This window comes from Columba livia, chromosome 17 (assembly GCF_036013475.1).
Source record: "Columba livia isolate bColLiv1 breed racing homer chromosome 17, bColLiv1.pat.W.v2, whole genome shotgun sequence".
Taxonomy (NCBI): domain Eukaryota; kingdom Metazoa; phylum Chordata; class Aves; order Columbiformes; family Columbidae; genus Columba; species Columba livia.
The window spans coordinates 3,162,146-3,295,148 of NC_088618.1; the positions used below are offsets into that span (position 1 = coordinate 3,162,146).

The following is a 133,003-nucleotide window of genomic DNA, read 5'->3' on the forward strand; positions in this document are numbered from 1 at the left end:
ATTCTTACTAGCTGCAGCTAAATGTGAGCATCTAGATTTTGCCCTAAGCAATGGATTACACAGCTCTCGGTGCACAGATCTGCCCCTTTTAGCAACATTTACATACACAAGCTACAACTTCTTACTCTACTGGCACAAGGCTCATTGGCAGCAAGCTTTCTTCCACTCCTGTTCACCTGTGACCTTCTCAATGAGGGAACCACGCATACGTAACTTGCAATGTTTTACTTGTCCTGGGCTCTGCATAAGAAAACAGGATAAAGATTTCAGAGAACAATAGTTCTATAGTGGTGTGGAATTGGATTAAACCATTAAAAATCAGTAACAAGCTAAAAATTATTCCATGACAGCAAAAGGAAAATAAAGACAAGAACTGTATGAAACAAATGTAATACATAATAAAGAATCAATTACTTTCAGTTAAATCTTGACCAATGCTGAATGCATTCAACACAACTGTAAGTACTACCATTATTTTAATGCATTAAACACTTAACCCACAAAATTCAAACAGTGCAGGAGACACTGAATGCCAGAGGTGTGGTACAACTACTGCAATTTATTTTATGAAAAACAAAACAATGTTTTAGTGCTTCCATTTTACTGTTTAGTATGTCATTACAGTACTTTTCCCTTTATAAACTGGAAGGACACAGAGCTAGAAAACATTAAGTCTTTCACTTGCAACGTGACATTTAGTAAAAAAAGTTACAAAACCCATCAGCTCAAACACACCGGAACTCTTCAACTAACAGAACACGGGATTGTTGCCTTGCAGCCAATAAACAACTTCAATACAAGGAAGCAAAACGGTGTCTTCAACCGCACTGATGATAATCCAGAGTAACGACAGTCAATTCCATGGAAATAACCTGAAGCTACACCAGGAAGAAGCAGCAACTGCTCCCTCACCTTCAGGACACCCAGAAGTCGATCAACTAAAAGCTTAAAACAATAGGAAGGTCGTATCACAAAATGAAGCAGCAATTACCTTCAAGGGTACCGTGAGATATTTCAAGATGGAAATTATTCTAAGTCAGACGGGTTTAGTGCATTGTGATTTGGCCTTATAAAAACATTTAAATGCACACTACAAAGGGAACATTTGGATGTTTTGAGGTCAAGTAGTTTAAAAAAATCACTGCATATTCCTTACAGGTGACGGAAACACATGGATTGAAAAAGGTTGCTAAATATCCAGTTTTTTAAAAAAAACAAACATTTTATGAAAGAAATAGTCTATCCGTGACTAGCTTATGCTATTGGTGCTCCCATTAGATGGGCTGGCTGATGGAAGTGTAACCAGAACAGATGCACTCATATATATATATATATATATATATATATATATATATATATATATATATATATATCACAACAGGCAGGTTCCTCCTTCCAGGCTGGAAAAAACTCCGAGATACATGGCATATTGAACCAATAAAAGGGAGCTAAGCTTTACCCAAGCCTTCCATAATGCACTTAATGAAATATTTTTTCTTTAAAAACAACCACTGGTATTAAATAGAGCTTTTTCTTTACATACAGTATTGGTATATACAGAACAAAACACAGACCAAAGACAGATGCCAAAACCAAACTCCAAACAAACAAGTGACTTCAGAAGTCCTGAAGCTCAGGAATATTTTGGTACAGGTCCAAAGTCTCTGGGTTCGAGAACGCTCCCCGCTGCTCAACTTCTTTCCCTGCAATTATTTGCTTCACAGCTACTTCCACTTTCTTCCCATTTATTGTATACTGAAAAACAAAACCAGCAATGATAAAGTTACACTCGTCATATGGAAATATTCAAGAAACCCTCACCAATCTCTTTAAAGGAATTATAAGAGTTTATATGTGATTTTAGCTTATTACTCCTATTCAGTAACACTATAAGAACATGATCAAGCTCCAACTTAAACCAATGAAACCAGATCAGAATCATGGTATAAACATTAAAAAAATCTTTAATGTTCTACATTGTGACACATCCAATTTTAAAACCATTTTTAATTGTCTAAGGGTGGGGTCCAAAACCAAGGCCCAACTGCATTGGACTTCAGGAGAAGAACACCATGACTTTTGTATCTGAAATGGACAATCTTTAATAGGGTAAAACAAAACACTGAGCTTAAATGGTCCTCTACATTTCAATGTTTCAAAATAAACCATATGAGGCTTCACCTCCACTTGCAAACCACACCAATTCTATTATATTCTACAAGTAACCACCATATTTCATTAGAGATCTTTCTGAGCCAGTGAAACAATCCTTAACTCAATACACTCCTACAGTCTTAATCTTCATACTAAACCAAACTTAATAAATCTAGTGAAGTCACAGGTGATCCTACTGTCCTGAACCACCTTCATCAACCACTCTTGCCCCTCAACAGCAGCAATCTGATTGTCACAAGTGCTCAGAAAGCAGAGCACCTCAGTGCTGCCCTCTCAGAAAACACAACCAGCCAGACTGGGCAAAGCAAATGTGTTTAATCAGTCAGCACCTGTGGGTGATGCTCATCTGGTCAGGACACGATCAGAAAGATTTGCACTAAGTTAGCAGTATGTTTAACACCTGCACACTTCATTAACAATGCTTTGTATTCCTGAAGTCCTACTCACTTGAGCACAGTTATACTATTTCTACCACTGTACAGACAACATACAGTCAAGATGGGATTCTATTTTCTGTTGCTTTTAGAAATGTATTTGAATGCTCATCAGAAAATACAAAGAGGTTTCCCTTCCAAGCAAAGCTTTCAAAGGACAGGAGACAACTTTGATCACTTCACCACTGGCATGCTTACCTGAAAAGTAATTAAGATTCACTCAATTGTAAATTCAGTCAAAGGATGAACTAATTAACGATCTAAGGAGGTTTTCCTGAGGGGCAGCCCATCACAAGCACCTCACTGCCATCAACTTCGTGCTGCATATTCGGGTGATTTACAGGGTTTACAAGTTCAACACTTCGTGCAGAAGCCAAACTGCAGCTCAAAAAAATCTTTACTTCACCATTTAAGAGGTGCAGGGGATTTTACACTCATGCAAATAGAACATCTTGAGCCAAGTATTATTTGCCAGTGGCCTGAAACAGAAGCAACCCCACAGATCAGCAGCAGGTTCCCGTGTGCACTGCAAAGGTGGGTGGTCCTGAACCCCAGACAAACACTCTGCACCCCATCCTGCTGCTCAGGGCTCTTGGGTGACTCTCTAACACCAGATACTCCCACTACAGAGCTCCTGCAGCAAGGACGAGCACTGCAGAGCAACACAGCTCCACAAGACTCCGCATGCAGGACCTCTAACCACACAAATCTATCTCCCCCTCCTCTCAAAAGCACTAAGATTTTCATTTGAGTCACTGCTACAGTTAAGACACTAATAGAGCTACATTTAAGTGGCTCAACAGATGTAGAAGTGAAGTGGTTTACAAAATTTTATAAATTTGCTCCGCGCTCTCAGCTTTCATAAGAAAGCCATTTGAAACAGAAAAACAAGAACAAAATAAGCTTATGGGTAGCCAGAAAAGCTAAAGTTAAATTACCTTTTTAATATTTTCCTATAAAAGGCTTAAGTAGATATTACTGCGAAAAAGCAACACATTTAAAAATGCCCGTTCTCAGTTTATAAGTGTTGTTAAAAAACAAAAACATGCTTAACTGAAAAGGAGATGAAATGATGTTGCTAAGCAACATAGACAAACTATTTATAAAGCTCGAGTACACTTTTGAGATGCTAAAATTTCCATGCATGTGGGTTTGAAGAGCAATGACAACTGCTCCTTAATTACTATTCAAGGTGACAAAGAAAAAAGTAGGCAGCGTTTTTCATGACATACCGGAATGCCTTTGGTTTCCAGGATGAGGCTCGGAACGTGCCTGGCGGAAAGCGCTATACGGATCGCATCGCGAATCCTTTTCACCAGATCCTCGCTGAACTCGTGGTTTAATGCCATCTTCAGGAACAGGATCACCCTCTCCTCCCCGTCCTTGTTGTACTGGGGCACGCAGAGGCTGTCGGAAACCTCCTCAAAGGCTTCAACTGAAAATAGGGGAAGAGTCCCTTTTAGCACTTGCATTCTGAACGCACCAAAAGAATTCTCACCTCCCCTAGGGCTGGAAAGGCAGAAATCCTGGCCAGGTTGTTCTCCAGTGAGCACCCCTTCTGGGTACTCTGAAATTTTAACTCCTGCTCAGGTAAAAGTCCAGGTTTAAGAGCAAAATGTATTTAGGCCCAGGACAAAAAAATTGCTCTAACTTTTGGGACGGATAATCTTTTACACAAAATCATTTACTTGTTTTTTCCTCACAATTCCCCTTGCTGTAGAGACAAAATTCACATGCCTGATCACACAGGAATGAGAAGAGACAACAGGTCCTCAAGTCTCAGATTAAAACCTTTGCAGGCACCGTTTCACCACCTTTCATAAGATAAACCTCCTTTGAAATATGAAGCACAAACTCAAGAACATCATCTAATTATTAGGAAAGATACAATAAAATCAGTGTCAAGAGCTTGTCTGGGAAAGGGGAAGAAAAGCCTCATAAATTTGGTATTCGCTTACAAATCTGCATGATATAATTAGTCTGTAAGGCCTTATTATATGAAAGCAACATCTTGCAGAGATGACACCTCAACTGGTCATCTCCAGCCAGACTGAGCCTTCAGGGAAGCAACCAAGTCCACAAAACTGATTTTTACTGTTAATGTTAATAGACTTTGCATTGTCCTTTTGAAAAACAGCAAGTCTTATTACTTAATCCTTCCAAACACCTTTATAACGCTGTCATTTCTGATCCCAGGCAATAGTGTCCCAGGTGGAAAGTTAATATCATACCTATGTTGTAGATTTCAGAACTTCCAAATCTTACTCCATTTGGATTTAATGTACCATCACTGAAAATCAGACAAACAAAAAGCAGCATTAAAATGTGATTAGAGTTAGATGAAAGGAGAAATACTGATGCAATTAACCAAGTCTCTCTACATTTCATGCAGTGATTATGCAGCCATATTAGAAATGGAATTTTAACATTTTATTCAAAAAGGCATTTTGCTCATTAGAAAGAAGTTGTGTAGAGAACTTCAAGATTATTCATTCACCTCTCCTAGTCCCTTCCCTTTCTAGTAGCCTACAAATACACACACACCACTGACAACAAAATACACCAATCTTTGTAGTGCTCCAGCCTATTAAATTGTTTATCATTGCTTTCCAGTCTCTTACAGCTGGAACTTGTATTTCAAATAGAGCAACCTCAGACCACACGTCTGTCGAGCGGGTCTTTGTGACAACAACAGACCCAGCTTTGAGGGTTTTCACTCAACTTTGTTTCAAACAGCAACCTCTAAATGCAAGCAGAAAATATGGCTGCAACTGCAATCCTGAACATCCACGATCACTAACAACCACAACTTAGTACCTGATCTTCTATAATTAAGTTTCCCTGTAAAGCAAGTCAATGGCAAAGCCAAGGCCAGAGCACAGGTTTCCTGACTCAACACCTTCAATGTGCTGCACTTCAATCTCAGCTTCCTTAGAGATGATCCTTATAAGCCACAGAACACAAAACCAAGCCCAAAACCGACTTAGGTTCACATACACAAAAGTAGAGTAGAACTCAAACTGGCTCCCTTCCTTCTAATCCAGCTGCTCTGATTAATTTAAGGGTTGAAATCCACAATACTGGATTTAACAAAGTTAATACAAAGCTAAAAGGCATGACAAAGGATCATGTACATTATGCTCTAAGGTGAAGTTTGTGTATTTTAACACTTGTTTACTCAAAACATTCACTGAAATACTATACCTGCGACCCAACATGACAATCCCTCCTGTTTTGGGATTAATTTTGCAGTAATCACCATGGGCCCAAACACCTATTAGAGAATGACAAAGGTTAAGCAGCTGATTTCTTATTCATCCAGTCCCAGATGTTCGTGTAACCCAAATCATATAACTTAGCAAAACACAAAGACATATCAGATATACCATAACTACCCACAGCAAATGTAGCAGTACTACACAAACAATCTGCATTGCATCTAATACAAAGAGCTCACGCACACAAGAGTAGCTCACACATTAGGATCCAACCCAAGGTTATCTTCCAATTGCTTGTTTGCATAACTACACAGCATCCTTTAGAAAAGAAATGAATAGCTGCTCTGCACACCACACTGCGGAAACTGGAAGTATCTTCCACAAAGGTGACAATGTTCCCACCAGTCTTTCCCGAACCACTTCTTTCATAATGTACAATTCTGTGCAAGAAGCTTTCTGTGCTTGTACAATAGATCTCAACAACTCCCTGGGGAGCTTATGCACTTACTATTCTTTATTTGTGTTAATGTAAAATCAGATTGGACTTTTCAGAGCTAGAATAACATTTGTATTATTTAAGATTGATACCACTACAGCAGCCTGCCACAAACAGAAATACAAGCCAATTCTACTCAAATTTTAAAAAATAAAAAACCCCTATATTATTTGCACAGGAGACCATTTTCTAACTTCACTGTTACAACCTTCAGCCCATTTGCAAAGCAAGACAGAAAAGGGGTTTCAGAAAGAACCTCTGGACCACTGCAATTTCAGTTTAACAACTGCCACGCAGGTTTTTCTCTTGCATTTATTGTTGCCAGGTTCACAGGCAGACTGCAACCTCCACGCTCCCTCAATTTACCTGTATGGTTCTCCCCTGCTGCACCCCTGACTTCTCTTGTGAATCCACTCTGTACTGCTGCTATTTATACAAAATAAAAAGCTTCTGTCTCCACAAAGCAGCAGCATGAGGTCCTGTTCCTCTAAAAGGGGAGCGGGAGCTCAGCATCACTGTGCCACACATGCAGAAGCTCTGGATGAGCAGAGTCCACCACAACTATTGGTAAGAAAGCCCCTGGCCCACAGCACCTGTTCCTTTACTCTGACCACTGGCAAAACGTATGAATATAGAATACACGTGTCTGAGGCTGTGTATACTTAAAGCTCATGCTAATGAGTAGCAGGTCAACACTTATCCCACAGGATTCACTCCTCCGGCTGGGCAGAGCTGTCTGGCAGAGGTGCAGCAGCACTCATTAACGGAGGATTGCTCCCTGACCTGTTCAGCACTTTCATTTCACACTCATGCCAAAGAGTCTTCATCTGCACTACAGATTATCAGGCTGTTACAGTCAGATCTGCCTAATGAGAGCAGGAACAAAATGGGATTGGAGCTTTCCAGAGATTCTTATTAAATTGCATTGGATCCATGTTCAAGACAAAGCGCTAGAAAACAGTGTGAGATAAAACGTGCTGTGGAGCTCTCACCCAGGCAATATCAATTCCAAGCTGCACCTGCCTGTCACTTGGCAAGACTAAACCTGTACCTGCCTAAGAGCAGCAATCCGGTCTATACCCTCGGTCAGCTTGAGCAATAGCCAGAGCCCTTCGTTACACACCTGGGAATTTCGAAAAATAAGCCTTCCTGTATTTGCTTCCATTCTCGTCGTTCCAGAAGTGCGTAGGCTGGCAGGGAATAGGCTTGGTACACACCAGCTCTCCACTTTCACCCCAGACTGGTTTTCCTGTTTACAAAGAGAGAGGTATTTTCTGCATTTCTTTTCTGTAAACAATAGAGTAGCAAAGAGCATCTACAGTTACTACTTACACAGCAGATGCTGATGCAGATCTGAGATAAGCTGTGACTGGTGGTCATAACAGCTTGTGTTCGTTCCTAAACTCATCCCTCTCAAACTCAGTAACTTCAGGAGAATTACAGCACAGGGTGGAAGCCAGCCTGGCACCCACAGCAATGCAATTAGCTAATTAACACACCAGAGCCTAGAATTGGGCCTTGACATGCTTCAGTAGGGTAACAGAAAAGGAGGGTCTTTGTACACCTTGATTATCTTTACCAGAGTCCTATATGAACCAGATCAGACAAATCCAGAACCAGATTTTGTGGAACATTTCCAAAGTGAAATTACCTATTGAGCAGCTGTTCATCTAACAAATGCAACTTAAGGCCATATTACTGCTGTATTTCATAAGTGTGCGTATTTGGCATTAAGATTTACCTTCATCGTTCCACGCTTCTACAGCCATTCCAAGGTTTCTGGCCTGAATTTCTCCTTTGTAGACTGGAATTGTAACATTTTGACCCATGAAACATGAAATTATATCTGTCCCACCTACAATAAAAGAATTCTGTTTAGAATACATAACACCTCTTGGAAAAAGCAAAACTGAGAACTACAGAAGAACTCCAGAACAGCAAAGTGCCACCTTTGCCAAATGCTTCTGATCCACATTAAGCTGTGTAGAATGAACAGTGTTATCTAGGATGTTATGCATCTTTTAATAAAACAAGGTTTCTTTTCTTACTTTATATGCCTTTTTATATGTGTATGCGCTTCATGCATAAATATTCCTTAAGGCATAACTCTTCTTCTTCTAACAGTTACTTTAATCTCATGTAAGGCAATTTCTGTTTATATAAGAGTGAAAAAATAAACAGGTCCTCATTTACAGACTTGGATATTTAAGATCATTTAAAAATATTTTCTTGTTTGTTCTAATTAGTTTAAAAATGAAAGTCAAGCTACTCCACTCAATATTTACTCAGCTTTTTATCTTGTTCTCATTAGCCTGGGGTGGGGGGAGAAGGGAGCTGTGCCTAATTGGAATAGTTATAGTCTTTTTAGGACTTCAAGGAAGCAGAATTAAGACAAATCAATTACGTTAGCTTAACTCAAAACTAGTCTTCTGCATTTGAGACTATTAAATATCTATAGTAGCAAGTTCAAGATTGTGTACTTACTCATACCAGGACCAGAGTCAGAGGTGATTTCAGTAGTGGAACAGCCAGACTTTAAAAATCAAACTAAACCCACTTAAAAAGCCCTTTGAAAAATACAGTTCTGACTGCAAAGCAGGATGAGAGTTCTGTGGTGGACCTTACGTGAATGGAAGTTGCCTCTGCTAGCACTCCTCACAACAAACCGCACAGTATGTGGGCTTGATATTTCTCTAATTATACAATTTACACCAAAAAAAAAAATCTGTCTTCAGTGCCAATTACTTGGCACAAAAGAATTGAAATGGGAACATGGCAAAACCTCTCCAGGAGGTATTTTCTGCTAAAGTCAGCTATTTGCTGAACAGTATGTTCTGTGGGTTAATAGACTCTTGTTGATCTCACCCTGCTACCCCTAAGCACAGCCAGGCAAAATAAACCATCCTGCTTAAAAAAACAGCTAAAACCCCAAACATGCACATATCAGAAACATTCCACCTAAAAGCCTTTGAGTGTACGAGCTTCATTATGGCACACTGAATTATGCAGAAAATCTCTGCACTGAAGAGAATTCATTCCAGTTTAACTAAAACCAAGCCTGGATGATCCAAGGCTTGAGCTCCCAAATATGCAGCAGCAAACAAGCAAGAAGTAAACGCAGAGACAATGAAGGGAATTAGCAAGATGTGTGCAGCATAAAAGCATCACCTGAAATGGATCCCAGGAGGACACTGCTTTTTATGTGCTTGTAGACATACTCATAGCTTTGAGGTTTGAGCGGGGATCCTGTAGACAGGATCGTGTGGAGTGTTTGGAGATTGTGTGTTTCACCTTAAAACACGGGAAAAAACAACAAAATAAGTTAAGGTAGAATTTTTAGAAGAGTTTGTAACTATTTGTCACTACAATCAGAAGAGTTACATAAAGGACTGTGAGAAGAGACAGTGCCAGAACTGGAAAGGCAGGAGGGAGGAAAAAGGCACTCTATAGCTAGTTGAAGCTTACATGGTTTTAAGTTTTTCTCTTCTAGCACAGCCAGCCACTTCGCACCCGTTCCAAGGATGGTGATCCTAGAGGAAAAAGAGTACAAATATTTTGCATATTTAAATATGCTAAGATTTTGAAGACCTGCACTTCCCAAACCACAGTAAGCAAAGGCTGGAGACACTGGACATTGATCAGTCAAGTAATGCCGCTCCTTAAAGCTTTAAGTGCAAGGCACATCCTTTTGAGCAATCAAAATTAGTCAGATCACATGTCATTTCTGCAGCTTTGAAACTTTTAATTCTACCTTTAAATATTAAGCAAAGCTTTCCCACCTCATGGCAGACATTCGCTTTCATTTACAGGAACTCATAACTGCAGAACACTCCAAAGACATCACAAAATGTTACAGCCTTTACTTCATTAATAGGCCATAATTGCTGCTAAGGTGTTTAATACTAAACTGCTGCCTTGTTACACTCTTACATATAAAAACGTTGCTATTTCAGGGCACAGTTTGACAGAGAATACTTCACCCTGAAGACAGCCAGTGATTGTTTTAGATACACGTTCCGTTTCTACTGATGAAAGTCTGAATTGCAGGTCCCTGAATGAACACAAAACTTGGCTGAGCTAACTGAACAACTGAATTCTACCCATGGAAAAAGGTATCTTTAGAGCTCACCAATACAACAAGCTCAAAATGCAGGCTGTACCCCTTCCCCACTCCATCAAAGCAAGCACTAGTCTAATGTTTCTGCTGACCTGAAGAAATCCTCTTCTCTGCCTTCTGCTAATTCATTTCATATTACAGCAATAAAGTCAGCCAAGAAAACACAGAGATGGATAAGGGATCCAGTCTGAGTGCACAGAACAGGGCAATATACACACCAGTACAACTTGAAATAAGATCATTGATTTTACTCCCAAGGAGAGATGGAAGGCAGAAGAGCTCTTGAGATAATAACAGTTTCAGAGACAGAGAGAGGGCTATTTCTACACTATCAAAACGGGATTTTCTTCTTTCGCCATTTATGTGGATGATGGTTACCGAGAGGGACAGGAACGGGCTATGTGAACACACACGGGTGCTCAGCGCTCTGCACTGGGTACCCAGAAGCAGCCCCGAGGGCTCACAAGCACCCTGCTCCTCCGGTCGTCACATAACACACAGGAACTATCTTAACTCTCGTGTAGTATCTTACTTTCCCTCCACACTTCAAGTTATTGCTTATTTTACAGTCAGGATACATAATGCTTCTCTATTTTAAGCTCTTTGACACTTCCTTTACAGCACATGCAGAGCCTGGCCTCCTATTATTTCCCCCCAAATGCTACATAATTGCTGGATGGTGACTAAATACACTTCACTTCAGACCTTTAACTGATGTCACCTTAAGTAATTCTTGTCATGCAGTACAAGATATCTTGGTGATCCTATAAGAATATTCTATCTGAAGGCAAGCATGGAACATCTTCAGGGAAGGAAGGTGCTCTTAACATGTCGAAGGCTTATTTTGAAACATGTACGATGTGGCTGAGTTGGGAACAGACTGCATTATGAAGTATCACACAGATGGCCACCGCTTTTAGCACCAGATTATAAAAGTGAGACATGCAGACACATTTCAGTTATCTTCACTTACTTTTGGCATGTAGAAACAATGCTTAAAAATAAGTTGTGTTATTTCTCAATCCTAAATTTTCGCCTGTTATTCTACTTCAGGGTTTTTTTAATGGGGGGAGCTGCCTTAAGCTTGTGCTTTCATTTTGTGGAAGCACACTGACTAGGCATTAACCTTCAATTATAATAGCCAGAGACAAAATGTCACTCTTTAAATATTACATGTCACAAAAAGACTGAAGATTAAATTATTAATTATCAAGAGTCAGAAAGTGACTCTTTTGGCATTCACTTTCCACCACAAATGAATTAATTTTAATTAGCAATTAAAAATGACAGTCATTTTACCAGTAATATCATTCAGATTTACTCCTTAAATCCAGTTCGCAAGAATATGAAAGTTGCTAAAAAACCCCAAACAACCCACAAAGTTGAATGAGTGTACAAAGCCAAGTATCAGCACAGGACCCGACAGCTGCTTCTGAGCTGTCAATTCTCCAGGCTTCGAGAGAGGGCACTGTGAGCCTTTGTAAGCACACACAACTGTGTACAACAATTAACAAACAGCTTGACAGGGAGAATTAGGCGTTATAAATTAAAAAGCAAAATATTAAAATATAAGCAGCCCTGCTGAGCCTTTCCAGTCAATTTATGTCTTTAAGTCAAAGTGCTGTATTGACTCTGAGCTGCTTGAAATAAAGGATTCTTATTTTCTAAGTTCTGAGTGTGCTGAGAAATTACTCTTCAGATTGCTCCCAATTACCGCCTTTTGAAAACGCTGCTCTTGAACACTGACTATTGAACCAAAATTCTTTGTTTGCCTGGAATCCAAATAGTTGACTCAAATTTGAAACAATCAGCTCTTTGTCTCTTCTGCTCTCTCTCAGATTGTTCCAGTACGTTTTAAAAAGTACTTCCACTCAAGGCCAAGGCGGAAGATAAATTATGTCATGCTACACACTAATTTCTGGCCCAGGGAATGACACTTAAACAAAGTTGCTTGTAGCGGTCGTCCTAACAGAAGCAAAGACCATTATCCTTCCGTTCAATCTTGGTGACATACCCTAGTCTGTCAGTCAAGTCCCAGAGCACATTTGGCGATGGAACCAGAGGAGACCCATCGTACAGGACCACCGAAGCCCCCGTAGCAAGTGCAGTCACCAACCAATTCCACATCATCCAGCCAGTCTGCAAGAAAAGACAATTCCTACATTAGTTTGTGTGTTTGTCAGGTACCTGTTTGCTTCCCTGGCAGCTCTCGCAGGATCAGGGTGTTGTGGCTGTCATGGGTAGAAGAGCTACAGGCAACTAGAAACAATAGAGACAAGTTGCTTTTGGCAGAATCATCCAAACCAAAGCCTGCTCCCTGCCCTTATGCAAGAGGCACCATTGTCCCCTCTAGTTTCCTTGCCCAAAGTTCTTCTGCTTGAAGAAACCATTAGGCATAAACTCAAGCGTTAGTCTCTCTCTGCCAATTACATCTAATTGTATTATTTAGAAATCAGAAAATAAGGTTGGAGCACTGTTCATCCTCTCACCTGCCCCAAAGCTGGATCAGCACCATGTTCCTGATGGATGTTTATAACTTAACGTTCAAAATCCCTGATGAAATGGGGATTCCACACCTCCCTACACACAGACCTTTAAAACTTCTTTCCTCCCCATCAAAATAGAAAGAGATACAAGAAATTCTCATCTTCAGTATGGTCAAGCCTCGCAGGATGCAGGAAGGTGGAGCCTGTTCTGCAGGTGATATTGACGAGGCACTTAAATCAATAAACCCAAGCAACTGTAAAAATCAATTCGTTTTCCTCACTAATTGAATCAAACATTTCACACAGATTTGACCTTTGCTCAGAAAGGCCCTTGTTGCTTATTATTCCACCTGAGTTTTCAAAACTCTGTTAAGTACAACAATCCCTTGCAAAACAAGAATTAAAAATACATTAAAAGGTACTTGCAGATTTGTAGGAAAAGCTCTCCCATTTTAAGAAAAAAACATTAAAGTGTTTTTTAAAATGCCTTAATAAGCCACACTTACCGTTGTATAGTACATAATAATGTCATTGCTGGTCATGTTGCCATGAAGAATGTGTTCCTTCAGATGCTGTATTAGCGTTCCCTGAAAAAAATGAAAGAAAAAGTTCACATAAATGGAAACTAAAGTTGCAACAGCACACCAAGACTCCACAAAATCTAATGTTGTCAATCCTTCACAGCATGTACTCCGGGATTACAGGCAAGTATTTCTCTCTAGCCACAGCTGAAGTAAATCCCAGCAGCAGCAATCGCACTCTCCATTTTCTCACATAACTTTTCAGCCTCTCATTAGACCTGAGCAATTCCCACAGCACATCACTTGTAATCCAGGGAATAAACAGCTTCCCTCAGTTCCAGCTCTGCCCAGCCACAGAGCACTCCACATCAGCTGGAATTACAAGCACAAGCTTTTACCAGTCATATTTTCCAAGATAAGCCCTTTGATGGAGTTTCATTTCCAGCACATCCAGGTAACTGGGAGGAATGAAGGACCCAGAGCTGCCCTGAACTGCAGCAGCTGCTGCACAAGAACAGTTTTCCAGTCTTCAATTAGCATCTAGGAGACAAGAGGCCCACCTGTAGGCATCTCTTGTCAACATTGAAGTGACAAGCAATGTGAGAAATCTCACTGCTCAAAGCACAAATACTAACGATAAAGTTCTTAAATATATTACTTCCTTTTTTATTGGAAATGCTGCTGAGGTACCTTTCCAATCATCATTAAAGCATAACTTGTCAGCATAAATAAATGTACAAACTACTTCATTAAGTCACTTCACTGCAGTGACAAATTAATGTGGTTGGTTTTAAAATAAAGATGGTTTTTGCATTTATGCAAAGAGTTATAGTGGAACTATTAAGAGCCTCATAAGCATGAAACAAGATTTATGCTCAAAGAAAATAGATTACAGATAAACATTTGAAATGAAAAAGGAGAGTCATAAAACTGGCACATGCTTTGGGAGAAAAGGCAGAAAATATTAAATAAAAATAAAGGAGTAAATCTTATTTTCTCTTTGCAGCTCAGAGGAACCGGGTTTGAATTCATCTGCTACTGTTTGAATCGACGAAGCCGTCACAATGGCGCCATCTAGCGTTAGCTGCCATCACCTACACTTAAATTAAAAAAGCAGGATTTTGAAACACTGTCGAACTTAATTAAGGTTGCCAATAGTACTGCAGACATTAACATAATTAGTACATGTACAGAAGTAAGCACATCACCCCTGCAAGAGAATCTGAAAGAGCCACACAAAAGTTAAATTAAAAGTCTAATTCAATTAAAATCAATATTGGCTTTCTTCTTCCTTCATTTAGTTGCTATTTCACAGTTTTGGAGGCAAAATAAGGTTTTTTTTCAACAGTGACTTTCTATAGATGCTCTGAACTATTCTCCTACAAAATCTGCAAACTAAGGCATTGTAGTAGAAGGCAAAAGTTCTTTTGTGACAAACACCTGCTCCCAGGAAACAGCTGAAATCCCTGAAAGGTCTCCACACCAATCTCTAAACCAAATTATTTTACATCCTTATTAACCCATATTTGCTTTGTCACTTGAAAATAGAAAGTTACATTGGCAGCCGCTGAAGAGCTGTCAGCAATCAGTTCTTTAAACTATATGATATGATACTGCTAAAGGAAAAATAGAAGCCAGGTAGCTCTATCTCAACAGCGCAGCTCCAGGAGGGAGGACGCACCCCTGCCGAATGAACCATGCATTTGGGTGCCCCGGTTGTGCCCGATGAATACATGATGAAGAGAGGATGACTGAAAGGCAGCTGCTCAAACTCCAGCTGGGGGGCCTGGTCTCCTTTCCCAGTAGCAAGAAAGTCTTCTAAAAAGACACTGCATAAGAGAATAAAGGAACATTTCACATTTTTAGAAAGCATTACCCCAGCCCATATCTATGATTACCTCTGCATCCAATAGTTTTTATAATATATACAATATACACTCAAGCTGCCCATCTTAACAGCTCAAAACAGACTGGAATAACCTGGCCTGCACCACAGTCTGGAGCTTCACCATTTCCAAAAGGTCTCCAACACACATAATCCAGACCAGTAAATAAGGAAAGCAAGTTCTGGAAACATATCACTTAAATTATTAATTGTTGATTTCTGAATGTGACTTTTCTCCCTGCTACATCTTATTGATTTTTTTCTTTCATTTGAGAACCACTAATACCAACAGTGATTTTATAGCAGCAAAATATTTGCAGCAACATCCTACAGCTGTTGTCGGTGTGACGCTGGAGCCACATAAGGAATCTAGCTAAATGCTAGCTTTTGTAAATTCAAGCGCCCAGCCAGTTTCAGTAGCTATCAGCATCCATCTCAGCCCCAGTTAGGACAGTCCCAGCTCACAAGCCCCCATTACCTGTTTGGAATCTTAGAAATATCTATGGTTTCTCTTGAGGACACATATGGAATCACCACTACTTTTTTTAAATCTGGAAGCCCTGGAAGAAAGAAGGAAAAAAAATCCCATCACTCAGTTATATAAACCCAAGGTCTTTTCTGTCTGATGGTATCACACAGCATAATGCACTAACAAATAATTCTGATGCACTGAATATTGGATATAGTTTAAAATGTTAAAAACCCCAAAAGACTAAATTGTTAGCTAAGACATTATTTCCTTAATGTTGCCAGCCTTTTAAAAACACAAGTGTAAGTCTGAAAGCTTTAGTACCTTGATACCTCTTCATTTGTCTTCAGCAGCACTTCACTTGGACTTCAAAAACCAGCATCAGTCCCTGTTCCCCTATTTGCACTGCTAACTAATGTATGACTATACACTTAAGCTAAGCTAGCAAAAGACCATTAGAATTACACTGCTGAGTTTAGTTTAGACTGGTTAGCTTTTACTCAAACCAGTTCTGAAATTCTAAGTGGCCGCAGAGATATTCTGAAGGAAGGACGAACAGCAAGAAACAGCCCAAAGCGTCACCTTTATTGTCAGTGCAGGCTTTGAGTGCTCACAGAACTACAGCATAACCAAGACTCGATGGTATGTGGTAGAATACCTTTCACCACACTGAGCAGCTTTTCCAAGTGGTTGTGCTCTTTGCCGTTGTATATAACAGCTTCAACAGAGAAGATGAGCTTCGGCTGAATTTGGGAAAATCTGTCCAGTACACCCTAGGAACAAAGAGAAAAACAAGGTAAAAATGCATACATACGATGTCCATGCTGCCTGATGTTTAAAAATGAAGACCAATGAGAGGACTAAGGGTAATCTGACAGAAGAAATCTGAAGAGGGATGAATCGGAGACAGATGAGTACAGTTCTCAGGGTTTTACTAATCCCGCTAACACACCCAGTTGGATTCATTAGCACCAGCAGGATCGAATCCCACAGGGCAGCCCGTTGTGATACAAAGGGAATACAAACAGATGGAACGTGTAATTGCAGCACTGGAACTTCAATCCAACCAGATGGCTCAGCAAGGAATTGCCTTCATGAAAAGCTCAGGTACACCAGATACGGCTCGTTCTATTCTACGAGCCACAGGAACAGAGCCGCACCGATGTTGCTGGGGCTCAAAGGTTTCTCACACAGTTCTAAGAGCAGGACCTCTTTTTAAACTTAGATATCCAATTTCTTATGCACAGGTCACAAAGATCTATTCATGTCTATTAATAGGAAAGTAGTTGAAAGGGACTAGAGAAAAGAAGCAAAAGCTGCCACAGTGGGATTCTGTGCAGGAGGGAGCTCGCTGGTTCCTTTGGACAACGGCATTCAGAGCCTGCAACGAGTAGGCAGTTCCGAGAAGTGACGTTTCTAAACTTCACAAAACACACAATTGAACTGTTGAAAATGCTGCCCAAAAGGCAAACAAATCTTCATTGACATTAACAGGACTAACGCAACTGCACAGAAAGAGGTAAATCTCTTCCTTAGGGTGGAAGGTGATATCCCCGAGGACCTCTGCTCATCTCCCTTGGGGCTTTAGGGTTTGGATTCATGGAAACACAGGCTGCCAAGCCCAAGGAGAATAAATGATATTGATGATACTGCTGCTGCAAGGCTAAGTTTCATTAAAAAACTATCACAAAGACTAAATAAAGCCAGGCACTGAAAATAACAGCACATCAACACAGACAGAAAACACACGAGTACTCTGTAGTGTGAGCAAAATGAACAATCTTCCCCCAGATGAGAGATCAAATCACACTGCAAAGGAAACACTCCACACTGTCATTTTCTGAGCAAGCAGAAAATATTTGTAGAACAGATTGACCATTACATGCTGTAATGACTTATTTTAATCATTTTTTCCCCAATGATACAAAAGTGGAAAGCTGCTGCCCTCCAGCGCTGATCCAGAGGCTACGGTTCCATACATTAACTGGCTATTAGGGTTAAGCATTGAGACTTAGGGTATATTACCTAAAAATTGCAGTATTTTCTGTGTTGTGCAATGCACAAAGAGCACATTCTCCCAATGCTTTCACACAAACTTTTAGATAAAAGAAATGCTCAACACCGCGTTTTAAGGGATTTGTATCTCTTGTTTCTTATGGTTTGTGCTACAGACTTCCCAAAGAAAGCAGAATAAATTCCCAAAGCTCCCAGGGCACACTGTAATGTCTGTTTGGATGTCATGATCATTTTTACCATATTTTACACACACCATTTATTCCTACACTAAGAAGAGTTAAATGGGTTAGTGGTATCAGCCTGAAATCCCTCACCTTGCTGGCAAACAAATACTTCTGGAATAAAGCAACTGCAATGTTACATGGTTTATCCACACAGGAGGCAGAGAGGGACTATTTAGGGAGAGAAACAGGCCAAGGATCCAAAACTATGGATTCTGCCTGAAAATCTCCCAACAGCAAGTCAGCTAAAGATGCTCATGCTGCTATGCTCAAAGTCATTACTGACAATTGAAAGCACCACGTTTCAGATCGTGGTAGCCAGGAGGAAAATCTGGTGTACTTGGCTGTGCCAGGAGGTGGCAGCAAAACTAAAGTGAACAGAATCGAGCTGCCACTTAAATTCATCACCCTCCCGTTTGTCTGGAACACAGTAATAAAGCGACTCACATTAATGCCGAAGTCTGGGGATGTGGAACTCCAGATAGCACCGATACTTGCAGCAGCCAGCATTGCTTCCACTGCATGAATGCTGTTTGGTAAGTAACCTATGGCAGAATTTGCATGGTTAGAGACAGGAGCAAACTAAAAGTCTACAGTAAATATAATCAGTACTTGACCAACAGAACAGGTGAAAACTGCAGTTCAAAAATTTCTGGTATAATCATGCTGGAAATTATGACAAAAGTCCAATTTCTCAGGGTGCTGCGAACACATTCTCTGCAGGCATCTAATGCCTTCATAAAGTACAATAAATGCGTATTCAGAAACAGAGGGATCCAAACTTCCATAGTCATCTGAATAACAACAAACCACAACCAAGCGTGGACTGTGCACCAAAGATTTAGCTGGAGCCTTGAAAGAATGCATCAGGAAGTAAAGCATTTCACACTCCTGGAGGACTTGAACATGGTCATCCGACATAACATTACTGTGGCCTGAGACTATTAGTACCACGCTAATCTCCTTACAAAGCTAGCTTTAAAACCCACGTAAGCAACCAGGGCTAATACAGTTACTATAGATAAAATACCAGCTTTAAACAATGTAATTCACTGATGTTTTGTTGAGGATTTTTTGTGTGAACACATGGGGAAGATCAGTTTGTTTCTAACCTCTGACTTGTAACAGAACAAAGCTGGTTACCAGGATATAATAGAAGCAACCTATCCGGAGATAAAAACCAGATACTCCGTTTTATTTATTCCTGCTGCAGTCACTGGTCTTTGCCAGACGGCCTGTGGGGAACCAGGAGTATTTCACATGGGGATTTGTGTCATGTGCATTAGGTTTTGCATCCCTTTCTTCAAAGTGTTCAAGCACCATTGGCATTATCACAAGCCAACATTAGAAGAGACATTTCACCACACATCCGCTGCAGTTATGTTCACTATTAAGTGTTATCTCCATGACGGAAAGGGAAGACTAGGATGAAATCAAGCTGAAAAAGTATTGACATTGCTGTTTACCCACCCACATTCAACCTCCAACTTCACACTGTTACTGTCTTGATGCAACTATAAATCATATTGAACAAACTACGGGATATGTTAAGATACTGTTTTGCCAATGTCTTTGGGGCAACTTGTAAAAATACACATAATACGTTTTTAGCATTTGATGTACACAGGTAGTAAGAAACACCACACCTAAGTTCTAAATACTCAAGCTTCATAGAGTTTAAGTTTTCTTATTCATTAGTTTGGTCTCAGAGGCCATTGATCCACAAGAAGTTGTCAGATATGAATGAGAGAGTGTTAAAATTGAAAATGGAGGCAAAAAATCAGAGCATCTTCCTGACTTTGCTGGATGGCTCAAACCCAATTAAGGATTTAGCTCTAATTCTATGTAAAACAATCCAGTCACCAGCTGTGATAATTACATGTTCAGTCACCAGTTCTTTAGAATACTCACACCATACGCATGAAGTGTGAGCTTGAGCGGTTTTTTCATTTGCAGATCGTATTTGTGGGTTTAATAAAATAACATACCCTTCTGTTTTTGAAGACATCGGTTCAGGTTATGATTTGTAACACGCAGAAAAACTAAATAGTTTCATCACTTCGGTTTTGCATCATATAAGACTTTACACACACTTGGGATAATGGCCAAGTATTGCTCAAATAACACACGATTCCAGCAGAACATCAGCTGAGCTACCAGGTAGGAGCCAAGGAGCTCCAAGGATATTGCAGTTTAACTTGCACCACAATGACAAAAGCAAAGAGCTTATGTTACAGGGCACGTGAGGAACACAGACGAAGCGGCTCAGCTGGAAGATCAAAGCCAGCAATTTAGAAATAAATAGACTGAGGGCAACTTAAGTAATTCCCTCCTATGCCTGGACTGTATATTGTACAAGCTGAGACAATTGTTTATATAGAAAAATCCACATGGATCCTCAATTTTCTGGAGTAGTATTTCCTGCTGTGAGTTACTGAAAGGATCAGAGTTCTAACTATTACACCGAGCTCTGCACTGATATGACCAGAACAGCTGGTGAGCAGCAACTCCTCACTGTCGCCACTCTGGAAGACACTGCTCCCAAAAGCACTGGTGGCAAAAGGTCCTGCGAGCCCATTCCTGGAGACCCGCAGTGCACCACGTTACCCAGGACACAGGGTCAGGATTTGCCAGCTGGCTCCAGGACCACCAACCTGGGACCGCGACTTCTAAGATCGCTCCTGTGTGAATGTGTCAGTCGAGGCTCAGCGAGACGCAAAGTCCCCAGCGTTTCCACACAGCGCTTATGAAGCAGACTTCAGTGAGCTATGAACAAGGTGTTTTCCTTCCCCCCTCCAGTGCCAGAGAACGCGCAGGCTAATCCAAGCCCCTTCCCTCTAGAAGCATATTTCACACAAGTGTAAATATAGCAGCATAAGAGCCTTTTCTTTAGAATGTTTACGTGAAGCAATATTTAATATTCATGCTCCTACAACTCTGACTACTCACATATTTCAAGAAAATTTCACCTCCTGTCCTTTCAAGAGTCACTCACCCACGACTCTGTCTCCTACTTTTATTCCCATCTTCCTCATGGCTGCAGCGTACAAAGCTACCGCTTGTCTCAGTTCTTCAAAAGTAACCTTCAAGATTTCTTCTTTGCCTTCCTCTGAAGAAAGAGCATTAAAACAACCAGTCAAAGTGTGCACTGCAACACAGTCCAGTACAGAAAAGCTAATTCTGGAAGAAAAAGAATACAGAGCAATTTTAGGAGAAGTTTTCACTAGTAATGACGCTTTTTGCTTTCCAAGTTCCTCTTATGCTGAGCATTCATGATAAATAGATTGCACTCACCAAGGCTACTGTTTAACGTGGAAAAAATAAACTCATTTTCCCTTTTTGCTGAGTTTTCTCATTTGGTCTAGGAAGGAGCAGCAAGGTGCCAGTGTTGGGTTTTATTAGGGCAAGTCACTGCTGACTAGAAAACTGTGCACATAGAGTCACAAAGGACTGGTTTTCAATATGCTTTTTAAACATCTGCGCTTGCCAACATCCCACAAAGCAAATAAACTAAACTGGACTCCATTCATCTCTGAAAAGATCTGCAGGGTGTTGTCATTTTTGTACTGAATGTCAGCGATACATAAGCTGTTAATAAATCACCCCCAAAACAAAATGAACACATCTAAATGTTATGAAAGGCAAAGTTTGTCATCTTAAAGGTCTATGTGACCTCTACAAACCATTTGGCCTGTACCGTTTCCAATATCCAGCACTTCTTACGAAAAGGATGTTGCAACAAAAATTTACTCCATGCCCTGGTACAGCAGGTCCCTGCAGAACAGCTACCAGTCCCATTTCCTTCAGCAGGGAACAGTATTTTTACTCTTTTGCCTTCTTAGACTTCCATCTGATACATTCGGACTTACACAAAGCAAGAGAGCAGGTTGTAACGGGAGACACCGCACAAGTCAATGTAACGTGTATTTCATACGCCAAGCAAGCACCACTGACAGATACTGTGTTCCATGGACAACAAAAAACCGGACTCTGATCCTACTCCGTGATTAAAGTCCTCAGGAGAAGGGGGTCACAAATAAGATTCACTGCAGGAGCCAGTGACAAGTGAAATGGTTCAGGAAAGTCGCATTTACATTCCTGTGCTCTGTTATACCCACATGGCTCCCGCAGAACCACCCTGAGCAGGTTCCTCAACACCGCTCTGACCTGGCACTGAGGGGTTAACACAAAATACTCTGACTTAAGAGATCTTAAGAAGATTAAACACAGCAGAGGGTCATGAAAAGCAATGCAGGTAGAAGCTTGTTTGCTGCAGAGACGCGTGTTCACTCCAGCATTGACACGGTATTCAACTGGAAAACTTTGCTCCTTCAGAATATCAGCCCTGGTTATGTGACGTGAAGCAGTGGGTCTCCAGTACACCCCATGACTTTCTAATAAGAACTAAGATCTACAGGGACGATGTAACCACATATCAAAGCAAATAATTCATTAAGTTGCTAATAATTCTTTCAATAATTTGAACTGGAAGTATGTAACTCCACTTTTTCTCAAGTTGCACGTTTAGCTTTTAACATTAACAAATCAATCACGAATTCTACATACAGAGTTGACTTACTAATTAGTGTTCAGCTTTCGGTTGTTGCACAAGATGTACTTAACTTCATTGATTTTTCTTCTCCATTAATACTAATAAGCTTTTCTAATTATCTCAAAATTTGAAAGTGACAAGTTCACTCTGAAGCCAGCTTTCTGTTACAACAATCACTTCTATCAGACTTCACCAGACCAAAACTGGCTCACAGATTTCCCCATTCTCTGAACCAGTAGGTATATATATGATCAGTGAGGTTTCTTTCAATACCTCTAAGCAGTAAAATGCGACTGACAAGTTTTCTTTTGCAGCAGTAAGCTTACAAAAGATGATTCTGTTGTCTTGCACTTGTTTTAAACAGCTATCAGAACAACAGTAATACATATGTAATTCTCCATGCATCAGAAACTAGAAACTAAGACTTCTCACACCTACACTGTCAACCCATAGTTCTCCATACTCTTCTCTGCCAACAAGCTGTAAGGTTGCATTGTTAATTGTTAAGCTATTAAAGAGCATCACTGCTTGGTCAGTCTCATGACAAGGATTAGATCCAGCAGAAGGGAAGCTCGGAACACAACTCCCTAAGTTAACAAAGTCATCAGACAGAGGGAAAGGACTTCATTGCCTTAATATGACCATCCTTATTATGAGTATAGTCAGATTTTACTAGATTTAAATCTTCTCTAGTGTTAGGAAAAAAAAAGATGGAGCTTTAATATTTCAGAAAAGTGAAATTCCAAGTCTTCCATATTTGTAACTGCCCTTCCTTCTGGTATTGTCAAAAGCAGAGTTAATTCTACCTAAATCCCATGTAGTCCTTTGTATTCCTAAAATAAAAGGCACAGGAAGAGGGTGGGAGGGACAATATCAAAACACATCCTGAAAGCAAGCATTAGGCAAGTGTTTAACAATGCAAACTAACAGCTCAGATACTGAACGATGTTAAACACAGCACGATCTCTGCTGCCTTAGTGCAATTAATCGCCTGCTCTGAAAACTTCATTTAGTTTGCCAAGGACTTTTCAGAACCATCTATGTTCTAAGGGCATGTTTTGCTGTTTTTTGCAGAGCTGTATCAGATTCTGCACAGTTACTGACTTTATTTTCCTCTTTTCTCCTCAAGCCAGTTTATTTCAAGGTTTTATCAAAAGCAGAGCTGTTTTATAAGGCCTAGACCTGTGAACTATAAATAGACACAAGCCATTAATTCTTTCTTACTTGCTGCATACAGTGCAATCTTGTCATTGTCCTTGTGCTTCAGAAGATTTTCTGCATAGTTCAGACGGCTTCCTTTAAACCATTCCGGGACATCTGCAATACTTTTAGATGTATCAACCACCTGAAAAAACCAAACATATGTTACTGGAAAACTAATACCATTTATTCTTCAGAGCATTGTACAGAAGTCAGCTAATTAATTCCAAGCTCTTTATACACTATTAGGCAAGAATCATTTCTCCTAGCTTACAGATGGCTAACAGGCACTGGATCCTGTAATTACAAGCCTGGAAAGATTAATTATTTGTTAACTGTCACAGGCACAGACATCATTACAACAGCACTAGAAAGAATTCCTTGATGACAGCTCTAGCTTTGGACCAGCCTTAAATCCAGCAGTGAAACAAACCACCGGGTTTGTAGTTCTCTGCCAGGCCCAGTTTCTCTCTTATAAAAAACAAACATAGGAAGGTGTGAGTACCCCATCTACCCCAGCATGAGGTAAAGGCAGAGACCAACACCAGAAACATGGACAATGACAATTCAAGTTAACCCCAGTCTAAATAAGTGACCTGTATAGACAAATATAACACCACAGCATGGTTTGGTGTTTCACCTGCAATTGCTTTTGGCCACTACCATCCCCTCAGAGGCACTTCAAGCCCACACCTGATTGCAGAGGCTTCCATAACCAGTTCCACAAAAGCAGAGGGGAGCAGGTGTGCTAAGCAGGAAGGCTGACTCAGGGCACATAACCACAAACTTGACCGCATGCCAGCATTTACAAAATCAAGACTATATTCTACCAGTGCAAGCCTAAAGCAGAAAGCAGCATATTGGTAAAGCTGGTTTATCTCCCCTTTGTGTTGCTCTTGACTGTTTAAGATAAACACTGACTTACCTCATCATACAGGCGAGAGCATACGATGTTACTGTACTTCCAGAATTCCGCCCAGAAGTCCGAGTAGGATTCCACTGACCACTGGTACAAGTCATTGTAGTTGGCTAGAAGTAATAGGTATCTGTTAGCGTTATGCAGAGAATTACAGTATTTAAAACAAACTACAATCACAGATATCCCAGATGAAGGAAATTTATGGCTAAAACAACCAGTAAGATAAAACTGATCACATGGAGCAGATCACTTCTCTGTTCAAGGTAAGGGACGGCAGCATCAACAGAAATAGTCCACCTGAACACTGGAACAGATGGCATCGTTTCACCTGGCTGCATCACAAGCCATTTGTCACCACAGAGATGGGGACCCTTTTCTACTAACTCTGTGCAACATCTACCCCCGACTTGAGTGGAACAGAGTCCTGCTCCTTGACACTTCCACTACCATATCAACAACTCAATGCTCGCATACAGAAGTTAAACAAATAGTCCTGAGAGAAACATGCTTACCAGCTAGATATTAAACCCATGACCTGGCATTAAAAACACGGAAGTGCGTAGTTTAAGTCTTACATGATTGTGAGACACAAGAAGTAATGTGAGGAATGCATCCCAAAAAAACCCACACAATTCAAACTAAAGACTGAAATTCAGTGGGTAAAACAGTTTTAGGTATGAATAACTGAAACTGATTTGTCATCACCAGCTTACAAGTGACATTCCCAAGTCAGGTCCATGCCGTCTGAAGCTGTGCCAACAGCCAAATTAAACATGAATATCTGCCACCAGTGACATTAGTAACAGTTTCCTGCTCTGCCAACTGTTGTTTCCCATTTGATGCTTTCAGCCAAACACTTGAAGTCATTTTCTCCAATTACGTCTGGTTTGCCATCCCATTATCCAGTTGATTGCTTCAGAAGTCATCTCTGCATCCTCATCCTACAAGGAGGGCATCTTCCAGCTTTATGAGAGAAAACATTCAAACCCATCTCTACACTTACTCACACTCGATCACCACAGCTGTTATCCCACCCAGTCTGTCCCTTCCACACCTCATTCCACTCAACCTTCCCTATCAACAGCAGATTATTCTCTAGCTATTACTGACAACAGAAGCAAAGGCAAAACCACTCCTCCATAACTCAGCTTCTGCCTACATATTGCCTCAGTCTCAGCCTCCTACATACCCCTTATTTACACTCCACCCAACTTACTCTTCACTATTCTGTACACTGCACATCAGCTGGTGTGAGCATAAGACTTTACCAAAGGCAAGTTCAAATTCTAACTCCTTCAAAAACCACGCTTGGAATCACCTAATAAATGCAAAAAGCTACATGTCACCACTAATTTGATTTCCTACAATATGAAGTGTCTCTTCTGTCTTGTCTATACAGTTCATCCCCAGATGAGCTTGAGCGTGCAAGTCCTTCGTGGCCTGTTATTCAGCAATTCCACACGGCATCTCAGTGCTGTATTTTCAGGCTTGGACAAAACCAGGCTGTTCAAAGGGTAATATTGCCCTTAGCTCTCCTCAGTCCACATCTTCATGTTACATAAAGAATCCATTCTTAGTTGTTGAATAGCACACAGGCCAATGAACACCAGTTCAAATGTAATGCAAGTTGACAAAGGTTTCCATATATATGCCCAGGAACCTACTTCTTAACTGAAGACAGCCACTTCAAAAGGGAGTGAATAAAGTTCTAGTTGTTACAGCCATGAACACAGGCAGCCCATCTGAAACCACATTCAATCTTGACCGTAAGTACCAGTCAAACGACATTTCTACTTAAGGGTTAGCTAAAATCCTGTAGTAACTTGCTTCCTACATAGCAGGAGAGTTAAACCCTATGTATTTGTGTTCAAATGTGATATCCCCCCGCAGTCAAGCCAGCGACTTGGCTTGCCCACATATCAAGTTTCCAACCAAGACGCACAACTGTTTCCCACACGTGAAGTGCTGGAAGCACTAGATACATTGCTCCTGCTCCAGAATGTCTCTGCTCATACCACCGACATTTACACTGGACTGACAAACTTGTCACACCACTTGCCAAAAATACTCCCCTCCGCCCCTCAGCAGGCAGATGACTACGGGAAAGCTGTACAAGCAAATACAAGCCCCAAATACTTCGGGAGAACAGCGCACACATAGCAAGCTCATCAGAACAGGAGGGTTTGACCCCCACATGCACCAAAGTCCACCTGGTTCACGTCAGGAATGAGCCCACAGACCCATCACCACCAACTCCTGACACCTGGAGGCACCACCTACAGCCAGCAGTCACTGAAAACCAGAACAGAACACCTCCAAAGGTCAAACCCCTACCCAAATCAGGGCTAAACTCAAACTTGACAAGCAATTTTTACATCAAAGGGCCACGCACCTATTCACAGCCATATAGGTATTTCTGAACAAGCACAAAGCAGAGCCTGAAGTTCAAGAGCTTGAGCAGACACACAGCAAAAAGACTTGGCTTCCAACACCAACCCAACTCACACATCAGCTTTTACTCCCCATGTACTTAAAAATTACACAGACATCATCAAAATCAAAGACGAGACTGCAAGCATGGCCTTAACTCAAACCTCACACACAAATGTTGTTAAAACACCTTTCAAGGCTCAGCTTAACCTCACAGACATGATGGCCATGATCCCTCCTTCCCACGCCCCCTGGAAACACCAAATCATTTCAGCACACCGGCTCCCCGGGGAAATCCCCGCAAGCAGGACCCAGCCGTGCCAGGAGCACACAGCAGGGCCCGATGTCACCGGGATGTCCCCAGGGCTGACCCCCAGCAGCAGCACCAGGCACAGATAACACTGTTTGCTTTTCCCAGCAGCGTGTACACTACATGAGATGCTGCACCGGAGGCCTCTGCATGCGGCACACCCAGAGCATCCCGCTCACATAGAATCACAGAGTGTCAGGGATGGGAAGGGACCTCAAAAGCTCATCCAGTGCAACCCCCCCATGGAGCAGGAACACCCAGATGAGGTTACACAGGAAGGTGTCCAGGCAGAATTGAACATCTCCAGAGAAGGAGACTCCACAACCCCCCTGGGCAGCCTGGTCCAGGCTCTGGCACCCTCACTGAGAAGACATTTCTTGTCATATTTAATTGGAACCTCCTGTGTCCGAATTTGTATCCATTACCCCGTGTCCCATTATTGGTTGTCCGGGCCGCTTCACCCCCCTGAGTCATCGGGCAGTATCCGGGCACCCCGACCCCTCACCAGGGTGTGGACAGACAGACAGCCCCCACGGCCAGAGTCCGGCCCCAGGGCCTCCCCGCCCGCCCGGCGCTCACCCAGGCGGAGCCCGCAGCTGCTAGCCACAGCGGCGCGGAACCGGTCCATGTGGGTATTCCGCTTCGTGTCAGGCTCCCACACCACCTGCGACTCCATGATCTCGGGCTCGCGGGACATGGCGGCGAACGAGCAACCGACGAACCGTCCCTCCCGCGGCCACCGGTCACGCACTGTCCACCCGCAGCCCCCCTCTCTGACTGCGCTGCCCCTCCTCTGAGCGCAGCGCTTTAAAGGCCGCCGAGCCCGACCGAACTAATCACGCCGTAACCTTCCGCCGGAGAGAAAAGAGTGCGGGGCCCTGCGCCCCGCCCGCCGAGGGGGTGGCGAGCTGGGCGGGACGGGCCGCGGCGTCACCCGTCTCGGCTCCCCCGGGAGAGCGGCGGGGGCGGATCGGTGCGGGAGGGATGGGGGGCGGCTGGCGCCCGAGGGGTCGCAGCCGTTTCTTCTCCCCGGGGCTCCTCCCGCCAAGTGACCGCGGCCGCTCCCCCTCGGGCACCCCGACTCGGCGGGCTCTACCCGGTAAGGGCAGCAGCGCCGGCACCCGCCGCCCGGGCCCGGCCGCCTCTGAAGGTCATCGGACGGAGGAGCCGTCGCTTCACGCTTTTCAACAGATCTCTGCAAAATTACCACCTCTTTATTTTATTTTTTGCCCGCTGGCAAACGTCTTTGACCCAATAACGAGGCATTTCTCCACGGTTGCGCTTTTGTAACACGCTCTGCCTGTGTATCTTGTGGCCCGGGTTAAAACTGGTTGCTTTTCTTCCAAAACGTAAGGTCTTTGACAAACGCGATGCCGAAACAGCCAATTTTAGCCACAAAGTGGTGGCAATGAAACACTTTATATCAATATACTGGTCTTTACAGGCTGCTTATGTAACTTTTACTTTCAAGGTCATGATTTCCCTCCTAATTCGTAGAAGCCTTGAAAAATATTAATTTGATGGTAAATTGTAGAGGCACACAGTGTAAATATGAAAGTAAAATACATGCACTACGTAGTAGTGTACCTGCTATAAATTTTACTTAGATTTTTGTGCTATGAGAATACAACTACTTGATGAGATTTGCAGGCTGTGGCAACATGAACTGGACAATCCCGCACGTTTTATTTGCCTCAGGGAATACCTTAGGTGTAGCATATTCTTAAATAACCCTGCCCAGAGCCTGGAGAGGCCGGGAGGGAACCAGGACACGTTTATCTTGCCACGGCCGCCACGCTCGGGGTCAGCGGGCGTGTGAAACCCGTGGCACAGACACCCTGCCGCAGCCCCGAGATAAGCGAGGAACAACGTTTGTTACAATACTGAAGAGTTACCCAATGTGGATTTATATTTACAGGATTTGGACGCCAGCTATTACACTGCAGCTGCCAGGGTCACACTTGGCCTCCCGGCCCCATCGCGTTTATTTACCCCCGGTTGATTTAGCCTGTCCTGACCTGGGGGGTAAAGTTGAGCTTTTGGTCGAACACCTGGCGCACCTGCCACGGCCGGGGCTGATGCGCTCCCAGCGAGCACAGGCAGTGGGTCTGTAATTTCCCACTTTTACCTCATTTTTGTTTCCTCTGGCCCCACTCTAAGGCCTCCCACGCGCACCCCTGCCCCGACGGGCTCCCAGCCCCGACGGGCTCCCAGCCCCGACGGGCTCCGAGCCCCGGCGCCTCCCGCTGCTCCTCCGCCCACGACCACGGCCGTGAAGCCACCAAGCGCCGCCGCCCCTCAAGCGGCTCCGGCCCGGGCGGCCCCGCGCTGCGGACGGATCCCGCGCGACGCACGGCGGCCGCGACGCCGGCGCGTCTGATTGGCTGCCGGGCGCCTGGCCCCACATCAGCCCAGAGCCCGCTCCCCTCACGGCGAGGGTGACGGCGGAAGAGCTGACACCGTGAAGAACCAATTGGACCAGAGGTTTCTCAAGGCCTCTTCCCTGGCGACCAATGAGCAGCCGCATCAGAAGGAGGTGTGACCAATCCGAGGGGAGCTCTCATCCTGCTCGGCGGGAGGCGGGGGGGTCCCTCCGTGATTACCCTCAACGGTGAGGCGCTTCGGCGGTGCGCCCGTGCATCTAAAAAGAAAACCTGCAGGTAAATCACCTGACAAGGGACCCAAAAATCCTCTCACCGAGCTGAAAAAGGCATAAAATGCACTGACCCACTTACTGTTCGAGGAAGAAAGGGCGCACTGGGAATTTGGTGATGAAACTTGGGCTTTTAGGAAAGCCTGATATAGCTTCTCATTTATTAACAGCAGGTTTACTATTGCACCCTTACTTAGGGTGGGTTATGCCTCCATGGTCCTTGTTGTCTTTCCAGTTTTGCCTTATCCAAACTGCTTTTTTCTTCTTTCAAAAGTGTCTTTGGAAAAAATTGAAGAAAAAGAAGGAAAATGAAACAAGCCTTTAACAAGAAAATTGGTATTAAGAGGACTCTAGTGATTGCTAAAACAGTTTGGAGACTAGGTTAGGATAGCTAGAGGAAAATAGCCTGAATAAGATTAATTGGAATCGACTATTTTCAAATCTCATTAGGCCTTACTTTATACCTACTAATAGTAATAAAAGGTTAAAAATTAAATCATTTTTTTTGCTTCACATTAGGGGCCCTTCAAAATATGCTTCAGAACTGATTAACAGTGACAACGATGGTGATGATGGCACCACATCGTTTGTGGTCTATGAGGTAACTGATCTGCAGTCAGTCGGCGACATTGAAACAAGACACAAAATGCATGGGCCCGTGAGATAAACGTTTTGTAATAATCCCTCATGGCACTCTGTGCAGTATGTTGACCTAACACCTACGTTAGGAAATCTAAAGATTTTGGAAAGTTTTGGCCACCAGTTGGTTAGTGAGTCTGTATAAGAAACTTGTGGCTCGTTTGACATCCGTGAGCTCCGCAACCTCTACCTGGTGTCAGGAGTACAAGCAACCAGAAGCACAATCAAAATAACTTGCAGAAAGGGAAGATAAAAGGAAAGGAAAAAAGAAGAAAACAAGCAGTGACACATTGCAAGAAATCCTCACAAAGCCAGCAGCAAAACATGAAGAGAAAAGGCCTAAAATGACAAGAGGCCATAAAACGAAGAGCTCTGACAAGCTGGGGCTCTGGGGTGATGTCAGGGAGGTTAAGGACTGGCCCATGGTAACACCAGTTGGCTTTTTTTAAAGCTATGGTGTTTTTTTCAGCATGCAAATAATTTAAAGGGGAGAACCCTGTGATCTGCTAAAACTTTGACATCTAGAAGACCCCATTTTATTCTGAACACTGTTCGGATTGCTGTTAAATCCCTATATCTGAGTAAGAGATCTTATGCGGTTTTGAGTTCAGATCAGGAAACAGAAATGCACTTATGCTGCTTCTTACGGTAAAACCTTTGTCAGAGGATCTTTCTAGAAACCTCACAGTTGTCCAAAGTTCAATGTGGTTGAGATCAATATTTCATGCCTTGATGCAATGTATTCTTTGAGCAGACCTGATTTCATTTATTTGAACGAAAAGGATGAAATACTGCGTGATTTCATAAGAACTGTGGATTTGGAGAGATGAATGTACCTGAAATAGGCTCATTGAGACAGGTTAGGAAATCAATTAAAGAGCAGCGATGATTCCCGGATTATCCTGCGCCCGTGTGAAGGACAATCCTGAGCACAGGCTTCCAAAGGCAGCTGCTAAATAAAACAAACCTCTGAGCCTCTGTGAGGAACGGATGGAAAACCACAACAAACACTTTGCAGCGGTGACTTTGAGGGGGATCCCATGATGGAAGCTCATATAATTAAATAAGAACTTCCCCAAATTACCAGAAACGAGACCCTTTGGACCAGAAACAGCACAAAGAGACCCAGAGAAGGTCATGCCAAGTGGAAGCAAATTGAAGAATTGTAACTGGCACAGGAAACAAGACCCCTGACAGTTAGAATAATTACGTTACAGTCGTGTTTTTGTACCGCATGGTTATTGACACGCAAGAAATGCCCCGGGAGCAGACACTTTACCATGCACTGGGAGTCCAGGCACAACATGAGACTGAGGGGAGATCACCACGAACCTCGTAAGGGCCTCAAAAATACCCGTCATCAGTTGCCAACGCATTTTGGAAGAGTATGAGATAAGGGTTCGGAATATTCAGAGGTACTAACACACCAGCAGTTTCGAGGCCACCTTGAAAGAGAGTGAAAGCACCATTTATAAATATGTAATGAATCTATATCCTACTGAAATCAAGTAAGGTCCTAAGCATCCTCCTGGATCTGGGCCCAACCCTTTCAGGGCCAAATATAACTAACTGCTAAAAGGCCGAGGCCATTCTACTAAATGTGAAAATAAGTGTTTTGGCCAGACCAAAACTGGGAAAAAAGCCATAACAAAGATATCTCTATTCTAGATGTCTACATGACTACGCAGCAACCAGGCTTAGGCTCAGCCACGAGGTTTAAACATCTAGGACACAAAACAGGAAAGAGATACCAATACCTCACGTTATTGCAGTGACCGGCAGAGCTCCCAGCTGCGGCCCTGGCTCTGCGGAACTCCCCAGGAAGGGACAGGTAAAGCAAAGCTCTGCCATGTGATTTTCAGAGCAGAGATCCCAACTGAATGGTGCACAGACGTGACCGTGGGCCGCCTACAGTCGCAACGAGGAGCTCAGGGGAGGGTGTCAGGATCCTCCGTGCCCTGAAGTTACCGTTGGGCAACTGAGCAAACGTTTTCTGCCCCAGCTCACGTCATCACTTGCTGTGGAATCTGCACTGCAGACCTCTGGGTCTGGTTTTAGATTGGCATCGTTGTGTTCCTAGCTTGTCTAACTCACACTCCCATCAATTAACGATGAATCAGAATGAGCTCTGAAGGCAATAAAGCACTTTTCTGTCTCCTGGGGATTGTTACTTCACTCTGCTAACATGCTGGTTGGGTTTCACTACCCAGAGGAGCTGATAATATTGTCTAATTTATACTTCCCAGATGGTCTTTTGTTGACCTGGTTACTCAACATCAAACTCGTCAGAAGAGGGAGTCACACCATGAAGCGTGCTCAGTTTTAGCGTGTACATCTGAGTCAGAGTTTCTGAAGGGTAAAGGACACCAGACACCTTCAGATTCCCTCCGTCTGAAGGTGATAAGTGTGCCGAAAAGTCAGATGGCATTTTTTGACATTAGGTTTCTATATTCCCTTCGTCATTTGGGGGATTGCACCTGGGAACCTCTTCAGAAAGGGACACCCATGCAGGAACCTGCACATTCCTCTGCTCCTTCTTTCCTCAGCCACTAGGAGGAAAGAATAAATACTGTTAAACTGACCTGTAAATGCATTGGAGACATTTAGGTGTGGAGCTAGGCTGTCACTTCAAATATAATTCTCTGTTTTGCTTTACAAGCGTCCATTGCTATTAAGTGTTTTCTTTAATCTCCGGAACAACGGTAAAGCTCATAAAATGCATTCTAAAATCCCATCAGTATATAACTTTACATCCCCAAATACCTAATATAAGGGCAATCATAATAAGTAAATTCATGATTCATAGAGTTTAAAACATCTACAAAGTTATGAGTTTTTACTTGGGGACTCCAAAATAATCTGCAGTTCTTGTTTGATGAATTATTGTACTCACGACCGGTGGATTTCAAAGTTTAAGGAATTGAGGATTTTTTATAATTTTCAGTTTTATTTCTCAGTTTTTCTCCAGGTTGACAGGAAGGTTTGTGAATGGGGTGGATATATTAATGGACACATTCTGGACAATCTGGACTTCCAAATAGTCTGCAGTTCTTGTTTCATGAGTTATAATGGTGCTTGTGACCAGTGGATTTCAAAGCTAATGAAGTGCATTTGGGAAGGGAGAGTCCGGAATCCTGATTAGATAGTAGGAAAAAATTAAACAAAGAGACAAACAAAATTTGAAAAGACCCAAACAAACAAACAAGCAAAACCAAAAAAAACACCAAACCCACAAACCAAACAATTAGATTATTAAAGATAAAATTTACCCTGGAACGGGCTAATGAATAAAGTGACAGGTCCTACATTGGGAGAAGTTTCGCTATTGGGGGCCACAAGCTCGGCCCCCGGGAGGGGGGGGGCGCGTCGCTCCATCTCCGTCCTTGAGAGGCATGCAGGATGCAGTCGGCTGGCCCAGGGAGAGCTTGGGCTGCCTCATTTCAATCTAAATTATTAATTTATGATATTAATTGGGGGGGGCGGTGCGGGGGGGGGGGGCCCGGTGCGCTCTCCGAGCGCACCGGCCCCCCCCCCCCCGCAGCGCCCCCCCCCCAATTAGCAGCGCAGTCCCGCAGCGCGGCCTGCAGGCGGCGCTATAATAGCGGCGTTCCCCGGCGGCCATGGCGGCGGGATGGTTGCCGACGCTTCTCCTGGTCCTGGCCCTGCTTTTGGGGGGCCCGGTAGGACCGGGGGTTCGGGGAGCGAGAAGCCGAGGAGCTGAGAAGCAAAACAGCCTCCGGCGAGCCGCCAGCGGGCTCTACCAAGGGGTGAGCGGGATATTCGGCGAGGACAACGTGAGGGCCCTGCAGAAGGTGAGGCGCCGGCATTTTCCTCGTTTCTCTTCGGTGCCCTTCGCGCTCTTTTCGTTGCTCACGGGTGGTTTTTTTGGGGGGGGGTGTAGATGCCGCCCCTCACCCCCCCTCGGTGCCGCGGCCTCGTTTCCTGGGAGGCTTTGGGAAAGAAAACGGGAGGGGAGGCTTAGCGTGGAGCGAACTGCCAAAAATATATATATTAATTAATCCCTAAATAAAGGTTATTTCAGGTGGGGGAGGAGCCCTCCGGCTGAAATGTGGTCTGGCTGCACCAAAGAGCATCCTGGGTTTGCAGGGCCACATGTGGACTTACAGGATCTGAGGCATGAGGGACCTGCACATTCCTCTGCTCCTTCTTTCCTCAGCCACTAGGAGGAAAGAATAAATACTGTTAAATTGACCTGTAAATGCATTGGAGGCGTAAGGGAGTGGAGCATCTCCCGTGTGAGGAAAGGCTGGGGGAGCTGGGGCTCTGGAGCTGGACAAGAGGAGACTGGGGGGTGACTCATTCATGGGGATCAATATGGAGAGGGGGAGTGTCAGGAGGATGGAGCCAGGCTCTTCTGGTGACAACCAGTGACAGGACAAGGGGCAATGGGTACAAACTGGAACACAGGAGGTTCCACTTAAATATGAGAAGCAACTTCTTCATGGTGAGGGTGGCAGAGCCTGGCCCAGGCTGCCCAGGGGGTTGTGGAGTCTCCTTCTGTGCAGACATTCCAACCCGCCTGGACACCTTCCTGTGTAACCTCATCTGGGTGTTCCTGCTCCATGGGGGGATTGCACTGCATGAGCTTTCCAGGGCCCTTCAACCCCTGACACTCTGGGATTTCAGTGTCAAGCTGAGCTGTCAGTCGCTCGATAAAACCATAATTCTCTGTTTTGCTTTACCAGTGTCCTTTGCTAGTAACACTGTTCTCTTCAATCTCCAGAACAATGGTAAAGCTCATAAAATGCATTTGAAAATCCTGCCAACATATAAGTTTACTTCTCCAAATGCCTAGAATAAGGGCAATTGCCATAGGTAAATTTATGATTCACAGAGTTTAAAACATTTACAAAGTTATGTTTTTCTTCCTTGGGGACTTCATAATAGTCTGCGGTTCTTGTTTGGTGAATTATCATTGTACTCATGACCGGTGGATTTCAAAGTTTAAGGAATTGAGGATTTTTTATAATTTTCAGTTTTATTTCTCAGTTTTTCTCCAGGTTGACAGAAAGATTTGTGAATGGGGTGGATATATTAATGGACACATTCTGGAGAATATGGACTGATTTGTTAGATGTCCTTGGAATTGATGGTGAGTGTGATGCCTATTAACTCTGGAGCTCTATCAGCCTTTGTCAGTGTTTACAAGCATAGGCAGAGTGAGAGAATAATGACATTTTATCACGCTGCATTAGACATCCATCAGTGGTATCTCTAACCGCTTCACATGGCTTTGATTTTGCTATTAGTACCTTCAAACAAGAGGACTAAATCCAGCCGTTATGATTCTGTGTATGTATCTACAGGACGTCTATAAAACACGATACAAGGTGTGATTGATTTCTTGGTATCATCCTGGAATGGATGCACATGGCCAGGAATGGTACAGAGAGATAAAGAAGGCCTAGAAGAAAGGAAAGATGCAATCGAGAGCATTTGGAATGTAGCTTTGACAAAGCAGGATACATTTGGACCTTAGGCCCTAGAGTAGTTGGTCTTTAAAGAACCTTTGGCACCTCTGCTTTAATGGAATTAGTTCAATTGCATCATTGGAGTTGAGCCAGCGGTTTGAAAAAGGTCCATCCAGAAATAGATGAACTGGCTTTACCCCTTACTTTAGGAAACACAGTCATGATCCCACCGCATGGCCCTTTGAAGCCGTCCTTGCGTTTTTACCCTTATCACTTTGGCGCGCACTCGTTAATGCTCGTTAATTTTGCTTTGTTTTTCAGCCTCCAACTTGACTCATTATTTCAGCCCCGCGGCGATCGCCAACAACCCGACCCGCGCTCTTCTGCTGATCGGTGCCATTTTACTTGCCTACTGGTTTTTATCTCTCTTCCTTGGATTCTTCTTCTATCTGCTGCACATGCTGTTCGGTCGCTTCTTCTGGATTGCCAGGGTTGCCCTTTTCACCCTCTCGTGCGTGTACATCCTCCAGAAGTACGAAGGTGACCCAGAACACGCCGTCCTGCCCCTTTGCTTTGTTGTAGCCGTCTACTTCATGACGGGGCCGGTTGGATTTTACTGGAGAAGAAACAGCAGCAGCAGCCTCGAGGAGAAGATGGACCACCTGGATAGTCAGATCAGACTCCTGAACATCCGTCTGTCCAGGGTGATCGAAAGCCTGGACAGAGGCAGTGACCAATAAAGCAGTAGCGACCACTGCACACCAGCGCTAGAGAATTCCTAAGCACTGTCTCGTTCGAAGTTACAAAGCAACAAAAGCATCACATGGTAAAAAGTGTGCCAAGTTAGAACTTTTCGTCATGTGTAAGACTAATTTATCTAGATTATACACTCAGCCATTATACTTGTAGGAGAAAAAAAAATCAGCTGTATATTCAGAGTTTTATCCAGTACTAGAATTTTCTCCGTAGATAAAGGCTTACTTTTACAAGCATTTAAAAACATCTTTTGTAAAGTTTTTATAAAAGCAAATTGAATAGCCTTTCAGATATTGAAATTCAGCTAAACATATGCAAATTTGACACTTAAAAAGTTAAAAAGAAAAAAAAAATCTCAAGCTACCAAACACTTCCATTGAGAAGTACCTGCTGTGGGTCCACTTTGTTGTTTTTCGAAGTAGTGAATGTTTCCGTTGTATTGTGGGCTTATTTCATTGCCTGAAGTTGCCTTTCATAGAGTATGGGATGAGGAATTTTCTGGTATGCAGGCCAAAAAATTCACACCATAGCTTTTAACAGGAGGTGGGGAGTAAGGGAGAAGGAAGTTTTCGTAGATCCTTAAATGCCGGTCCCAAATGAGGAGTTGGGAAGTGCACGTGTGGCATCATTTCATTGCATTTCATCGCAACAACTTAAATTTGGTGTCTGAAAGGAAATGTGTTTTAACAGTGATACAGGAGGAGGTGATGTAGTGCGGCAAATTGTAATTCATATTTGATCTTCACAATGAAGCATTTTCTCAGCATAAGTGCATGTCATAAATCATGATTTTTATCTCTGGACCCACGCACTTTCTCAAAAAAGGCAGCAGTTAGAACATTTGCAAATGTATTGTTGCTTAAAGCTTTCTCAGGACCAATAAGCGGCAATAAATTATCTTCAGGAAGATCTGGATTTTTTTCTAAAATTGTAATAGTTTTATAGAAGCTTTTTGCTTGAAGTCCGTGTCCTCGCTCTATTGCATTTTAGGGAAAGCGAGTCACCTTATGAGAAGGGTGCATTAAACAGCTGCGTTTCAAAGTGATGTAGGAGCTTTGAAGCCTTTTTTTTTTGAAGGATTGTGTATTTGTAGGCTTAGAAGCTGGGTAGGGTACCACTGGCTTTGTAACGGAGGGAACCTCAGGGAAGAAAGTCCGAGAAGAGGTTTAACTCGGTGACCTGAACCGTAGTGCTGAGCACAGCATCCATGCCACGAGAGGGGAAACGGAGCTCGGCTGCAGAACTGTGTGCCGTGACAGCTACACCAGTACAGAAACACAGCACCAAAACGGGGGCTGTGTAGGGACTGGCTGGAAGGGAAGGGGAACAGGACTGGCTGGGGACGCTGAGCTTGGCTTGGCTGAGCTCGGCTTGGCTCTTGCTCTTCGGCCGCTTCTTTCCTTGGGCAGAGCTTTTCTTGGATGTGACGCTTCACTGAATGTAACTGCGGGGTGAATTTATTTTTCTCTTCGTGCTGAAGTTTAATACTCTTCTTAAAATGTGTGTTACTTGCCTAACCTCTTTTGGTCTGTATGTGACATTTACATGAGGGGTTATTTTAAAATCCACTTTAATGGCCTTTATCCCAACCTGCGATCACTTAAATTCAACACGGTTGAAGTTCATATGCAGTTGGCACTGTTGGAATCTTTTTTTTTACGTCATTTGTAAATCCCCCTGCACCCCATTCTTTTGAGAAATACACATTTAGAGTCGCAGCGTCACTGCTTTTCATAACCTAAAATCTTTCCCGTGAACAGATAAGTACCATGGCAACAAATACTTCGTAAAGCTGAAAATGTAAATTACAGTATATTCCTTTTTACAGCTCATTTTCCATAGTATTGCGGAGTCTTCCTTGTAAACTCAGTTTTCCGTGCTGTTGCGCACAGGGGACTGGGCTCAAATGCCAACCTGGAAATGAGGAATTCATTAGCAAAGCTTGTCAGGTCGTTACGTGTTTTGCTAAATTAGAGGCCCGAGGACTAAAGTCTGCAAACGTCGGTCGTGGAAGCCGCTCCATCGCCTTCAGTAGGACTCTGCACATGGGTCAGTTTTGCATAGAATGTATTTTATGGAGTCCATATTGAATGTTGAAGTTAAAAATACTGAATTGTTTATATATTAAGAGTTGTCTATGATAAAGAATTATTTTCAAATGCTCTATCAAAGTTAATTTGGATTATAGTATCTCCCTGTCTCACGCTGATCATTTATCTTAGTTTTGTAAAATCAGCCCTCCTGTATTAATGCTCTTAATTTTGAACACCCTGCTGCTTTAAAGTATTTTTATATTTACGCGCATCCCATGTATAGCTAAATGTTATGTGAAAAGCAGTATATATAAAATGGGATATTTTTAATCAGTATTTTTCCCAGCTCTTGGTTTCCAGGTTAGTCAAATTCATAAGTGATGATTATTTTTAAAGCACAATCTAATCTTCGATATATAGCTACTTTAAAAACGCTCTGTGATTTTAAACACGCACTGTAGTGGAGGCGCTTTCGGGACATGAATGTGGTGTATTTAATCTCTCTCGGCTTTTGTAAATACCTTTTACAGAGATTTTCCATACCAAACGCTCTGGTTTCTCCCCGGCGGTTTTCGCTCTGTAGGACGTGCTCTGGTGCCGGTGCTGCTGTTGCGCTGCCGCTGCCGGGGGCGCCGCGCTGGTGTCGCCCCATCACCCACCGATAAACCCCGACAGAATTTGAGAGATTTGCTCAAGTCGGTGGCAGAAATGGGAGCAAAACTCCAATCTTGCCAGCCCAAGTCACCAAGCGACGGTTAAGACGGGCGTCAGACTGTCCGATGTCAGGAATTCCGGGAGGGTCTTGAGTGTTTTAAACTTTGTACTTTAAGACCTAACGTTTGAAACTACTGTACTATTTTCAAGACATTCACATTTTTGCAAAACTCGTTTATTTGGAAGTACGCGCTTCACCTGTAGATAAACTGATCTGTCGTGTTTTGGAATGTGACGCTTTTACAAGTGGCATTGGGTGTCGGGGTACAACGCGTAGAGCCTGGTGTAGTTCAGTGCTGTGCTTAGTGCGTCCGTCAACTCGTGATTTGCTTTTCGAGACTCGTTGCTCCGTTAGTGTGGAAAATAGACCAGTATCAATCTCCGCTCTTGGGTGGCGTGGCCGTTTCTAAGTGTGTTTCGCCTCACGTTCTGATCTGTATTCGGCAGCTAATGACGTAAATGACCATGAGTTCTCTTTGTCTGGGAAAATCAAAGGTTTTACTGTATCCGCATGTATTTTAAACTTTTGGATAATTCCATCGAACTGTGATGACAGCACATTTAAAAGTCAATCTTTTCCTTTTAGCCAGAGGTTCTATTTGCCGTGGCAGCACTTGTTCTCGACACTGGCGCTAGTGATTTCACAGCCTGTTTTGTACATCAGATTTCAGATTATAGTGTTTTAAGTTTGTACAACAGTGTTTATGTAAAAACAAATAATTCGGTCTGACGAGATGATATATGTATACTTTTGACATATGATCCATAGGGAGATATTAGATTCTACTGATAATATTAAGTAGTTACAAATATATCAGACTTATTTTTTACAGAGCTATACATGCCTTTATTTATTACTTATCTGACCACCCAATCGATGTACTATGTAGTTCAATATTTGTAGACCGATTTCACGAATCACCTATGGTATTGTGACAAAGCTTAAAATAAACGTTTACTGAAACTTTGCACTGAGAGCTCTGCTGTGATCAGACTTTGCTCTGGTGGGGGAAAGAGGGTTTGGAGCCCACCCTGGTACCACGCGGGGGCTTTGAGGGACATCAGGCGGTTGTGAAACACCAGGGGGGGCGGAAGGGACACGGGGGAGCGGGACCGGCAGCTCCACCCCCGAAGGCCCAAGCAGAAACAGAAAAAAACAGAATGTCAGGGTTGAAGGGCCCTGGAAAGCTCATCCAGTGCAATCCCCCCATGGAGCAGGAACACCCAGATGAGGTTACACAGGAAGGTGTCCAGGCGGGTTGGAATGTCTGCACAGAAGGAGACTCCACAACCCCCTGGGCAGCCTGGGCCAGGCTCTGCCACCCTCACCGGGAAGAAGTTTCTTCTCAAATTTAAGTGGAACCTCTTGTGTTCCAGTTTGTACCCATTACCCCTTGTCCTGTCACTGGTTGTCACCAGAAGAGCCTGGCTCCATCCTCCTGACACTCACCCTTTATAAATTTGTAAGCATTAATGAGGTCACCCCTCAGTCTCCTCTTGTCCAGCTCCAGAGCCCCAGCTCCCTCAGCCTTTCCTCACACGGGAGATGCTCCACTCCCTTCAGCATCTTGGTGGCTGCGCTGGACTCTCTCCAGCAGTTCCCTGTCCTGCTGGAACTGAGGGGCCACAACTGGACACAATATTCCAGGTGTGGTCTCCCCAGGGCAGAGCAGAGGGGCAGGAGAACCTCTCTGACCTACTGACCACCCCCTTCTAACCCACCCCAGGTACCATCGGCCTTCCTGGCCACAAGGACCCAGTGCTGGCTCATGGTCACCCTGCTGTCCCCAGGACCCCCAGGTCCCTTTCCCCTACACTGCTCTCTAATAGGTCATTCCCCAACTTACACTGGAACTTGGGGTTGTTCCTGCCCAGATTCAAGACTCTTGCCCTTGATAGAGTTAATTAAATTTCTCCCCGCCCATCTCTCCATCCTGTCCGTGTCTCCGGGTGGCAGCACAGCCTCCCCGGGTCGGCCACTCCTCACAGTTTGATGTCACGAGCAAACTTGCCCCGCCCCCTTCTCGCGAGAGCGCGCCGGCGCGGAAGTGCCGCCGGGAACCCACGTGCGGCCGGGTCGCACCGTTCCCGTTCCCGTTCCCGCCGCCATGGGCCGGACCCGCCGCAGACACAACTGGAAGGCGCGGCTGCAGCACAGCCCCGGGCAGCCCCCGCCCGCCGCGCCGCCGCTGGAGCTGCCGCTGGAGCTGGGAGGTGCGGCGGGACCGGGCCGGCGGGACCCGCGCGTTCCGTTCGGTATCGCGAACTCGGGTTTGAAGTGACCGTAGAGACGATGAGATTAACTATCGCCGTGTCTTTGCTGTGTCGTTTTTATGCTTTCGTTGGAAGCGTTAAAATCTTATTTAAAAGTAACTTATAGGCCTTGCCTTAATAGCTCTACTAAAGCCGTTACTGCATCTCGGCAATTCTTTGTTAAAGCAATTATTAAAAATATGTTCAACATCTGCGTTCTCAAACGTTACTTTAAAAATATATACTAACCTAATTATTCAAACCTCAGTAATACGGGTTTTTAGTATGAAAAGCTCCTTATGTCCGGGAGAGGCTGCAGGGTCACCCCCAGACCCACAGTGTGCTGAGCGGCTCCGCTGCCCCAACCCTGGGGCAAATAAGTTAAAGAAAGGAAAAATGTCATAGTGCTGCTACATAAGGCAAATTCCCCTCGTGGCTGTAGTGAGCACAGGGCTGGCGAGTCCCCGCTTTCATCCTCTTTTGCTTGTGCTGATGATGTAGTTTGTTTTATTTTAGCTGGGGGTAAGGGTTTTGTTTGTTTGAAAGAGCTAAATGTAGGATGGGTCGCAATAAGCAATGTGCTGGAAATAACCTGCCTGGCCCAGGAGAATAACCAAACACCTGCTTTCAGATGAAGCAAAGCTGAAGGGAATTGATGGAAGCAATGCCCTGGTCCTGCCAGCAACAAAAGCAAAGAAGAAAAAGGCAGCCTGTGTTGTCCAAAAACAGAAGAAACCCTTGAGCAAGAAACAGAAGAAAAACCTGCAGAAAGTTTTAGAGCAAAAGGAAAAGAAAAAACAGGTATGTTGCTGCTCCTGGGAACTCCAGCTTTGTGACGTCTGTTAAAATGGTGAAGTTAATTTAATATTGGTGTGTTAATAAGCAGCTGTTGTGGTTCCTGGCCATCCCTGATACGTGAAGTGCGTTACCCGCGGAGCGAATGACGTTATGTTTTAAATCATTCCGTAAAACAGATCGTGTGAGCAGCTTTGTCCTGCTGCAAAATGCGAAGCTTGATGCTCCCCTAACTACTGCTGCGGCTTCTGAAATATCTGTTTCCAGGTCTTGTATGTTTTTCTGTACGCAAATAGAACTTCTCTGCCTTTGTAGAAGCTTTCCAGGCAAAGTTCCTGTTCATTGTAGTGTGTGGTTAATGATTTTGACAAACGAGCTCTGTGTTTGGAGGCAGTTTAACCTGTGGCTGTGCGATATGCCAGTGCTGTGCCCCACGTTAGGGAGCTGAGGGGAGGCTTCTGTTGCTCCAGCCCTCGTTTCAGCATTTGGGTTCAAATCCATTTTCTTTGCTGTTTTCTGAGGGGTGCAGCTGAGATTTCATTGCAGCGGGAAGGGTCAAGTCTGCGTTTCTATTTCTGCTCTAGCGCAGGGCTGAAACCTTCCTGGTGGGGGACGGACCACGTAGCAGCAGAAACGTCTTTGCAGCGAGGTTTGCCAGAGCGCCCTTCCAGCACAAATCTTGCAATGAAATTATTTCCTGGTGAAAACGAGCACTGATTTTGCTTGTTTTTTTCCCAAATAGCGAGCTGAGCTGCTGAGCAAGCTGAATGAGGTCCAGGCTTCCGAGGCAGAAATGAAGCTCCTGTACACAACTTCCAAACTGGGTACCGGGGGGCGCATGTATCAAATTAAAAGGTAAAGCGTTATTTGGAAAGCACCGCTCTGGTTACTGCTGTGGTTGAAATCTTGGCAACCTTCTTTGCTTGATTTATTTTATTTTCTTTTTATTGTATAGTGGTTCTTCAGAGTGGATGGAGTGAAATAATTGTATATTTTTACGTGTTAAGATGGTGGTTGTTGTTTGGCTGATGTCATCTTGAGGGGAGGTTAGTTAAAATAACTTGGTTATCGCTTTCTTAAGAGATGAGATGGGTGACAATTACACCTGCATACTCCTTCAAATTATGCTAAAGTGCATAATTGGTAGATAAATGTTTACCTTTTTTTGCGTTGGAAAGCATCGACTGAGGCAGGACTTAGTTATGGGTTTTTTCAGAAGCTGTGTGTAGGTAGAAGTCAAAATAAATTAAACTACAAAGATGCTTTCTGAAGAAATGAATAGATATCAGCAGAGAGTGTGCTGAGATACAAATCCAGCAACTGGGTCAGCTGAGGCTTCACTGAGCAGAGTTGTGAAAACCTCCAAGCGCGGAGATCCCTGGAGAGCTGGGACCTCTGTGGGTAACGTCTTCTCACACCGCGCTACGCCCTCGGGGAAGGTTTCCCTGTTTCAGTAAAACCTGTGGTCAGGCTCGGGCAGGCTCAGGACTTTGGGTGATGCGACTTCTCTGGTTTGTGTAGAAGACTTGTCTGGCTTGATGTCCTGGAGAACACTGACCGAAACCTAATCCGCATGTTTTGGTTTTGTTCCAGGGTGATGCAGGAGCCGGGGGCTGCCATACCCGAAAACATCCGGAGCATCAGCGGCGCAAACAAGAGGAGACACAGCTCAGAGTCGGAGCCTGAGGAAGAGCCCAGCAGCTCTGAGGAGGAGATGGAAGAGCAGAGAGAAGAAACTGGAGCATCCTCAGGCGGTGGTTTGAGTGCTGCTGGAAAGCCGGAGGAAGGCGCGAAGGCAGCGGTTGTGCCCCAGCAGCCGGCGGGTCCCCGGGCAGCCCCCAGCAAACCGCCCTGCAAACCCGCCGTTTTCGTTCCCGTGGACAGGTCTCCCGAGATCCAGGTGAGGATCAAAGGGGCTGGAAATGAGGGGATCCCCCATTGGGTGAGGTCACTGCGGACATGGTGGGTTGTCCTTGTCCCGTGCTGGTGCTGCAGGGCAGCAACGTGTGCTTGGCGTCCTCTTGGTACGTCTGAGCTTTGGGCCTGTCTAATCCAGCACGGGGAAAACTGGCTTTGTTTTGGAATGTAAGCATTTGTCTCTAGTTTTAAACATAGAATCTATTAGCAGTCTTTTATAATTTTTGCTGGGAGATCTTGTGAAGTCACGTCAAGCTCTCCATTCTGCTGGATAGTTTTATTCCATTTACTGTAGGCAGGGAGTTCTGTAGAAATGGGAGAAGCTCTGCATGTGTCTGAACAGATGTTGTGAAATGAGTTTTTCCTTGAAGTGCTGCATGAGTAAACTCAAGGGAGCCTGAAGTTTCACAAATTAAAGTGCAGGGTTTGGCAGCTGCTTTCCGGGAAGCTGTTCTGGTTACTCTTGTTCTTGGGCATGCTGGTGTGAAATCAGCTGGTTCAGGGCTTTTACATGTTCTGTGTTATTTAGGAAGCGAGACTGAAGCTTCCAATCCTCGCCGAAGAGCAGGTCATCATGGAGGCCATCAGTGAGAATCCCATCGTGATCCTCTGTGGGGAGACGGGAAGCGGTAAAACCACACAGGTGCCCCAGTTTCTCTATGAAGCTGGCTACGCCAGGTACGATTCGTCTTTTGTTTGCAGCAAAAGTAATGAGAAAAATTCGAGCTGAGCTCAGTCAGTTCTGGTTTAGTTTCTTCTGAGCTGGCTGAACCGAACCGGGTCTTTTCTGTGCACTGGTAGCGGGCATGTTGAATGGGCTTCTAAAAAAATCCAAAGGGAATAAGACTGACTTGCAAAAGTCTCTCCACATAAGCAATGTTTTGAAACCTCTAAAACCTTTCCTTCAAAGCCACTGGCCTGTTTTTCACAGAGGGGCTTCGTTGTCTGTCCGTCTTGCAGAGTTTAACCTCCGCGTACAGAGGTTTGTTTTTACCTTTGCAAGAAAATGAACATCTTTGAAAATACCTGTGGCTCACCTGGCACTATTGGTAGCATTTGTAAGCTTGAGCACCCCCTAAGATGCTTCTTATGAGCTGCATCAAGGTGCTTCTGTGCTGCTGCTGCCCCAGCCTGAGACTCTTTGAAATGGACCCTGTAGGCAGAGGGATGTCCAGGGGACTGGAGTTCAGTGAGCTGGAATTACAGAGACAGCGTTTGGGAAAGAAATTCCTGTCATACATGCATCTTCAGATCGATGCACATATAATAGAAGGATAATCCCAAAGCTGCTTTTTTTCGAACTATAACTAAAAGTGATGCAGTGTGAGCGATGCTACTTAATTTAGAGCTGTTGTGCAGAAATGCCTCTGGTGTCCGTCACCCCTGCAGCTCAAGCGGTGTGGTTGGGATCACGGAGCCCCGGCGTGTGGCTGCCGTGTCCATGGCCCAGCGCGTCGCCAAGGAAATGAACCTGTCAAACAGGTGAGGAGAACAAGAGGGCCGAGACCTTGCTAGCAGGGGAACGCTGGGATGCTCCATGTGTGTCGTAGGATGAAATGAAGGTTTGCGCCTTGCTTTGGCAAAGAACTGTGGGAAGGTTACTTATAAACTCTTCTGTGGGGTTGTCTATTAAAAAAATAAGCCGTTTTTTTTCTGCTAATGGTTTTAAGTTACTTTTTAGAGGGAGCTTTGTGCACATGGTGTGTGGGCAGTGATAATAGTTTGTCTCCATATGAGAAAGTGTCCCCTAACGGTGAAGTGACACTGCTGTCTGTCCCAGCTTCTAGCACTTCATGTCCTTTTTGTCTTCTCTTGGCACCAAGTCTTACTTTAGTCAGGCTGGAGGCTGCCTCCTGGTCCCAACGGGAATTTTCTGTTTCTCCCCATGCTTTTTGTCCCTGGCGTTTGCTCACAGAGTGGTTTCGTACCAAATCCGATATGAGGGCAACGTTACAGACGAAACGCAAATCAAGTTCATGACGGACGGTGTGCTGCTGAAAGAGGTTCAGAAGGTGAGTTGCTGTTCTCAGCATCACAAAAAGGAAAATATTTTCTATAGCCAGGAATAGAGGCCGGTTGCTTTGTGTTGGTTTGTCGCCAACTTTTTGGAGCAAAATCCCTTTTGGCACCGGAGATACATTTAATCTCAACCCTTTATATTCCTGCCGAGTCTCTAAATGAGAGGTTATCTTGCTGTGTCAAAGAGAGCAAGGAAGAGACTGGAAACCAGGCTGCTTTGTGTAGGGTAAATACGTTAAACTGCACTTGAATATGTATTTGAGACCACAGCCATGAGGGTGGGCGTCAGCGTTTGTGTAGCTGTAGGTTGTCTTGACTTAAAGATGTCCCTGCGTGAGGCTTCTTGTGGTGACATCCGCCTCTCTTCTCAGGACTTTCTGCTTTCCAAGTACAAAGTCATTATTATTGACGAAGCCCACGAGAGGAGCATGTACACAGATATCTTGATCGGCCTCCTGTCTCGCATCGTGCCCCTTCGGGAAAAGGTGAGAGCAGCGGCCTTTCCACATCTGGACACAGATGTGCTGGGGGAACGTTACACGTGAAGGGGAGAGACTCTGTGATGTGGAAGTTGATGGGAATCTGACAGAAACCACAAAATAATGCTCAGTAGCATGTGTATCTTTGCATATGAAGGAAGAAGCACAGAGCCTACAAAAGAGGGAAAGATAGTACAGAGAACTTTTCAGGCAATACCCAATTAATTTTAGACTCATCGTGCCGCAAGACGTGTGTAAATAATTGACATTAGCAGCCAGTTAGAAAGCGAGACACCGACTGTAGCACTGGAATAGCCGCCAACAGCAGTGCTCGGGGGAGATGTTTTGGGGCAGATATCAGAGAATTTGGTCCTGAGCGATGCTGGGGCTGCAGGGCAGCGCGTGGCTTCTGGGTCTGTGGTATTTTGGATGCGTTCAGGTGCAGAATGAGGCGTTTGTGTCCCGGCAGAAGGGGCAGCCGCTGAAGCTGATCGTCATGTCGGCCACGCTTCGTGTGGAAGATTTCACCGATAACAACAGGCTGTTTGCTGTGACGCCTCCTGTGATTCAGGTATCGTTCTTCTCCCTGGGATCCATGTCAGAAATACAGCGAGGGCTTCTTTTATGAAAGCAATTAAAAACCAGGGGCGCTCTCATCTTTCTGGCTCATGCCGAAATCTTTCAGATATCAATTTAACAATAGTTATTTTATTTAGACTATTGTTTCTTTTGAGACTTGTTTTTCTTTCCACTTCTGTCAGAAAACTGCCCTGGCAGAATCTGATTTTCTTGAAAAACTGCAAGTTCCAGTTCAGGAGAACTAGAAAGCCTCAATATGGATCAATGACCTGAAAGAGAGAAGAGTTTTGGTTTCTAGCTTGGTTTTGTGGTGTTGAGGGTAGACAACACTGATAACTTCTGCAGGTCCGGTGTTTTGTAGGTTACCAAAACCAAGAGCTGAAAGGAAATACAGGGTGAGCTGTTGTAGTTGTCCCATGGAAGCTGTAATGATTGCGCTGGAGCGAACAAACCCTTTTATTCTTTCCTGTCTAGGTAGACGCACGGCAATTCCCCGTAACCGTTCACTTTAACAAGAAGACTCCCCTAGACGACTACAGCGGGGAGTGCTTCCGAAAGGTGTGTAAAATCCACCGCATGCTGCCCCCAGGTAAGGTCGCTGCTCAGAACCTCTCCTGTTCTTTACACTTAATGCATCTAAAGTTTTCTGGGTTGGATTTCTGTGGAGTTTCTTGTTTTGTTTTGGGGTGAGGTTTGGTTTTTTTTGTAAGTTGATCGTGGGACTGCAATGATGTGCTGTGTGCTTCGACTTAGAAGGTTTTCCTTGTGAAAATTACCTTTCAATTAAGTCATGGTTACGCCAGCGTGCTTCTCGAGGGGGCGGGAGAAGACAGAGGCAGTCAAACACCCTCTTCCTCCTTGTTACTTCACAGAATATTCAACCTGTCTTTAATCAGGAAGGAGATGTGAAGCTTTCCAAGGTGCAGTAGCTGTGCTGAGGTTCAGAGGGATTTCTTCTCTTGCAGGTGGGATTTTGGTGTTTCTAACAGGCCAGGCCGAAGTTCACTCTCTCTGTAGAAGACTAAGGAAAGCCTTTCCGTTCCAAAAAACCAACACCGCAGGTAATGCTCTTTGAATTTATCCCACTGAGAGACGAGCTTGCTTTGCTTCTAAAAATAAAAGCTTTTATTTGAAAAACCCAAAAAACGAGGGTTGGGGAAAGGGCTCGTTGTGGATGATTTTGATGACTGATTGTTAAGTTTGTGCTGGTTTGAGTTTGGGGAAAAGTTTTATGTGTGTGATCCCTTCCAGTTCCCCAAAATCCATTCGATTTCTTCACTGTGTTGGTTGTGAATTGAGGTGGAAATGCTGCTGCTTGTTGGTGACTGTTTATGTTCAGGACAGTGGAATTTCCTGAGATAACTTTAGAAAGTCAAATTCTAATATAGCTCAGCTAATTGTCTCCTAAACCTCAGGGCACACCGTTGTTTGTGCTGCTGATGAACCTCCGTATGGCTCCTAAATGGAATTATAGCGTTAAACTCACGTGTCATCCCTGTCCTGTCTGCTTTCAATGTGATATTTGCTTCTTTCACGCTGTGACGCTTTTTGATTTGCTAAAACGTTGGAGCGGGACCAGACTCTCCCCGCTACCTTTCCCGAGAGGAAAGCATCCTCAGCGGACAGTAATCCCACCGGCTCTTTTTGTAGGAGGAAATGATGACAGAGAAGAATCAGTGGAAGAAATGAGAAAATTTAAGAAATCGAGGAGGCGGAGGAAAGTTATGGTAATGTGCGACGGCTAAATTCCTGCGAGAGGCAGGAAGGAGCAGGAGCCCCTGCAGAACAGTGCTCCTGTGCAGCTGTTCTCACCAGGCTGGTTTAGACTTGCGTGAAGCTTTGTAGCCACCTTTGTCCCCTCAGGAAATCCAGCAATGTGACCTACACTGGAAACGGCTGCACTAAGAGCAGCAGAGTGCCAAAATGTGTCCCTGGGTGTAATGGGCAGGAGATTGATTTTGGTTGGGTACAGACCATTATAACTTTAATAGGAGTTCCAGACTTGCTGGCTCCAGGGCTGCTCCTCATCTCACTGCTTGTTACCCAAAATTGGGACTGATGCATCTGTGAGGAAGGGGAGTGTTTGGCTTCCACCCAAGTCCTGCGTGGGCTTTGTTAGCAGGAGATCTTGATGTCGTAGAGATACTGTCCACTAACATGGGATCCTGGGAGCTGCAGGGGCCTGAAGTAAAGAAATTTTACCCTTTTCCCACTGTCATCCATGTGAAAAAAGGTTGGCTTGGCACAAAATGCTGTTTAAAACGCTTGGGTTATTCCCCTCTGACTTTTACCATTACCAAATGCTGAACCTCAGCCTTAAAACACAAATACAATCCCGCTGTAGCCTTCAGGTCAACAAATGTTTGGAGAAAGTGCTCAGCTTTGCTTTCAAAGGAATAAAAAGTGCTGTTCGTGTTTCCCCTTAATGCTCTGTGGTTGTCTTTCCTGCCTTTCTCAGACACTCCCCAAAATTGATCTGGACAATTACTCTGTTGTACCAGTGGATGAAGGAGATGAAGACAGAGATGCTGAAAGCGATGACGATGTTGCAGGGTCTGATATTGACCTGGATTTAGGAGATGGAGACTCAGAAGAAGGTTTGGCACTTAAGAAATAAAAATTCCGTATCTCCCGTCACCTGTGAAATGTGCGGCACAAGCCACTTGTCCTTTGCTGAACTGGTGTGATAACACAGCAGACCTGAGTCATGGAAAAGCTATTAAGGTTTTTCCAGTTTCAGCTTTGTACCAAGTACTTTACTGGTTTTAGATGAAGTGGTATTTTTGAAGATGTTGTTAGCACTAAGCCTGGAAGTTAACTTACTGTGTATGTAACGATATTGGTTTGTTTCCTCACAGATGAGAAATCTGATTCGTCCCTTCCACTCTATGTGCTCCCACTTTATTCTTTGCTGGCACCAGAGAAACAAGCAAAGGTAAAGGATTTATTGTCACAGTGAGTAAATAGATGTGTGATCATTGTCTAAAGTCACGTGTGTTTCGAGAGTTAAAATTTCCATCTTGGAAATCCCTTCTTGTCACCCCTTTGCCATCCATCCAAGTTGACTGCTTGTCTTTTTGCCATTATTTGCAGTGCATTTCACGTGCCACTTTTGTACCTTCTCGTAGGTATTCAGGGCTCCACCTCCTGACACAAGACTGTGTGTCGTAGCCACCAACGTGGCCGAGACGTCGCTTACCATCCCAGGCATCAAATACGTGGTTGACTGTGGAAAGGTCAAGAAACGTTTCTACGACAAAATCACCGGGGTTTCGTCTTTCAGAGTCACCTGGATATCTCAGGCGTCAGCGGACCAGCGGGCAGGTCGGGCTGGCCGGACAGAACCAGGGCACTGTTACAGGTACCTGCTGCTTGAAACAGTTTGGGTTTGTCTGCTCTTCCTTCAAATAGGAGAGGTGAAGCCAAACACAAACTGTCACTGGTGACTTTGGCTTGACAGTTTGGCTTCTCAATAGCTTTTCTCTTGCTGAAAACCCTTATTTTGGTGGCCAGATTAGCAGGGATTCCACTCCAAGCCAAGTTCACTTTTTGTGAATAAGTTGGTATGGCCAAGCGTGTAAATAATAAATTGGTTATATAAATAGTACCCACAGCTGCCTTTTTCTTAAATCCCTTGCCAGTTTTTCGTGCATATCTTCTGAGTTAAGATTTCCTTGTAAGTCTCTAAGCAGCCCTTCTGGTCCGCTAGGTTATACTCTTCAGCAGTCTTCATGGACTTTGAGAAATTTTCTGCTCCAGAAATAACAAAGCGACCGGTAGAAGACTTGATTCTGCAAATGAAGGCATTAAATATAGAAAAGGTGAGGTATAAATTGGCTTTGTACTACAGCGCTGATTGAAGTGGTTGCCCCTAGGAGCCACAAACAAACGCAAATGTCTGTTGTCGTCATTGCTTGAGGCTGTGCCTTATGTTAGAAATGAGGATCCTGGGACTTGATTTTGGTTCTGCTTGCTGCAGAAGCCGCTATGAATTCCACCAGGCCTTAACAGACGTGTTTGTTCAGGTAATAAGAGCTTTCTTGTATTCCTAGTAGTGGGAAAAACCGCTGTCTGAGGAGGGGTTGTGGTTTGGAAATACTTGAGCACCTTCAGTGCTCAAGGTCTGAAGTCAGACCTTGGAGCAGCCTGCCCGAGGCGGCTCCTGCACAAAGGGGCAGCTGCGGGTGACGCTGGTATTCCTGTTTCCTAATGGTTTTGTTCCAAGCGTTTCCTCCCATTATATGTCCTTTCCTCTCGCTCCTGGCAAGTGTCCTACCTGTTTTTCTCTAGTATATGTAACCAGAGGGGAGGGTTTCGCTCCCTTCTGTGGTTTCCTGCTGCATTCAGGCTCTGTTTTTGAGTGGGAGCTGTGTCAATCACACACTGAGAGGCATTTTCTCTTGGTGTCTGTAGGTGATCAACTTCCCGTTCCCAACACCACCTCCCACAGAAGCACTTGCAGCAGCTGAGGAGTTGCTGATAGCCCTGGGTGCCTTGAAGGAACCCCCCAGGACGGGAAGGTAACGTCTGGGGGTCCCCACAAACATCCTCTCAGCACTGCTGTCCTCCTGCCTGCTTCTCCATCTCAGCCCTCGCACCCGAGGCTGTGATTTCGTACAGAGACTGGCATCATTCTAGCAGCCTCTGGCTCCCCTGTGTTTGTTTTACTGGCCCTGGGTGTGTTCTAATGCAGACACTAGTTCATTACATGACTTTTCCTCCTCCTCTCCCAGGCTGAAGCAGCAGCTGGCAGCAAAGCTGAGTTGCCCTATTAGTCCCCTTGGTAGAATAATGGCCACTTTTCCCGTAGCCCCCCGCTACGCGAAGATGTTGGCCTTGAGCAGGCAGCACGACTGCCTGCCGTACACCATCACCATAGTGTCTGCAATGACTGTCCGGGAGCTTTTCGAAGAGTTCGACAGGTGAGTTAGCCTGACATCCCATTCACAGGGTGCGTCACCTTGTCACAGCAACGCCTCTTACATCGGGCCCCCTCTGCTCATTATTACAATATTTATGCTGGTTTGTGTTTCTTTTAGGCCAGCAGTAAGTGAGGAGGAGACAGCGAGACTGAAGGGGAAGAAAGCAAGGCTTCTGCAGATGCAAAAGATCTGGGCTGGGCAGGGGCCGATGCAGAAGCTCGGAGACCTCATGGTGATGTTAGGTACTGCAGAGAGTGATTTCCCCGTCCCACTAACTTCCATTCTCTTCTCCCTGTCACCCTGAGCTCTCAGCTTTTTACAGCCAAAGGCATCCTTGTGCTGCAGGACTAAACCCACCAGTGTATCGTAGTGTCCCAGGAACTGCGATATGCACGTGTCGACCATGACAGTACTGTCCCAAAGTTGGTTTAATTAGAACTGATGGGCTAAGTCGTTTTCTCCACCTGACTGTTCACTTCCAGGAGCAGTGGGGGCCTGTGAATATGCTGGCTGTACCCGAAAATTCTGTGAGGAGAATGGGCTCCGATACAAAGCCATGCTGGAAATCCGGCGCTTGAGAGGGCAGCTGACAACAGCAGGTAACTGGGTTTTGAGAGGAATTGCGTATTTATTCTCCTTCAGGGTCTGACAAATCAACTGGGCTCTTTGCAAACTTCTCTTTTCTGCTGAATCTTCGCTTCTTTCCCGCGCAGTGAACTCAGTGTGCACTGATGCCGATCTCTACGTTGATCCCAAGATGAAGCCCCCAACGGAAGCTCAAGCAACTTACTTGAGGCAGATCGTGCTGGCAGGGCTGGGGGATCACATTGCCCGAAGGGTTCAGGCAGAAGAGCTCCTGGACGACAAGTGGAAAAACGCCTACAAGGTAAACAGCTTGAGCTGGCCGAATTCCTCTTCCTCTGTGGCTTCTGGCAGGATGCAGCACTGAGGTCGCCTGTGCTGCTTTTCTACAACTTTCCTCTATAGAATTTAAGTTTCCAGTGTTGCAATTTCCCAGTCCTCACGTAGGAATTGTTATAAAAGAGCTAAGAAGTAGCATTAGTCCATCTTCAAAGTGCTTGATGTCTCCAGAGAAGGTGAAGCGGAAAACTGTGGGGTTATTAAAAACCTCTATCGTTTAAAGAAACCATATAAATGTACATCTGAGACTGATACTAGACGCAGTCAAGAAATCAGATTGCCAGTAACTCATCTTACTCTGCCTCAATCTTCTGTGCTTTCTTAAAGACCGCTCTGCTGGAGGACCCCGTGTTCATCCATCCCAGCTCAATCCTCTTCAGAGAGCTCCCAGAGTTTGTGGTGTATCAAGAAATTGTTGAGACTACAAAACTGTACATGAAAGGTGAGGGAAAAATAGGCCTGGTTTATTGTTTGATGAGCAGAATTGGCTGGAGCAAAGCTCAGCTTCCGAAATAGCTGCTCTGTACCAGCCCTGTCAGCAACAGGTACCTCTTGCTGATCTCAACAGAAGAATCTAAATAGTTGGCTTGAAAAGTGAGATACAAGTAAATCTGTGGAGATGAGGCCCTGACTCTGCACTGTACTCACGGACTGCTCATGAGCAGCAGCCCTTGGCAGCAAACCTGCATTCCAGTGTGTTTTCCCTTCGTCAGGTGTGTCCGCAGTCGAACCCGAGTGGATTCCTGTCTTGTTGCCCCCATACTGCCACTTTGGGAAGCCTCTGGAAAATCCTCCTCCGTCTTACTGCCCCGAAACAGGCCGAATTCGATGTCACAGACCGAGTGTCTTTCGTAAGTGTATTGCAAAGCGTCAGTCGGTAGTTTCATCCAAGAACTGCTCTGTAGTCATTGTAGTGTTGCTTTTAACAAGACACTCAGCAGATCAGAAAGGTCAAGCTCAGCTTGGACCGTTCAGAGAGCTAAACAGTGGTTTGAGTAGCTCCGTGGGATTCATACATTTAAATACCAGCATCTTCCCACTGGTGTGGGCATTGTATGCCCGTCTGCTCCCCCTGCGAAGGAGCAGGGCTGGCTGGGTGGTGGCTGTGTCCTCTCCTCTTCTCTTAGCACCTGTGTTGTCACATCTCCCTTGGAAATGTCCCCTCCAAGCATTTGGCAGACTCAGTGTGATCTTTCTTTCCAGATCGAGTTAGCTGGGAGCTCCCGGCTGTGGAGGTGGATTACCCAGAAGGTATTGATCGCTACAAATACTTTGCCAGGTTCCTGCTGGAAGGAAAGGTCAGTGTGGTCCAGCTGCGTTATCAATAAGTCTTTAGCCCAGTTTTTGGAGGACATGAGCCACGTAGTGTCTTTCTTTGTGCGTGTGCCCATTCCTCGTAACTTGCTGGTAGCTATAGGAGGTTAGTGAGGTGGGGAAGATCTCTTTAAAATGTGAAACAGCATGAAAATCAGCATTTGGGTGAAAGAGGCCCCCAAATTTAAGTCATTTTTTTGCAAAGGAGAAAAGCTATAGTTCATATCTTTGTTCAGACACATGCATCATCTAGAAAGCCAGTCGGGACAAGATTGATACGGAGACATAGATGGGAGAGAAATGGTAATAGAGAACATGGAATAGAAATCCACAGTAGTCCAAGTTCATTGATGATTGTGTCCACAGAACAATTAATTTACCTTGTTAATTATATACTTTTTATAACGAACCTTCCAGGTAATCGAAAAGTTGAGTTCTTACAGCCAGTGTCTGCTGTCCAGCCCCCTCATAATGCTGAAAACATGGTCCAAGTAAGTGGTTAAAAACAAACCTAATTTTCGTGTCTCCAGTGAACACTTTAAACTTCCTTTCAAAGGAAAGAAATTCAATGCTGGGAAGGGTGTTCTAGGCAGCAATCTTGGCTGGAGCTGCAGGGAGAGGAAAATGAGTTTTCTTACCAAGAAAACTTGTGTCTCGGGAGATTTATGTGATGTGAGGGCAGCGTGGGAGAAAGCACGCAGCCTGCTGGTCACAGCGCGCAGCAGACACGCCGTGCCGCCAGCGACCAGAGCAGCCGGCTGCTGCCTGCGACAAAACATGGTGGGAGGGGGAAGGAGTGACTTCCAGTGAACTTTCTTGAGCAAATGACACATCTCTGTGTCCTGAGATCATGAGTTTCTACTTCTATACTTGGCCTTTTAAAAATAGTAAGCGGGATGCTTTGCTAAACTGTTCTAATGAACACTGTTTTATTGCATCATTTTATTTTGGACTGATTTAGACTTCAGCCCAGGACAGAATCCCTCCTGCAGGCTCTAGTTGCAGAGAACTGTGATAATCGCGATGCTTTAGTGGCTGCATGGAAGAAAAATCCTAAATGTAAGTGTTCTGCTTGCTTAATTACTCATATCAGTGCAGACTTCGTAGTGTCTCAAGCACCATTGAATTATAATTTTAAAAATGGACAATTTCACTTGATAAGCTCCAAATATTTGCTATTTTCTTACCAGAAACAGTAACACTCTGTGTGTTGCTTCTTGTGAAGAACTGCAGTTCACTGTACTTTAGAAGCAACATTTCTTTTTATTTTAAGAATTTATTTTCTCTAGTTCTAATCACAGCTAAAACGTTTAGTTTGGGCTTTTGAAAAATTAGACTGTCACAGAACTGTGAGTGGATACAGGGAGATTTTTTTTTCTGGATAAGATGGATGTTGTTCAATATCAGGGTAGCAGATTACGAGAGTTCTTCATAGAAGCAGCAGCAGAGTGATGCAGTGATTGCTGTCTGAGCTGCAGCAGCAGCCCCGTGATGGAAAGCTGGTTCTTGCTCACAGGATGACACCGCAGCACCTCGTCTTTCCAGCCAACCCGCTCCTGGAGCTGTCTAATTCCTCCTCTCGTTCATTCCAGATTTGCTCGCAGCCTTTCGTCAGTGGATCCCTGAAGCCATGCACGATGATCTAGCCAAGAACTGGCCACCGGTAGCACTGTGAAGTCCCTGACTCTGCTCTTGCTGGACTCCATTTCTCCCAGATGTTCCAGGAGCTTGGTTGACACAGATGGACTTGTGAATTGTTAACAGTACCTTTTTGTAAGCAAATGGGGTGTTATTCTGGTTCCCAGAAGCCCTACCAGCTGTTTTGCTGGTATTTTGTAATATTGTTTGGATAATTTTATCCATTGTATTTTACAGATTGTCTTTTTCTATCTGAACTTTCTCTTTGGACTATATTAGTCATATGGACTGTATTAAAGATGTACAGTTGTTGGTTTGGATGGGAGAAATGTTTTCTACGTGGGATGCTGCATTAAGCAGAATTCCAGACCTTTGTGGACCTTTCCTCATGCGTGACGTGCAGATCCAAACGCCAACCGAACTGTTGGTCCCCCGGTGTCTTTTCCCCCACTCCAGCCTCCTCCTGGGAGCAGCAGAGCGGGGAAGAGATCAAGGCTTGACGCTGTGCAGGGGCTGCTCAGCCATAGCTGAAACTCTAGCGTGTTATCTACACTTTCAGTCACAAATCCAAAACACAGCAGCAAGTGGGCTGCTATGAAGAAATCAGCTCCAGCCCAGCCAGGCCCCATACAGTCCTAATATTTCTTTTGTGGTTTACCAGGGCTGGTTTGTAATGTCTATAGCTCCTGACCCCTCCCTGCATTTCATGGGCTGAAGCACTTTTGGGAATGCAGCAGCTTTTTAGGAGACAGGGCAGACTTTAACCAAACCATCTGCTGATTTTGCAGCAAGAAATTCTGGTAGTCTTGGAAGGGAAATGTGAGGCTTGAGTTTACCTTTTATTTCACCTGATCTTTTTCCACCTTTTAAACCCTGTGCCCATACGGTGTTATTTTGCTGTTGGTTGTAATACTGCACTATGCGAAGGTTTGCGTGGGGACCCTCCTGCCCCTGCACTAAGCTGGTGCAACTGGAGCACAGAAAATGCTGGATCCCCATACCCCAATGGCTCCCGTGTGCTTCAGGGGCTGCATGCAGGACACAAGTAAGCGATAAACAAAAGCTGATGTTTCATCAGTATATTTTTTTGAGCAAGAAAGAAAATAGCTTGGTTTGGCTGTGTGTTTATAACATAAATGCTGCAACTCTGTAGTGTTTAGCAATAACCACAGGCAGGAGGGTGTTGTGAGCTCCTGGCAGGGTTCCTTTCTCTAGCAAAAATTGCAGCGGTTTGCAAACTGCTTTGTACTCAGGGGACGGAATGAAAAACAACAAAGCAACAAACAAAGGGAAATGTTGAGCGTATTTACAAATTATAAAACTAAAATTACGGCTCCTTTGGGAAAATGGACAAGAGTAAAGCCAAACTGGCTTGGATGGAAACACTCCTTGCAAGGCGAAAAAAAAAAGACGAAAATAATGTCGAAAAGTGGAGATGCCGGGGATTGAACCCGGGGCCTCATACATGCAAAGCATGCGCTCTACCACTGAGCTACATCCCCTTGCTTTTCAACGGTTTCCACACGGTTTATCTGCCCGGTACTCCTCGCCGTACAGCAGCCCGGGCCGCCCCACGCCGCCTGTCCGCGCCGTCCCCCGCTCCGTGCATCCCGCGGAGCAGCGCGGTCTGCGCGGCTGTTCCCACGCTGAGGGACGCGCTGAGGTCCCAGAGTGGAAGGCGGGAAAAAGATTCTCTGTGCTGTCCTCGTTAGTATAGTGGTGAGTATCCCCGCCTGTCACGCGGGAGACCGGGGTTCGATTCCCCGACGGGGAGGCTACTTGTTTTACTCCCCGGTTGCCGTTTTCTTCGGGCGGCCCCCGCGTAGGGTTGTGTCGGAGCGGCGGCGGCGGAGCGGTGGGACCGCCAGACAAAGCTGCTTTTTTTGTGCCAAGGAGGGGGGATCGCGGTCTGCCTCTCTCCCCGCGGTGCCTTCCGAGCACCCCGCTGCTGCTGCGGGTATTTTTGGGGTTGCCTGGGGTCCAATCCCCGGCTTGCAGGGGATTGGAAAGCGTGTGCGAAGGCAAGGGGGGCGGAACTTCTGAGCGACCCAGGAACCGGGTGCTGCCTCCGCGGGGTGAATCCTGAATCGGGCCGGCAGACAACACCGAGACCGCGGGCACCCACGGGTACGCTGGGCGGGGTCGTGTCCGCAGCCAGCGTGGGGGCTTTTGCACGCCGAAATAGCTCAGTTGGGAGAGCGTTAGACTGAAGATCTAAAGGTCCCTGGTTCGATCCCGGGTTTCGGCAGAGCCTTTTTCCCCGCAGGTAATGGCGGGTCGTTTTGCCGCCGAGTGCAGCGGGAAGCCCGGTCCGCGGTCCCCGTGCCGGGAAAGGCGCTGTTACCGCGGGTGTCACCGCAGGCCGTCACGCGTGCGGAGGTTTTGCAGCAAAATTCGCTTTTCCGCGACGGGCGTGTCGGACACGGACCGTGGTGGCAAAATGCCTAACTGAGCCGTCCTCGTTAGTATAGTGGTGAGTATCCCCGCCTGTCACGCGGGAGACCGGGGTTCGATTCCCCGACGGGGAGGTTGTGCTATTTTTTATTCTTTTTTTGTTTGTTTGTTTGGTTTTTTCCCCGTCAAGAAATCCTCCGATTTCTAAATGAGGGAGAAACAAAAAAAAAAAGGCAGAGTTTTGTGTCTGCGAACGCAGAGCGTTCCCATGCTCCTAAGAGCTGTGTGAAGTTCACCTCCGGACACCGGCTGCCCGTGTCCCCTCTGCTGTCTTTTCCCTTCGGCGCTGCCCCGGTCACCGCGGTGAGGGACTCCCCGGGCAGCGTGGCCCCGCCGGGTGTAGACCTGGCCGGCAAGCAGAAAACACGCTCCGCGGAGGGGGATGTAGCTCAGCGGTAGAGCGCATGCTTTGCATGTATGAGGTCCCGGGTTCAATCCCCGGCATCTCCACTTTTCTTCACTTAATTTTTTTTTAACCTCCTGATGTTTTTTTTTAATCCAGGCTTAAACAACAGATATCTGCACCGTGAACGTGCTGCCCACAGTGGCAGTTTCCCAGTAGCAAAAAATGGCTTTTTTTGTCACTTGTTTCTCCTCAGGACTGTGCAAACACACAAGATCCTTCTGTCCCTCTGGATATTGCATTCACACACTAAGACCCTGCAGACGCAGAGCGGCCCAGAGGGAGGAAAAAAGCACCAAACGCTGAAATGGGGGCAGAAACAGGCAGAGCTGGCGCTGTGCAAGCCCGTGGTTTCTGTTTTATCTGCACCGTTATGACCAGCAGATCCAGCTCGCTCTGGCAGGCAGAGCTGACTAGTGACAGATGTAACATGACACTTCCTGCCAGGGCGGTTAAAACACTCCCTGTGATGTTTATTTCCTGGTGTTCCTTCTAGTTGCTATTTTGAGCCAAACGTTTGGCCACAGCACTGGTGAAGTGGGAACATCCCTGTTGTAAACCTCTCCCTGGACCCCTGAACTTCTGCATGTGAATACGAGAAAGAGACAGTCCCTGCCCCAGAGAGTTTGTAACAATACTCACAAAGTGACGCTTTTGGGCACATAAAATCAGTCTTGGTCAGTGGTCGTGGTCCGTCACCTCAGGATGCTCAGCGGTTGGCTGCCCACCCTAATTAGACAAAGAACAACACTGCATCACCTTAATTTCTTCCTGCTAGAAAATATCCATCTTGTCATGCAATACATTGCCATGTGCTTTTTTGACTATTTTCAGTCCCGAGTCCTCACTCTGTAACTAAAAGAATAAGCTTAACATCCTTACACGCTTTCAGATGAGGAAAGACCTAAATCTCAAAGGCAATTCCATTCTTTTACGTCTATACAATTCCAAACGCACACAATATAAGCACGATTCTAACCTGAGAAGAAAGCAAAAGACCTGAATGGTGGTTGCGGTTGTTGTTACTATTGCAACGCTGAGTTTTAATACAAACTCAACGCAGAAACTCCCTAGAGCTTTCCCCCCCGTGAACAGCTCCATGTGTCAGCAAATGTTTTCCCTCAAACTGATCACAAAGCTGCTGCTGGGCCTGCGCTCCTCGCTGCTGTGGCTGTTATCATGTTTTTAGCACACAGCGTTTTGTAGGTGGATTGAACCGAATGGAATCTTGCACATCTTGCAAACAAAGCTCCATTTTGTTCTCAGTGCTGCCCTCGAATTGCTGGATGGTCTGACCAGGACAGCACAGGAGCCAACTGAGATCTACCACAAGATGCTCTGTGAGAACACAGGGAGAAATAGGCATTATTATTTTAATTTCTGATTGATTTTACCCCCAGTGGCAAGGCCTCAGTCCTGAGTTATAAACTCTATTGTATCTCAGATATATATTCCACTTTAGGTGTGCATGTGTATAGATATATATATACATGTACACATATAGTCACTATACACACACCTCAGAGCCTGCCTCACAGCAAGGCCCACAGTCAGAGCTGCCCCTCACCCTGCCCCAGGGAAAAATCAAGGAGGCGCTTTTCAAACAGGGACTCAACTGTAGGGGCTTAAATCCCTGAATAAAACATAAGACAAGACGCTTTAGACATACACTCGAAAGGCTTGTCTGGCTGAGGCACCACAGCTGCCCCGCTCCGATAGTTCCACGACAGATTTTCGTCCGTGCTGTGCTGCTTTGCGCACTCACCGCACCCCGCCAAGCCTGACTCCTCCGCGCTGCCGAACCTTGCTCCCTTCCACCCCCACAGGAGAACTGCGGCGCTACAAGAAAAATAGTGCCTGGCGGAGTGATCTCAACGGCGGGGGCGGAGCGGTGATACTATATAAGGAGTGGGAGGGGCAGGGGTGGCGCAGTTGTCGATATTTGAGTATCGGAAGGTTTTGTGGTGTCGGTTTGGCGTGTGAGCCCTGTGGTGAGTGCGCTGTGCCTCGGTCTAGCTCTGCGTCCGCGGGGAGAGCGGCGGGCAGGACCGCTTGTGGCGGCGGCAGGGCTGAGCTGCGTGCTCGGGCGGGCGGTGTGTGTGGGGGGGGGGGAGGGGCAAGGGGATGCGGCTGAGGAGATAGCGGGCTGAGGAGATAGCGGGCTGCGGGCGGGCCCTGGGCTGGAACGTTTTCCTCTAACTTAGCGGCATAACCGCGAGGCGGCGGCGGACATGGGCGGGAGAGGAGGGTACGAGCAGCTGCCGGCAAATGGCGGCCGCGCAGGCGCAGCGGCCTCTCAAGATGGAGCCGGGCGCGCGCGCCGTGGGCGGGAAGAAGCGGGCGGGTGGCTCCGCCCCCCCGTGGGCGAGGCCTCCGCTGTGACGTCACGGGGCTCGGGGCGGGGCCGGCGCTGCCGCGGGGGAGCCCGGCCAGGGAGCGGCCGCGATGGGAGCGCAGGGCAGAGTGACTTAAGTTCCGTGATCTTATCTCTTCCAGAGCAAAATGCAGATCTTCGTGAAGACCCTGACTGGCAAGACCATCACCCTTGAGGTTGAGCCCAGTGACACCATTGAAAATGTGAAGGCCAAGATCCAGGACAAGGAGGGTATTCCTCCTGATCAGCAGAGGTTGATCTTTGCTGGCAAGCAGCTGGAAGATGGTCGCACCCTGTCCGACTACAACATCCAGAAGGAATCCACTCTCCATCTCGTGCTGCGCCTCAGGGGTGGCATGCAGATCTTTGTGAAAACCTTGACTGGCAAGACCATCACCCTGGAAGTTGAGCCCAGTGACACCATTGAGAACGTGAAGGCCAAGATCCAGGACAAGGAGGGCATTCCTCCTGATCAGCAGAGGCTGATCTTCGCTGGTAAGCAGCTGGAAGATGGTCGCACCCTGTCCGACTACAACATCCAGAAGGAATCCACTCTCCACCTGGTGCTGCGCCTGAGAGGAGGGATGCAGATCTTCGTGAAGACCCTGACCGGCAAGACCATCACCCTTGAGGTTGAGCCCAGTGACACCATTGAGAATGTGAAGGCCAAGATCCAGGACAAGGAAGGCATTCCCCCTGATCAGCAGAGGCTGATCTTCGCTGGCAAGCAGCTCGAAGATGGGCGCACCCTGTCTGACTACAACATCCAGAAGGAATCCACCCTGCACTTGGTGCTACGTCTCAGGGGTGGCATGCAGATCTTTGTGAAAACCTTGACTGGCAAGACCATCACCCTTGAGGTTGAGCCCAGTGACACCATTGAGAACGTGAAGGCCAAGATCCAGGACAAGGAGGGTATTCCTCCCGATCAGCAGAGGTTGATCTTTGCTGGCAAGCAGCTGGAAGATGGGCGCACCCTGTCCGACTACAACATCCAGAAGGAATCCACTCTTCATCTCGTGCTGCGCCTCAGAGGCGGGATGCAGATCTTTGTGAAAACCCTGACCGGCAAGACCATCACCCTTGAGGTTGAGCCCAGTGACACCATTGAGAATGTGAAGGCCAAGATCCAGGACAAGGAGGGCATTCCTCCTGATCAGCAGAGGCTGATCTTTGCTGGCAAGCAGCTGGAAGATGGTCGCACCCTGTCCGACTACAACATCCAGAAGGAGTCTACTCTGCATCTCGTGCTGCGCCTCAGGGGTGGTAACTGAACTAGCTGGTTGTTGGTTCCAAGTAGAAGTTTGTCTGCACTTGTTCATTCCAATAAAGTTGTTGCATCCACAGAAGTGTGTGTCTCGAGTTCTGTGAACACCTATTTATGCCATTGGCAAAGTCTGGCTGTCTAATAAATGTAATTATATAACTTTTCAGACAAAGGTGTTGCAAAACCGCCTTACACAAAGCTTTCATGTGCCTGGCAAGCACAACTGCTCCTTCAGCTGCGGTTTCCTGGGGTTGTGTAAGCGTTCTTGTGACTGGCTGGAGTTCAGTGCCAGCCTGCAGATGTGGTGCAGCTGTTGCGGTTGTGTAAGTGCATGGATGATGTGACGCTGCCATTGTTTTTCAGCTGGGGGGCCTTGGTTGTACTGCTTTGCCCAGTTACTGGCAGATCCTTCCCCTGGGGTTTTTGCATTCACAGCAACACCTAAAAAAAGGTTGATTCTGCAGTTTGATCAAGGGCTGGCAGCCTGCTCTGGCAGTTGCCATAAATCTCACGGAACTGCTCCCTTATCCTGTAAAAACACTGGCTGAAAGGGCAATCTCTGCTTAAGTATTTTGTGGTGGAGGGTGCTGAATGTAGGAGCTTGTGAGCAGTTAACCACACGGGGCTGGGGAAGGGAAGGGGGAGGGTGAGCAGTGTAAAAACAAAAACCAAAAGCAAACAAACGAACCCCAACAAAACAGGTAACACTTTATAAGGGTGGTGGAATGATTTTTCTTTAAAAGGGGAGGTGGTGGGAGTGAGAGGTTCCAGCTGCTCGCTGACCTCAGTGGGACCCAAAGTGGCCTTGCGCTGTGCAGACTAGAAGGGTGGGGTAGGATTTGGCTTAAGTGACGCTGCTTGCTAATTAAGAGTGGTGGAATATGGTTTTAGTGCCTTGTGGCTCTGTAAGGAATGATTTTGGATGGTGCAGGTCTGTGCTGGATGGGAAGAAGCTTTTGAATGCCATTGGGGTTTATTGCAGGATTTGTTCCCAGCAAAATGTTTTAAAAGAAAACATGGCACTTTGTGCTGGGGCTGAGGGCGCTGCTGCTGGGGAAATGGGGTCTGGCCACTGATGACAGACCTGTCAATCACTGCAGCAATTAAACAGAGGCAACAGGGTCCACATGTCATCTTGGAGACAGCAGTTTGCAGGTAGGTGTGCTCCAGTTTCAAAACCCTTTGGCTCAGGTCAGCTTCCAGTTCAGACAGCAAGATGATGCACAGAACAGTTTAAAAATAGGCTGCCACAAACTGAACTCTTGAATTTTAAAAATTTCTGCTGACTTAAAGACGCTTTTAGGAATGAGCCTCAACCAGGCTTTTATTCAGATCCGCTGTAGATGCACAGAATAGACAAAACGCCCTATTTCCTGGAAAAGCAGGCAGGTTAGAAGGAGGTGATGGATGTTTTGTTTTCGGGGAGCTCTTGGGGTCAAGCCTGGTGTCACCTGGTGCTGACAAATGGAGAAACGCACAGGCAGGGGCATGTCCCCTTTGAGCAGGGAATCCCAGAATGTGAAGGGACCTGGAAAGCTCATCCAGTGCAATCCCCCCATGGAGCAGGAACACCCAGATGAGGTTACACAGGAAGGTGTCCAGGCGGGTTGGAATGTCTGCACAGAAGGAGACTCCACAACCCCCCTGGGCAGCCTGGGCCAGTGTTCTGTCACCCTCACCAGGAAGAAGTTGCTTCTCATTTAAATGGAACCTCCTGTGTTGCAGTTTGCACCCATTACCCCTTGTTCTGTCACTGGTTGTCACCGAGAAGAGCCTGGCTGCATCCTCCTGACACTCCCCCTTTCCATATTGATCCCCAGGAATGAGTCACCCCTCAGTCTCCTCTTGTCCAAGGTAAAGAGCCCCAGCTCCCCCAGCCTTTCCTCACACGGGAGATGTTAAATGTGGGAACGAGCTAAATTGGCTTGCTACACTTGTCCCTTTTCTAGTGACACCAAATACCTGCTGCGCCAACAGGCTCGCAAACCCTGCTAACGCGGTGGCCACAGAGGGACCCTCTCCCTCCCAGCGGTGGCCTGGGTCAAGGTATTTACACACATGTTTATATATTTTTCTCTATTAATACGCTTCTGTGTTTACCCCCACACGGCTCCACAGTCTCCCCCGCTCCTCACCCGGCTGCGCGGAGCGGGCGGGGCGGGCGCTGCTGGGTCCCCGGGGCGGGCCCGGCCCCGCTCCGCCCCCCGCCCGCCTGCTCCCTCCGCCGGGCCGGGCCCGGCCGGGCCGCGGGGGCATAAAGCGGCGGCCGGGGCGGTGGGGCTGCTCCGGTTGGCTCTGCCGCGCCATGGCCGTGGCTCGGCGCAGGGTGGCGGTTGGGCTGGGGGTGGCCGGGGCGGCCTGCGCCCTCCTGGGGGTCTGTCTGCTGGTGGTGGGGCCCATCATCGTCAAGGATCAGGTCATCAAGGTCAGCGGGGCTGGGGGATTTTGGGTGCACGGGAGCCGGGGGGCGGCCCTGCAGCTGCTGGGGGCTCGGTACGGGGCAGGTGTGCAACCGGGACGCGGTGCGGAGCTGATGGTGCGTGTGCAGGGCGGGGGGTGCTGGAGCCGGTGCACATTTTGGGGGTTGGTGTGGGGCTGGTGCAAGGTGCAGGGGTGATGGTGGTGCAAACTGGGGGGTGCTGGAGCTGGAGCACGGCTGGGGGTTTGGTGTGGGGCTGGTGTGCGGCCAGAGCCCGGTGCAAGGTGCAGAGGTGACGGTTGTTTGTGTGCTGGGGCCGGTGTGTGTGCATGTTTTCCATATGTCGTGCAATCCAGAGAAGTGTGAGGCAGCTGAGCACCCAAGGGTCTCTGCTTCGGTGTCGCTGCTGCAGCTTTGAGCAGCCTCAAAATCTTCGTGTGGGTTCCAGCAAACACAGCTGGGTTGAGCAGGCTCCCATCCCTGATTAGCAAGGGGGTTTTCTGTGTAGCTGGAGTTGGCTGGGGTGGTGGTGCTGGTGGTGCTGGGCTGCGCGCTGCCCTGAGCACCAGCCCTCCCTCCAGACCCTCCTGCCTTTACCCGCAGCGCCAGTTCTTCCTTCCATCAGTAGGCGTGCAGGCTGCCAGGCTCACAGGTGCTCTGGTGAGACGCTTTCCAAACTGGAAATGGGACAGACCATGTGCAGGAGTGCTCTGAAGGAGCCTTGTGCATGGACCAACCTCCTCTCCTTCTAACCCGGAAACCTAAACAGATGCCTTTCTGAAGACCTGTCTCATCCACAAGAGAGGTCCTGAGGCCAAAGGAGTGTTTGTCCCCTGTGGTTAAGATGTGGGGCTGGGGACAGAGTTGTTGGTCTGTGCAGCATTTACTGAACAATCTTGGTAACAAGTGTTACTGTCATTGCTGTTGGGATATCAGTTATTCTGCTGTAATGAACCAATTGGCTCATTCCCACAATTAGCCGAGTCTCTTTCTCCCTGCCCAAAGGAGACGTTACCCCCATCCAGGCATTTCTCTGGGCTTGCACCTACCCAGGTCAGCCCCTGGAGACTTGCTCCTGGTGGAAGAGGTGAATAGACCCTCTGTAGCCCATGGCTGTGGTTAGATGTGATTGCAAAGTCTTTGCCAAAAATGAACTTCTACTGAAACGTGTCTTCTGGAAGTCCTGCTGCCCGGGCGAAGCCAGGCAGTCCTGTGGCTTAAGCAGTTAAAGTCAATCTTTGTTCACTTTCATGGATGTCAGGAGCTGGTACCTATAAATAAAACGCTGAATGACAGAACAGGAGTGACATTTTTGGTGCAAAAATATTTCGGTCCTCTTTTTAGCCAGTCCTGACTCTCTCTACCTGAATAGCTAATTCCTAATAACTTGCAGTTGGAGCAGAGGGTGAGAAAAGACCTTGTTTGGTCTTGGGTCTGGAGAAGCAGGATTTGGGCACTGCTGATGGAGCTGCTGTTCCAATGGTCCCGTCTGGGGGGCATGAGCCCTAGTCGGTTCCTTTCAGTTCCTCAGGAACAGAGATCAATGTTATCAGGAGTCAGACCTCTCAGTGACACTTTGTAACCCATCTAATTGAAAAATTTCCTATTTTTATTTCAGACACATGACCATGTTTGCTTTGACCTACAAGTAGCTTAATTCTGAGGCTGCCCTGTGAAGCAGATCTTACTTAGCAGTGTCTGTGGAGTACCTGGAGCTGCTGTGTGCAGATGGGAGAGGGCTGAGAAAGGCAGCAGGGAGCTGGGATGCAGCTCCATCCAACTGGGTACATATTGTATAAATAAATGCATATGCAACAAGGGATCTGGGGAGTGTAAGGCAGAATAAGCAAGTAAAGGAAAGGAGATGTGGCTGTTCCTACTCTACTGGACACTTGGGAGTGAGGATTATAAAACAGGTTAAATCGCAAGGTCTTGTGCTTGCAGAGGAAGCGGTTTATGTTGGAACACACCCCTACTAAATGCTGAGGAAGGAACAGGCTCTTTTCCCTGGAGCAGCCCCCGGGAGGGAGCGGAGGTGGATGGGCCCAGGTGCAGCTTCTGGGCTGGGAGCTGGTGATGGCTTAAGTGACATTTGGGCTTCTGCGGGCACTTCCCAGCGAATGGGACAGTGATACGGACACGACAGTTGTGTGTTGCCTTTGTCCTGCTCTATGAGCAGCTATGAATCACGGCAGGACGGCAGCTGGGAGGAGGCAAAGGTGTCCTGCATGGGGCTGTTGGACACAGCTGGGTGGACATGCCAGTTCTCTGTCAGCTTTTTAGGAATTTTAGAACCATTTTGGCTGGAAGAGACCCTCAAGATCATCGAGTCCAACCATAACCAAACTCTGGCACTACCCCATGTCCTTGAGAACCTCATCCCTGGTCCGTCCAACCCCTCCAGGGGTGGTGACTCCACCACTGCTCTGGGCAGCCTGTTCCAGTGCTTAACAACCCTTTCTGGGAAGAAATTGTTCCTAATGTCCAATCTAAACATCCCCTGGTGTAACTTGAGGCCATTTCTAGTGGGTGCTCCCTGCTGGTACCCAAATATTTGTGCAGATGAAGGTGCCACCTTTCCCAGCTCCTGGCTGCATGGGGCTGTCACAGCTGGCGGACACGCAGTGGCCTTGGGGACAGAGTTGTTTGCGCCAGGCAAGTCAAACACGCACAGCTGTGAATAATTCAGTGCTGGCTTGCCTAGTGCGGAGGAAGCCTCCAGCACATCAAAACAGCTCTGAAATCCTGTGGGGAGGATCTGCAATGCTGAGCCAGAATAAAAAAATACAGATATCCTGTGGCATGCACTTCATGCTTCCTCACACATAAGAGTTTCTGATCTAGATCTGGCTCAGTTTCATTTTGCATAACGCTTGGATCCGCTGGAGAGCGCTGACTGGAACTGCCGCCCTGGGCTGGGCCTGCCGTGGAGCTGAGGGTGGACGTGCTCAGCTGCAGCCGCTGAGACGGAAAGTTGTGTCTCCTGGCTTCTTAATTTTTTTCTCCCTTCTTGCAGAACGTCAGGATTGACCCCAACAGCATCTCCTTCAGCATGTGGAAAGACATTCCCGTTCCTTTCTACCTGTCGGTGCACTTCTTCGAAGTGCTGAACCCCAAGGAGGTCCTTCAGGGCGCGAAGCCGGTGCTGAACGAGCGTGGACCCTACGTTTACAGGTCGGGTGCCGCTTGTGGTCCAGCCATGTGTGAGCCCAACCACCATCCTGCCTGCCAGGCTTCTGGCTGACTCCTCCGTCAGGATTTTAAAGTGACCCAGTTGTTCTCTAGTTGCTCTGGTCTTGCTAAAGCTACAAGTAGGACCTTTGGCCACCAGGGTGGTAAGGCTGGTCTGTGCTTCACTGAGTTGTGGAGCTCAGTCCCATGCTGGGACCTGTTGGGCAGCCAGAGCTGGGTTGATATGGTCCAAACACAGGCATGCAGGATGTTGGTGTGATGGTGGGAAACCTCCATCTTCAGGGTGGACTTGTTTCATCTTCACTGTGCATTTAAGAGTCCAATGCCAGAGCTGGAGTCACCTCAATACCAGACTTCATGAATTGGCCGAAGACCTTTTATCTAACATGAGACCCAGAATCTGCCTAACATTAATGCTCTGGTCACAAGAACCGGTACGGAGCACTAGAAGTTGCTCGGGCCCACCTACAGCAGGGGTGAAGCATTTGCCATGGCTGGGGATGGTGGTTGAAGCCCCAGATGCTTCTCTGGACCTGAAAAATGAAGCAATGGTTGATGTTTGGGTGAGCATGTGAACTTATCCATAAATAGAGATATTCAACACATGTAGCGCCTACATACATAGGCAAAGTTAGGTCAGCAGCCTAAGCAAGCTCATGTGGGAAGATTACTGGTTTAATCCAAAGCTGTTTGAGTAGCGCTGGAGGAAACCTGGCAGTATGTATATGTCCTTGTTTCCTCTGGGCTTGCCAGGTCACCCCACAAAACCACGTGGATTCTGTATGTTGTGATCCCGTCAGTCACTTGGCTTGGAGAAAAGGCCTCGCTTACTGTAAATAAGAATAAACAAAGGGGGCAAAGCTTATTAGTGTTCTTGTGTTCCCGCTGAGCAAGATTAGTGCCCTTTCCTCATGTGGGCCATAGAACAGAGGCTCCACAATAAAGGACCTTGTTGTTGCTGGTGGGTTGAGCTTCAGCTTCCTTGTGAGCTGTAACAGGCTCACAGTGCCGGGGACAACCTCATGCTACTGTGGAGCGTTGCAGCCCCAGGAGACCCACGGCAGAGAGTGAAGGGGAGCGGTGCAGAGATGGCATGGCCCAAAACCTTGAGGAGCAGGAGAACCACAGTGTTCTGTGGAGGATCAAGCTGTCCCGAACCTGGGAGCCATCAGGGAGCTCTGGGGCAAACCAGTGTGGGCTCACTGGTGGGGCTTGTGGCATCTCGTTTGGTCCTCTCCTGTCCTACAGCTTGTATTGTTGTGCGGTTGGTGTAGATAGGCTTAGCTGGGTGTCTCTCTGGCAGAACTGGGCTTTTTGTGGCTGTTGGCTAAGTGACACAGAATGTTTATACTTTTATCTCAAACTTCTCATCAGCTGGGTTGTGAGTTGGGAAGAAACACTTGGTATCTGCATGTCGCTGCAGAATCCAGTGTGTGGGGGAAGGTTCCCATCATCTCTCCCATCTCTTTGCAGAGAGTACAGGTATAAAACAAATATCACATTCCATGACAATGACACCGTCTCTTTCATGGAGTACCGGAGACTCTTCTTCCAGCCAGACTTGTCCAACGGTACAGAAGAAGACTACGTTGTTATACCAAACATTATGTTGATGGTAAGAACTTGCTCCCTAAATTGATAGCAGCTTCTGAGCTTGCAGGGAGGGCATTGATGCCAAATGCTGACTCAGGTTTACTTTCTTGTAGGCCTTAAGGCTAATCAAACAACCAGGTGGTTAACCTTATAAAATGCAGTTTTCTGCTTTCTGGGTGTTGGTTGTTGTGTTGGGCTGTTGCCCTTCCAAACACAGAGCATGGAGAAGGGCTGGCAAAGCATCTGGGCTCGAATCTGCAACCTTGTCTGAGCATCTTCCAAGTGAAATGAAGCCTTGTGAGCCCTCAGGTGCTTTGTTCCCTAACTGGAGATAAACGATGAACCTCAGTTTGTCCAAAGGATTTCTCTAGGGCTGTTGATTGGTGCAGGAGAAGGACCTTGCTGAACACCAAAGATGCATTGCTTATCTTTGGTAAAGATGGTGCTCTTATCTCAAAGGTTTGTTTTCTTCCCAGGGAGCAGCTGTAATGATGGAAAACCTGCCAAACTTTGTGAAGGTTATACTAAGTGGAGCCTTGGCTGGCCTGAGACAGGAGGCGTTCATGAACCGGACGGTGGGGGAGATCATGTGGGGGTATGACGACCCTCTTGTAGACACAATCAATGCGATTGTCCCAGGCCTCATCCCTTTCAAGGGGAAATTTGGCTTATTTATAGAGGTGAGTAAACTGTTGGTTGGGAACACTAAAATCACAGCAATGTTTTTGTGGATAGCCCAGATGCTCAATCCCCTCACAAACTGTTTGGAGCAGCCATGTGTAGCTGGTGGTGGTTGTGTGAGGCTGCCTTAATTCTCTCCTCAAGCAGAAATGCATGCGTTGGAAGCTGTCACTGGTAGCTGGCATGTTAAAATGCAGGAGCATATAGTATATGAAGTACCCCTAGAGCTGATGAAGCATGCAAAGTCATTAACATGTTGCAGTCTTGCTGTGTATAGTGGATTAAAAATGGGTTTCTTCTCTCTGCAGTTTAACAGCTCCAGTTCAGGACTGTTCACAGTGAACACGGGCATGAAGAACATCAGCAGAGTTCACATGGTGGATACGTGGAATGGACTGAAGATGGTAAGTGTTTGGCCGCAAGCCTCGTATACGGGGACAATGCTTGACCTAAAGCAAGATAAACTGGAAGCTTTTGGTGCTGTTGTATCTCTGGGTGACAGGTTTGAAGGAAAATTTGTATGGGCCTTCAACTGCTGCAGCTTCTGTTCTAGCAAATTCGCAGAAGGCAGCTGTGTGAGAAGAGGCTTGTCATGAAGGTTTAGTTCAGCTCATTGGTGTCACTTGGACTCCCTTGAATCACTGTTGGAGCTGGTTGCTTCTGATGGTTGAAGTCCCAGGCTCCTGTGGCCAGTGTTTAAGGCATTATTTTAAATACCCCTGTTAAAGGTGTGCTTATTCTTCCCTTGTGAAATTCCACTCCTAACTCAACTCAACTGAATCTACAGATCGACCACTGCGGGAGCACTTGGGACAGGTGGATCTTGTCCTATTTTTTTCAATTAACTGGGCAGATGTTTGAATGGGAAAGATCTAGGAAGCTCTTGGAAGCCAACTCTCCAGCAAGCTCGTCCTTCTCAGCTCTTCTCTCCGCATCTGTCCCGTAGGTGAACTACTGGCGGAGCAACGAGTGCAACATGATCAATGGGACGGCAGGGGAGATGTGGCCACCGTTCATGTCCCCAACATCGCTGGAGTTCTACAGCCCTGATGCCTGCAGGTGAGGCCACAGCTGCCAGCTCGTCCCTGTGCGAGTGGCAGGAGATGTGACGCTCATCCTGTGCGCGCACAGTCGCTGTGCAGTGACACAGAGGGCTCAGGACTCGTTTCTGTAGTTAAAGTTCAGCTGCAGTTCCGTGTTGCAGCATCTGAGGTTTGCGAACAGTGTAGCTGTCTAATTAGCAGCATCTTGCGGTGTTCATAAATACCTTCCAGAGCACTGGAGAAGTCTAACTTGCCTATGTTGAATCAGTAGAAAGTAACCACTCTAGAGAAGATGTGGGAGATGAGAGGGAGAAGCAAGAGTTGTTATAAGGAAATGAAACTATTGCTAATTGTGGAACCATTTCAGCTGACTAAATGCCTGCAGAAATGATGTTGGGGGGGCTTGTGCCACCATTGCCAGGCTGCTGCTTTTTTTTTTTTTGCTGCCTAGTTCAAGCATTACTGTGCATTTCTGTCCTGTATGAGACACTGTGACCTTAGCTGGTCACACGGGGTTGGAGTGTCCTGCAGAGTCCCCTGTGTGGAAACTCCAGGGGAGGGGAGGCCAGGAGGCAGGCAGTGACACAAAACCCTGTCCCCAGCTTAGGGAAGATAATGTTAATTCAGGCTTTGTAGATAGTGCTGCAAAACAAGCAAGTGCTCATGTTGAACAGAGAACAAGTGAAGTCAGCTGAGCCACATATTAGTGCAGGAATTCCTCTATACAAGGGACAGCAGCAAATACCAAAATGACCCAGAGCCAAGGACTTAAAGGGAAGTTTACCAGTAATCAAAGCTTAAATACACATACCTGTTTCTGTAAAACTACAGAAATCTTCTAGGAAACAGAGCATGTTTCCAGGCAAGGCATAAGGAAACCAAGCTTGGTTTTGTGTTTGTGCAGGAGATTCCAGATGGGCAGTGCTGAGGGAAGCGGTTCTGCCTCGTCACCAGGCAGCACTGTCTCTTCTCCCCGAATTTCTGAGTGTCTCTGCTAGCCGGGCTGGCTAGGAAGGACTCTCAACACCAGCTGGTAGGCTGAGAGCCTGTCTGCATTGCTGCAGGGCATGCAGGGTTCATCCCCTGCTCTGTTTGCACGTTAAGTGCAGCTGATGCTGAGATGCAAGTACCTGTGTGCGAGGTAGGCAAGGCTTGATCCGGCCGATGTGCTGCAGCAGCCTCTGCCTCCTTGCTGGAAGGTGAGGACAGCCAAGAGACATGCACGTAACTGCTGAACGTGCCCTGAACCCCCATCCTTGGTCCTGGTGTCAGAAGGTGGCTGCAGGGATAAGCATCTCCCTAGCCTGCCCAGGCTGTCTGCACCTCTGCAAGCCTCGCTAGAGGGGGAGGGCAGCAAACTTCCCTCCTGGAAACTGCCATCTATCCTGCCCAGCTGGTAGAAATAATGCAGCATAACATCACTAGCACTGCTGTATCAAGAAAAAATTCCTGCTGAATAATGTAGTAAACTTTTCCACTTTTCTAACAACTGATATGCTGGAGTTGTGCTGCAAAAGATATTGAGCCAGTGTCCATCCCCTGTGACAGACCACCTCGGAGCCAAGGCTTGCACAAAGCGAGTATTATCTCTTGGAGAGTGGCCCTGGGGGTTACTAGTTGCCTTTAAACAAATCTCATCTGAATACTGCAAACACACTTTTAAGCCTGTGGTTTCTCTCTCTAACTAGTCCTGACCAACCCTTTATCTCTGCTTAAAATATAGAAAGCAAATGGCTTAAATGTTCATTCCCCATCCAAAGCAGTGCTTTGAGTGTTTATCTTGATCTCAAAGTCTAAGTTACATTGCAACTGCATCTTATCCAGCCAAGATAAGAGTCTGGTTGTGGGCTGGGAACCTGTTGGCTAATCCTGAGCCTTCTCCACTGAACCCTTCCAGATCCATGACGCTGGTGTATGAGCAGTCCGGGAAGTTCAAGGGTGTGCCCACCTATCGCTTTGTGGCACCCAAAACCCTCTTTGCCAATGGCACAGAGTATCCACCCAACGAGGGCTTCTGCCCCTGCTTGCAGTCCGGCATCCTCAACGTCAGTTCCTGCAGGCACAGTGAGTCCTTCCTCCCCTTTTCCCCTGTCATACCAATATTAACCTGTGGGGATGTGATATGAGGTTGGGTGGCTGCAAAATGGGCTCTGCTGTCTGCCAGAGGGCTAATAGGTAGCTCTGGGGTCTGGGTGTACAGCATTTGTGCTTGCATTCCCACAGGCATCTCAACAAAGAGGGAAGATCCATGTGCCTGAAGCCCCCTTGGTCCTCAGCCCTGTGACAGTGTGGTGTTTGTGGGGATGGCCAAGGATCCGGTGGGAGCGTTACATCCCCCCGGGCTGAGAAGGGAGCAAGGGCAGGAAGGGGCAGGCCCTGCCAAATTAAATGTTAGCTTTGGACACCAAGTGCAGGCCACACAGGAGTGAGAATTCAGACTTCATGTCCTAACCTGTGTCTGGGTACAGTGAGTTATGACGGTGTTGTGTAGTGCACAGGGGAAGAGGGAGGCTTAAATACCAGGTCTGAACCCCTCCAGAGCAATGGAGCAAGGGTTGGGGAAGGAGCTTTCTGGTTGGGAGGAGAAAAGTATAAAAGCCCATTCAAAACAAGGGCTGCAATGGCTTAAAAACCTCAACAAAACAAGTTGCAGATGGTTTTGGATGAGCTCAAGGTGTCTTTGTTCTCATCCAGATGCACCGATGTTCATTTCCCATCCTCACTTCTACAACGCCGACCCAAGCCTGCTGAACGCTGTGGAAGGTCTGCAGCCCAGCAAGGACAAGCATGGGCTCTTCCTTGACATCCACCCGGTGAGTCTGGAGCCCGCTGGGGTCCTCGCCCCACCGAGGGGTCTCAGCCTGGGCTGAGGAGGGGACCCGGCCACCAGTTCCCTGGTGGCTTTGCTCGCGTGGCACTTATTGGAGCAGGTTCCATAGTGCAAAGACTGGCAAGGACATGTGCAGATAAAAATGTCAAAGCTGTAAACTAATAGAATAATTAGCCTGGCTTCTAGAGAATTGCAGAGCTAATGATAAGCATAATTGTTTCGATAAGCACAGTCAAGTTCTTTTCCCTGACTCAGGTCTATAACACCAGGAGGTGTATCCAGCAGCAGCCCAGTTACGCCCCAGATCTGCAAATGTGTATTGCCATGAGAGATGACTGGCAAAGTCTGAAGACCATGATGTAGCTGGAGCCATCACCACCATTTTTGGACTGGCTTATTCCAATCTCTTAGCCTACCCACCTAACCGGCAGCTTTTGCGCTGGCCTGCTGCTGTGTTACACCTCTCACATCTACAGCATAAGGGTGAATTCACCCCTCCAGTGGTGATGAGATGGGGTGTCCTGAGCCATCGTTGTCCCAGCTGCTAGTGGGGAGGGGACTTTGGGATCTTCCACCTATAGCGTGTATTGCATGTGGTCAGATTTTCCAAATGTTTGGTGATGTTTGCTGAAGCAAGAAACAAATTCCCCTTTTGAGGTGAGGTAAGCTGTGCTTTTTATCTAGGCATTGGGTTCTCTCCGCTTTACTTATCGCAGTTATGGAAAATCTAATTAAGTTTATTACAGTATCAAACATCTACTGATAACAGTACAGTTAACTCTACTCTTATCTAGCTGCAGCCTGTTGAGTGTAATTAGGGTCAATCCAACAAAACTCTGCCCTTAAAAGTGTGTTGCAAAACTGCAGTGTCAGGAGAAACCAGTGTCTTAATGAGTGTCAACGAGACCAACTTTGAAGTGTGTTGTTTTCATGGTCTTAGGGTGTTGCTGAACAGTGGTATCTGTTGGTTTCTATATCTGAGACGTGTTTCGTACTTTGCTGTCTGCATGAGTCGTTTGCATTGATGTGTTTCCATCTTGCTGCTGGTAGGATGAACAACAGAAGAGGCTTATCAGGCCTTGAAAAACGCTGAAGTTTGTATTAAAACACCCTGCCTAGGGAGCACCCAGAGCAACTGTGATGGAAAGCAAAGGGTTGCTCTTCTGCGAAGCTCTCCAGCCAAATGTTGGCTTTACTGATGAACTGGTTGGTCTCTTCCTATGCAGATGACGGGCATCCCCATGAATTGTTCCATCAAGCTCCAGCTGAACCTGTACATAAAGCAGGTGGTGGGTATCATGTAAGTACTCACCTTTTAGAAATGTCTACCTCCCTTCCTGGAGCAGGGTGTACTGCTGATGCTACTGCAGAATTTACTAATTTGCCTTCCCCAAAGATGAAGTAGCTTTAACATTACCAGCTGTTGTGGTTCCAGCAGCCAGCTGGCTCGTGTGGTGACGTGTCAGCTATTCCGGTGACCTCCAGCCACTGTCCTTTAGCAGCGTGTGGCTGCCGCTTTGCTCGGCTCCTGCAGCGTTCTTGCCGTGACCAGGCAGCCGATGCACGGGCTGTTCCTCCTGGTGAACAAATCACATCTGCCTGCAGGGTTGGCAGTTGAAGCCTGTGTCCAAAAAGACACTTTCAGCTTCGGAGTGGCACCCACTGCTGTTGTCAGGGGGCTAAGCACTGATGGAAGTGTAAGCTCCGCTCTTCCATGAAAGGCCCAGGTTGGAGCTGATCCCTGGAGGGGGGAGCAGCTCACTGAAACAGCAGGAGTTGCTACCTCCTTGCACTGGTTTCCTGGCCATTATCAGTCTGTCAGACCTGTTCCTTTAGGAGGAATTATGGCACTAATTGTGGCGTGATCAACCAGAAATCTAAGTGTGTATATATTTTTTTTCCTTCCTCCTTAGACAAACAGGGAAGATTAAGCCGGTGGTCCTGCCACTCCTGTGGTTTGGAGAGGTGAGCTGCCTTCCATGACCTGATTCCACAGGGCCTCTCCTGCGGGAGGGGGAATGGCTTCCTCATCACCCAGCACTGGGGAAACTCCGCTTTGGATAAAGCCTTAAGCCAGCTAGACTAATTAAGCCCCAACAGAAGGCTTTGTAATACTTGGCTGTGTCATTAATCCCTCTGAGCTGAACAAACCCTGCACTATACTTGGTAAACCTCTGGCTCTGTCCTAGATGCGGGGTTAAATAGGGCCCAGAAGGGAGCTCCAGCATCCCTGTGCTGATGTGGGCTGGGGAGGGCAGTCTGCAGCTGTGTGCATGCCCACCTGACTCCAGCTACTTAGTAAAAGCTTCTAGCCTGACTGAATCTGGCCTAAATTCCCTAATCTGTGCTGGGAGGTGGTGAGACAGGAGTTCCCCAGCTGGTCTGTCTTGGCCCTGGATGGGAGGGAAATGCCACTGACAATTTTGCTTTTTTTGAGCAGAGCGGATACATCGAAGGCTCCGTCCTGAGGCAGTTTTACACCAACCTGGTGCTGATCCCATCCGTGCTGGAATACCTGCAGTATATCTTCCTTGGGCTGAGTGTCCCGCTCATTATCTCAGCAGTTGTACTCCTGGCAATGAGTCAGGTAAGAACTTGCAGATGGCTAATGGGAAATGCTGTTGGCCAAATCAGACTTAATCAGATGATGTAGATTGGGCTGAAAATCTAATATGCCTGAGGAAACATTGGCTGATGCCACAAACAATGTCCTAATGATGCCAGCACATGGCAGCAGGACTTTCTTGGCCACCAAGACATTGGGCTGCAAGTAGATGACATAAAAATATTTCTGGCCATCTCAGTGCACAAGTGATGGAAGTGAGTTCCTGTAGGAGGTGTTCCTCAGCTCATCCAGCTCATGAAAGAACCAGCCCAGCTCATCAATCCAGCCTCCAGAGAAAGCAGCAGGACTGTGCCATTGCACGAATCTGCATCTCTGCAGAGTCCCAGTGTTTTCTAATCTGAACAGAGCCTTCTTGAGGGGAAGTAGCTACTTGAGCATAGCTTGTTCACAAAGGAAATGCAGTCACTGTGCTCTTGCAGAAGGGACACAGACACTGTAGCTGCTTCTCAACACAGACCAGACCCTGCCTTTCCCTGGAAACTCACTTGTTTCCCTGCAAACTATTCCAAATAGCACTGGAAGTTAAACCCTTTGGGTTTACTGGGAAGTGAGGACCTTTGGAGCCCACAGGGAGCTGTCAGCGGGGCAGAAGTTGGCCCGCGATGGGCAGCGAGGGTACCCGGTTCGTGCACGAGTCTGGTCTGAGCTGTAAGGACAACGTAAACCAGCTAAAATGCCTGATGGAGATCTGTAACTTCAGCTCCAAAACATTCATCTGATAACACTAAGCTCTCTAAAAGCTTTAGCTCTCGAAGCAGAGATCTAGCTCCCTAACCTATAGCAAAGCAAGCTTATTTAGTTGTGCACTATAGTCAGGTGGCTTGAGCTGGATCTATAGCTACAGAAGTGAAGAGGCTTCTTGGGGGGATAAAAAGGCAACATTTAGGATGAGAGTGAGCTTAGGGGAGAGCATGTGCGAGGGGCTGCTTTTGTGCAGCCTCCATAACTGCCCTTATGGAAACACTTATGCAAACCCACTTTAAATAGCACCAGGGTTCTCAGAGTATCACGTAATTGGATTTTAAACAAGCCTACAACTGCTTAATTGACTTAAACGCATGATCCAAAATCCCCTTGTTCCTCCACACCCTCCCCTGCAGGGTCCGAGTGATGCTGGGCTGAGGGCTCAGCGTTAAACCCTCCCGGGTTGGTCAGGCTTTGTGTGCTGAGCCCCCCTGCCTCAGCAAATGCAAGTGGTTGCTGGCAAACAGACTTCACTCTGTGCATCTGAAAAATGTCTGTATTTGCTGGACAGTGATTTCTAAGACCTTGTGCAGCCCTGGGCTGGCGTTTCCTCAGCCTGCTTTGTGCAAATCATAATTCCTGGTATCAAAGAGCCTTAGCCGTGCCAGAAACTGTCAGGAAGAAAAGCTGGATTTTAAATTCCCTCAAGTCAACTGGATATCTGCTTATAAAATATCCCAAACCCAGGCGTAAGCCAGCTGTATCTGGGTGCTCAGCCAAAAGTGTCTTGAAGTGCTAAAACTAAAAATCAACTGCGGGAAGTGCCTGGCTACCTGGAATGTGATTAAAAAGCCTCAATTACCCTATAAATCTCGGAGGAAGCTTTGCAACAACAACTAAAAGTCTCTGCCTAATGAACAGATAAGAGCTTGTAAATGGGAAGACAGCAATTTGCAGCCAAAGGTGCGTTCCTCATTTGATTGAAGTGTTGCTGATCCAGCAATGATTGCTTAATCATGCACATCTCCCTCCTGAAGTCACGGGTTATGTCATGGGGGATGCTGAGCGCGATCATTGTTCCCCCCTTCACGTGTCCATCTGCCAGTGTGAAGGTCTCACTGAGCCCAACTACTTGGAGTATCTTGGGTGCCTCTGGCTTCTGGAGGGAGCAGTGTGCTGTAAACCCAGTCCAGATGAGGTACTGCGAAAGACTTAAATCTTAGTCTAGCTTATAGTGGAGCCAGTTTGAAATGCATCTGTTGGACCTACAGTTCTAAAAACTGCATAAATCTGTACAGGCATAAAAAAAAGGTGCCCAGGTGCAGCACTGTAGCTCTCCTCTGCTAACATGGCCTAAAGCCTGGGCGGTGATGCATTTAAGAGGCAAACAGACCATTTTAAAACTGGCTTGACCTTGACCAAAATCTTAAATAGGACTTAGTTTAACCTAAATTTTGGAATCTTCATTAATAACTAGATTCTAGTTAAACAGTGATTTTTAAAATCTCCTCAAATTGGAACCCCCATGGAATTCATGTCCAAGTGCACCATAAACGAGCCTGATTGTCTTCTAGGAAAAATGCTCTCTATTTGGGAGTAGCAATAAAAAGAACTCAGACAGTAATAAGGCCAACCAGGCCACCTCTGCCAAAAAGCTGCCTGCAGTTAAGGGGACGGTGTTGCGGGAAGCCAGACTGTAGGTGGGTACCCAGCCAAGGTAACATGCTTTTCTCTCATCCTGATTTGATTCAAGTTCGCTTAAAACCAATCAAATGGAAATGTTTATTGCCCACAGGTACCAGACATGGCCTCTTGGCAAGCGTTGAAGTAATGATGTTATCTCATGGCTTTATTCAGGGCAATTTATATGTCTTAATACTCACACTTAACCACGCTGCAAGCACACACTTTTATTGTTTCTCTTGGTGTACCTGGTCTGCAGCCCTAATGATATCAGTGGGGATCAGGATGAAAAGTAGGATTGGTGCGAGGAAATGCTTTTCTTGCCTATTTCCCTCCCTTTCCATGTGTTTACAATCCAGAGGTAAGTTTTGGAATGGGTAAAAACTCATGGTGGTAACAGGTAATCAACTGGTGGGTTTCACTCCCCTCCTGCATGCAGGGACCCACAGTGGAAAAGCTTTTGAGAGGGAATTTGTGATGTATAAAATATCTGGGTTTGTATTACAGGGTCACAATCACTGAATCGCTGAGGTTGGAAGGGATCTCTGGAGGTCATCTAGTCCATGCCCCACGATGCCCAAGCAGGGCTGGTTGCCCAGGACCATGTCCAGATGCCTCTTAATATCTCCAGGAATGGAGATTCCCCAACCTCGCTGGGCAACCTGTTCCAATTTTTACAGCTTTCACAGTATAAAAAAAAGTGCTTCTTAATGTTCAGATGGAACCTCCTGTGTTTAAGTTTGTGCCTGTTGGCTCTTGTCCTGTCCTTGGACACCACTGAGAAGAGCTTGGCTCTGTACTTATACCCTCCTTTCAGATACTTGGACACATTGCTAAGATCCCTCTTCTGTTCTCTGGGCTTTCTTGGGCTTTGGTCACATGAGAGGTGCTCAAGTCCCTTAGTCATTTTAGTGCCCCTTTGCAGGACTCCTGATGCAGCCCAGGATGCAGTTAGCTGCCTTTGCTTCACGGGCATGCTGCTCGCTTGTGTCCAACTTGGTGTCCATCAAGACCTTCAGGTCCTTTTCTGCCAAGCTGCTTAGGAATTGTGTGGCCCCTGACATGTACTGGTGCATGGGGTTGGTCTTCCCCAGGTGCAAGACTCTGCACAGCCTCTTGTTGAACCTCATGAGGTTCCTGCCAGCCTACTGCTCCAGCCCGTTGAGGTCCCTCTGGAGGGCAGCATGGCCCTCTGGTGTATCAGCTACTCCTCACAGTTTTGTGTCATCCGTAAACTTGCAGATTGTTAATAAAGATATTAAACAGGGTTGAACCAAGTATTGACCCCTCATGCATGATGCCAGTTACTGGCCTCCAACTAGGTGTGATGCCACTTCTCATGACCCTCTTCGCTTGACTGTTCAGGAAGTTTTCAGTCCAACACACTGTCTGCTCATCCAGCCCATACTTCATGGCTTTTCTATGAGGATCTTATGGAAGATGGTCTTGAAAACCTTACTTAAGTTCAGGTAGACACCATCACTGTTCTCTCCTCATCTACCAAGCCAGCCATTTAATCATAAAAGTTTATCAGGTTGGTCAAGTGTGATTTTCACCTTGGTGGAGTCATGCTGACTACTCCTGATGACTTTTCTTGTTCATGTGCCTACAAATGGTTCCTAGGATTAGTTACTCAGTCACCTTCACAGGTGTTGAAGGGAGGCCAACTGTTCTGCAGATCCCTGGGTCCTCCTTTGTGAACTTCTTAGAGACAGGTGTGGCACTTGCTTTACTCCAGTGTTTGGGCACCTCTCCCCATTGCCAGGATTATTCCAAGATTATGGAGAGTGGCACAGAAATGTGTTGTGGTTTAGCCTGGCAGGCAGCTCAACACCACACAGCCATTCGCTCACTCCCCTGCAGTGGGATGAGGGAAACAATTAGAAAAAAGGTAAAACTCATGGGTTGAGATAAAGACAGTTTAGCAGGACAGAAAAGGAAGCTACAATAATAATAAATAATAAAAGAATATAGAAGGCAAGTGATGCACAATGCAATTGCTTACCACCTGCTGCCCAGCCAGTCCCTGAGCTGTGCCCACCAGCCCTTGGCCAACTCCCTTCAGTTTTATACACTAAGCATGACATCATATGGTATGGAATATCCCTCAGGTCGGTTGGGGTCAGCTGTCCTGGCTGTGTCCCCTCCAATCTTTTGTGCACCCAAAGCCTCCTCATTGGCAGGGCATGATGAGAAACTGAGGAGTCCTTGGCTTAGTATCAACCCTGCTCATCAACAGCTGTTATCAGCATGTTGTCGACATTGTTCCCATCCTAAATCCAAACCACAGCACTATACTAGCTACTAGGAAAAAAATTAACTGTTCCAGCCAAAACCAGGACAAAATTATATCAGCCAGCTCCCTCAGCACTCATGGGTGCATCCCATTGGGGTCCATGGATTTATGGATGTCTAGTTTGCTTGAGTGTTCTCTGACCTCATCCTCTTCCAGAAAGGGTCTGTCTTCCTTGCTCTAGACTTTCTTCCTGGTCTCTGGGGTCTTCTGCCTCATTCAGCAACAGACCCACATGTCATCTAGTCTTCCTTTTATCACCTGTGTACTTACAGAAGTCATTCTTCTTGTCTCTGTTGTCCTTGCCCAGATTCAATTCCAGTTGGGCTTCAGCTTTCCTAACTGCATGCTGCAACATGTCCTCTGTATTCCTGCCAGCTTACCTGTCCCTCCATCTACCTTCTCTATGCTTCCTTTTTGCATCTGAGTTTGGCAAGGAGCTCTGTGTTTATCCACACAGCCTGCTGGCATTTTTGCATTACTTGGGATGCCCCCCTCTTGAGCTTGGAGGAGGTAATCTTTGAATGCCAGTCATCTTTTTTTGCCATGACTCTCTCTCTCCACCTGAGCTCTGTAGTCACTTTTGATGCTTTCCAGGTGGCCCTGGTGGTATCATTGGTGCCCACGCAGAAGAAGCAATGGGTAACAGTCAAAGGGTTGGACAAGCCTCGCAGTCCCTCCACAACACCCCAGATCCAGGTCCCCAGCAAGCAACAAATGTTTTTAGATGACAGGTTGGGTGGACAGATGGGTGTCTCTGTTGCATGATTTAGGGTTAGGGGGCCCACATGATCTGCTTGAATGCATATCTGCTCCACTTTGTCTTTGAGGGTGGTCAAACTATTGTGTAGTCATAAGCCTTTAGGTGGAGCAGGAGCCTTCCTCTTGGTGCCAGAAGGCACCAGCTTCCATCCTTCACCTTCCTCAGAGTTGCATTTAACGTTATACTGGGGATGGGTCTGCTGCAGCTGGAGTCGGGGGTCTTCAAGCTGTTGTGTCCCTGAGGAGACCCTTTCCATCTCCTTTCCAATCTTCTCTGATGCTGTGCAGCAGGCTGACTTTGTCCACTTGGTGACACAGCTCTTCAGGCTGGGCGTTCAGGGCACGTTAGAAGTGGGCAGGAAAGGAAATAACTTTGTTTTGTTAGGGGAGGAGATAAACAAATCTTTGGTTTTAGAAGACTTCAGAAAAGGGTTCTTGGCCACGTGAAAGACCAAGAGGTTTGGGCCACACGTGTCCCAAGTGGGGATGTGGTGACACCTGCGCACTGTGGTGTGTGACCACGGTGCCACCACTGAGCGCGCGGCTGTAACCACTGTCCTCTCCTCTTCAGAGAACGGCCACCAAGAAGAGCCCGAGCGACCCCACCACACCGAGCGAACCGCCCCCCTCCTCCGAGACAACGCCGCTGCTGCACGACACCGGCACGCTGAGCCCGGACGACCATGACGCCTGAGCCACCAGCCGCGGCACGCTTCCCGCTGGGACACCTCCCTGCTGGGGACGAGACCTGCTCTGGATCCCCACAGGTCTCTGGAAGGTGAAGTCGTCCTGGGCAGCTCAGCGGAGACCCTGCACACCACGGGCCAGCACTCCTGCACCGGGGCACCGGAGACCCCCTTCAGGCACCCAAAACACAGTGTTCTAGAGCCCTTGTCCCCAAGGGGCTGGCCTTTGCCTCTGTCCCTGTGGGTCAGCGAGAATGAAGATGGTTGCTGGCTGATCCGAGAAGTTATTTTGCAATTTAAAACTGCCTATTGCTGGGAATAAAAGGCACTTTAACAGGAGCCTTCAAAATAAATGAGGTTTGTATATGGAGCACTGATGGGATTTAGTGATCTTTTTAAAAGCCGCTGTTCATCTCACGCAAATGGGGCTTGCTCTCCTGAAGCCACTTATGGTTTTATTACTACTTGATGTGACTGGACTACACCGCAAATCAATTCCGGGCGCTGTCACGTCAGTGATGGCGCTTCCCAGGGTAACCCGGAGCCTGCCTGGGGTTGCTCCAGCCTTGGCGTGTGTTGGAGAGGACAGTGGTGACTTTTAAAAACTCTGTGCCATGACCTTGCGTTCCAGTGCTTCCAGCCCATTTACTTCGCCTCTCCTCGCTTTAGGTGACTGCACGAGATGAGCCGTGCCAAAAATCTCGCTGGTACATCTGACCTGTCACTCAGCTCCTGACAGTTGTCCCGCTCGGCCATCCAGGGTCAGCTCTTCTGGCTGTGAGTGCTGGGAGGCCATCGTGTCACCCTGGCCATGCCACCTGCACACGGGATGGGAACCGGCAGGAGCTTGAGCCTGTTCTTGAGCGTTAACAAAGATACTTGTGCTTTGGAGATGGAGGAAGCTATGTGCAATCACGAAAGTAATGACAGCATTAGTAGGTTTTGGTTAAAATATTGCAGATTTCTGAAATGATGTCCAGGGGCTGGATGTTAACTGGGGATGGGTGGATTGGGGTCACTTTTTAATGGGAAAGAAGCCCGAAGCCCAGGGCTTTTCTTGGCTAACTGCCTATCAGTGATTGTCTACGACACCTGCCTTTCCTGCTTCCAGCCAGGAGCCGGGGCGGCCCTTGGGAAAACCAAAGGGGCCAGTGCTGATGCCTCTGGCAAGGACAAAACAGAGTGTGTATGGATCTCTGGACCTCTTGGACCAGAGGATTTGTTGCGCTGTGTGCGGCATAGATGCTGTTGTGCTCTGGAGACCTTTGCAATTGTCTAGGACAGCCCTGTGATGTTCCAGTGGGGTCAGCAATGCTTTTCTCTTGCACTTCTGTCCCTCTTACTAGGCAGGAAGAACCCAGGAGCTACAACCAACCCCAGCAGTTACTGTGCTGGTCGGTTCCTTTCATGTTCCTAGTCCTGCAGCTGGGATTAGTCTGTTTTATCATGGGAACCGTTGTGATACAGCCCAGGCCACGAAGGGGAAGGGGAGCAGCTACCACAGAACCTGGTCCATGGGCTGGGTTTGCCTGGATGCCCAAAGCGTGTCCCACAGTGAGGACGGGGTGAGCCAAGTCCCACCCTGTGGCCAGGACTGCTGGATTATTTCCGTGGCACGAGTCCTCGCTGAGGGCGATGCTTAAACTACCGCTGTCAGCTCTCTCTGGCCCTGAATCCAAAATTGTCCCCTTGCAACAGCGCTCACAACCGACAGCCACAGCAAGTGACAGTGGGGACAGGCCAGAGGCACCGGCTCAGGTGCTGTAGGACACTTGACCTGTCACCTCACACCAGTAAGACCCAGCGGCGTTTGGCAAAACTAATGGTAGATCAGAGACAACCCACCCTTGGGCTCACCCGCTTGAGGCTTTAATGACGTTCTGGTGCTAATTGCTGTTGTTCAGGTGAAAACGAATAAAATACTAGAATGGTGGTCCTAGGGCGAGTGTGTGTGTCTTTTGTGTGTGTGTCTGGAGGAAAATCTGGTGCAAGAGCTCTTGTTTTCAACACAGATCGGCGTGTTGCAGTAAATGTTTGGGTTGGGGGAGGTGTCAGGTGGGGTGCGCTGCTCCGGCATGGCCGCAGGGGGGCGCTGTGGGGCCGCGGGAGGCCCCGAAAGGGGGGAACCCGAATTGGGGGGGCGATTCTGCTGAGCCCTCCTCACCCTGGGGAGCGTGAGCGGCCTTCGCCGGTAAACGGGATGCCCGTGTGCATATATAATCCATGCATTAAGCTCAGGGCACTTTGCAAACCCCACTCTGTCCCCTCGATGTGAACATGGGGAAACAGGCAGGGATCACAGAATCGTTTTGGTTGCAAGAGACCCTTAAGCTCATCGAGTCCAACCCTAACCTAATACTAGCACTAAACCATGTACCTGAGAGCCTCATCTATATGTATTTTAAACCCCTCCAGGGATGGTGACTCCACCACTTCCTAAGAGCTCGGATGGACATAGAAAGCCCAGCAGGCTATTAACCCATTTTATGTCATCAGGGCCCTCCGCTTGCCCAGTTTACACCAGTACCAGACTGGACTGAGCAGCAGAGCTCCTGGGTGCTCATCCCCCGCTCTGTGCCCTGGCTGTGGCACAGCCGACCAGCCACGCTGCAATGTGGGGATTCATCAGCTCAGAGCACCGCAGTTACATTTCTCCTGTACTTCAGCCACCTTGTTGGCTGCTTGTGAGGTTTCCAATTAATTTTAAAACACTTCTCATAATCCCCAAGTCCTTTCCTGGCCCTGACTCGTTCTCCCGTGACAATTCCCTTTGTACCAGCTCTTTGGGGCTGTCACAGCCCAAACACCCCCAGGCACAGCCAGCACCCCTGGGGCAACACGCTCCCCCTGCACAGGGGACAGCACAGCACCCCCTCCCCTGCATCAAGCCAGGTTAAAGTCATTTACATGCTCTTAAGATTTTAATTGGCCTCCACAGACTTGGTAATTATTATTTTACTATGCAGAGCCTTGGGAACCTCCTTTCACCCAGGCTGGCACAGCTGAAAATGGTTGATTTTTGGCCTGGGGAGCAGCACAGGTGAGGGGAACCTGAGAAGTTGTGGGGCTTGCATGGCTTGTTGTTTACTTATTTTCCCCACTGTGTGATGGAGTCTCCACCAGCTCCTCTGGAAGGCAGAGCAGAGATAACACAGCCCTCCCCGTTTACACTGGGGTTATGGTGCTTTTATAAACGTGGTATAAATGCAACACAGCAGCTGTTCCCGTTTCCTTCCTGGGAAGGGGGCTCAGACCCTCCTGAACCAAGAGCAGCCTCTGTGTTATCCCCCCCACCTGTGCCCCCGTGCTCCCAGGTGCCCATCACTGGCTGTGCTGGATTAAAACCCTGTCAGGCACGAGAAGCTCTGGTTTGAGATCCAGCCAAGTCTCTGTTCTGCAGCTGCTCCACTTCTCCTTGTTGTCACCCATGTTTGCTCCTGAACACACACAGGTCTCCTGCGCACAGGACTCCTGCAGCAGTGACAAAACCCTTCGGCAAAGCAAGTGGTGAGTGAAGCCGCTGCTGTGGGGTCGTGGGCAGGTGCATCTCCTGGGGCAGAGCCATGGCTCTTATTGTTTAAAAATAAAAACGCAAAAAGCAAGGAAACAACAGCAAAAAAGGCAACACATAGCTGATGCTGTTGCACTTATAGGGGTGGCACCATGATGTTTGATGGGAAGGTGTTTTTCTCCCTAGCAGCTATAAGGGACCAAGCTTTGTGTGCATGCTGCCTGTGTGAGGCTGCAGTGTGGGACTGCAGGACCCAAGGTCCCGCCAAGAGGTGCTGGGAGGAGGTGAAATTAATTGTGGCACCTGGTTTCTCTTGCTTTTTGGCCACAATGACCCTCTCTGTCTGGGAGGAGATAGCCAGAGGGAGGACAACGAGCTCCTGTGATTTTGGAGGGGAGCCTGCGCAGTGTGCCCGGGCACCGCAGGGTCTGCCTGTGCTTCTGTGCCTCTTGCATTTAATCCCATTTCTGGCAGGGATCTCTGCTGTGTCGCATTGTGGTGCAAAACTTAGGTCTTGGCTAAATCCATGCAGCTTAAACCAGCATCTCTCCTGTGTGCGAGCTGGGGATTCAGCCTGGACCCCCCTCTCTGGGGTGTGCATGGGGATCTGCCTTGTTTTAAGCCCTTTCTCAGCCTGACACCGAGCAGAAAGTGTTTTTCCGCTGCGTGCCGCAGTGCTGGCGTGAGCGGTGCCTGGCAGCCCTGGCCCTCCACTGCCCTCTGCGCTTGGCCAGCGCCACGCTCTGCGCAGCGTCTGCCGCCTTGGCCACCGACCAGCCTGCCCGAAGGTGCCCCGTGCCGCAGGGAGCCCTGCCGGTGTCCCTGGCCTCGCAGATGGCATGGGGGCGGCGCTGGGGGACCCCGGCATCGCCCCCAGTGTGAGCCATGCCATGGGTACACCCTCCACACGCAGATGTTGAGACCTGTGTCGAGTGCATTATCGTTGTAGAGAGAAAATAAGGGCTGCTGGGCTTTGGCAGAGAGGTCTCTGCTCCCACGTGTGCCTGGGATGCCAACGTTAAACTTTATGGTGTTCAGTGCCTTGTTTAAAGAGTGTGACTAAATGTCCTTCTATGTCCTGCTTGTGAGGACACAGGAGCTTAATTTTATTGCCTCGCTAGTCACCAGAGTCAGGGCTGGACCATTTCTGGGAAAAAAAAAAAAACCCTGTGTGCACAAGCTCCTCCACCCAAGGTTGTAAAATTCTCCTGCCTTTCAAAAAGGGAAGGAAAAAACCATAATGTACTCCCAGCTTAGAGCAGTTCCTTTTGCCACAGTGCCGCTGTGTCCCGGCAATGAGAGGCACAGCCACGCAGAGCACGGAGGATGTTCTCCTTGGGATGCTCCATCCTCGGGACACGAGGCTCCTCGAGTCACCCTGCCGTCACCTTCCCATGGCAGCTCAGGCCATGGACGCGTGTCTAGTCCCTGTTTCCCTTTCCCACCGTGGTGTGCACCGTGCGGGGTGGTGCCTGGTGGGGACGTCCCGCTGCAATGGGGGCTCGGGGCCGTGACGTGCTGCCGGCGCCGAGCCAGGGCTCCCTGTGCTCGGTGGCTCCCTGGGAGCGCTCGTTTTCTGCAGCAAGAGAAACAATTCCTAAAAAGGAGCAGTCGGATGGAAAATTGATACCAAATGGTGATATCAGTCTCTTGAGGAATGAGGCTTGGTCTCTCAACCCATGGTTCCTGCGGGTTAGGACACAGGCACACAATGCTATTTTAACGGGATTTTTTTGTTTGTTTTTAGTTTTTCTCCTTTTGTAAGTTCATGATTTTCCCAGACGCAGGCTGGCTTCAGATTTGATGCTGATGGCACAGGCTGCCTCTCTGGATGCGTGCAGGGTCTGCGGGGCTGTGCCTGGCCCTGCTCCTGCTGCTCCCTGGGGCCAGGGACCATCCCCAGCAGCTGACACTGGCCTGGGGGGGTTGCCAGCCCCACACGGTCGCTGTCCTCAGGTAGAGGCAATGCTCAGCAAGCAACAGCCACCCTGGGGCTGCCTGACTGGTTCCCAGGCTGGGAATCCTTCCCATCTCTGCTGTGTGCAGCTGCTGCTGCTGAGCACTGTTTCTGTGGGGGGATCCAGCTGAATTTCCGGGCTTAATAACATTGCTTGTGGCTGCACCGCTCTGTCAACCCCCCACCTCCCTCTGTGACCCAGTTGCCTTCTGCCTTCTCCATCTGAACTGGCTTCTGGATTGATTCTTGCAAGAAACTGCCTGCTGAGCCACCGGTGCCAGGGCCAGGAGCTGCGCCGTGGGGCATCACAGGGGCCTGGCAGCCGTGGCGGGGGAGCTGAGCTTTGCAACTGGGCTTCCAGGGAAGGAATTTCCAGCAACTGCAGCTCCCATCCCCAAAGCCAGCAGCATTTCAAGGAATTACCCTCTCCCCTCTTGCTCAGACTTCCTCTACTTTTCCAAGTAAGTCTCTGGCTTGGGGCCACGGGTGTAGAAACCGGAGCAGAACAGATCCATAGGAATGTTGGGGGCTGGAGGTCAGTGCTGGCCAGGTCCACAGTTTGTGGCTTTTATCTGCATTAAGTGCCTCTAATTAAGGTGCTTAGCCGCTCCCTCTTGACCATCTCCCCTGTGAGCGCCACATTTCCAGTGTGCTGGATGCCACAAGGAGCAGTGAAACCACCTTCAGTGCCAAAAAAATAGATGGTGATTAGGATTTTTTTTTTTTCTTTGAGCACTGTTTTAGCAAATAGCAGTTCCTGGTGTTGGTAACTCAGTCCCTTGGCTTGTGGGACCCTTGGGGAGCTGCTCCAGATCCAGATGTGCTGAGCATCCTGGAGGCGGGTAGGGGAGATCCCTGTGGGATCCATATCACCCTGCACCCCCGTAACCAGTTTGTCTGACCCCATGGGGAGGCAGAGACCAAGGGACAGTCCCTGGCTGCTCACAGCTGCTGAACAGCCCTGTGTTTGCTCTCCCCTCTTCTCCAGAAGATGCTCTGTGAACAGCAATAATTTCCATTTGCTGGTGGGGATGGCTGGGGGGCTCTGGCTAGGGTCCCAAGGAGGTGACCCTTCTCCTCAGCAGCCAGGGATCACATTCCCCCTTCCCATCTTAAATGGTGCTCGGTGCCCTGGCATGTGCATCCCCAGGGACATACCTTGTGCATTTTTCTTTGGCTCATAAATATTCCCTGGCCCTCCCCAGTGCCCCTATCAAATAAATTATCTGAAGCTACATTTCCCCATTTCAAAGCTTTGTGAAAGAAACCAGAGGGTTTAGCAGCCCTGGCTGGCTGGAGTAGTTCACATACCATCCGCCTCTTTGCATTTGATCTTCTTCATCCTGCGTTAAGTAATCCTGGAAAGCCGCAGTGGGTTGCAGGCCTGTAAATCACTGTCACATGCTGTCAATGAGGGGGTACAGAAGCGTGTCCCACCCCTTAATCTGACCTGAGACATCAGAAAGAAACAATCCTTGTTAAATCAGCAACCCAGCGTGCTGGGCTGGCAGCACAAAGGGTGGTGGTGTGGGATTGTGCCTGGCCAGGGAGGTGCATTTGCAGGTGGGGACTAGGGCAGGGGGCTCACCCCGAGGGGCAGCTGGATGCAGTTTGGGGGTGGTTTTGATGTCCTTCAGGTGCCTACATGTACCCTGGCCTGGGTGTTCCCAGCTCCCCCCTCACACCATGTGCATCTTTTACATGCCCTGCCTGGCTCCGTTTGCTTTCCATCCCCGGAGTTTTCCTGGAACAGAGAAGGGCCTCAGTCCTGTCTCACTCCCTGATCCCCACTGTACAACAGGGTTTTAAGTCACTGAGCTTGTGCGACTCCATGAATCCCATGTGCAGCCAAGCTACAGGCTCTCTACCTTGTCATAAATCAAAGATTATTCCCCTTTTCCCCACCGCCTTCCCCCAAAGGTTGCTATTGCTCAGCTTTAATTATGGAATAAGAGCAGCCTGAGTAAGCGCTAGGTGCCGTTAATTGGCTTTCCAGGAAAGATTTCAGCAGAGAAAGTTTAAAGCACCAGCGATCAATTCGCTTGATGCCTTGCGTGCATTAGCTCAGCCTGACACAAGTCCTTTGCCAGGTCCTAAATTCAGTGTGCTGGGTGGCATTCACCCAACAGCATGGCCAACCTTGAGGCTCCAGGGTACTTTTCTCCAGGTAACTGAAGCCTTGAGGGCTCAGAGCTCTCCTGCCTGCACTGGGGTTGATTTTAGCTGCTGAGAACAAATTCCAAGGGAGGATACTGAAATAAAGCAGATGGGATGATTCTGGAGGTCAGAGCGAGGGAGAGGATGCTCCGCCAGGCATCATGTGATGAAAACATCCTCACTGCTCCAGCAGCTGTCAAAAGCCTGAACAGATGAGGCAAAGTGCCCAAGGAGTGCGCAGGGGTCTCATTTACCTGGTAATTAATGGAAATCGTGAAACAAATCAACACGCTCTCTCTGTGGAGAGCTTCACGCTCTGGTTGCAAACCGCTGATGGAGAACTAGGCATGGCTGGAATGTGAGAGCAGTAAGTGCTGCCGTGAAGGTGACACAGGACTTAGTCCTCACTGCCTGGTCACTGAGGGAGCCCCTAATTGTCTGAGGGATGTTCTCACCTGCTCCCCTGTAATGTGTGTATGTGGGATGCCCGATCCCACCTGCACCATTAGGGCACTGCTGATTGCTCTGCCCGGCAGCAGGCGGGGGACGTGCAGTGCTGCCTGTCACCAGCAAGGATACTGTCCTCGACTTGAGGCTGTGCAGTAGGAATGAAGACATTACGACGAGCCCCATCACCTCCCTCTGATCCCGCTCGACTGAACACATCACAGCTGGTTTCCCTGGTCCAGGCCCCCCTGCCGCACTGCTGGGAGCCCGAGCTGGGGACCAGACCTGCCCTTTTGTTTTCTGCTATGGAGAAACCTCATCCCGGTACAAAGTGCTGTGCCATTTTTTTCTTGCAAGTTAATTAAGTCGGCTCAGTTTAAATATTAAAAAGCGCTGTTCTCTGATATTTTCCTTGTTCCAGAGCAGCGCTGTGCTGCTGTGCAGTGCTCTGGGCTGGGAGCAGGCACGCTTTCTCCGATTTGGGGATTTCAGGATGAGAGGGGGTGCTTTGGTTCCTCCTCTTCTTGTTTATTCACTGCGTGCAAGATGATTTTGCAAAACAAAACCGTGCAAAGTATTAATGGCAATCAGACTTGCTGACAGGCCAAGCCTGGCTGCTGGAGCACGGGCTGAGCTGTGCAGGCAGCACCTGGGCTCTGCCTGCCCTGGGTGTCCCAGGAGGGGAACTAACCCCAAAACAGCAAAGGCGAATGCGTAACTCACCTCGTTGGCCTCCTCCTGCCAGCAGTTAGCAACTGACATAACCCCTGAAGCCCCTGCAAAAACTTTATCTGAATATTAACTGTATTCTGGGGTACAGTAAATGCCAAATCCCCTTTGAATCTTGCTAAAAACATCATTTAAAAATAAGCAAAAGACTTTTCCTTCTTTCTAAAAAGCTCCCTGCTTCTGGAAATCTAAAAAAAAAAACCCAAATAAAAACACACATACCAAAAAAACCCCAAACAAAAGACAAAACCGCTTGCTACTGGATGAAAATAAGTAGTCACTGAGGTGAAGTGGTGGAAGGATCCTGCTGCTCCTTGATGGGCCCTTTCCAGGCTGGACCTGAGCAGATCATTGAACCGCTGTAGGAAAATCTCTTCCAGATACCCTGACAGGGGAAACTGCAGAAACTCTGCTTGAGAAATTGGTGGGCTCTCGCTCTCTTTGATATATCTCACATTATAATTAAGAGATAATGTCAATAGAATAAAACATTGTCTCAGGATAATGGTCTCCTGCTGCTACAGGAGTGTCAAGGCGAAGCCAAATCATTTATCAAAAATGAATGTTGAGGCAAGTCTGGGGCGTTTGTTTTCACAGCAAGAGGCATTAATCCTGGGACAACAATATTCCAGCGCTTTTATTTCTCCCGCGCCTGGTGATTGATGCTGATGCATCATCGTGCCCGCGAGCGCGGCTGAGCGATGAGCTGTCATTGCAGCATTATTGACCAGGTGAAATTTTGACTTGTTGACATACATGATAGTAAACTGAGGACCGCTGGATCACGCGGTGCTGTGTCAGTAAGCAGGATTTTTATTTCTGAAGGTGAATAGTGCTGTAGGTGCAATGATTCTGGCGGGCTGGGGCGCGTTTCACGGCTGTGCCTGCATTGCTGCTGCGAGGTTGCTCGCTCATTAAACCATCCACGACTAATCTCAGAGCCTGCTCCCATCCCCAGCCCGATTCCACTCCGCTTTAGATGATTTTTGGGGCCCCCTCTGCTCATGGGGCTGGCCGTGCCACCCTGGTGAGGCTTGTCTGGGATCTCGGCATGGGGCTGAGCAGCTTGCTGGCTTCGTGTCTTTTATTGCAGTGTTGCTGAGTATAAATACCCACAGCCCAGGCGAGGTGTCTGTGGATCCAGGTCCTTTGGCAGAGGCTGGGAGGTGGGAAATCGCTGCTGCCTCTGGGGCTGGGGAGAGGAGCAGCCTCACTCTGCGTTAGAAGTTGCAAGGTCAACACCTGAAATTAAAGACCTATGAGTGCCAAATAGACTTGAAACAAAGTCCCAGGAAGGTGTATAAAAGCCCTTCCAGAATTAGGTATTTTTTTTTCTCTCCTGGATTTGGTAGTGGAGAGAATTACACATCTAGCAAACATTTGGGCTGTAGAGGAACACAAGTGCTTTGTACTGTGTCCAAATAGCAAATCTGTTTTTCTGAAGCAGCCACTGGTACCTCGCACACAGAAGCTGCCCATTGGCACAAGGACACTTGGCTCTCGTGAGCCTCCAGCGCCGCTGGGGGACGGTCCCCTCCGCCGATGTGATGTCCACAGCTTCATGCCTTTTGCAGGAGAGAGACAGGGTGATGAGGCTAGAGCAAAACAAAACGTATTTTATACACAGGGTGATCTTGGAAGAATTAATTGGAGCTGAATTCATTGCACAGGCTTACTCTTAAATTGTCCCCTGGCATTGCGTGAGTCTCGAGGACCCGAACGGGATCAAATCCCCGTGGTGGCAGGTGACTTGCTCGGTTAACTTGTCCTCTCCTCTCCCCGGGCCGTTAATCCTCCGCTGCAGCACGTTGCATCCAGATGCCGTCAGCAGCTTGGATGCAGGACAAGCACTGGGGGTGCATGTGGACTTGTGGGTGCAGCCTCTGTCTTCTGAAGCCCTGGGTGGTCCTGGGCTCACTGCAGAGCTGGTCTTTTCCCAATAACTCCCAGCTGTGTGCATGAGCACCTGGGCTGAGTTTGCAGCCAGGCTGCCCGCCGGGGGGTCCGCAGCGCTGGCTGTGTGGGCAGCACGCAGCGGGCAGGAGAAGCGCCTGTGGTGTTTGAAGAGCGGCAGAGGTAGCTGGGGCGAGGTGGTGGCTCTGCCAGCACGGTGGCGGTCAGTGCTGGAGGCTGAAACCACCTGCAAACAGCTTTCACGTGCTCTGTGTTCCCGGTGGAGTGAGATGCAGGTTCGCTGGGGTTTGGTGCATTCTCGGTTGTTTCTATAACTGTTTCCTATAGCCGACTGCCTGTATCCTGCTGTTGTGCCTGATGCTCAGGTCAGGTGCATGCATCCCACTGGGTGTGTGGAAGGGCTGCTCGGCTGGGGTGGAAGCACGTTTTGGGCTGTGTTTTTTCTCTTTTCTCACGCTTGCTGGCTCTGGGAAGGGGCAGGGGCCATGAAAAGTGTGTTCTGTTCAGAGGAGGCTGTGACTTTGTGCCCTGGCATGGTTTGGGGCACACCAGGGTCATGCTGCCACAGCAAGACACCCCTGTGAGCATAATCCTTGTGAGCATCATGAGATTCCTTGATTTAGACACCCACATTCAAGGGCCTTGTGCCTTTGCAGGAGGCCGGTGGAGACAGTAAACTGGTTTTCCAGCTGGGACTCAAGACACTGAATCAGGAGTTTATAATTATGCTTCTGTGTAGCACTGGGCCAGTTAACTCAAGAAAAAACCCAGCAGAAAGCCTTGCCCTGTAGCTGCCAACCCCAGCCGGAGGCACAGCGAGCTCCTGCATGCGTGGTTATCCTGGCAGCCACAGCCGTACAGCGATTTAGCCAGGAGATGATTCACTCCAAATGAGGGATGCTCAAGGGCATCCCGAGACCCTGGATCGCCCTGTGCTGGGAGTCAGAGAAATGGAATTGCATGTCAGGGTCTGGATGTGCCGTCCCTCTCCTGTACTGAGGTCTGTTCCTGCTGCAAGCACCAATAAAGATGTCAAGCTGATGTGTGTGGGGAATTAAATCACAGCACATTTTTTTCCTGCCTGGAGCATCAAGGTGTCCTGCCCAGAGCACCAGGAACCCTCAGCCCAGGGGCTCTGTGTCCCCTCACCTTTGCTCTGTGTTGCGGGAGGACCAGACTGTAAGATGTTGCCATTGCCTAAGAGTGGTCAAAGAAAAAGAATTGGAAAACTTAAAATGATGAAGTGCTTTGAGCCAGACCTTTGCTGTCAGTGTGAAACAGCAAGCCCTGATTTAAACAGCCCCTTCACTAACTGACCTACGCTGAACAAATCCATTTACAGTGTCTTGTTTCTCCTTACTGTTTAACTACCAGAGTTCAGAGACGATTCCTTAAATGTTAATGGTGCAGGAATTTGGAAACTTTCCCGGAGCTGCTAGGGGAGCTGTGCAGGAATATTCTGCCGTGTTTGTGCAGTTCAATTTCCTGCTGAACGTGGGGCGGACTGTTCTCGCCTACTGCTTTGTAATTAAAGTGCTGAAAGACCATCACTCTTTGAGGCTGATTGTGCTGAGATTCACCCCCTGGGCGAGGTCCAGCTTTGTGCTTGGAGGACAGGTTGCAAAATATTGATATATATAAAGATACGGTCGTGGACCCCTCTCATCCTGCTCCCACTGTCCTACGCTTGGATGGGGACCGAGGTTGGAAGAGACCCACAAGACTGAGTCCAACCATTAACCCAGTGCTGTCACTAGACCACGTCCATAAGAACCTCATGCCCACAGCATTGCTAGTGAAAACAAGGGCTTTAAAAGGAGTCCCGAGAGTTGAGCTGGCATGTCCTCCTCCGGCTCTTTCGACTCTAAATTTGGATCCAATTCCTTCTACCGTCTCGTTAAGAACAAGTGCTTGGCCTGAGTTACGTGGCAAATTTTGATGTTTTAAAAATTGATGCCTTTTTCTGGTCATAACTTAGGCTGTCTAGTTTATCAGAGACATATGGAAAGTTTATTACGCTCTTATTACAGACCCAGCCAAGTGAGTTGACTAATGAATGTGATTTTTTTTAAAGCTAGGACTTGGCACAGGAGGACTGCTCCGAAAGGAGATAGTTTTGGGTCAAGAAATAAATCACTACAAGTTTTCTCCCCCTCCATCCTAAGAGCTCAGCTCAGCAAAAGCTTCAGCAAGTCTGATTTTGGGGTGAGAAGTGAGGTGCAGGCACAAATCAAGGGTTTGCAGTAGATTTGTTTCCTAGCAACAACCCTGTGTTTGGAAGGTGCTCCATCTCTTCCAGCAATGCCCAGTAACCCTTGTGCACATCTCCTGGGTCCCAGCTGCTCTGGGCTCATTTGGTTCATGAATTCACTTGGTTATAACGGGTATTATTGCTGGTTTTCCACTGCTCGGAATACCCGGCTGTGTCTTTGCTGCTCTGCAGTTCACGGTGCCCGCTGGGACCATGACAGCAGCACTGCAGAATGCAAGTTCTTTTGGCTGAGCTGTCGTACTTTTTCTGCCTTGCCTTGCACAATGCGGAGCTCTCCAGGCTGGCTCCCATGCTCCTCCCGCTTCTCCAGCTGGTGTTTCAGGGCTTGTTGTGTCACTTGGTGTGTCACCTCATCTGGTAGCCTTTTCCACCCCACACCTGCTCCCTTTACGCCTCACACGCTCTGTATTGCATTTCTGCCATCTATAGGCAAAATCTCTTCCTCTGACTCACTGCTTGGTGCTTTTTCTCCCCTTTGGTCTGCTAATTTTGGCGTATTTTCCTCGTGCTGCCAGCGTTGCAGGGGGTAGCACACACAGGGCACTGCTCCAGGAAAGGTTTTTCTCTGTAGCACACAAGGGATGAGCCTTTTCTATTTTTTCTCCTTTGCTATTTACTTCTCCTCTATCTAAATTCTGCTTTTGTGCGACACAAGGGATGCGTTTCCCCGCGGAGTCTGGTAAATCATCTCTGCTCCTTCCCTAGGTCTCTTTGTAGACCACGTTCACCAGCTTTGGACACCTTTGTAGGTCTTGGCAGAGCAGGAAATTGTCTGCAAGGGTGCTCACTGACTGGGGATTGATTTTACACCAGGTCACCTTTGCAGCTCTTTCTCCTTACAGCTCCGCACCCTGAGCCCGAGGTTGCTCCGTCCCTGCTCCTCTGCAGCAGCTCAGTGCATCTCTTCGCCTTGGATCCTCACACCACCAGCCATCTGGTGCGTTTTAGCAATACAAAGAGCTATTGTTTGCTCCGGAATCCGTGTTCTGGCGAGGTAGCTCTGCTTCTGGAGCGCTCTGCGGGTTTTCCAAGGGTCCTTCTGCTCTGCTGGCAAGTGCAGGTGTGCTTGGAGCAGCCTTTGTCCCTGGCAGAGGCACTGCTCTGATTTGCTTCTTTTGTTTTGCCTTGTCTAATCATAATCCTGAAGTTTCCCACAGTGAGCCTGCACTGAGAAATGTCCCCATCCTTCCGCGGGGTTGGGACCTGGAGGTGTCCCTGGCTATCTGTCTCTTCATGGGAGCAACATTTTGAGTGTTGGGCTTGAAATCTTAATGCCCTTTCTAGCGTTAAATCTCTTAATGTCCTTTATCTTGATGATAAGCTGTCTTCCAAGGCATGGTCTGGGTCAAAACGCAATGCCCGAAGCATCCTCCTTGGGCAACTATAGAGACAGGAAAGCAAGGGGTTAAAAGCAGAGCCCTGTTGCGAGCTGGGGACATTGGTGCATGACAAATGTGGCTTTTGCATTTCCCACTGCAAATGAGCCTGTAGTCAGCCTAATTTTGGAGAGAGCCACCTCTGAACCAGAGTGACTCAGAGGAATTCATTTTGCGAGCGGGGCGGCTGTGTCTGGCGGGGCTGCGGCAGCGCTTGCAGGTTTAATTTGTAAATGCTGACACATGGCATTTCCTCACCGTCTCGTTGGGAAGGGCGGCGTGTCTGCCGGCACTTCCAATTTGTCACTGTCAGGACTGGCCCCATCTCCTGCTCGTCTCTGAAATGTCTTCTGATAGGCGCCGGGGAAGTTATTGGCACATAATTTATCATTTAATATTACCAGAAGGGTTTCTTCTACAAACATCCCCCAGATGATTATCCAGATTATGTTCAGTAGCTCTTCCCTTCACCTGCAAAGGTCTCTCACGGTGTCTGTTTGGTGCTGGGGAGAAAAACTGTCCTTGATGCGACATCTTCACCAAAAAGCCTTGATTCACCAGCCGAGGCTTCCCCGGTGCGGCACCTTCCTTCACCCGTGCTCTTGCAGGAGATGTTGCATTAGGGACTTTTTCAGGACTGCACGTCCTCACTCACACCTCTCATCAGGCAGGTGGGGAAATGTTTCCCCAGAACTTATTCCTCTCCATGGAGGAGGGATTTGGGGGTGAATCAAGGCCACAGAGGTGCCCAGACACCTCTGGATGACACAAGGGGGCTGGGGTGCTGTGCCCCTGGGAACAGAGATCCTCTGCATTGCTCATCACAGTGGTGGTGGCAACTTGCTCTTTAGATGAAGGCTGAGACACTGCACGGCACCCAGAGGCAAGCAAACCTGTCCCCAAAGGCTGGCACAGGGAAGGGACATCCTTGTGAAAGTGGGGGGCAGAAGGCACCGGGGCCTCTGTCCTGGTTCAGACCCCTCCAGTGCAGAGAAGGGGCTGATCCTGATGGTCCTCAGCTCCCACTGGTGACTAGCAGGACCTGGATGCTGCAGGATCATCACGTGGGCTGCAGTAACAAGCACAGAAGGAGACAGTGGACTTGCACGTGGCTTTCCCCAACTCACAGCCGAAGGCAGGACGTGACAGCTGCTTTTGGGGCTAAAACACAGTATTTCTTTAAAGTGACATCATAAAAATGTCTTTGCATGTGCCTCTGTAGTGACCAAAGCAGATCTGCTTTTTCCAACCCCTCCTCTGTGCGATTGGTTAAAACTCTGGCTGGCACAGGGCGGCTTTTCTTGGAAACCAGCTCACGGTTTTGTAGTTCTGCTTTATTAGAGACACGAAAGTGACTTGTCGTTGTTGCTGTTTTATGAGCCAGATTTCAAAGGATGTAGTTACTGGGAGAAGATCTGCTGGTATCTCACGGTGAAGTGTGGAAAACCCCTTCCCTGTTCCACAGGCAGGCTGCACTTCTCCTATTTTAACTGAGATTTCTGATTTCTGGGGAAGAGTGTGGTCAGACAAGGGCTTTGGTGTCTGTGGTCACTGTTGCCTTCCTTAACTGGATGTTCTTGTCCCCCATGACATGGGAGGAGTGGCCATGGAAGTCACCATGATGTTGCGAGTGTTGGATGATGGCTTTAGGGTGAAAGAAGATGAACTTCTGGGGAGACAAAGAAGATGTTGCTGGAGAATCATCTAGGGAAAGTGCAAGGTGGCTGGAAAAGGGATGTTTTTTCCCAGAAGAGCTGGGCATGGCTGTGCCTTGGCTCTGTCTTGCTCCATGTCCTCTCTCCTCTGGGTTTTGGCTCTTTGATGAGGTCCCTGGGGTGGGGGCTTCTTGTTCCTCAGGGAACTTGCACACAGGCCCTGGTCCCAGCTCAGGGAAGGGGGTTGCAGGGCAGGCACCTCCCAACCAGGCATCCCATGAATGGTCAGGGTCCTCCTCCGGCAGACGCTGATCCTTCCCACGTCCTCCCAAATCTCAGGCTGTTTGGGAGATGGTGTTGCACCCACAGCCATCTCTGTCTCTCCATGTGGCCAGGGAAAGGCATCGGTGGACCCTACCTGAAATGCGAGTGATGCTCTTGCTGGGGAAAGGGCTGGTTCCCGTCATTGACTGTGAAGCATTGATGATGTGGGTTGTTTTTTCATTTTTATTGCAGAAGGATTATGCTGATAAGAGGTTTGGCTCATGTTACAGTTTTCCCTTTGTCCCCTGAGGTTTCTAAGGCAGATACTCCCCTAAACATCCTGGCCAGCTTCCTGATTTCCAAAAGCAAACAGTGGGCACGGGGCAGCTTCCCGAGCAGCCACGGGTCTCTCCTCCTGGCTGCGTTCCGCGGCTCTTCCCAGCCCGCAGGCTCCTGATCAGCTCCCGTACACCAGGAAATTCTGTAAGTGTCTGAGAAGACCCTGAGGCTATATAAAAGTTCAACGTGCGATTCATTTCCTTCCTATTCAGGGATAGGCTAATTTGAGAGTATGTGCCGAACGTTAATTACCTTCCTTGCCAGGGTTTCCTATTCAGGCATCTTTTCCCAGATGACTTTCTGCTTGCTCAGGTCCAAGGCCATAAAAGCTCCCCTATTAGGAAAGGAAATATTTTACATCAGGTTTATACTGTATGCCTGAGGTCATCAGAAGTATAGATCGAGTGGCAGAAATACACACTGTGTTCTCTCCTTCCAGCATGAAAAATGAATCAATAACTCATCGATTTAAATTAAAATGTCTGCCTTGCAAAATGCCTCTGAGCGCTAATATCTGCAGCCCCCGTGTTTTGTGATGGCGATTGGAAATCCACCGCCCCTGTAAAGCGTGCAGGGATCCATCTCTGCTAACAACATGCAATTGCTGACATCCAGAAAAAAACCTGCTTTCCCTTCTCCTGGAAGGATCCAACAAGGTGAACTTTTGGAAATTGCCTCTCCTGGCGCATGAATTATGTATCGAGCAGGCGGTGGTCAATATATCTGACTTCTTCACGAGGTAATTAAGAATAAATGTGGGAATTCAGGCAGAACTGTTGCCCTGTGTGGAATGAGAGTGTAACGGTACCGAGCCGGCTCTGAAGTGAATGGCTTTGGGGAGGGGAGCGGGGATGCTGCAGGGATGGGGCTCAGGAAAACCCCTCGGTCCCTTTCCCTCTCTGCGTCCTGCTGGGGAACCGCGCCGGACCGAGCTGCTGTTTACATTCCCACCTCCCTCCCGGCAGTGCGAATATCCCACATTTTCTATAGTTCATTGGTTTATTTGCTGCTCCTGGATGGTGAAACCAGCCCAGATCTGGCTATTGAGCCTGGACGTGGTTATTATCCCCAAACCAATGAGCTTGGAGGGGGAAGGAGGCTGCACACTTTAACTCGTGCTGTCCTGGGTATCTTGGCTGCCATTAAAAAAACTCTGAGCTTTCCTCTCCACTCAAATTCTCTTCTTGTGAGCTAATTAAAAAGTAGCTGTATTATCGAACACATTTATGGTCATTAGCAAACAGTCGACTAACTAATTTTAAAGATTTATGGTGCTGGCAGCAGGTAAATTACAGTCTTAGGAGAGTTTTCTTGCAAATGATCTGGAAGTCAGGTTTGTCCTAGCCTCAGGGAAACATAAAGGAAATGCATTTAATGACCACAAATTGTATGTGCTGATAGTCTCAATAAGATATTTAATGCCTACTTGCAGTTTTAGCGGTTGGAAAAGTACAACAGCCTCAACAGCAGCGTGTGGGTTGTGTGTCCCCTCTACTCGTCGGCGGGTTTGCTCCAGGATCTGCCATCTCCAAGCAGCTCACGGGGCCCTGGGGGAAGGATTTCCTCCTCTTACCTGGTTAGGAAAAAGCTGTGATGTGTTAAAAATAAGCGTGCGACTTTTGTTTTCCAGATTTGGTTATAAAAACCTGCTAGTTTCCAACCGTGACATGTATTATGGTCTCGGTTTCACAGTTAGAATAATGTTTAGGTTGGCAATGAAAGCCATAAGTGTGCTTGCAGAGGAAAAGGCACTTGCTGCACTCACTAGAAATTGCTTTCAGCTGCTCTGGTCTTTATTTCTCCTCTGGACAACCCTCTCTACCCACACTTTAGGTCACCCCAGTGTTTCCCCAGCACGGCTGAAGTTCGGGGCTGTGTTTCGGGCTTGGGTGGGATGTCTCTGAGCATCTCTTCTCTCCAGGCATCGTGACAGGGGGATGCCGAGATCTGCTGGGAGCTGTCAGGCTGGTTGCAACTCATATATGGACTATTAAATCCCCACTTCTGATTTTTTCTCCCAAAAAAAGCATGTGTAATTAAGAGCACTGAGAGTAATAATGAGCCGCTCTGGGCCCAGAGAAGCTGTAGATGGTCCTAAGTGATTGAAGTAGGCAATTTTCCTAACAGAGCCATGAGACCCTGGCAGTGATTAGTGCTGGAGCAGAAATGCATCACTTAGCTCGTATTATTTAAACATAAGATACTTGAGCGAGCGCATCAGATTTTGTTTGCTGTATATTCTTTCCCTTGTTGGAAGGAGCCGTTATTTACACATGCAAGTGCTTGTGGTGTGTGTGGGAGCTTCCTCACCTGCTCCTGGACCCACACAGAATATAAATGACCATGTTTCTCCTTGGTAGCAATGACTCCAACCCAGGGCTATCTTCCCTGCATGTTAACTGTTAATTATAGGACACATTTATATCATTAAGGTGGTCCTTTCCTTCCCCCTGTTAATTCGCTAATGTATCTTGCCCAGATTAATTCGCTCGGCTTCCTCTCCTTTTCTGCGGGGGCGATGGGCAGCTGTGTGGGAGAGATGCCCATGGCGAGCAGGGCTGGGATCTCAGAGGATGACCCAGAGTAGCTGAATGGCTGATGGGACTTAGCACTGATGCTCTTGGCTCATTGCCTGCCAAAAACACAGCGGTGAAGCGATGAAAAGTGGAGGTGCAGTGGTCCCCTGGATGAGAAAAACATGCTGCATGGTGTGGGCGGGGGGCTTTGGTGTGAGCCGCACTCCTGCTTTCCCTTCCGTTAATGAAGTGATGTTTTGTGGGCCTGGGAATGTGACTGACTTCAGAAGATTATTAAACAACCACTGTGCTCGCTGGGGTTGGTGCCTCCAAGGATGAGCAGCTCAGCTGCCAGCGGGAAGGGCTTCTCTCTCCCCCCAGCTGCAATTAAGCTTTTGTCAGCCCAAAGCTGCTGGGTGTTGGGGGGAGATGGACGGGGGTCCCCACAGTCCCCCAGCACCTCCGGCTGCTGCTTAAGCAATTTGTATTTCAACCATGCATTAATTGGCATAAGCCCTGGCAGGAGCTGCTTCCCCGTCCTCCTGGGGTGGAGGCTGCTGTGGAGGCTCGTCCTCGCTGCTGGAGGCTGAATCTTGCCTTTCTACAGCAATCAGTGGCTTTTTATGTCTATATTTTGAGGTGCATATTTATATGGTGCCTGTTTATCTTGAATTGCAAACAAGATTTTCCTGGTTTAGCGAACTTGTCTCTGCCTCTCCTTCTCCTTTTCTTTCCATAACTGCTGACAGTGGATTTCTGCCATGCCTGAAAACATTAAAAGGAGCAAATTATTTAAGAGCTGGGAGTATGGGTGGGAGAAAAGGCAGAAGTCTAGATTTGCATTTTTTTACCATTAAACTGCATATCATGCTTAATATAGCAGGTGATATCTTCAACCTCCACACAAGTTCAGGGCAAGAGCCAAGAAACTGGTTCTTGTCAAGAACGACTTACTAGATGATGCCTTTAAATGTGTTACTTCAAATACGCGGCCCAAGCTGTGTGGGCGTTTGCTGGGGGAATCGCTCCCGTTGCAGGAGATGTGTCCGTGGGAGATGACAGTCACCAGGCAGATGCTGCTTTTCCTTTCCTCCCTTTCTGTGCAGGTTTTAAAGAAAACAAACCAAAACCCCTCAAAAACCATCATCATTAGGTATCTGTTTAACTCCCCTGGGCTTTGGGTCTGGGCTGAAGCAAAGAGACCCAACAGGTCAGTGCCCTGGACCGGGCACCTCCCAAGAAGCCAAAGGGAAAAGTCTTTAGACTTGCAATATTTTCAGGTTTTTGGGTGAGTTTCAGGCATGTTTGTGAGAGCAGAGAGCAGGGAGAGCAGCCTGGCTGTCCATGAGAGCTTGTTTGCCAGATCCCTACCCATCCTTTAGAGAATAACTCTTCTTTTATGGAAAACCCATTCCTACAGCCAGCTTGTAACTCCTTTAAACGTTTTGGCACCGGGCTCTGCAGAGCGCTCCATGTATCATCATTTCCACACGTTCCCTCCATCCATAATTCCACGTACGATTGCACCTGGGTGCCAAGGTTGCTTAAAATATTCCTGCTTGGCACACGTGTGCGTTACAACTCAAGAGACGTGACTGTTCCAGAGATGGTGGCGATACGGCAGAAGGCTTGTGAAGCAGCGAGAGGAAACCTAACATGTCAACCCCCAGACTTTCCATCCAGAGCCATGCTTGGGGCTTTTCCAGGCTTTGTTAATTGGAGGGAGGTGATGTTTCCTTAGCCATCCCCAGGGCCTGAATTCAGCCCCTGCCTGCCTCCCTCATCCTCAGCTGACGCCTTCATTTGGGGAAAGCATGAGGCCAGAGGTATCCTCTTAAATCCAGCACTTTTTTTTCACTTCCATTTGGAAAAGGCAGATGGGGAGGCTGGAGGGCTTGTGCTAAATGCCATGGTTACAATTTTTGGCCAGCATGCCCAAAGACTCAGAGAGATTTCTCTGGAGCTTTGTTGCTTCACATCCCTCAGTCTCATATTTGCAGCCTTAAAATAGTTTTATTTTCAGCATTAATAGATTTTTTTTTCTGGCTCTCAGGGATTAATGAGATTTGGTGGTTGGAACAGCTGAATGAAGAGCTTGGGGAAGCCAGAGTTAAAAAACGATTAAAAGGTGGTGGTGGGAGCGACTCCAGTTCCGACGCACAGATGAGGCAAAGCCCCTGAGAGATGGACAGGAATTTCCTCTGTGCAGCCAAGAGCAGGAGTCTGGCCTCTCTGCTTTTTAAATCATTTTATTGTGGAAATGACCTAAAATTCACAATCCCACAAGGTACAGCGTGGGGGTAGGAAGAGGAGGAGGATGCTGGTGCCAAGAGGCCGCGGTGCAGGGCGGCGTCCCTGGGGGACACGAGCCGGAGGAGGGGGGCGAGGAGCAGCACAGGCTCCCGGCTGGGGTGACCCCACATGGGCAGATCCGTCCCTGTGCTGCTCTGCAGTTCTGAGTGAGCATCCCTCAATTCCAGGCATTTTCAAGTCGCTTTTTCTCCCTTTCCCCAGAACCTGTGCCTTCCCTTGCCATCGTCAATCATTCTGGCTGGGGATGGGAACTTTATCTTCATTTTTATCCTTGAAGAAGATGTCATTGCTCCGGCATTAGCACGGGAACATTGCCTTCTGCTTGCCAGCACTCGCCGTTCCCTCCTCGGTGGCAGTCATTGATGCAATAGGCTGCTTTTTCTTTTTTAGTTTAATTTCCTGAGATTTTCTGCGGCTGAGCGAGGAACACAGGAGCTGCCCTGGGGCATGGGCAGTCTTGTTCACCAGATGAAGCCTGTGTTTGGGGTAGTTCGTTTGGCAGCTTTGAGGTTGCGTTTCTGCCTTCTTAACACCTTTTGTACAAGAATTGTTTAAAGATTATTTATGCCATGTTTGAATGCATTACTAGTGTTTCAGTTTTGATTGCCAATTTTTACCTTTACTTATGATAGGCGAGAACTTAACCTATACTTCATAGACAGTACCTATCTACAAACGTGCCAAAGTCAGGAAAAGTAGTTTCGTACTTTCAAATTAAAGCGTGTTTTAATGAAAGTTTGTATCCTGCTTTGCATAATTGAGAAGGGACATACGCACTTTGAGATCCCACCTCCACCTCTGATGGGACACGCACCCCACATGCGTGTGTTGTTGAGGGCAAATTTGGTGGCTGTTTCATGCCCCAGCTTTGTCTTGCTGCTTAACCCCCATCTAAGAGAAATAACCAGCTTCTCCCCAAAATGATGCTCCTAAATTTCACTTTATCTCCCCGCTGTGCCTTGCATGAGCTGTCCTGCTGCTCCAGTGTCACCTCTGGGTTTCAATCATTTCAGTTCTTTAGCAATGGTGTCCTCATATATTAGCTTAACATGTCGCTAGTGTAATATCCGTGATGCTAATTAAATTAAATAAAGGTTTCTGCTAAAACTGGGATTTGATTACGTGTGTCAATCCCTTTTCCGCCCCAGGGTGAGATTTCCAGGGAGCGTGGTGGGTGCTCTCCGGCTGCACGAGGCTTTACCCAACACACAGGGTGAGCAATGGGGGGATTAAATCCACGAGAGAAGATGCTGCACAGCTCGGTTGGTCAAGAAAAAGGAACGTTTCCTTCCCAGAAAGGAAAATCCCGCTTTATACTTGTCTCAAGTCTTCAACCTGAACAAGATCTTGCTCATTTATCTCTTTAAAAGGAGTGATCCTATTGGAAATATTTGTTGTGCTGTCTCCCCCTGGGACTGAGAGCACAGATGGAGCAAAATGGTAGTGTGTTTTTTAATATTTATATATTATTTTTTGACTCCAAGAAAGCTTAGGCATGTCTTTACCTGTGTGCAGGGAGATTCTGGCTTTAGGGCACGGTGTGGGCTCCTGTCCTGCCCTAAAGGCTTTTGTGGCATTGAGCTGGGTTTGGGCTGGACTGATTTTTGGGAAAGCAAACGCAGAAAGCTTGGCCTGGTTTTGCCCCTGAAAGGGAATTTACCCCCCTGTTCCATGCCTGGGAAGCAGCACTGAAGGTTTTCCAAGCACTTTTGAGAGCTCCTGTTAAAAGGTGCTATCAAAATGAAAAATGTGATTTTCCTCTGAGTGGCCCCACCTGTGACTCATCCATCTCTATTAGGGCAGAGAGTCACAGTGAGTTATGGGAAGCCCTTGTGAACCTCCAGAGAATTTTTTCCCTAATTTTAAGGGTGTTTTTGCCCACTCGGGAGATCTAGCATAAGATTCTCATGGAAAAAATATAGTTTAGTGCTAATATAGCGCAGCATTTATTAAAAGGAAATATTTTGCTCTTTAAGGAAGCTATCATAGGCATGAATTCAGAAACAAAAAGAAAGTACTTTATCTGACCATAAAATCTTGTCAATGCATTATCTTTTTGCAACGGGTGAACTAACTGGAAACTGAGGTCTCACCGGGGTGGTTGTTTCCATCCCCAGTCAGGGAACGAGATAACCGGCTTCAAAGCAAAACCCCAACTAAGAAAATGTCAACATTTAGTTTGGCCTAACAACTGGAAACCTCTCCCTTCTGCGAGACCATCCGCTCCCCAAGATGCTGCTGATCTCAGGGGGGTATTTTTAGAAGACGTTATTTTTAGGCTGCTTCCCACCAGAGCTGCTCTGATGGTCCCATTCGGGAGTCAAGAGCGACAGTGCGTGGGCAGCATCTCTTTGGGGCTTTCTCCACCGGTCTTTCAGTTATTTAGTTGGTGGGTTTGGAGTGTTTTTCTTTAATTTATGACGTTTGTGTGAAAGGGTATTGGATTAAAGCAGGCTTTTGTCAAATCAGAACACTTTTCTGAAAGCTCAAAATGAGGGGGGGGTTTATTATTTGCTTCAGAGCGGAGGAAAAAAAAAATCTATACATTCCTGGTTTTAATCTTAAACTGGGAAATACAATATTTCTCCTTGCTGCTGGTGGCTGTGAAAAGTCTCTTTGGGGATGGGGAAGCGTCGCTGCCCCACACTGCGGGTGTGGGTTTCCCCGGGGGTGAAGCTCCCCCCATTTTCCACATTGAGAGGATGGAAATCCTGGCAGACAAACTCTCCCCGTGTCCTCCCAAGCCCCTGGCATGCCGTAATACCCTATATTTAACTTCAGAGCCCACTTAGGCTAAATAAGAGCCCTTTTATAGGGAATGGGAAAAGTTAAACATATTGCTTGGGTTTACAAGTCGGTCATTAAATATTTGTTGCTGGGCTGCGATGGGTTCCCGCTCTGTCTCCAGGTTGCTGTCACAGCTGTTTGAAGGGATGTAAATAAACTTGGGGGGTTCTATGGCTGCAGTGGCCCAGCCCTATGGGGACAAGACCCCGGCTTTGAATTTTTGGAGAGATTTTGGCTCCCTGTGTTTCTGCTTCCCCCCGCCGAACAAAACCTCCTGATAAAGCAATAACTCAGCTTTATTGATTATGTCAAAGGCAGTAATTCAAGAAAGCTATTTAAATTCACAAGAGGAAGCTATCGCAATTATAAGTGTCTGCAGCAGATTATTAATCATTTTTGTTATGGCTATCAAGCCACGAGACAGACATTTTCTGTAAGGCTTACGTGAGCGCCTGCTTTTCAGTAATGAGTTGGGTTTCGCTTGCTTATTGGTTCATAATGCAGAATAAAAAAATAAACACAGTGTTCTTTATCTAAATCAATATGCATAAAGCTTTGTAGCATATTGCTATAGCAGCATATAAACTTCCAGTAGTTTAAATTCATATTGTGTTTAATCAAGCCAAATCCCAGCGCTAGCTCGACACTCCGCTTTATTTCTCCAGCGTTATTCCCACAATAACACTGTGATTTGGGGAAAAGCGAGTTGATTTCTTGCAGTACTTGTGTTCCCCATCTGCTTTACTGATGCTTCACTCCCATAATGTGCTGTGGCTCACGGCGGTGGGGAAACCACCCATGAGTTATTCCTTCATGGCAGGGATATCCACAGATAAGAGGCAATTTATGCAAGGGGAATAAAACCCAGCGAAGTGATGGAGAGTGTGACTGATGGGGAATGATTCATAAGCGATGGCGGAGCCGTGTGGGAAGGGGGACGTTGTGTCCTCAGAGCTGGGACGTTTGCTGGATGGGGAGGAGAAGTGGCAGAGCTGGGTCTACCCCAGCTGGATGGTTTTGGGGCTGGTTCTTGCTGTTCAGCAATCCTGTGACTATCTGCCTCTTCCAACCAGGGAAAATGGGCTTTTACACCACTCCTTATGTTACTGCTTGCCTTTGGTTACCAGCGGCACCCCAGAGCTGGTAGCACCAGTGGGTCACAGCCAGGCAGCCCTGGGGGGATGGCCAGGCCTCATTTATACTGTACATTTCATTTTGCTTTTCAAAAAGGCAGTTAAGCAGAACATTTCTCTAGAAAAAGCTGCAAAACAGATCAGAGCAGCTCTCCCTCTCCTCTTCTCCTCTGCTTAGTGACCTAGAACTAAATGTTTTATTATTAGAAAGGAAAGGGAAAAAAAAATATATCTATATTCAAGGCAGGTCTTTGAATACAGGGTTCTTGAAGGACTGTTCTCTCCAGCAGGATAAGGTGATGCTCATATAGGTCACTTGCTGAAGAGGATACGAGGCCTGCAGCATCCTGTCCAGCAGATGTAGAGATGTGCGGTCCCTGTAAGCACAGAGTCAGCACCACCATTCCCCCATGGGTATGAGGTGCTGTTTTGCTGGCTTTTCTACCTCAATTTTCCAATAATGTGTTTTTTCCCCTGCAAGCACTGTGCCATGGACCGACACAGCTTAGCCAGAGGTTTCTAAGAGGCATCACCTAATTTGTATTTGGATTTCATGACAGGTGAAAAAGGGGAAGCAATGTATTATTTACTTGGCTGCAATGGGGATGGACAGAAGAGTGGCAGCTAAAAACTGCTGTTTGTTTGGGGATAATTTAGTTTTCTTTTCTAAAATGTAAATGTCTATCTAGTAAACGGATGTGCTTTATTGTGGCCTATGCTTTGGTTGCTTGGTTCATCTTCCTTCGTCCTTTTGCACCTCTTAGTGTAGAGAGGGATGGGTTGTGCAGCACAGATGGGAGGAAAGCCAGGCTGAAAACGTGTGGTAATTTCCCCTGTCCCTTTTATAATAGTTGCAAAACTAATAGCTGGAGCCTGCGCTTTGTGAGCGAACATCCCAGAACTGATGGATGTTGCCATTTTACTGTGCATCACTAGGGTCATATTTTCACTTGCGCTACACAGCCTCTCCCTTTCATTAGTGCCAATGTTTTCAGGTCTCATTTGCACATAAATTTTGCCGTGCCAGCTCCCAAAGGCAGCGATGCTTTTGGCTTCTCATCACGGCTGCTGTTGGCACGTCTCGGAGGAGCAGCCAGCCTGCTGGGATGGACAGATGGACAGCACTGCCAGCCCCGGCAACAAGGGCGAGACGGGGAGAGTTTGCAGTGGGTAGGAGCAGGATGTGAAGTTGGGTAGGAGATGCTCTAGGTGCACTGGGCACCAACTCCATTTTTCTTTCTTAGATTTCATGTGAGACAAGGACTAAATGTTGCGTACAGTCTCTTCGGCTCCAGTTCTTGAGATGTAAAAAAAAAATTACTGCAAACAACCCCCGAACAGTCTGTTCGAGCTGGAAATCTCACTGCTTGCTTGAAATGACCTTTTTGGCTGCGGGGAAGGGAAAGCGGGTTTGCGTTTCTCATAAATAGCAACCTCGTACAGCAGCAGGAGGTGCAGAGGGAAAGCGTCTCCCCGAGGGTGACCCCACGTCGCAGCCAGCCCTGCCGCTGGGAGAAGATGTTTGCGGGGACACTGTGGCATCCCGCGGTGACAGGAGGGTTTCTGGTGAACGTGTGGTGGGCAAATTGGGGCAACAAACCCATTTGGCAACAAGCTGATCTCTGACTGGGACCTGAGACTCACCCGGAGAACAGCCATGGGAGACCCAGTGTAAGGAGCTGCCTCTTCCCTGCTCCCGGCCTTTCTGCCTATGGGCAAGGTGTAAAAAGAGCAAACAACACTTTAAATTGAAAACAGTTAGAAATGTCTTGTGTATTGCAGGATTTAATGAGAAAAAATATTTTCCATCCTTGCCCGTTTTTGCCGCCAGGTTGTACTTGCAGCCTGCGCTCCCCGTGCACCCGGGCTGTGCGCTGCAGCTTGTTTCCCAGCCTACGGAAAGCAGGTTTCTCCACTCTGTGGGCAAGCTAATTGAATCAGCACAGGGACCAAAACCCTGGGGTTTTACCCCAGAACGAATGGCTGAGCTCCACGGCCCAACTTGGTATTTTTATTGCTGTCTTAGAGCTTCAGCAGTGTTGTGAAGGTGACGAGGGAGCAGGACGGACCTTCCCAGGCACAACCACGTAGCTAAAGGGGTTTTGGAGCAGACACACAGCCAAAAAACCCCCGAGCTGGCAGCGAGGCTTTGCCTCTGGTGGTGGCTCCGGACACTATCGGTGGCTCTAGACACCCTATGGCTTGTCCCCAGGGTTGTCCCGTGGGTCCCTGTGCCTGCATCCGCAGCGGCACCGGGCGCTTTCTCTTTGGCAAAGCAACGGGGTAATTAATTTCAGGGCCATTGTGCAGCGGTGGCAGGCTCTGATTTATAGTCCAGGGAACAGCTTCTGGTTCAAAGTGCACATCCGTTGTGTTAATGCTCCATGATCTTTACCCCCGTGAGGAAACGGCAGAGAATGAGGAGATTATTGCCACCAGACTGGGCTCCCGGTATTACCATGATAAAGCCGGCACAGATGAGGGACGGGCTGATGAGGGAGCGTTGGTCACACAGTTCCTGTACCCAGCTGCTGCTTGGGGCCCTTTCTCTTCCTTGTATTATTTTTTCCACTGCTATAATGCACTTTAGGAGAGGAGTGTGATGGGACAGACAGGGGGAAAGCTGGAGCTGGGGGTTTCCAAATTTCCTCCTTTTCCCAAAGGAAAAGGCTCGGAGGGGCAGAGAGGTCGGTGGGCTCAGATCCCACATCGCTTCAGCAGGATTTGGATCAGCCCCCAGATATTCAGTGCGTTGACGGGAGGGCTCTGCACGCTGCTGGGGTTTCTAGGTGTTATTCTAATACTAATAATTAATACAGTGATAAGTATAATCCTGTGCACGGAGAGCTGGAGCGTTCCCCAAAGCTTCTTTGCATCATAAAACTCCTAATCAAATACAGAGTAGATCCCTGCCCTCTCCGTAGCTTTAATCCTACTTCTCTTCCAGAACTAAACAGCTTTAAATTCCTCAGCCCCTGGTGTATTCAGCTGCAGAGGCAAAAACTTTGCCATTTTTAAATCCTCCCCTAGTGCCAGACTAAAATCTCTGCAAACACAGACTCCATAATCCTTGCTAATTTATCAGAGGTGCTCCTGAATGCTAATTTTCCTGTGCTGCTCTCCTGGATCAAAATTACAATTGATTTACTATAAAATGATAATTATACACTGGGAGCTTTGCATTGTATAAACACCTTAAATTGATTCTCCTGCCCTGCCAATTGCGAAATTCTTTCCATCACATGCTGGCTCTATCTGAGATCGAAATGATTATGCCTTTTAAAAACTTTTCTACCATGTATGGATTTTATCGCTTAAAGCAGGAGGCGAGTGTCCCTTCTCCTCTGCTGGGGCTGCAGAAATTCTTCCTGAAAACAGAGTGGAAAAGAAGTTTTTCCAAGGGCTGTGGGTGCAAAATAAGGTCCCCTGGCTCCAGGGGTGACAGATGAAATGGGGCAGAGGTTTGGGTGCTGGGCGGGAGGTGTTGGAGAGATGCTGTGGCTGGAGTGAACCCATCCCATGCTTGCCCAGGCACATCTGGAGATGCTCCTGCTACTTCAGAGGTGGTCACCAGCACAGATAGCGTGGAATGGAATGGAATGGAATGGAATGGAATAGAATAGAATAGTTTGGTTGGAAGGGACCTACGAGGACCATCTAGCCCATCTGCAATATTGCACATCCCTTTAGCAGCTGTAACTCATCCAGGAATCCCCTGGTTTTCCTCCAACCTCCTGTTTCTTGCGCACACGGGACTATCCTGTGCTGAAATAGCGATTTCCTTTGCAAAATCAGGCTCTTAACTTTAAATGTTTTAGGAAAGGCTCATTTTACACCAGTATTCGGGCTATAAAAAGAATCCCACAACTATAGCGGTGAAGGGGAAAAGCTGCCCATCGATTTCTTGACACATCTGTATTTTCAGTCTCCTGTTTTGAACAGAAGAAAATATTCCTGCAATCTGTGTTTGGACTGTAACGTTAGTTCACATTTCCCATATTCCAGGGAGGGCTCGTTCTATGAAAGGAATCAAGAGGCATCCCCAGACGGCCAGACCATCTGGAAAACCCAGGAACCTGGGCTGAACTGACTTGAAAACAAACTTCCCTTTCAATCCCCCAAGCAACAGTGTCGGCCCGGCCAAGGGGAGGGGAGGCAGCACTGCATCCCACCCCAGAGGATGAGCAGTGCCTGTGGTCTAGAACTAGAGGACCAGAGAGACAGAAAATTAAAAAAGGAAGAGAGATGGGTAATTAAGTCTGGCTTAAGTCTCGGAGACTTTGCCAAGGTCTGTCCCACAGAAATCAAGTGGGGTTTTGTGGTGGTTTGCTCAGCCTGGAGGGTAAGACGAGGCATTGAGGGACCTTGGGCTTTCTTCAAGATGAAGAGAGCAAGAATTAGTTTTGCCTTTTTTATTATTATCATTTTTTAAGCTGCTGTGTATATCCTGAGGTGGTTTCTGTCGGTGGGTGACCACTGGGCATGCTCAGAATGAAAGCCCACCCTACTGAGCACTGGAGGCTGTTGGGGCACACAAGGGTATCCCAGCGCGGGGCTGAAACTGCGGCTTTTGGGAACACTCAGACTGGTTTTCCCCTGAGAGCAACCACTTACCCTCTGAATTTTTGGAAATCTCTTCTTCAGTTTTTCCCTTAAGCATTTGTTGGATGTCTTTTTTTTTTTTATTTTTTATTTTTTTTTTTTAAAAAAAAAGCTTCTTCATCTAAATTCTTCACTCTGTTATTCCCCTAAGGATCATGTTTGCATTTGGCAGGGAGGGGGCTGGCTCGGTAAACACAGACCTTGGTGAAGTGAAGCCAGAGGGGTTGCAGAGAGCTCTCTGTACCTCTGTCTGCAGCTTGAAATTGTCTTTCTTTCTGTCTTAACCCACGTAAGAGACTCAGCACACACAAATCCTGGCATGGCTCTCCTCCCCGGCATTCTGCTTGCAGGAGGTGGATGAGGGCTGGAGGACGGTGCTTCGTTATCTGCTGCCTTACTGAGCATGCAAACTCATTGCATTGCACACCTACCTTGGCTGTACAGTCCAAGACGAGCAGATTGCTCCGATTTAGCAATTTTGTTAGCTGGAAGGATATTATTCTTACCAAGGAAGCCCACGCTGCTTTGGTGCCCCAAATCGCTCTCTGTCCCATCTTCTGCTTTCCCTGGGCCTGGTGCAAAAGCTCCGTCAGCAGCGCTGGGGAGGGCAGGGGAGAAAACAGGTCCTGAGGTGCCGAGAGGAGCGGGGGGGGTAACCTGGAGATTAGGGGAGGAATGTGAACAATTTGGGCTGTGCCGGCAGTGCCGCGGTGCTGGCTGGCACCACCAGGGCTCCCTGTGCCGGCAGAGCCCCAAGCAGTGCATGGTGCACCCCAGGCTCTTCCCAATCCTCCTTCCTGGGGTTGCAGGGGAACCCCAGGGTGCAAATGTGTTCAGTTCTCCAAGAAATCCCACAAAATCCCTTGACCCTGTCATGGAACTGGGCTAATGCGGGGAGGTGTTTTTCCTCCACTAAATGCATGGGTCATCTCTTTTGCAGCATCTCCCTGTCTCTTCTTTCCATCTGCTCCCAGGTGGCATTGAACTCATCTCGTGCTGTAAACTGGGCAGGAATCTAAATCCATGTCACAAAATAAATTGATTTAATCCCATGATTGCAGCTCCTGCTTTCCCTTGCTCGAGCAGCAGCTCCCTGCAGGGCTGACAGGCTGTTTCTGTCGGGCTGGCTTTTGGGTGGGTGCCCCCAGCCCAGGGACCTGCTTTTGCAGCAGCACCCGGGCTTCTGTGCACGGCATGGATGGGACCTGGGCATCACAGCACTGCACTGAGGGACCCATTCCGTCCTCGAGCTACATTCAAATTCAACTTAATTAAGGCAAAGGCGTTGCCCGAGTGTCTGGGTTGCATTAGCACTTGTCTAATGTACACGGAGCTGCTCCGTGTCCGTTTTAAAGCAGCAGAACCCGTCCCAGCAGCACCACAGGGTACCACGGTGCCTGCTCTGAGGCCATGTGGAGCCCGTGTCCCCCAGCATCCCCTCGCAGTCCCATATTCAGCAAAGCCATCAGGTTTGGTGGACTTTGAGGCACTGCCCTTGGATCATGTCTAGGCTCGGTGTTTTCTCCGCGAGTCAGCATGTTCTCGGAAAACCATTATCACTGTAGTCAAAATAAACTGATTTACGTACACAGTCCTTTTATTGTTACAAGGAGTTTTAATCTGTGGCTGGTCTGGTTTTCCTTTCACCTCCTTCAAATGACTCATCTTCGCATGCGTCTGGTGTCCTTATTTTCAGACCAATGATTCATAACGATGGTAACGTGGGGAGAGCGAAGGGAGAGGAGCAGGATCGGTGCCTCTACTGGGTGAGTCACGGCAAGCCGCGGCAGGACACGGCACACCGGGCACCCCGGTGTCCTGGGGACAAACCACGGCAGGACACGGCACACCGGGCACCCCGGTGTCCTGGGGACAAACCATGGCAGGACACGGCACACCGGGCACCCCAGTGTCCTGGGGACAAACTGGTGACTCGAAGGTGGCAGGAGGCATCACCCGGGGGCTGGGGAGCTGCAGCTCCAGCCTTTGCTACTTATCCATGAGTGTAACAGCTGAAAACAAATCTTCTGTAGTATCAATGAGCGTTTTAATTGCCTTTTATGAATCCTCTTGGTTTTCAATCCCCACGTGCAATTGGTTGCTTAATCCTGCTGTGTGTACAGTCAGCATGAGATGTCCGTTGTCCCCATGGCCACAGGAGCCCCTCATAGATTTGGGCAGCCCTGGGACTTTGCGTGGAGCGGTTTCAGTGCCCTGGCCACGTTGGTGCCTCCCGTGTCCCATCATAGCCCTGTGCCACCCGCGGGTTCTGGCGTGGGAGTTGGGAGGTTTTCAAGGGCTGCTCCGGGACTATTCACTGCCCGAGCTACATGGCAAATTGAGCGTGGAAATAGATTTTTCTGTTAATTTATTCTGGCCACAAAGTCGCAGAGAAGCCACAGGCTGCAGGTGGGGGTGTCCAGCAGGACACCAAATGCGCAGAGCTGGAGGGGCAGCTGCTGATTGTGTGGGTGCATGGACAGGCTCAGCCCCAAAACAAGGACACCTGATGCCCCAAGAAGGAGGGAGAACTTGTAGTGTGAGTATGAGATGCTCTGGTGCAATATGGCATTTCTGAACCCAAATTACCTCTCTCCCAGAGCAGGAGTGGGAGAACTGAGGGTTCTCCATCTGCTCCCGCACCTTGGGGAGGAGGGACAGACCCACACGAGAGCAGGAGGAACAACTGCAGAAACAAGATTCCCAGCTACCCATGGTTCTTCCACGAGCAGCAAAGGCTGGAGCTGCAGCTCCCCAGCCCCCAGGTGATGCCTCCTGCCACCTTCGAGTCACCAGTTTGTCCCCAGGACACCGGGGTGCCCAGTGTGCCATGTCCTGCCGCGGTTTATCCCCAGGACACCGGGGTGCCCGGTGTACCGTGTCCTGCCGCGGTTTATCCCCAGGACACCAGGGTGCCCGGTGTGCCGTGTCCTGCCGCGGTTTATCCCCAGGACACCGGGGTGCCCGGTGTGCCGTGTCCTGCCGCGGCTTGCCGTGACTCACTTCCACGAGCAGATAACTCGCGTGTTGCAGGAGTCAAATGTGAGGAGTTAAGTGAAACCACAGCGTAAGCCCTTCGGGCTCGCCATGATTGCGGTGGGGATGAATTTGGCCCAGAGATTTTTGCTCAGCTGTGTTGAGTTACTGGCCATCTGGCTCCGTAATCCGCAGCTTCTTCAAGCCCATATGGGGAAGCAGTGTATGTATGTTGCTGTGTATGTTATGTTTCCAGAACGTATGGCACATACGTGTAAAATATTTGAGAACTGCCTCCTCTGGCCTAGCAGGTAATCTGGAGCTGTGGCACTGGAGATTTCTTAGGAGGTGTGGGCAAAGCACCTAGAGCATCATTCTCTGAAAGGCAAGAGCTCACATCAGGGCTCTGGTGAAGACCAAACATTTACAAATATGTTCATGGCATAATCTTATACCCGGAATACATGGCAGTGCACTATGCAGCTTAAGCGTAAGTGAATTATTTCATATTATTTTTAATATACCGACAGCTTAGCTTATGAAATGTATAACTCATCCTGTGTATGGAAAACCAATACATCTTCCATATGGACAACAAATCAGATATAATTATCCTCGTGGAAAAAAACAATGGCCATGCTGTATTGAGTATTTTGACTTGGAATAGACGCAAGTTTTCATTCCTGCTTCATGACTAAATTTCCTAAGCTGAACAGTCAAACAAAATGATCTCACTCCCTCCCTGTGCCACGGCACAGGTTTGCTGAGAGCTCCTTGCTCTGTGCAAAAGCTGGAACAGGCTGGTTTCCAGCTTGGAGGGGGACATGGGAGCGTTGCCATTAGCCCCCATGTTGAGTTTGTTCAAAGGCAAAAGGTTGTTGGTGACTCAGTGCTGGGTTTGTGACTCCGGCACAACAGAGCGTGATGGTCCCTGCTGAGTTGAGCCAGCTCCAGGAGCCATGGTTTGGTACTGGTGATGGGGAGAGGGTGCAAGGTGGGAACTGAAATACCCCCAACCAGCCAAACCCTTGGCCAAGGACACCTGTTCCGAGCAGTGGGAAAAGCAGGCAGGGTGCAGGCAGGGTGCAGGCAGCGCCCTGCTCACCACCCCTGGTTTTGACATCTCAGGGCCACGGATGCTCCAACACGGTTCCTCCTCCTGGTACCGGCTTGTGAATATGTCAAGCTCAGAAGATGATCTTGTTATGGGAAGATTATGCTAATGAAATGTTTCCTGAGATCAAACTCATTTTGTGTTCAAAAGCATTAAAATAAATGGCTTCTAATTGAATCTTATAAACGGTCCCCTCCTGATAATGAGCTGCTATTAATTATAATTGAAGGAAGGCAGAACGTAAACACAGCGGCAGCGCGGGGGAAGGCGATGGCATGTCGAGGCGGCCGCAGTTCCGCGCTGCCCGTCTGTGGGGTCCCGACCTTCCTCCCCACATCCCTCCCACACCACCGGGACCGCGGTCCCTGGGGTGACACCTGGGATGTCCCATCCCAGGAGACCCTCTTTGGAGAACAGAGCAAACAAACATATGCACTAACCTCCTGTATACACCATCCTGCAGCTTTTAAAATCTCAGTTCTTTATTACTACTATTATTGTTATTACCTTTGTTTTTTTCTTTCCAAAGGCCCAAATCCCTGCCAGGCACAGCGTGTGCTGTCCAGCCAGGGTGACCTCATCTCCTTCAAAGCAGAAAATGGGCATCTGAGCTCAACCAAAGAAAATTTACAGGAATTCATCTGTCAACAGGGACGTTTCCATTTAATAAGTGCTCAGTTTGAGATTACATTAGTCCTTCAATTATTTATAAGCTGAAATTGTACAACTTCTCCGTTCAGGTCTAAAAAAAGAAGCAAATGCCTTTTGCTTTCCCTCCACCTAAGCCCATCAGCTGAAACTCAGCAGGGCCGTGGCAGGTGTCCCTGAGGGGTGCTGGGGGCAGCAGCCTCGTGGGACTGTCCCTGGGGCAGAACCGGAGGGGTTTGGCTGCTGCAAATATGGGCTCAGCAGAAACCCCCCTGAGGATGCTCAGCCCTTGGCCGCTTTTTGCAATGGGTGCCCATGGCTACAGGCTTGGGGTATCCTGGGGGGTGCAAACAGGCGGTGGGGCACCCTTGGCACCTCCCTCCTTGTTTGTCCCCCTTTGATGTCTCTATTTAAAGCTCTGCTCCCTCTGGCATGCCTCTTCCCACGCGGCTGTCCAGCACAGAGATAGTAGGTGGGTGGCACGATCCGGGCTGGGATTTGCTCTGCCCGCCAGGCTAATGCCCCTGCACTTCGCTTCCGAGTCACTAATGGCCTTTGCTTTTATGTCTCATCTGTTCGAAAGGATTAAAAGGGAATAATTAAATAGCCAGCAATACAGCCATCGATAAAATTGCCCTGGTAATGATGGAAAAAAAAGCACCACCAGAAGAATATAAAGAATATAAAGACTATAAAGCTCCACAGCGAGTGCTCCGCAGCCGCAGCACGTTGGCAGAAATCATTAAGTTGGGGCGGGCTGTGCTGGAGGAGCTGCATGTCCCCCGGGCACGCCTGGTATCCTGCATTTAGCTGCTGTGAAATCAATGAGAGCGACTCAGATTTCCAAGCTAGAGCGAGCTGGCTATTAGACAGCACTAATGCTATATTTAAAAATGTGCTCATCTTGTGCAGTCAAGGGGAGAGAGAGGAAAATTCCCCGGGAAGAGGGATCGCAGCCCCATGGGTCGCTGCCTGACTTGCCTTGATGTGCCTGTTGCCAGCAGCATCATGTCCCCAGGGTCCCACACCTGGGATGCGGGGACAAGGGTGTCCTGCAGCCTGGGCATGGCCCGCACCTCCCCGGTTTGAGCAGCGAGGGCTGCAGAGAGGAGGATGGGGATTCATTGCAGGGATGTGTACTCGATTATAAGGCAGGAGCTGATGGAGGTCCTGGGTGGAAATGGAGTGTCGGAAGTGATTTCAGAGGTCGGCTTGATGTTGTTGTGGGCGTTTGCAATATCCAAAGGAGGCCCTTTGGAGACCCCATTGCTCGATGGTTTTGTGGCTACATGGGTGCTTGTGGTAATCCTCCATCGGGATGCTTGAAAGCAATTTTGTGCAAATATCCTTGTGGTTCAAAGTAAAAATTTTGCGTCCCCTTGGCTTGGTTTTTGCTCCGTCCCAGCTGTGATTCAAACCCACTGCAAACTTTTGTACAACATCTGTGCACAAAATAAAATGAGCTCTGCTTACCCCACAGTGCTTTCTAGGTACTTTCCCATTCCACACAACAGCCCAGTTTATTTCCCTGACCGCAGCACTGGCAGCTTCGTGCATTTGTCCTCCGGTCTGGGGCAAAACCTGGCTTTCTGAGGCACAGGGATGCAGGGAAGCCGCCTAAGTGATGCACGACTTTGTCTCCAGCAGTTCACGGGGATTTCCTCCGCTGTTTTATGGCTGGGAAAGCCAGAACTAATGTGCTAATTAGATTTAACACCTGAAGTAGAAATGTGCCAAATTAGCCCAAGCGTTGCTGTGTTAACCCCACGGCGGGGCTGGGATTCTGCATCCCTCCCCAGAGAGACCCGGGAGGCAGGAGCGTGGTGTGGATCACACCGGCACGGCTGACCAAGGGAAAACCTCGAGGTGTTGCGGTGTGTGTTACGCCTATTGCTCCACTTCTGGCGCCTGCTAATGCAAATCCATCTGTTGGGGTGAAACTCTCCATCCTTATCCATCCATCATTGGGACAAAACACATCCAGCAATGTGGAAATTGTTTCATGTTTCAGCATTCTAGCTTGAAAGAGTACAGGAGAATACTTCAGTTACTACCGTAATCTTGCGTTATTTGCTAGTTACTAAGTTATCTTTTAATTTTTGTTGTATTTTCTCCTGACTGCTGTGCTTTGAACAATATGGTCCTCAAACATGGGATTAACAGATGAAATGTTTCATGTCGGTGAGGTGGACATGGCAGCGGTAGGTTAATGGTTGGACCTGATGATCTTAAAGGTCTTTTCCTACCAAAATGATTCTGCATCCCTTTCCATTTTAGTGAATGGAAGCAGGAGCTGCCCCAGCACCTGGGGCACAGAGACCCCCCTATCCAGCAGCACCCCCCAACCCTGGCAGCACAAACAAGAGATGTGTTGTTTATTGTTTTGTTCTTAGCAGCACATAAAACCCTGTCATGCACTGAATCAGCTGCTCGCTTCAACAAGATGTGGCAGGGACGGTAATTGTATGTTGAGTGCTCTCTGGTTGATTAAGAACATATTTATTGAAGTTTATCTACTGTAATATGTATGAGTCTCTTATTAGATAATTGCTAAACCTCAAACACCTGTTTAACAGATCATATATATAACCCATTACATAGTTGTTAAACCACACTGGTTTTAATTCATCAAACGTGAATGTGAAATCCATTCTAAATTAAATTCATTTTGAGGCACTTTAAAGGACGCATTCCCTCCCCTTCCCCTCTGCAGAGGGGATATTAGCGCCGTGTTTCCCGATGGTGATGATGTGTTGGGACAGCTCTGCCCTCCAAGTGCAAATATCATCCTTTTGTGTTGGGCAACTAACTCACTGGAGACGTGCAAAAAAAAGCACACAAGTACTTTCATGAAAAAAAACAAACTATTGAAAAAGCTCAGTGGGAATCCCAGGGATGCTGCTGCCCAGTCTGCGGTATCTGCAGGAATGAAAGGCCAGGGAAGGGGGAAGGTGGACAAGTTGCTGGGTGAGGACGAGCATCCATAACCCCGACCTGAAATTGAAATGGTTCACACGGCTCTATTGCTTTTTGCTTTAAATCAGCAAATTCCCAGTGCAGCGTCGCAGCGCTGCTGATTTACACCCCTGCGAGTGTAGCAGTGCCAGCCAGCCTGGGGCTGTCACCAGAGCCCCCCGTCCATCCTGCCTGCAGGATTAGCCCTGAGCTTCATTTCAGGGCTTTAAAGCCCTTAATTCCCCCATCCAGCTCTGCCGCCCTCGCAGCCGGGCAGGGCAGCGCTCGCCTCGGCCCCGCAGTGCGTACGATCAGGGGGCTGTGCTGATCCTTTGTTTTCTTCTCTCTTTATTTAACTGTCCCATGGGGGAGCCGCTGAGTGCCCTTCATTTTGCGATGCAGAACTGGCGTTGACACGCTTATTTATTAAATGAGTAAGGGTAAGGCCCTTGGAGACACTATTTAAATAAGGGAGAAATCTTGCTGCTAGGATAGGAATGAATCAATGCACGTCGGGCTCTGGTAACCCATTTATTTCTATCTCGGTCATGGAAAAAATTTTTGCCAACACGGTTATCTGTGCAGCAAACTGGGCTGTGAAGTTATAAAACCTCCATCCTACCACAGACAGGGACACATCCCTCCATCCCACTGCAGCTCCATCTTTGGGGGCTTTTATAGGAAGATGTGGAACAGCGAGAGGGCAGGCTGATACTTGGCTTTGCTGCAGCCCCTGCTCGCAGTCACCCAAGGCTTTGGATGCTTTATCAAGGATTTCAGCTCTAAAGTTAACATAAATCACCCAGTTGGCAGGTTCTCCCTTTCTGTCTCTCTCTGGTTATTTTCTGTTCATGATAAAGAAATGTGGAGAGGAAGCAGGCAAGCCAAGGGGAGGGTAAGAAGAAACAAGATCCCTTATCTAATGCATGCCTGAGCTGCTCAAATGTTTCTGTATCAGCAATTATTTTGCCTGGCTTTGGGTTTTCGCAAAGCTCTTGAGTCTTGAAAATGCCGTCTGAGATCATGCTGGAAAAGCGCAGACCCAAATTCTTTCCCTCTCTCCCAATCTCTCCGTAGCCTTTGGATGAGACCCGTGAAACCTCTCACGTGCACCCCAGTGCTGGGGAAACGAGCTGGAAGGAGGAGTTTGCTGGGCTTTGGGGAAATGCTGAGCATCCCCAGCGCTGCCCGTCCCCAGCCTCCGCCTGCTGCATTTGTTAATAACTGGGCAGGATCAGGCAGCTGGGGGTGAAAATAATCCTACTCCATGCAAACAACTGCAAATGTACTATATGTTGAGGCATTGCGCTCTGTGTAGGCTTGCACAGTGAATACGCAATTTAAGGATGATTTCTGTACACACATTTATGTCTGATGGCCTAATTTTTTAGTGGGTGAGCTTATAAACTTCTTGATAAGTAGAAAGCAAAAAAAAATGCCTTACTCTTAATAGGAAAGGAATAATATCTCTTCATCTACGTCTGAAACCACCTTTATAGTCATACATATATGCTACATTCCAACTAAAGCAATATACAGTACTCAGGAAAGCAATAACCCCAACCTCTGCTCTAGCTCTCATGTTTTGATGTTTTTAACACCGCATCCAGACAACAGAGCCTGTCAACCGCTATGCAGAGCGTTCATTTAACTAAGCCAATTTAAAATGTGTAACGATTATAAAGAGATGGGCTCAGATGAGTCAATTTGTCTCGGGTGTTTTCTGGCTGAACTTAATAATATTGGAGATGTGAGAGAAATTGGAAAAAAAATCCACCCTCTGCGCTCAATTCTTTTGAGAAGTTGAAATACCTAATTCACTCTGGCAAATGATAAATGTTCCTCCCCTCTTCTAATTACATCTTGCCTTAGTCACAGCAGTGTCTAGTAAATCTCCTTTTGAGACTATATGTATCACATACCCTCCTTGTTTAAAAAATAAAGAAAAAAAGGGAAGAATGGAAAAGTTCTTGATTAGATTTCTTTTTCTTTCCTGAAGAACTATTCATTCTGCTCACTCAGGATCTGGAATTGGCTTCTTGTGCCGCTCACCTCCTTTGTTGTCGCTGCTCTTTTATATGTCACATCCTAAAAAACCCCTGAAATGTCACTAACAAAAAGAGCAGCGTTGGGCTATGGGAGTTGTTGGGTGGGAGTTTTACAAGCGCGGCCGGGAGGGAGAGCAGCTCTGCACATTGATTCTAGTGTTGATGGTGATTTAATCACTGGGACAAACGAGGGGTTTGTGTAATATTTGCACAGTGCCCGTGATTCAGTGTAGGTGCAGTTGTTCCCCCTTACTTGAAATTGTTGCTATTTCAAGGCACACTCAATTTTAACAATTTTTTTCCAATTAGCAGGAAATTCAAATGATTCAACCAAGAAGGATTCCAGTGTCAGAGTCATTTTTTGGCTCACTGTCCGGGCTGTCAGAGGGGAAACTGCTCAAACCCCTCCCGGACCCCAGGAACCAATGTCCCCCACAAAACCTTGATGGCTAAGCCCTGCCTGGGGCAGCCCAATCACCTGTATATCTGCCCCCCCCAGAAAATCCCCCATTTACCTTTCAAATAGATCTGCTTTGGGCTAAAATGCTCTTTATAGACATTATCTATCTTCCTAATCTCCTACTTGCACAGAGATAGTCTCCATTTTACTGTGATTACAAATTTCACCAGCTAACGTTCTATTTTGAAAACGTTTGAGTGGTGGGAGGTGGGTTTGCCACCAGGACGGCTTCCCCAGCCCCGCGTGGAGACGAACCCGCAGAAAAAAAAAGAGATGAATGTATTTAATTTTCAGCCAGAAGATACACTTGAGGCTTGCTGGTGGGTTTTGACACCAGCCGTGGGCTGAAAGCATCCGAGGAGAACCCAGGGAAGGGGGTGGGATCCCCTGCTTGGGGCTTCCAGCCACATGCTTTTGGTTTGACTTTTTTCTGCTGAGTGTGGCCACAAGTATGAGCAACATTTCATCTCGAGGGTGTCGCCCGGAGCGGCAGAAATGAGCTGGAAGCTGGGATTTATGGCTGGATTTAACAGCAGGTTATAGCGGAATGGCTCTGGCTGGTGCCTGTAAAGTCTGTCAGAGATGGAGGCAAAGGCGAGGGAGAGGAAAGCCCTGGTTTGGCTGCAGGGGGGTCAGCCAGAGTGCCAAAGTGGGGTTTTCTGGCGCAAAAAGTGGCTCCAGCACCCTGTGTGCACCCTGCCCTCACCACAGGCTGCAGGGGAGTTCTCCTTGTACTCGAAGGTGGCAGTTTGGGCACATCAGAGGGGACACCAGCACCACGCCAGCATGTTTTGTGTTCTGGGTAGTCTGGCAAAACGATGACTTAGAGGAAACGGGGACACAACAAGCCAAAAGGCCCATCTTGGTGAAACAGTGGGGTCTGGGAAGGAGATGCTGATGCTGCTCCTGGGCCTGTTGGGGCAGAGGCAGGTGCCAGGTCTCAGCAATCCTTCGGGGAGGGCTGGGACCCCCACGCTAGACATCAGCCCCCCATCATTGCTTTCCTTGAGGCTGAGCTGCTCCACGCACTGTGCAGGGGCATGTGTGTTCCCCCTACCCCTGGCACCAAGTTCACTGATGCCCTAGCACAGGGTGATGCTCATGAGATGCTGCATGTCCTTGGCATCGCAGCTCCCTGCAGCTCATCTGCACTCCTCCTAAATACACATGATCTTGCTAAATATATATGATCCTGCTAAACGTCTATAGCATCGTGGGTTATGTATTGCGAGGACCCGTCGCATTGCAGTGGGGCTCTGCTGTTTGCAGACGATCACGTTCATGGCTCAGTGGCTGAACTCTGTGCCCATCGTCTTCCCAATCTCTTCTTTCAAACCCCAGCACTAGGAATAACCAGTGTTCCTCCAGGAGGGAGAAAAAAGGGATAACAGCCTTTCAGAATGCCTGTCCCCATGCGCTGCCACCCCGTGCCACAGCAGTGCCAGTCGTGCGTGAAAGGGGCCCCATGTCACCACAACCCGCTCTGACTCAGTGACCTCTGCTCTGCAGCCAGCGACAGAAAAGAGGTTTAAAAATCTGCTTAGAAGTCTAGCTCATTAATACCCTGCCCAAAGCTTTTATCAAATAATTAGCTTTTGTATTGCACTTCCCAGTCAGCAATAAATAAATAAAGAGGCAGATAAAATGAGCATTATGCTTAAGCCGTGCTTTTGGAAACGACTCCCCTGACCCTGTCTGAGGCCACTTTCCTGGGTTTTGGGGCTCGGCAACTGGTCCTTTGGCACGAAGCTGGTAAGAGGCATGAGGATCTAAGCGGCTCCTCCTGAATTTGGCAAACAAGGTGAGCCCTGCCTGGATGTGATGGGAGCTTTGCTCTGGTTTGCACGCTGCCGTGTGCTGTCCCTGCAGATGCACGTGGTCCAGCTGGAGGGATGCTCAACAAGCTGGTGGCTTCAGTTTAGTCCCCGCAGTGGCTGGGGAAACACTGAATTGTGGAGCAGCTCTGCTCGATGTGGAAGGTGGAAACAACCCCTCTGCCATGCGATGTCTCCACAGCTCAGCAAGAGCTTGAATGGGCACCATGGAGTCAGTTGGTGACACTCCATGACCTCCCCGCCCCAGGATGTCCCTTCTCCCACTGTCCCCCCGCCATCCTGCAGCCACGCGGTGGATTGAGCTGGGAGCATGTAAATGTGCCGAAGCTGCAGTTGCCATTTGGACTGTTTATCTTGATTGGTCTAATTATGCCAAGAAAGTCATTATAATTTTATGCTCTTTGGATTAATGTTTTTGCCCAGGGCACCATAATTAGTGTATGGTTTGTAGCTTAATGATTCTGAGCATAGTCAATGCAAACTTTCTAACTGTAAATCGGGGGACTCGGGACTTGGGGACTGACATGACAGTGGATCTTCTCATGTAATAAGCATTTTTCTCCCCGTTATAAGCTGAACATTCAGCTTCATGGCACCCTTGAGCTCGCGCTCCATCCTAATGCAACCAAGATGCTGCTGAGGAATTGCAATGAGCTGCAATCCTCTTTTCCCAGGGTGTCTCCAGCTTTGCGGGGATCCCATGGGGTGTTAGTCCATGGGGGTCCTCAGACCTTCGCCCCCTCATCCCGGCGCCCCCATGGAGCCGTTCTGCTCAGGGGAGCACACAGCATCCCCGGCTGCCCCGGGAAACGGGATCCACTGCGTCCCTGGAAGTTTGCCCAGCTCTCTCCAAGGAGCAGGCAATTTGGATAATGATAATCTCTCCTTTAGCCCCAGCTATTAGTGGCTTTAAGTACTTTTTCTTTCTTGGTATTATTGTCAGCTGTGGCCAGGGATGTCAGTGCTAAAATGGAACAAGTGGCTCATAGCGTGGGGCTGGGTTTGAAGATGCTACTTGAAGGATTGTGGCACCTCCACCCTTACAGTGGGGTTTACTGATATTTTAAATGATGTTGATATTGTTGATATTTTAACAAAACCCATCATCCAACACACTGAGCTCTTGCAAAGCTTCAGCTCCCCCTCCTTGGGTCTCCTTGCTGAGGGGTGTCGATGGAGCTGGAGACCCTCAATTCATCTCTGGCATCCGCTGTCATTCTCCTGGTTTCTTATTTATTACTCATTAGACTGGTGATGAGCTCAGAGCCCATGCGAGACGCCGGGCGGCCAGACTGCAGTTGGCCTGACTTGACAGATTGTTTGGGTCAAATCAGAAGCTCCCCGGAGAATTTCACAATTTCTTTTCCACTGGAAAATGTCATTAATTCATTAACAAATTGTTAATGGAATCAGGGTCTCTGATTTTAACTGAAGGATACTCTTGTGGTGTCACGGCCTTCCTTGAGCAGAAGTCCTCTCCACCCCACGTGGCACTGGAGCTGCTTGGTCACCTTTTCTTCGCAGTGTGGAGGACCAGTACATCCCAGTGCCGCATTCCAGTGCCACATCCCAGTGCCGCAGCCCCTGGCAGGACTTGGGGAAAAGCTGGTGCTGCTTTCCCTAGGGATAACTGAGATGCTGCAAGCGGGTGGTGAGTTTGAAGCCTTTAGCAGAAATAAATCGCAGTGAAGTGCACGTGAAGAGCAGCTATTAGATTTTGTGCCTGGTGGATTAAATTTTCATGCCATTTTTGCAAGGCTGTCTTAAAAACAAAGCATTAATATAACCCAGGGAAGGGAAGCAGGGAAGGGAGAGGTATCTCACTTCACTGCCAAGTCTTAACCTCAGGGTTTTCCCTTTCGTCTGCCAGCGAAAATGGACTTCCCAATGCCCGGAGCTGGGCGCTGGGCTGGGGTTAACTTGTGCTCCTGGTGCTGGGGCCACAGCACAGTGGTTTGGAAGTGGGATGGAGAATGAGCTCACCCGATGGAGAGCAGCCAGCCCGCACAAGTGGTGGGGAAGCATTTTACACCATTAAACAGTGCTGGTTTGCAGCCTGGGAGCCAGCCGGGCCCTGAGGACACCGAGTCTGGTGAGCAAGGGACCCTGACTTCTTCTGACACTGGCAGTCCCATGGTGTGGCATGTCAGGCATCACCATTTCTCTCTGTGTAGCTCACAGAGGCTGCTGCATTTTTCTCCTCCGCATTTCACGAGGGCTTTAGCACTGTGCTGAGCTCTGCCGTCTCTCATTCCAGCGGTGGCTGCATTTCAGGAAACTAATGAAGTGCTGATTTTCCTTAATTGGCCTCTCCAATTTGCTGATCAGTCTCAAGGATCTCAGGTTAAGAAGAAATCCAGTGCCCATTATTGTTGGCGCTGTGTTTCTTGGCCAGTGCAGGTGTAAGGGAAGGTTTTGGTACATGAGCTGGGTTTTCTGAGCTCACTTGTGATTTATGATCCCCAGATGATCACTGGGATGATGTGGAGTCCTTTGGCCAGTGAGACAGACGTACAGCAGTCAGACTGACATTTGGAGGTGCCTCAGTTGTTGAGTGGTTCTCCTGCGACGCAGCCTCCGTCGGGCAGTGCTGGCACGGTGTCACCGCGGTCCTCAGCCCTGATAAGCCCATGGGAGTGGGTGGGAGGTGGAAACCCAACCCTGGGACACGGGGCTGGTGTGGGGCTGCTGGATGGGGAAGCCGTGTCCATCCACACACGAGCCTGAGCAGGGGCATCAGGGCACGGATGCACTGGGAAGCTTGGAAGGGATGGACCACACTTTAAAATCCACCAGGTAAAACCACTTTAGGTCAGTGATGAGCCGCCTCTGTTTGCACTCACCTTCCCGATGCATCCACAGAGATGTCCTGATGCAGAGCCCCAGGGGGGACTAGCGCTTACGTTTTAAGGATGACATTGGGTGTACGGCCCCGGCCAGCTCCTGACTAACCGAGGCGTATGAACTGTCACTTCAGGCTAATGAGAGGTGACAGGGAGAGGACGTTGTGACACGCTCCCCGCCATGCGCCGGCTGCGCGGCAGCTCCTGACGCGGGACGTGCCCAGCTGTGTCACCGTGTCTGGGGACGTGAGCTGCCACCAGCCTGCCTGGCAGCAGGAGAAAAGCATTAATTACCTTCCCCAAGCCAAAGAGCTGGCGAGCGCGCATCGCTCTGGGAGGCTGCGGCAGGGCAGCAGCCCTTCACCACCCAGCCGAGTAATTTGATGAGAAGGACAGTTAGCGTTTCAGGACAGCAGCAATTGCACTGTGGAGCTCCCAGCTCCACTGCAGCATTAGAGGGAGGAGATGGGGACTTGTGTTGGGGGGTAAGCCTGTCCTGCACTCCTCAAGTGCCATCCATTGCCTGTCACCCTGCCCCAGGCTGTGTCAGCTCCCGCTTGTCTCCAGGGCACTTGGAGCCTTGTGCTGGGGGGGCTGGTTTGGGGCACGACATCGATGTGTTATTGCAATAGGAATAATTATTTCACAGGAGGGGTGAGGTCAGATCTGTAGCCAATATCTCGGCACGGGCTTTCCAAGACGTCTCTCTGCCTGGTGGTGCAGGGCTGGGCAGGGAAAAACACGCTCAACCAGTGTGGAGGGGGAATCTGTTCTGCTCCAGAGTTTGCATCTTATTTGGGTAACAGCGTCTTTGGGGACAGGCAGCGGCTGGGAGCGTTGCCTTGCAGTTGTGAAATCCATAAAAACCCACGTTCATGCCACCACCGCAGGGCGGCCCAACTGGCCGAGAAATGAAATCCAAGCCCAGATTTCATTCACAGTAGGTTCCAATCCTGGGAAGTGAGTTTGGGGAGGAATCTGGTGTGAGCGTGGAGCAGCCCTGCTGATGGCCGAGCAGCTGGAGCCCAGCCCAAGGCACAGCTGCGGGGAGTTAAATTACTTGGCTTCCAAAAGCACATTTTTCTGTGGTTCTCTCATTTGAACGTGGAATAATGTCGATATTGTGAGCAGAGCCTGCCTGGGAGGCGTTTCGGAAAACCAAACCCATGGAGAGCACACTTGTGCTGCTGGTGGCACTTTGCTGGATGGCGGTGACACGGTGGGGACAGCGGGTGGGAGGGTGCCCCACTGCCTACGAGGTGCAGGCAGGAATTCAGCCGGACACTCTGCAGGGAACGGAGTCTGGGATCAGAAAGCTGGATGCCAACTTTACACATGGAGCCAAAACCAGAGCATCCTCCACCGAACATCCCCTGTGGGTGTCTGAGACGGTTTGGGAAGATGGGAACCACAAAAACATGCGCTGCCAGGGATGACGCCCTGAGCTGTGGCAGAAAACAGCCCACACACGGCAAAGGGACACGTGAGCCACGACGTCCCTTGCCCAATGTAGGCAGAATATGAGCAACAACATCCCCCCCAGCCTCTAGCTCTCTCTGCTCATTGACCAAAGCCCTGGTCCACCTCGGTGGTGACCATTTCAGCACAAGACACCAAAGGTGCCAAAACCTGCTCTTTGTGTGTGTTTGAGCTCATGAACCAGCAGGGATGTGTGCTTATTGTCCTCATGTCCCAATACATCCGTCTGGTTGTCCTGTCCCGTGAGATCGCAGCTGGAGGAGCAGCCGGGTGACAGAGGGGCCTCTGTGCACGTATCATCCCCATGCATGAAGGGCAGATGCTTTCACAGCACCCAAGAGTCAATCAGCGACGGGAGGGGTGTTGGCTCAGAACTAAATGATTTTGAAGGTGGATTTCTACAGCTTAATCCCCAAACTCTTGTGTTATACATACAAAGCCCAGCTTTACATCTGTCAGGCTGCCAACCCTCCCCCCCCCCGTGCACCCCAGGGCCAGATCCCGGACAGGTTCCTCTGCACAAACAAGCTGGGCTGTGCTGACGGCTGCAAAACCCCATTAACAGGACGTTCAGCATTTCTGTCATTCCAGAGATGCCTGCAAGGTTTTAGACAGACCAAAAGGCAGCCATGGCAGGGAAACCAGTGCACACAAATACTTCTCATTCCAGGCCATAACTCAGGCTTATTTTAACCACTTTGTGTCTGCTTTTGTCCTAGTGCAGAGCCCACGAAAGGGTCCTGGGTTGCACTTGGTGGTGTTGATCCTACTGAGTGCGTTGCCCAAATATTTGTGCTTTACACCATGCTGTAGCCCATAAAGGTCCTTGGTGATAAGGGATCACAAGTTGATCATAGAATCATTTTGGTTGGAAGAGACCCTTAAGATCATCAAATCCAACCACAACCTAAATCTGTCACTAAGCCATGTGCTCGTGGGTGAAGCTGCTCCAGGGGACCATGGCTTTTGAAAACAAACCACAGCATCTTGAATGTCCACCATGGGCACAGAGCTGAGAGGTGGGGAGGAGGCTCCGATCCCTGTGCAGAGCAAGTGCTACCACTTCAAAATTAAATGCAGTTGCCATAGAAATATTAATTGGGAACAAAATCTGAAGATGACACTTAAGCAGAAGATGGAGTGTTACGGAGAGATGAGGACAGCGATGAAAATAGAACAGTTAAAAGGAAAATTCTTCAAAGGAAGGATCATGCAGGTGAATATTTAATGCACAATCAGCAGGTCGCCACGTCAGCAGTGCTTTTAATATTGTAGGGTGAAGGATGCAAAGTGCTGGTTGGAGGATGGCGCATCCTTCTTGCCAGCCAAGGTCACTGGGTGCTGGAGGAGGACCCTGCAATTGCAGCAAGTTTCTGCTCTCTCTTGCAGCCGGGCTGGGGTGCAGGAGCCGGCCAGGTGCCACCTCCACTAATGGGCACCAGCCCCTGTGCTGGTGTTGTCCTTGTTTGCAGGTTCACAACCAACCCACATCCCAACAGTCAGACGGGGCACATGATGGGCGCTCTCCTCCCAGTCTGGATTCTCTGCCCCCAGGCAGAGACTGGCAGGAGGTTCCCAGCACATGGCTGGGTCTGTGCCTCCTCCCCCTGGGAACATCTGCGTAGAGAGCAGGGAAAAGCTCCCAGCCCTGCCACGTAATGTGGGAGAACTGGCTCTTTCAGGTCTGTCTTGCACCCAAACCATTGCTTGGTGTGTTTTTTTTGGGAATGTGGCTGAAACACCCATAAGCAGAGATGTTTTTTTAGGTGAAGCAGGGCTGCTGCAAGGCTAAGAGGTGTAAAAGTGTCCCGCTGGGCAAAAGTCCTGCTGGGACCCTGCTACAAGTGGCACCCAGAGTTCTCCAGGGAAGGACGTGCTGCTGGGCCACCTCTTCTTGTGGGTGTGCTGTCATCGGTGGGGAAGAGGAAAAGGATGTTCCTGTAGAAAATTCACAATTTATTTTTTTGCCAACAGTAAGCAGATGATAATAACAACCAGCCCTCTTTTAGGCAGTGTTCAGCCCAGTGAGAGGAGGTAGCTCCATCCTGCCACCCCGCCGTGTCCCCGTGCTGCCAGCTCCAACTCAACAAGCTCCAGCTTCCATTTCTCCTAGAGAAGATGGTTGCTCTTCCAGGCTGTTATCAGCCTCTCATCCCTGTTCTCCATCCACTTTGGAAAGGGAAGGTGTCTCCTGGAGACTGCTATGGGGGAGCTGTGTTTGGATAGGGATGAGGATGGGGACAGGGATGCAGTGTCTCACGCAGAACCATAATCATAGAATAATTTTGGTTGGAAAAGACCCTCAAGATCATAGAGTCCAACTGTTAACCCAGCCCTGGCACAAACCCACATCCCTGAGAACCTCATGTCCGTCTGTCCAACCCTCCAGGGATGGTGACTCCAGCACTGCCCTGGGCAGCCTGTTCCAATGCCCCACAGCCCTTTGGGGAAGAAATTGTTCCCCAGATCCAACCTCAGCCTCCCCTGGCGCAACTTGAGGCCGATTCCTCTGCTCCTGGTGCTTGTTCCTGGGGAGCAGAGCCCGACCCCCCCTGGCTCCAAGCTCCTTTCAGGCAGTTCAGAGATCAGAAGGTCTCCCCTCAGCTCCTGTTCTCCAGCTGAAGCCCCCAGGTCCCTCAGCCGCTCCCATCACACTTGTGCTCCAGCCCCTCACCAGCTCTGTTCCCTTCTCCCAACTCACTCCAGCACCTCAAGGGATTTCTTGGCGTGAGGATCCCAGTGGTGCAGGTGGTGACCACAGGCAACCGGAGGAAGCCCAGCTGCTGTCCAGCAGCTGCCAGGGCAGGGACAGGGGACACGGCGTGGGGCTGGCAGCTCGGAGGACACGGCAGCCACGACCTGGCAGGGAGCAGCTGCTGCCTTGGTGCATCTATCTCCACCGATCTTTCCGCTCAAAAGGAGGGAGGATTACAATGAAGCTCCACTTTTCCCATGAACCACCTCCCACTGTGTTATGCTCCGAAGTTAATTGCAAATGAGGTGATGGAAATAGCTTATTTTGACTTTCTTAAACAGTGCTTCATTGACTTTTTTTTTTTTTTGCCTTATTTCTTTTTCCTGTCTCGTGAGGCAGGCCTGTATCTATTGGAAAATAGCAATTATTTCTGTAATTCACTAGAATTAGTGGAATTAGTTGAATGGGTAAAATC

At 48.0% G+C, this 133,003-nt stretch overlaps 5 protein-coding genes, 1 long non-coding RNA gene and 5 other non-coding genes across 17 annotated transcripts; 8 read left to right on the plus strand and 3 right to left on the minus strand.

Moving 5' to 3' along the window:
* Positions 1-539: 539 nt before the first annotated feature.
* On the minus strand, positions 540-28,287 carry AACS (acetoacetyl-CoA synthetase). Its single transcript, XM_005498272.3, has 18 exons — positions 28,029-28,287; positions 24,716-24,819; positions 23,815-23,935; positions 21,034-21,147; positions 18,486-18,583; positions 16,460-16,574; positions 15,811-15,892; positions 15,129-15,276; positions 13,433-13,513; positions 12,455-12,579; positions 9,789-9,853; positions 9,492-9,614; positions 8,065-8,178; positions 7,447-7,572; positions 5,814-5,883; positions 4,841-4,899; positions 3,842-4,044; positions 540-1,755 (listed from the first exon to the last, which is right to left on the minus strand). Exons 1-18 carry the CDS (start codon positions 28,144-28,146, stop codon positions 1,618-1,620), a joined length of 2,004 nt encoding a protein of 667 aa, XP_005498329.1. The 5' UTR covers positions 28,147-28,287; the 3' UTR covers positions 540-1,617.
* A 6,024-nt stretch (positions 28,288-34,311) lies between these two features.
* BRI3BP (BRI3 binding protein) lies at positions 34,312-40,644 on the plus strand. Its single transcript, XM_013366786.3, has 3 exons — positions 34,312-34,553; positions 35,752-35,854; positions 36,495-40,644. The coding sequence occupies exons 1-3, from the start codon at positions 34,362-34,364 to the stop codon at positions 36,911-36,913; spliced, it is 714 nt and encodes a 237-aa protein (XP_013222240.2). The 5' UTR covers positions 34,312-34,361; the 3' UTR covers positions 36,914-40,644.
* Positions 40,645-41,698: 1,054 nt separating this feature from the next.
* On the plus strand, positions 41,699-56,833 carry DHX37 (DEAH-box helicase 37). The gene is made up of 27 exons (XM_065033357.1): positions 41,699-41,890; positions 42,561-42,730; positions 43,467-43,579; positions 44,318-44,624; positions 45,171-45,319; positions 46,031-46,123; positions 46,557-46,653; positions 47,032-47,145; positions 47,609-47,710; positions 48,193-48,307; positions 48,684-48,779; positions 49,369-49,445; positions 50,177-50,315; positions 50,577-50,653; positions 50,847-51,079; positions 51,428-51,539; positions 52,132-52,238; positions 52,452-52,640; positions 52,758-52,882; positions 53,123-53,239; positions 53,354-53,526; positions 53,889-54,003; positions 54,275-54,412; positions 54,765-54,859; positions 55,293-55,366; positions 55,837-55,934; positions 56,468-56,833. The coding sequence occupies exons 1-27, from the start codon at positions 41,785-41,787 to the stop codon at positions 56,548-56,550; spliced, it is 3,414 nt and encodes a 1,137-aa protein (XP_064889429.1). The 5' UTR covers positions 41,699-41,784; the 3' UTR covers positions 56,551-56,833.
* On the minus strand, positions 56,452-61,178 carry LOC135575629 (uncharacterized). 2 transcript variants are annotated; one of them, XR_010466766.1, is made up of 3 exons: positions 61,040-61,178; positions 60,013-60,099; positions 56,452-56,642 (listed from the first exon to the last, which is right to left on the minus strand). It is a non-coding gene; the product is annotated as an uncharacterized LOC135575629 (long non-coding RNA). The 2 variants fall into 2 exon arrangements; XR_010466767.1 differs by lacking the exon at positions 56,452-56,642 and adding an exon at positions 56,784-56,976.
* On the minus strand, positions 57,944-58,015 carry TRNAA-UGC (transfer RNA alanine (anticodon UGC)). The gene has a single exon. It is a non-coding gene; the product is annotated as a tRNA-Ala (tRNA).
* TRNAD-GUC (transfer RNA aspartic acid (anticodon GUC)) lies at positions 58,216-58,287 on the plus strand. Its single transcript has one exon. It is a non-coding gene; the product is annotated as a tRNA-Asp (tRNA).
* On the plus strand, positions 58,689-58,761 carry TRNAF-GAA (transfer RNA phenylalanine (anticodon GAA)). Its single transcript has one exon. It is a non-coding gene; the product is annotated as a tRNA-Phe (tRNA).
* Positions 58,970-59,041, plus strand: TRNAD-GUC (transfer RNA aspartic acid (anticodon GUC)). The gene has a single exon. It is a non-coding gene; the product is annotated as a tRNA-Asp (tRNA).
* Positions 59,346-59,417, plus strand: TRNAA-UGC (transfer RNA alanine (anticodon UGC)). The gene has a single exon. It is a non-coding gene; the product is annotated as a tRNA-Ala (tRNA).
* An 18-nt stretch (positions 61,179-61,196) lies between the features above and the next one.
* UBC (ubiquitin C) lies at positions 61,197-63,093 on the plus strand. Of its 2 annotated transcripts, XM_065033359.1 has the most exons (3): positions 61,234-61,361; positions 61,867-61,920; positions 62,605-63,093. In XM_065033359.1, the coding sequence occupies exons 2-3, from the start codon at positions 61,873-61,875 to the stop codon at positions 63,016-63,018; spliced, it is 462 nt and encodes a 153-aa protein (XP_064889431.1). In that variant the 5' UTR covers positions 61,234-61,361; positions 61,867-61,872; the 3' UTR covers positions 63,019-63,093. The 2 variants fall into 2 exon arrangements, with proteins under 2 accessions (XP_064889430.1, XP_064889431.1); XM_065033358.1 differs by having other exon boundaries at positions 61,197-61,361; positions 61,867-63,093.
* Positions 63,094-65,210: 2,117 nt separating this feature from the next.
* On the plus strand, positions 65,211-85,442 carry SCARB1 (scavenger receptor class B member 1). Of its 5 annotated transcripts, none has more exons than XM_065033361.1 (13): positions 65,211-65,436; positions 68,447-68,604; positions 70,096-70,237; positions 70,692-70,895; positions 71,205-71,300; positions 71,843-71,955; positions 73,837-74,003; positions 74,634-74,752; positions 75,996-76,069; positions 76,683-76,734; positions 77,210-77,356; positions 79,654-79,779; positions 83,389-83,526. In XM_065033361.1, exons 1-12 carry the CDS (start codon positions 65,317-65,319, stop codon positions 79,777-79,779), a joined length of 1,518 nt encoding a protein of 505 aa, XP_064889433.1. In that variant the 5' UTR covers positions 65,211-65,316; the 3' UTR covers positions 83,389-83,526. The 5 variants fall into 5 exon arrangements, with proteins under 5 accessions (XP_064889433.1, XP_064889434.1, XP_064889435.1 ...); XM_065033365.1 differs by lacking the exon at positions 79,654-79,779 and adding an exon at positions 67,049-67,214 and having other exon boundaries at positions 65,312-65,436; positions 83,389-85,442; XM_065033364.1 differs by lacking the exon at positions 65,211-65,436 and adding an exon at positions 67,101-67,214.
* The last annotated feature ends 47,561 nt before the right edge of the window (positions 85,443-133,003 follow it).

Coding starts and splice junctions, on each gene's coding strand:
- AACS (XM_005498272.3), bottom strand. CDS start 28,146: ATGTCCCGCGAGCCCGAGATCATGGAGTCGCAGGTGGTGTGGGAGCCT. Junction 15,277..15,810: donor ATTTCTAAGATTCCAAACAG/GTAATGGGGGCT, acceptor TCTCTTATGCAG/TGTCTTTTTAGAAGACTTTC. Junction 1,756..3,841: donor TGGAAACCAAAGGCATTCCG/GTATGTCATGAA, acceptor TTTGTTTTTCAG/TATACAATAAATGGGAAGAA.
- BRI3BP (XM_013366786.3), top strand. CDS start 34,362: ATGGCGGCGGGATGGTTGCCGACGCTTCTCCTGGTCCTGGCCCTGCTT. Junction 34,554..35,751: donor ACGTGAGGGCCCTGCAGAAG/GTGAGGCGCCGG, acceptor TTTATTTCTCAG/TTTTTCTCCAGGTTGACAGA. Junction 35,855..36,494: donor AGATGTCCTTGGAATTGATG/GTGAGTGTGATG, acceptor TTTGTTTTTCAG/CCTCCAACTTGACTCATTAT.
- DHX37 (XM_065033357.1), top strand. CDS start 41,785: ATGGGCCGGACCCGCCGCAGACACAACTGGAAGGCGCGGCTGCAGCAC. Junction 52,641..52,757: donor CTTTTCGAAGAGTTCGACAG/GTGAGTTAGCCT, acceptor TGTTTCTTTTAG/GCCAGCAGTAAGTGAGGAGG. Junction 54,860..55,292: donor GGTTCCTGCTGGAAGGAAAG/GTCAGTGTGGTC, acceptor CGAACCTTCCAG/GTAATCGAAAAGTTGAGTTC.
- UBC (XM_065033358.1), top strand. CDS start 61,873: ATGCAGATCTTCGTGAAGACCCTGACTGGCAAGACCATCACCCTTGAG.
- SCARB1 (XM_065033361.1), top strand. CDS start 65,317: ATGGCCGTGGCTCGGCGCAGGGTGGCGGTTGGGCTGGGGGTGGCCGGG. Junction 65,437..68,446: donor TCAAGGATCAGGTCATCAAG/GTCAGCGGGGCT, acceptor CCCTTCTTGCAG/AACGTCAGGATTGACCCCAA. Junction 77,357..79,653: donor TACTCCTGGCAATGAGTCAG/GTAAGAACTTGC, acceptor ATTGTCTTCTAG/GAAAAATGCTCTCTATTTGG.